Source organism: Camelus bactrianus, chromosome 19 (assembly GCF_048773025.1).
Source record: "Camelus bactrianus isolate YW-2024 breed Bactrian camel chromosome 19, ASM4877302v1, whole genome shotgun sequence".
NCBI classification, from domain to species: domain Eukaryota; kingdom Metazoa; phylum Chordata; class Mammalia; order Artiodactyla; family Camelidae; genus Camelus; species Camelus bactrianus.
Genome location: NC_133557.1, coordinates 9,997,202 through 10,132,396, shown reverse-complemented (window position 1 = coordinate 10,132,396; position 135,195 = coordinate 9,997,202). Strand labels below are relative to the sequence as shown.

Sequence of the window (135,195 nt, the reverse complement as noted above, 5' to 3'; positions counted from 1 at the left end):
TCAGCCACTCAAGCCGCGCCCCCGCCGGGCACAGCCCCCTTTCCCTACTCCTCTCCCGCCAGCGCAGGCTCCGGCCTTGCCCCGACTGTCACGCAGGCCCCGACCCCACCACGTGGTCAGTGAGCGTGCAGGCGGGAGCCCCCACGTTGCATGCTACCACTGAGGCAAAGGAGGCGAAGCCGCGCCCGGAGCAGGGCAGGACCGTGCAGCCCGCACGCTCTGAGAGCGGGAAAGGCACTGAGCGGCCGGACAGGTATCCAAGAGGGGGCGTGGGGATGGGTTTTGTCCGAGCTTGCTGTATTGGAATCCCCAGGCCTGGGGTCAGGGCCCTCACCACCCCAACCCCCGACCTGGGCAGATGTGTACAAATGACAGTCAAAGGACCCCCTGGTTAATATCAGAGGCGGTGAAGCTGAGCCTCTGGGAAGCCTGTATCTAGGATTCTAGTCCCAGGTCCATTCTCTGCTGGCTTCAGCCCCCTCTTTCCTAGCTTCCTTGATAGCCTTAGTTTCCGCTTTTCTATAATGCCAATCACACCCAAGCTCTGCTTGGGGGCCTTGAGAGTGAATGTGATGGTCTGAGCAGGGATTGTCTGACGGGCGCCCACAACATTGACATATCAGCCATGCTTTGGATGGAGCTATGGGCAGTGTGGTCATCGCCTTGAGGTCCAGCCCAGTGCTCTGCTCTAATCACCAGAGAACAGTCCAGTCTGGCAAAGGGCTGAGATGATGGGATCCTGGGGTTCAGGGGCTCAAATCACCTCTGTGGTAGGCATGGTTAAAGTGAAGCTGTGTAACTTCCAAAGCTATATCATAAAATACCATGGACTCTCTTGGGACAATCTCTTTTAGAACCCAGCCACCATGCTGTGAGGAAGCCAAATTAGCCCATGCGGAGAGAACGAAGGAGAGGTCTGTATGTGGTTTGGCTGCAGCCCAGCTGAGGTGCCAGTCTACAACCAGCCTCTAGCCAGCCTCAACTTCTGGACATGAGTACCTCCAGATGATCCCAGCCCCAGGCATCAAACCCCTCTTAGCCATCAAGTTTTCCCAGCTAAGGCCCCAGATGTCATGGAACATCTCTGTTGTGCCCTTCCGAATTCCTGACCCAGAGAATCCGTTAACATCAGACAGCTGGTTTATACACTGACTTTATCAGGGGATTTGTTATGCAGCGATAGTAACTGGAACAGTAACCAAATGTTATTTGGGTTCAGTATACCCGACTCCTCATTTGATTCAGTTGTTTCAGAACTTGGACAAGAAAGAGTCTTAGGTATTGACATTCAAAACCCCACCACTCAATTTCAGTTCAATATCATCTCCTTTGAGAGGCTTTCCCTGACCCCTGTGGAAAGTACCCTCTCTAATCAGTCCCAAATTACACACATAGAAACCCACAGGCTCGCTTGGCCTGCACGCTCTACACACCAAGCCTGTTCACTCAGGTCCCTGCATGTCCAGACTGGGATGAAGTGGGATCAGGCTGTGCGATGGATTAAATGTTTATGTCCCTCCTATATGTTAAACCTAATCCTTGGTATTTGGAGGTGGGGCCCCTGGGGTGTGATTAGGTCATGAGGGTACAGCCCTGATGAATTGGATTGGGAACCTTACAAAAGAGACCCCAGAGCGCTTTCTCGCCCCTTCTGCCATGTGAGGTTACAATGAGAAGACAGCTCTCTATGAACCAGAAGACAGCTTTCACCAGCTATGGAATCTGCCACCACCTTGCTCTTGGACTTCCAGCCTCCAGAATGGTGAGAAATAAATTTCCGTTGCTTATAAAATACTCAATGTATGATATGTTATTATAGCAGCCTGAACTGACTAAGGCTGCTGTTAGATTGACACTTCACTATATTTAATAAATATTTATTATTTAAGTATATTTTTACATTTATTATTTAAATATATATAAATATTTAATACTGATTTAAATGGTATTTTAAAATTTTTCAATTTCCAGTTGTCCATTACAGTTACATAGAAATGCAATTGATTTTTCTATATTGACCATATATCCTAGGACACTACTAAATTCTAGTGTTAGTTACATTAATTTGCCAGGGCTGTCATAACAAAGTACCACAGAGCGGGTGGCTTAAACAGCAGAAATGTATTGCTTCCTAGTTCTGAAAGCTAGAAGCCCAAAATCAAGATGTCTGCAGGGTTGGTTCCTTCTGTAGGTTGTGAGGGAAAATCTGTTTCTGTCTCTCTCCCTGGCTTACGGTTGGCTGTATTCTCCCTCTGTCTCTTACCACTGTCTTCCCTGTATGAGTGTCTGCATCCAAATTTCCCCATTTTATAAGGAGACAACTCATATTGCTCTTTTCAAAAACCAGCTTTTGGTTTCATAGTTTTTCTATGTCCAATGTCATAGATTTCTGCTCTTTATTCCTTCTTTCTACTTGATCTGGGCTTAATTTGCTTTTTCTTTTTCTAGTTTCTGAAGGTCGAAGCCTATATTATTGATTTGAGACCTTTCCTCTTTTCTCATATAAGCATTTAATGCTATGAAATTCACTCAGTTCTATTTTAGCTGCATCTCATAAATTTTGATATGTTGTGTTTTCATTTTAATTCAGTTCAAAATATTTTCTTATTTCTCTTGAGACTTCTCTGGGTTATTTAGAAGTGTGTTGTTTAGTTTCCAAATATTTGGGGGTTTTTCCAGTTATTTTTTAGTTCTTGATTTCAGTTTGATTCCACTATGAGCAAAGAACATACTTTGTATCATTTAAATTTTTAAACATTTGTTCAATGTAAAAGGCCCAGTATGATCTCTCTTGGTGAGTGTTCCATGTACACATGAAAATTAAGTGTGTTTTATGCTGTTAGCAAAGTCTCTATAAATGTCAGTGGGGGTGGAATAGCTCAGTGGCAAAGTGCATGCTTAGCATACACGAGGTCCTGGGTTCAATCTCCAGTATCTCCATTAGAAAAGAAAATTAAAATAAATAAATAAACCTAATTACCTCCCCTCCCCCAAAAAAGAAAAAAATAAGTAATTTTTTAAAATGTCAATTAGGTCAGTTTGGTTGATAATGTTTCATATCCTTGCTGAATTTCTGTTTTATCAATTACTGAAAGGAGAGTGTTGACATTGACAAGTATAATTGTGACTTGATTTATCCTTTCAGAGTTATCAGTTTTTGCTTTATATATTTAAGAACTTGGTTGATAAGCACATACACCCTTGGGATTGTCATGTCTTCTTGGGGAAATAGCCCTTTATTGTTATATAATGTCTCTCTTTATTCCTGGTGATTTTTCTTGTTCTGAAGTCTACTTTGTCCATTACTAATATAGCCACTCCAACTTTTTTTTTTGATTATGGGTTCCATGGTATGTCTTTTTCCATCCTTCTTTTAATCTACCTATATAATTATATTTAAAGTGGGCTTCATGTAGGCAGAATATAACTGGTTATTGAGGGCATTGATTTATTTATTTTTACTCCAACCCAACAACTGCTGTCTTTTAATTGGAACATTTATGTAATAAAGAGTCTGTTAATGTACTTATTGGTAAGAGCAGATTTAGGTCTACTTTTTATTATTATTATTATTATTATTATTATCTCCTCTTTCTCTTCCTCTGTTCCTCCTTTCCTGCCTTCCTTTAGATTATTTGATTATTCTTAGTATTCCATTTTAATTTACTTATTGGCTTTTTGGTTGTACATCTTTATATTAATTTTCTCTAAGGTCTGTAGTTTCCCTAGGGATTACAATATACATACTTAACTTTTGACAGTCTGTTTCATGTTCATAATTTACACCTCAAATAAAACATAGATGCATTAAAACCATAAAAGTTCATTTACCTTTTCCCCTTTATGTTATACGTACTATATTTATTAAATCTACATTCATTGAAATAACCCAGAAAATGTTATGGTTTTTACTTTCAAGTCATATTTTAAAGAACTTGACAGGAGAAATATAATCTATTATACTTATTCATATGTTTACCTCCTTTTTGTTTTCTCTCTTTATTTTTTTTTAATTAACCTTTTTTTGGGGGGAGATTAGTTTTATTCATCTGTTTATTTAATGGAGGTACTGGGGCTTGAACCCAGGACCTTGTGCATGCTAGGTATGCACCCCACCACTGAGCTATACCCTCCTTTATTCTTTCTTTATACCTAAATTTCCAAGTTTTTCTCTGGGGTCATATCCCTTCAGCCTGAAGAACTTCATTTAGCATTCTTTTAGCACAGGCCAACTGATAATAAATTCTCCTAGTTTCCTGCACTGAGAATTTATTTTGCTTTCATTCCTGATGTTTTTGCTAGGTGCAGAATCTGGGTTGACCATTCTTTTCTTGCAGCACTTTAAAGATGCTGTTTCACTATCTTCTGACCTCCATGGTTTCTGATGAGAAATCTGCAGTCATTCAAATGATTATTCCCCCTAAATATAAAGTTTTTGGTTTTGTTTTTTTCTGGCTGCTTTCAATATTTTCTTTCCCTGTTGGTGGTTTCTGGCAGTTTGATTATGAGATGTCTGGACATGGTTGTCTTTGAGTTTATTCTGCTTGGAGTTCACTGAGTTTCTTGAATCTGTAAACTTATGTTTTTCACCAAATTTGGGGAAATTTAAGTCATCATTAAAAAATTTTTTTCTGCACCTTTAAGAGATTCCAATGATATGCATATTAAATCTTTTGATATGTTTCCACTTGTCCCTAAGTCTCTGTTCAGTTTTTAAAATATATTTTCTCTCTTTTTTAAATTGGATCACTTCTATTGATCTAGCTTTAGGTTTATGGAGTCTTTCCTTTGTCACCTCCCCTTTTGCTATTGAGAACATCCTATGAATTTTTAAGATCTGGCATATTGTATTTCTTCAGTTCTAAAATTTTAATTTGGTCATTTGGGTTTTTTTTCTCTTAGCATAACTCAGTGACACTTAAAAAAATCATTTAATTAAAGTGCAATTGACATACAGCAAGCTACAGGTATTTAATGTATACAAGTTGATGCATTTGAAAATAAGTATGCACTCCTGAAACCTTCACTACAATCAAGGCCATAACTATATGGCATCTCCTCCTGCCGCCCAACCTTTTTAAAAATATTGATTTCCCTTTTGTGGTAAGAGCAGTTAACATGGGATCTACACTCCCAGCAAATTTTTAGGTGTACATACAATACAGTGTTAACTATAGGCCCTGGGTTGTACAGATCTCCAAACTTGTTTGTCCTGTATTACTGAAGCTTGTTACCTTTGGACTAACACCACCTGTTCTGGGGTTCTTTTTTATAGTTTCTACTTCTCTGCTGAGAATGGCTGTTTTTCCATTCATTCTAAAATGTTCGTCTTTCCCTCATGGAGTGTTGTTATAAGAGCTGCTTTGAAGTCTTTGCCTGACGAGTCTAACATCTGGGTCTTTTCATGGTTGGCGTCTATTGATTGTCTTTTGCTTTGAGAATTGGTCGGATGTTCCTTATTCAGTAACTTTGTATCGTATCCTGGACATTTTCAACATTATCTTGTGAGATTCTGGGTAATGGTAAACGCCTCTGGAGATTTTTTTTTTTTTTTTTTTTTTTAGTAGCAGGCAAACCTGGTCAGGTTCAGCCTGCATGTTCTATGTCAACTTATGTAGGTAGGGATTCTAATATCAGTTTTACTTTACAAGCTTTGCTGTGCTGTTTGGGTCTGCCTGGTGCAGGGCTTAGTCTGGGACTTGGGCAGTGGTTCACATGGTGGTCAGTACTCAAAGCCTTGCACAACCTTCTTGGGGCATCTCCCACACAGGCTCATCTTGGGGTTGAGCCCAGGACTTGTGTTGGTTTAGACACAGAACTAGAGGGTTTTCTTTATCCCTTCTCTCCTCTCCAGGATTTTATCTACATCCTCTGGCTCTGGTGGCCCCTTTTTCTGGTCTTCTAATCAGAAATACAAAGTCCTCTCCAAGTTCTACCTGCTTCACCATTGTACACTGAGCCTGCCCACCAGACAAATCAGCAAGAGAAAAGACAAAAATGAGGATCTGCCCTATACCATTTTTACCCAGGGGTCCCTCCGCCAAGTTCTTTTCTCCAGAAGGTGGTTTTCTCAGGGCTTTTTTCTCAACAGCACTGGTAACAGCAGAGCAGACTGGCGCTGTCCTGGGGCAGGGCTAGGTGAGAGCAAAGATTAAATGAAAATAATAGCAATCTCCTCCCACTCTCCAGCTCTGGCCAGGACACTGGGCTTCTCTATGGGAGTCTTTGCCGCCTGGGTCAGCTGTGCAGTTTCCTGACTCAGAGCTCCCAGGGTCCAAGCAAGAAGATACAAGAAAAAAATTTACCAAGAAACTCACCACTGCTGTGTGGGTGGTTCTTCTGATTGTGGCTTTTCATTCCAATCTGCTTTCTGTTATTTATTGACAGTGTTCTTTCTTAAGGAGCTGCTTTTTGTTTTTGTCTAGAGTTTTTAGTTGTAAACAGCAGTAGAGATGGGCTGTAGGAGGCTCGCCCCAGCTTAGCCTTCATTCTCTCTCTCTCTTTTTAATGTTTTTTTTTCCCCTTTTGAGATAATTTTAGACTTACAGAAGTTGCAAAAATAGTACAGAGTTCCTGTATGTCCTTCCCAGCTTTCCCTTTTGTCAACATCTTACATACCAGTAGAACCCTCATCAGAGCTAAGAAATTAACCTTGGTACATTACTACTAACTGAAGTTATTTTTTTTTGTTTGTTTTTGTTTTTTCTACATATATTTTATTTTACTTTTTGGCAAGGGGAGGTAGTTAGGTTTGTTTGTTTGTTTTAATGGAGGTCCAGGGGATTGAACCCAGGACCTCGTGCATGCTAGGCACGCACTCTACACTGAGCTATACACTCTCCCCACTAAAGTTATAATAACAGAAATTATTGGAGTTTCATCAGTTTGCCTGTTAAGGTCCTTTTCCTGTTCTGAGATCTAATCCAGGAAGGATCCCACATCACATTCAGTTGTCATGTCTCCTTGGTCCCCTCCAATCTGTGATAGTTCCTCGGCCTTTCCATCTTTTTCATGATTTTGACACATTTGAAGAGTATCAGCCAGCTCTTTTATCAAATGTCAGTTTGGGTTCATCTGAGGTTTTCTCATGATCAGATTGAGGATGTGCATTTTGGGGGAAAATATCACAGAAATGAGGTATGCCTTTCTCAGTGCACCCTCCCAGGACTATGTGAGGTTGATACGTGTAATTAGTGATTACTTGTCTAAGGTGGTATCTGCTGGATTTATGTTAAAATTACTATTTTGTTCTTTGTAATTATCAAGTACATTAAGGGAGATACTTTGAAACTGTGAAAACATCCTGTTTCCACTTAAAGTTTAACCCATTGAATTCAGCATTCTTTAGTGGATTGTTACCTTTACAGTCATTACTTGAGAAATTAGTTATGATGAAGACAATGATGAATTGAATCCCAGAAGAGCACTTGCCAGTCATGTACCTGGAACTGTTTTTCCTCTTGGAACCTCAGCTTTCTTATTTACAACGTGGGATAATTATGGATCTGAGCTCACTGGGTTGTGGAGGTATTGAAATGAGATACTGGCAGCAAAACATCCAGCAGAGGGCTGGACACATAGTAGATACCTTGGGGTGGGGCTGTCATTGTTAGAGGACTGAACTGTGGGAGAGAGGGCTGTGTGTGCAGGTTCAGAGGTAGGGGGCAGGGAGGTACTCTGCAGGCACTGGGTGGGAATGATCTTGGAGAAACCTCTGTAATTGTTGTGATCAAGAAGCAGTTGAGGAGGGAGGGTATAGCTCAGTGGCAGAATGCATGCTTAGCATGCACAAAGACCTGGGTTCAATCCCCAGTACCGCCAGTTAAAAAATCAGTCAACCTAATGACCTCCCGTTCAACACCCTCCCCCCACAAAAAAAAGTGAAAAAAAAATTTTGTTTTTAAAAAGAAGCAGTTGAGGAGACTTGTTTCTGGAGGTCAGGTAGAGACCCTAGAGGAGTTCCCAGACTGGACCAGCTTTCTGGAGGAGGTGGCTTCAGATAAAGGAGGCTTGGTAGACATCTTTGGAAGGAACTTACGCGAAGCCTGGAGGCTAGAACACAGAAAAGAGGTCATGGCGGGTGGGCACTTACTGGAGAGGCCCTGATGCCACAGTGGGCTTTGGTGACCGAAGCATCTCTCAATACCGCCTTCCAGGGCTAGGGACTGGGCTGCCAGAGGATGGCTGGAGCTTGGGTGCCCCTCTTCCCAAAACCCCACCCAGCAGGATAAATGCAGCTGGAGCCAAGAGTAGTGTGCATACATCTACTCACTCACTCTGTCATTCATTCACTCAACAAGTATTTATTGAGCACCAACTGTATGCCAGGCTCTGTGCTAGGCAGTGGTCATACAGCAGAGAACACAGCAGCCCAGGGAACACTGTTTCCAGAGAAAGGAGACACCATAAACAAACAATACACAAGATCATTTTGGTTGTATGTGGTTCTGTAACAACTACCCCAAAACTTTGTGTCTTAAAACAACAGCCATTTTATTATAGCTGGAAAATTCTACAGGTCAGGAATTCCAACAGAGCTTGGCTGGGAGATTCTTTGGCAACATGTGGCATCAACCGAGGTCACTCAGTGGTGACCGCTAGGTTAGTCTGGAGGACCCAAGATAGACCTGAATGACCGGAAGTGAGCTCAGCTGGAGGTGTCAGTGGGCGGGCCCGGCCTCCCCAGCATGACAGTCGCCCAGTCGCCCATCGGGCTTCGAGCACCCCAGGAAGAAAAGACTGAAGCTGAGTGGCCTTTCATGATCTAGCCCTGGAAGTCACGTAACATCACTTTCTGTCAAAGTGGTCACAGAAGCCAGTCCGGCTTCATGAGGAGGAGACATAGACCCACTTTTCAAAGGAAGGAATGACAAAGAATTTGCAGCCATTTAAAAAAACTGCCACGAGGCTATTAAGTTGTTCTAAGTGCAATAGGTCCAGCGAGGTTAAGCACCTTACCCCAAGGACAAGTACGGATGTGAATGAGGCTAGTAAGGAAACAGAAAACAGGGCAAGAGGCAGAGAATGGAAGGACATGGTGTGGTCAGGGAGGACCTCTCTGAGGTGACATTTGGGCTGAGGCCTGAATGACAAGATTTATTTGTGGGCATAGAATTTCAGGCAGCAAAGGCCTCCCAGTCAGGAAAGAGTAACAGAAAAAAGACCAAAGGGACAGGAGGGCTGTGAGGAGCAGGGGTGGGCAGGACAGTGGGAGGTCGGAGGCAGGTCTGACTGGGCCTTTGAGCTGTGGTGCACAATTAGGATTTTACTCTAAGACAACTGGATGGCACAGGAAACTTTTAAGCAGGCCAGTGATATGATCTGCCTACATTTTAGAAGAAGCCCGCTGGCTGTCTTGTGGAGAACGTAGGGGGAAAATTCTAGAAGCAGGAAAACCAATGAGGAGGCTATTGCAATGTTCTGGTGAGAGAAGATGGAACCTGGCGGATGGCTGTGGGGATGGGCAGAAATCTATGGATTTGGAATACATTTAGGGGTTAGAATTGGCAGGACTTGGAGATGGCATCAGAGAGTGTGTGTGTGTGCGCGCACGTGCACACGTGTGTGTCTGTGGGACGATTTTCAAGGAGCACCCTTGTTTCTACTTTGTCCGGAATTCTGAAACCAGCCCAGAAGACAATTTTAAAGGTAAAATAGTCTTGCTTATCCTCAAAATGGGAAGGAAGTATGTTCTCATCGCCCATGCCCAAAATTACTTCCGGGGCTCTGACCTTAGCCCTGGAGGCCAAGGCTGGGGAACTCTGGGCAAGTCACTTAACCTCCCTGGGTTTTCCTTTTCTTAGCTGTACAACCAGTGTGTTGGATTAAGTGGCATGTCAGGGCCGTCCCAGTTGTGGCTTTTCTGTTTAATCAAGAGACTCCAGCCCAACCTAGTAACGTTTCAAATGGGCATGCCCTGTGATGCACCACCTCACTCCTTCACACACGTCTCCTCCAGGAGAGGTGCACAAGGACACTCAGAGCAGCACTGCTGATAATAGCAAAAAGCATGAAACAACCCAGAGGTCCATCAACAAGAGACTGGGTAAATAAATCACATCCTAGAACAGTACACACAGTGAAAACCGAGTGCACGAAGGCTACACACATCAGCATGGCTGACTTTCATGCAATTCTAGTTCCATGAGAAAAGCAAGTGACAGAAAATTGCACACAGTATGATTCCATTTATTTACTTTTTAGTATGATTTTATTTATATAGAAGACAAAACCAGGTAAAATTTATCAATAGATTATTTAAGGATACATAATGGTATATATGTGGGGAAAAAAAAAGAACAAATGATTAAATAATGCAAAATTCTGAGTAATGGTTAATGCCTTATGCGGAGGGTGGGGGTTTTACCCAGAGGGGCACTGAAAGATTTAATATTCTATTTCTTTTTCTTTTTTTTAATTGAAGTATAGTCAGTTTGTAATGTTGCATTAATTTCTGGCATATAGCATAGTGATTCAATTATATATATGTATTCCTTTCCATGTTCATTACAGACTATTACAAGGTATTGAATATAGTTCCCTGTGCTATAAAGTAGGGCCTTGCTGTTTGTGTATTTTATATATAGTAATTAGTATCTGCAAATCCAGAATTCCCAATTTATCCCTCCCCACCCCCGAATATTCTATTTCTTAAGCAGAGTGGCTGGTACTCAAGTGTTTGTTTTATTGTCTTTAAACTGCATACACTCATCATATGTCCTCTTTTGTATGTATAGTACATTTCACAGTTTTTTAAAAATTTCAAGAATTTGCCTGAGTTCTCTTACAGATGAGATAATGAGGCCCAGAGGGGGCTGTCATCCAGTAAAAAAGAAGGAAAAAGATGAGAGAATGGGGAGGGTAGCTAAGGTCCTGATCAGAGCAGCGACTGACGGTGGAGATTTCTGGATTCGTCGCCTGCTGTGTACATGTACACACACACATTCACACACCAGACAGAAATACTCTTCCAAAACACTCACGGCTCGGGCTGCAGTTTCCAGACAGTCCGCTAGACGCCGCCACGGCACCAGCCTTGGCTACCCGCAGGAACCAGGCCTGGTTTCTCGCAGGCGCTGGCGCAGTTCTGAATATTCCCGGGAGGGGGCGCCCGCGGTCTGAGAAAGGCTGGAGCGGGCAGGTCGCTCACGTCTGCAGAGAGTTCATCTGTGTTGGAGCGCACTGATCCATCCAGCTCTTCACTGCCACTTGGAGATCCCGGCTCTCAAGCTGAAAAAACGAACAGCCCCGTAGACATGATTTTGCTCTGCCTCCAGCAGCCTTGCCTTCAAGCTTGGATCCTGCTTCTGTATATACAGAGTAGAATCCAAGTTTTGTGGGGCCTAGATTTTTGCAATCTAGACACAATATGTTGTAAATTTTACAAAAATACATCCATAGAAAAACATGAATGCATTGCTAGGTCTCTTTCAGATAAGAAGACTCGAAGTTTAAGCCTCAGGCATTTCAGGGGAAATCTACCTCTGATTACGCTTATGCATTTGTATTTACCGTCTGTCTTCTTCCACTAGAATGTAAGTTTCAAGAGGACAGGGATTTTTATCTAAATTCTCCGTTCCTGCAGCCCGCTCCTAGCCCAAGTGGAAGCTTTGTAACTACAGCTGACCCTTGAACAATGCGCGGGTTAGGGAAACGGATCCTCTGCAGTGAAAATCCACGTATAACTTGTAGTCGGGTCAACTATATTTGCTGAATGAACCAGTTGGGGCTGCTACAGTTACTTTGTCATCTCTTTCGAAGACTGGAACAGGGATGATAGCACTAAAACCTCAGAACAGTGACTGAACACCCACTTTATTTTATTTATTCATTTATTTTTAATGGAGGTATGGGGATTGAACCCAGGATTTCGTGTATGCTAAGCATCTGCTCTACCCACCCCTCTCCCCGGAACACCCTAATTTTAAAGCTGAGGATGCTGGGGGCCACGGAGGTGGCAAGTGCCAATCAGAAGTGGCCCTGGGCCTAGCACCTGAGTCTGCCGTTCCTTGTCCCCTCTCAGCCTGCAGCTGCAGCCCTCCCCACCGGGTAGCCCTTGCACAAGGCCCTGATGCAACCCTGTATGGGCCCGCCGCGCCCCTCTTGGGGGGCAGCTCTGGGAAAAGGATTTTGCAAGAGTTAGGGCAGGAAGCGCCAGCCGGGGCGGGTCCAGGAAGATAAGAACGCCCCGCTCCCTTGGGCGCCTCCAGGCCGTTTGATTTCCTCTCTTCTCTTCCCTTCCCTTCCCTTTCCCGGAAAGCAGCGCCCGGACCGTGGCCTGGCCGTGACTCACCTCCTTTCCCTCTGGCAGCCAGGCTGGGATCCCAGGCCGCTTGTCACTGGGAAGCCTTGCAGTGTGTGACCCTGGGTAGCCGGGAGCCCTCCCTGGCCGCAGTCCCGGGAATTCAGTAAGAGTAGCCGGTGTGAAAGAAAGGTTTTACTCCTGAGTCTTTGTCTCAGGAGGTAATGGGTGAGGGTGGGGGTATCCAGGGGCACTCTGAGGTCTGGGGTAACTCAGATTGGCAGGTGTACGGTTTCTGTTTTCCTGTGAAGCCCCCTTGATCCCTATGGAGCAAGAAGTGTGCACCCAGATGCCAGGGCCTCCAGGACCCAAGGAGACATTTGCCACGCAGGACCTGGTCACACGGGACCTGGCCCAGGACCTCTTAGAGGGTGAGAGAGCCTGATCCATTTCCATCTATCAAGGCTCTAGTTAGTTTTTTTTAAATTAAGACTTGCCTAAACGTGAGTTGCAAAAATTGTGCTATGTATTATGTCTTGCATTTTTCCTGATTATGTGTTTAAAAGAAAAATATATAATGACCCGGTGTGATTTCAGTTGGTAATAAGATGAAAAGGCTAAACTGGACGTCCTGTGGCAACGTGAAGCCCCTCATAAGCTTGATTTCCAAAAAGTTCAAAGTCAGAGTCCCCATGTGGCCTTGGGTGGTCATCTTACCCTTGCGATCTCTTTTCTCCTCTGAAAAGTAGCAACAGTGATGGGTTCACACACCCAACAGGGCTAATGAGCCAATCCCCTTAGTGAGGGTTCAAAACATTTTACACCAACATATATACCAAGAGTCTACGCTGAGCCAGGCAGGGTGCTAAGCTTTCCACATGTATCCCTTTAATTGATCCTTGAGGCTGAGGTTCTGGAGCCCGTTTCTCAGATGCAGACTCAGACGGTGAAGTGAGGCATGTCAAGGATAATTCAGAGGCTGTGTTCTACCAGCCTCCCTACTGAAATGTTAGCCTACTATTACTGCTGTTGCTGCTGTGGTTATTAAAATGCACATGGGATAGTACTGAGCCATACAGCAGTGAGGAGGGTTAACTGAATTAATTTTTTAAAGCGTTCAGTATAGTACCTACCTGGTGCATAATAAGCGCTCAATAAGTGTTTGTTAATGAAAAGAAAAAAATCCTTCAGGTCTGAGGAGCAAAGCCCTGGAGAGGCAGGGTCCAATGCCCAAGGAACTTTGTCCTGGTGTTTCTCTGCGGCACCCCTCCACCCCACTCCACCCCCGGCCCCCCGCTCCTGCCGCACCCTGTCCGGGAGGGTTAAGGAGTTAATGATTTCCCAAACGGCGCAGAAAGGAGCAGGGCTTTGTGTGCTATACACACACACACACACACACACACACACACACACACACACGCAGGGAGCAGGGTTTTGTGTGCTGCGACACAGCAGGGTTTTGCGCTCTGCACACACGCACACACACACGTGCGTGCACACTCTCGCTCTCACCCCCGGCGGCCCCTGTCCCCCCTCCCTCCCCGCACTCTCCCTCGGCGGGGCCCGAGCCTCTTATGCAAGCCGCCGGCGCCCGCCCGTTCCCAGGCCCGGCTGCAGCTGCGGGCGGAGGGGCAGGGCGGGGGCGGCGCGCTGTTTGTCTAGCGCGGCCGTGCCAAAGGCGGCGGGCCCCAGACAGCCAGGCGCCTCCGTACACCTGGGGATGCTCAGGTTAAATAGCTCCGCATTCCTCGGGCCCAGCTGATGGAAACGCTCCCAGGCCGCCGCCGAGCCGGCCTCCAGATGGGCTGGGCCCGGGCCAAAGGGGAAAAGAGGGAAACGTGGAAGCCAGAGTGTGCCTGCACGGCGCGGGAGGTGGCCCGCCCCGGCGTAGCCCCTTCCTCCCTGGAAAAGAGCCCTGCCGTGGGAGCGTCCGCGCGGGGACCCGCCCAAGGCCCTGTGGGTGGGCTGGCCGGCGGGGCCCCCACGCGGGAGGGAGTGGGTGCACACGTGTGCCTCGGAGGACACTCCAAGGACACACAGGCGACAATTAATAATGATAATTTATAGCTAACAAACACTACGTGTTAAGTGCTCAATTTCATTTATTCTCTACAGCAATTCCGTGAAGTCAATGCTGTAAAACAGCAGCCGGGCGGCGCGCTGAGTGGGGAGTAGCAAAGGACACGGTTTACCTCTAAACACTGGGCTCTTTTAAAGTCTATAATGTGCTCGGGGAGGGGGTGGTTTATGTGAGTGCTCGGTAGATGAGATACTTCATCCTTATTATCCAGAATCCTGACTTACAGTCAGGCTCGTGGTGCTCGATGCTATTTATCTTATTCTGTTTATTGACAAATTAACAGTCCTTACCCTCTCTGAGACAAGTTCTTTGCCCTTTCTGGGATTCAGTTTCTCCTTGTGTAATACATGGGAGCTACCCTGGTAGGAATAGAGGGTGGGTGTCCCCAAGGGCCTAACGATTGCCCAGAAAATTGGTACTTGAACTTTTGAGGAAGGGTTTGTCAGAATAAAGCCACCCTCACTCCCACCCCCAGAACAGCAGAGACCCAGGAATGCCAGCCGATCTACAGAACACACTTAGAAAGCCAGGGTGGTTCTGCAGCGCCCAAACACACAAACCCATCCATCAAGCCAGACCCACGCAGAGAGGTGCACAGTGCGTTTCAGCAGAACACACAAGCCCAAACAGCTGGAGGTTGCTCACTTATCTGAAGAACACATGTGCTCACATTTGCCCTTCTGCACACATCGCCATCCCCACACTGCTCCTCTTCCATACCCCCAGGCCTGCTCACCAACAGATGACCCAGCCCCACGGGGTAACTACCGGTTCACTCACGTCACACATGCAGGCCCAGACACTTACATGCACTCCTGTGAGTACAAACTCACATGTCCAGGCAGATAGGTCCTTGCCATTGACACTTTTTCCTGCTCAGGAGCTAGGGGCTGACTCGCCCACTGCTCCTCAGAACCCACACAGGAGCCCTGAGGGAGAGAGGAGGTCCAAGAGCTGCTGACAGAGCCGGACCAGGCTGAGGGGGCTGAGTCCAGACCCAGAGCAGGTGGCCCAGCAGCTGTGCCCAGGCAGGCCCTGCCAACCTGCTCACCCACTTGGACAATCCTAGAGCCTCAGGGCAGCCTGCTGGGATCCAGAGTTCAGCGGCCCATGGGGGAGGAACCTCCTACTGGGGAATGGGGCAAGATGGAAGTCCTGCCTCAGACAAGCTGAGGCTCTGGGCAAGTCCCTTTTCTCTGGGTCTCACTCACCTATCTCAGCAAAGATGCAGGTGGTCCAGTGACCTGGTTCTCCAACTTAACTGATTTGTTGGACACTTTTCAACCCAGGGGGAGCCTGGACAAGTTGATCTGCATTTTAACAACCTCCCCAGGTGACCCAGATGGCCCAATGACCACTTTGAGAAACCCTAGAGGTCTAGAGGATTTAATTTTATGACACCGGGGAGCAGGGAAATGGCCAGGGATAGGGAGAAAGAATAGACTTTAAAGACACCGGAAACTCATTTCAGGTCGGTAAAAGCGACAGTCCAGATGTGGCCTTCCAGTCCCTTCCCCCCAGCAGCAGCTGCAAAAAAAGGTCAGGAGTCACCCTCAGCGCAGGCCCCTCCCCTGGATCCAAGAAGTCATTGCAACTTTACCACCATCTAAAGTACTTGTTTAATAACAACAACAAAAAAGAAACACCCCACAGAACTATTGTAAAACAATATTCTCAGTCGGTGATCATTGTAATATACAATACAAAGCAATTAATTTCCTCAGAAATCTGAGAAGCACCAAACGTGACCATTTTTTAAAATGTCTGCTTTTCAAAAAATAGAAACACACAGGGGGACTCCCCCAAGTCTCTGGTGGCTGGTGGGCGAGAAGGGTCAGCCTGCCCTCCTCAGCTCCCCCACCCTTGGGCTGGATCCAGCAGGCGCCCAGTGGCCGCCAATCTGTCTTGTTCCTCCCCAGCTCTGGCGAGGCGCTTGGGAGGACCAGAGAGCACTTATTCCCCTCAACCGCTGGAGAACTGGGGTCCGCCGATCCCGGAAGGCAGCGCTTCAGCGACACAAGATGCGATCGTCCGCTGGAACACATGGCGCCTGTGAAACGGAGAGAGGAGAGTTGAGACGGCCGGGCTGGAGGTTACAGGCTACAAGTCCCGCTTCCCCCGCAGACACGAAGAGGCAAGACAGCGCTTTTTCCGATCTCCGTGGGCATCCTTGCACAGCCAGGTGCCCGAAAGGATGGGGCGGACATAGGGCCAAGACCCCCCTCCCTCTCTAAGCCTCAGTTTCCCCATCTGTAGAAGGAAAATGATCTCGAGCTCCAACTCGCACCTCACCTCTGCCGCCAGGGCGCTGATTTCGCCGTTTAGGGTGCTCAGCGGAGCCCGGGCGGGGAGCCCCCGGCTCCCGGGGGTCCCGCCGTGGGATTCTGAGTTCAGCTCCAATTCCAAGTCCCAGATGTAGTCGATGACGTGCTGGAGGATCTCCACTCTGCTCACCTTGCGGTTCTGGGGCAGGGTGGGCACCAGCTCCTTAAGGCGTGAATAGCAGCCGTTCATATCGTAGAGCAGCACGTTCACCTGCTGCTCGTCCAACAGGGAGGGCAGGCGCGCCCCGGCGCCGCCGGCACAGCGGGAGATGGCCACGCTCTGGTCAGACAGGCAGCGCACCACCTCTCCCGCGCCGCCCGCCGTCTTGCCGGCCTTCAGAGCGCAGCTGGGGCCCGCAGCGGCCGTGGCGCTGCCACTGGCGACCTTCATGATTTCTGGGGTCGGGGTGAGAGAAGAAGCGGACGGAAAAGGCGGCCGCCGGGCGTGTTGAACAAGCACAGCACCGTAAAAACACTGCTGTGGAAGCACGGTCCAAGCGCTACAGTCCGATTTTTATAAAGATGCCGGGCCCTCCCCTAGGGGAGGGCGCAGACGTTCAAAAACAGCCAATAGGAGGTCTGGAGGCGCGGCCTAAAGCTCTTCTGGGTCCCGCCTCCTGCTCTACTAGTGCACTCTCACCTGCATGAAAAGGGGGCCGAAGTCTCAGGAACAGAGAGAGTAGGAAGGCACCGGGCGGGGTGGCTAGTGGAGGCGAGGGCTGCCTTGGGCTCCTCGGGAAGGAGACGCGAAGACTAAATCGGAGTTACTGATAATGAAAAGACTACAGGAGTCAGTTTTCCCTAGTTCGTTTTCTCACCTCTCTAGCCCCATTTTACAGGTGAGGGAAACTGAGGTCCCGACTCAGAAGCGGCTCTCTCACAGAGAGTTCAATACTAGAGCCTGGGCTTCTGGACACTATTGGAAGATTACCTCTGGTATCCTGATCTCCCGAATATTTGAGCTAAAACTGAAAGCGGGCCCTCTACACTCTGCCTCCCTGGAGCTGTCTCCCTTTCCTCGTTCCCAGAGAATGTTGCTGTTTAATGTTCTTGGGACGGGGGGGGGGGCTTACCCAGGCCCTTCGGGATGGGAGCAATTAATTTGGGAAAGTTTTCCTCCAATATTGGGAACTGGACAAATGGGACTTGAGCTAGATAAAAAGTGCCTTGAGTGGACTGCTTTCCTAAATCTCCTGTGAATTTTCAGCCCCCTGCAAAAATTCCCCGAATCTACATCATTAAGCGGTTTAAACTTTTTTTCTCGCTTCTTAGTTTTTTTTCCCCTAAAGACCTCAGATCAGGGTCTCCCTCCCACCGCGCAGCAGCTGCGGCGCTGGAGTCTCCCCCCCGCCCCCACTACTCCCGGGGCTGGTCTGTGTCAGCGTCTGAACAAGCGGCTCAGACCGTTAGACGCCAGGCTCGTGACGTCACCCATTCATAAAACCGGGACGGGCTGTCAGGCTGGCGCCGCGCGGGCGGTCGTCATGGAGACGGCAAACGGGCCTCCAGTTCTCCGCAGCTACCCGCCCCCCAGCCCCGCCTGTCACCTGCGGACCTTGCGCGGGAGGCCTGGGAATGCGCTCCCCCGCGGGCGCGGTCGCTGGGCAAGGGTCACCTTACTTCCCTGCCCCACACCTGGGAATCTCCCCACCGGGCCCACAACTCGCGCCGCTGGGTAGGTTTCTTCACCGCCCCCTCCCCACCTCTAGCTCTCCGCTCCCTCCTGGAAAAAGAGTTCCGATTCCAACTCTGCTGCTGGGTGAATTTCGTGAGGTCTTGGGCCCTCTCTGAGCCCTAAAATCTGCCTGGTATTTCGATAATAATGACAAAGGTGACGATTTATTAACGTTCTGACTTTGCGCCAGGCGCTGTGTGAAGAGCTTGCTTTATCAATCTTCTGTAATCCTCGCCAAAACTCTATAAAGTGGGGAGCCGTTTGGTTTCTTTATACAGAGGAAACCTAAGCTCAAAAGCTTCCCAGGAGCCATAGCTGTTGTAATGGCTGCATTATTATAACAAGGGCACTTTATTGTAATGCAGTTCCTTCTGCCAGGGTAGGCAGTTGGCCTCCTGAGCCCTCGATAGGCCAGAGCTGGGGAAACTGAGCTTAGAATAGCCACCCAGGGTCACACAGTGTTCCCAGGGCTAAAATTCTGTGCTCACTTAGGAGAGGATGATACTGGGGCCCCTCCTCCCCCTGCAATTAATTTACTGGGTATCAACAGGTTTCCTTTTCCCACAGAAGTTTGGGGGAAGGGCTGATAAACCCCCTGCCTCCACATCTGGAATCCAGGAAACCTGATCAGTGAGACCAGCTTCAAAGAAGAGAGATCACTAATTAATTAACTGGACTTCTCATCCCCTTAACACATCCCACCCTTCCAGCTCTCCAAACTCCCTAGGCCTTGTTTAGCAATCCTCAAGTAATTGGAGAGAACGTTTTGCTGTGCAAAATAATTGCTAAAGAGCTGGAAGGACCAACCAGAGAAAATTAGAATGTTAATTCATTACCAGTTGGGGGAAGAGTATAGCTTGGTGGTAGAGTGAGTGCCTAGCATGCACGAGGTTCTCAGTTCAATCCCCAGTACCTACATTAAAAAAAAAAATTAGGTACCCAGTGCTTATTAACTGATCCAGGAATTTTTCTTGCTGGAATCAATTCCAGAGAACCCTACACACAGAGGCACAAAAGATGTAGCTCAACATGTTTTTCTGAGGGGCTACTTGCGAGGGGAGAAGTTGACATAACCCAAATGTCCATCAATGTGATGTAAACTATGAACAGAACATCAGTACTGTGGCCTGGCTGTGCAACAGGTGGGAAGCAAGGCTCTAAGAAATATCCACATTCTATTATTGGTGGAGGAAGCAAGTTTTAGACTGGGGATGGAGGTAGGACCTCTTACTGATCCCGAGTACATGTGTATCTGGAAATGAATTTAAAACAAGAGAGGAAAGTATGCTACAGAAAAAATTGTCAAACACCTCACTGTGTAATTTTTCTTATATTAAATTCTAGAACAGACACAACTAATCTAGGGGAAAAAAGTCAGAATGGTGGTTGTCTCTGGGAGCAGAGGGTGAGAGTTGCTGAGGAAGGGGTGTGGGGAACCTTTTTGGAGGGATGGAAATGTTCCACATCATGATGAGGTGCGGGTTACACAGTGTATGAATTAGTCAAAACATTTCCAATTATATACTTTTGTGCATTTCATTGTATTTGTTATTTATTTTTATTGAAGTATAGTCAGTTTACAATGCTTGTCAATTTCTGGTGTACAGCATGATAGTTCAGTCATACGTGTACACACATATTCGTTTTTCACTTCATTGTATTTAAATTCCGCCTCAATAAAAAATATTTAAAAGCAAAATACTGGGGATTGAATCTAGGACCTCCTGCATGCTAAGCATGCACTCTACCACTGAGACATACCCTCCCACCCTCCCCTGCATTTTCTAGAATTTGATATACTAGAATACAATATATACAGTATATCATGCATACAGTATATAGCCTTTTCAGCCTCCTTTCTTTAACTCAGATTTCTTATTTTGCGATGCATCCATATTTATTCCTTTTTATTGCTGCATAGTAGTCGGGTACGGATATGGCACAATTTGTTTATCCATTCACCTGTCAACAGGCATTTAGATTGATTATAGTTTTGGGTTAGTACAAACAAAGCTGCTGTGAACACTTATATACAAGTCTTTATATGAATTTATGCTTTCATTTCTCTTAGGCAAATACTTAATAGTGAAATGACTGGGTCACATAGTAGGTATTTATTTAACTTTGTAAGAAACTGCTAAACTGTCCCAAAGTGGGTGTACCATTTGACATTCCCATCAGCAGTGTCAAAGTTCCAGTTCCTCCACATCTTCTCTAACAGTTGGTGTGGTCTGTCTTTTTAAGCCGTTCCAATAGGTGTGTTGTATCTCACTGTGTTTTTTAACTTGTATTTTTCTAATGACTAAAGACATTGAGCATCTTTTCATGTGCTTATACACCATCTCTATATCTTCCTTGGTGAAGTATCATTCACTTCTTTTGCTCATTAAAAATTATTTTTAGATAATTGTAGATTCACGTGCAGTTGTAAAAAATAGTAGAGACCCCTTATATCCTTAACCCGGTTTCCCTAATGGTAGCATCATGTATAACTATGGTTCAGTATCACAACAAGATTTCACCTGATATCTGGTAAAATTCAGATTTCGCTGATTTACATGCACTCTGGTGTGTGTGTAGGTATTTAGTTCTACGCAGTTTAATCACACGTGTAGATTCATGTGATCACCGTCTTCACTCTTGAAGACACACAGCAATTCTATCACAAGGGTCCCGTGTGCCACCATTTAATCTTTTGTCTGCTTCTTTTAATTTGGTTGTTTGCTTTCTTATTTTTGAATTTTGAGAGTTCTTTATATGTTTTAAACATACATCATTTATCAGATATGAGTTATGAATATTTTCTCCAGTGTCTGTCTAGTCTTTTTATCCTCTCGAGTGCTTTTTGAAGAGCAGAAGCTTTAAATTTGATGAAGTCCCATTTATCAATTTTTAATTTTATGAATCATGCTTTTCTTGTCATATCTAGGAAATCTTTGCCTAATCCAAGATCACAAAGCTTTTCTTTTACATTTTCCAGAAGTTTTATAGTTTTAGGTCTTTGATCCATTACACACAGGCATTTCCTTTTTAGGGGAGGTAATTAGGTTTATTTATTTATTTTTTAATGAAAGTACTGGGGATTGAACCTAGGACCCTGGGCTATTCCCTCCCCACCCCAGTATTTATTTTTATTTTTTTCTAGTATTTCTTGAAAAAAAAATACATATATGTATTTAATTGAAGTATAGTTGATTTATAGTGTTGTGTTAGTTGCAGTTGTACAGCAAAGTGATTCACAGCTATACATATATATATTCTTTTTCAGATTCGTTTCCATTATAGTTTATTATAAGATTTTTGAATCTAGATACCTGTGCTATACAGTAGGGCGTTATTGTTTATCTATTTTATATTTGAATATATTTTTAAACAGAAGTGTATTCATGTACTACTTTGTGTAATAAAAAGTCAGCTCCAATAAGGAGGGTATAGCTCATAGCTCGGTGTGTGCTTAGCATGCATGAGGTCCTGGGTTCAATCACCAGTACCTCCATTAAAATAAATAAATAAACCTAATTGCTCCCCCACACCAAAACCAACCAAATAATTGAATAAGCATTAAAAGAAAGTCAACTCCAAGTGTTTAGTATATCCTCCTCTGGCCTGATTGCTGATTAGGATGAAGTCAAAGATACTTTGCAGACAAATAGGAGAGAGAAGGAAAGTCAAGGGACAATTAGGACCCCCAATAGTTAAGTGCATGTAGCATTTATGAGTCACTGCCTCCAGCCAGGTCCTGGGCTAGCCACATCAAGACTGTATTATGAAAATTGCCTACTGGGTGCCTTAGCCACACAAAGAAAAGATGAATTCTACTTTGGAGGAAATCAGGGAGGCTTCCTGGAGGAGGTGACTTATCCTCTGAGCATTTTATGTGGGAAAAGCACAAGGAGAAAAGGCCTGGATGAAGACATATGAGGGGCACGTGTCTGGACAAACGTAAAGCTTTGAGAATTTGAGGAGAAACAGTTGGCTGTGCAATAGTTGAAAGGGCTGAGGCTGTTGAAGGGTCCAACAGCTCAGGATTTAAATGCTTGTGATGCGGTGTGACCTGGAGAAAGACCTTTCACCTCTCTGAGCCTCTGTTTCTTCATTAGCAAGATAATAGCAGTTCCAGCCTCCTTAGATTACTTGGAGGAGTCACTGAGATTAGGCTTGCAAAGCTCCTGCTGTGGTCTTGGCACATAGTAGGTGCTCGCTAAACAGTAGACAGTAACAGCATCTGTTCAGTTCCAGGCCAGTTCCCTGGGGGCCCATTTGGTTGCAGTTTTGCTTCTAGGGTTTTTTGTGATCCCTGTGAGGAGGGCTTCCAGATCCCTGAAATGTTTACTCCACTGGGCTCCCCTCAAACTTCCCAATTAAAATAATGACATCCCCAGAGGGGAGGGTATAGCTCAGCGGTACAGCCCGTGCTTAGCATCAGTACTTCCATTAAAATAAATAAGTAAATAAATAAACCTAATCACCCTCCCAAAGCAAAACAAAAAACAAACAGAAAATAATGACACCCCCTCATATGCACACCCATCCTAAGCCTGTGAGGAAAAGCTGGCTTCATTTCGCTCCAAACATTTTTCAGTACTCTAGATACTGGTTTCTTTATCTCTTGCATTTTTAAGGCCTGACAGGGAGTTTAAATAAAGATCGCCTGTTTATATTTTTGCCAAATGGGCATTTTTCTGGCCCTCTCCTTGGTAGTGTGAGTCGAGAGAGCATTTGCCTCTCAGCCCTACTTAACAGGTCAGCTCAGGAAAACAGATCCCTCTCTTGATGGCCAGGAAGTTCGGAGGACTCATTAAATGAACCCCCAGGGTCCCACTCCAGGGTTCGGGGTTCAGGTCTCTCAGGAAGCCCTTTACACACCTGGCACCATCCGAGTTTCACAGCTGGTCCCTGGGGCTGGCAGCAGCTGTGTGATTATAATGTACCATTTCACAGATGGGGCTACTGGGGCCAAGGGAAGGGAAGGGAAGGGAAGGGACCAGCCCTTTACACCTTCAGATCCTGGCTCTTCCATTGACAAGCTGAGCCTCAGTTTCCTAATCCTCATTCCTCTTCAGAGAGTAGCATGAGAACGAAATCAACTACACCAAGAGGTGGCCGCAGCCCCGGGCGAGTGACGTGTGCAAAGTCCTTTTCATTATGGGTTCTCTGTCACCACATCTCCCTTTCTGCCTTTACCATTTCTTCTCTGGCTTCCAGTACTCAAGACAAATGGCTCCCATTTTCTAAGTGCTCACTCTGGGTCAGGCATGGTTCCAAGCCTTAACCTGAGATGGTGAGCTCAGGAGGGCAGGGACCAGTGCTGTCCTCTTCACTGCTCTAACTCAGGGCCTAGTGCACACAGGAGGCACTCAAGGAATATTTGTTGATGAGAGAAAAATAACTCATGACTAGGTGCTAACATGGAGTCCTCTTTACAGCTGAGGTCACTGAGGCTCAGGGAAGTTGAATGACTTGCTTCAAATCACACAGCTGGGATGTGGCACTGAACCCAGGCAGGTTGGCTCCCACAGCCACGGCTGTGAGGGGCCCCCAAGGGGCTGGTGTGCGTGTGTGTATACATGCGGGTGCATCCTTGTGGACAGGCGTTCATGTCCGGCATGTTCCCCGCGGCCCCTCCCAGGAGTCTTGGCCTTCTGGGCTCCAGGGCGGTCCTGCCTGTGCCACGTGACCCTCTCTGGCCCTGGCCCGGCAGCTGTTCCCCAGATGTGCCCACAGCGCAGTCTTCCAGCCGCCAGGCCGGCGCCTCTGGGCTGGGACTGCTGGAGCTGCGGGGGAGAGACCTTTGGCTCTGGCTGTCCCCGCCTCCCTGTAACAGGAGACTCCAAGTGCCCCCTCCACACTCTACCCCCAGAACTGTGTGCTCAGCCAATGCTGCCTCTCCGTCCATCACGCTAAGAAAAAAATCCAAACTCCTCCCCAGCCCACAGCCCCTGCCGGCACCACCAACCACATCTCCTGCCCATCCCACCAGCCACATGGCCTGAACTAGTGTGGTCCTGCCTCAGGGCCTTTGCCCTTGCTGTTCCCTCTGCCTAGAACACTTGTCCAGATCTTTACAAGACTTACTCTTCAAGTCTCAGGTCAAAGGCCCCCTCCTCAGAGGCCTTCTTAGAACCTTTCTTGGCTATTCACTCTCCTTCACAGTCCCCTGGTCTTAATTATTCATAGAATTTATTACCATCTGAAATGATCTTTGTTTTCTTGGGTATTGTCCACCTCTCCAGCCTGCCAGACCTTCCCCAGGCTGTGAGCTCTGGAAGAGCAGGAACCCAGGCTCCTTTGGTCACTGCTGTGTCCCTAGAGCTGAGCACAGGGCCTGACCCAGAGAGGGTAAGTTACTTACTCAAGGTCACACAGCATAGTACTTAGAAGAGTATTTATATTTAGAGTAATAGCTGTTGAATGAATGAATCGTTACCTTATGATCTTCAGTTACTGTGTGTGCAAAGTGGGGACAAAATTTGAACTTAACCCACAGGCTTATGACACATCAGTACTCAGCACACCCTAAGCTCTCAGAAATGGAAACCAGAACACAGTTTTGTGCCCTTCCAGGGGTCTCAATTTTGCATCCTCCAAAACTACTAGGAGACTGTGGATGGCACATGAGGGTGTGGAGGCTTCAAACCGTCTGTCCTTAATGGGTGTTAAACCTCTGCCAAGTCCTTTTCTCATTCTGGACCTCAGTTTCCCCATCTGTAAAACAAGGACTATCGCTTGCCTTCCATCCTAGGGGTTCTGTGCCAGACTTCTGGGTCACTTCGGGGAGTACAGAGGTCCAGGTTTGGGTCCACTTCTGCCTCCCATCCTGTTTTCCAAAGAGGCCCCAGAACAATGAACAGGGAGGCTGGAGCCTGCCAGTCTGGGCCCCTCCCTGGGTCCCCTGCAGATGGAGGGGGTGGGGCCTTCCTGTGGCCTGACAAAGGGCCACCACTGCCCTGGGGTCTCAGGGGCCAAAGGGAAGGGCAGAGTCAGGGCCCAGAACCTCCCATCTTAGGTCACTCAGCACAGGCCAAACTTGCAGGGCTGTGCAAACACACTGCTACACACACCCACTGAGTGACACAAATGCACACACCTACACAACCAACACAGTACATATGTGCATCTGGACACAACTAACACATTGACTGTCAGCAACACCATAATACACACAAAACCAACAGAGCAGCCTGCCAGACTCACAACACAGCAGTGCACCATACAGACCATCAACACACCAGCCTCCGAGCACACAACCAATCCCCAAATCTGCACAACCAACACATCCACAAAAATACAGATGCCAAGGAGGCAACCCATCAAAATACCTGACTATCACACCTTAACAGAACCACACTAAAGCAACACACCACCACAACATCCTCAACAAATACAACCCACAGACATACATGCTACTCAGCAACACACATTCAGCAAACACAACAGACACTTACACCCCATCAGTATTGCTCACATCAAGATGCTGACACACAATGCCTGCATCCTTAGATGCAAATCAACAAGCCAGCTTGCCCTGTGCACCTGCTCCCCATAAGGCACTTACCCAGCCAACACCCTTTGCCAGTTCACAGACCCCTTACTGCCTCCCACCACTCTCAAAGTCTTTTTAGATGTAGACACTTCCCCCAACACACACACACAAATTCAGAATCCTACATAAGCCACAAGGAAATACAGCCACTTAACCACACCCACCCAGACCCCAGGAACTCATGCCCAGGAATGCCAGCCTAGGCCCTGCCCAGGGCAGAAGCGTGGGAGCTAGTCTGACCTTGGCAGCCACAGAAACTGATACCACCATCCAGGCACACTCCAAGCAGGGTGCCCTCTGCAGAGCCAGGCAGAGCCTAAGCTCCTGCTGCAAGGACCATGCAGGGCCGCAGAGGGAGACTGGGCAAAGAGGCCTTGGTTGGGGGCTTCGGTGAGTTCCCCATATGTCCACTGGGGAGGAATAGGAGGCCTCCGAGGGCCCTCTCCCATAAGCAGCAGTCCCCTCCCCTGCCTGGTGTGCAGCCTGGCCCTCCCCTGACTCACCTGCCTTCTGTACACCTGGCTCCCCCTGCCCTGGGGCCCGGAACCCAGAACCAGCTGAGGGTGTGTCTCTCAGGGCCTGCCCTGGTCCCTACCCAACCGAAGAGCCTGGAGCAGTCCCACCCGTTCTGCTCACCCCAACCCTAAGTACCCTGTCACCAGGGGTGGCACCTCCAGCTGCACCCTTGCCCTGGGTCATGGGTGGGGCTGTATGCCTCAAATAGTGTGACTCAAGACAACCTCTCAAGTCTCTTCAAAGGTCTTAGGATTTTTTTCTGCTGCAAAAGCAGGACTGTTCTGGTTAAAAGGAAGCTGACATCTCAGAAACACTTAAGGAAGAAAGGGCCCCTTTTCCTAGAAGACAGGAGAGTGAGGTCTCTCCAGAGAAGAGGCCTGGGTTCACACCCCAGTCCACTGCTTAGGAGCTGGGGGACTGTAAGTCACTTCATTTCCTCCTGTCTCAGTTCCCCCAACAGTATGAGTTCCCATCTCTATGAGGATTAAATGAATTAAGTTACCTAAAGAGCCGAGCACAGTGCCTAGCGAAGTCAGCATTCAGTAGATGCTTTTCATTATTATTACTGTGACTACTCTGCCTCTCCCAGAGGAAAACCCTGGCGTATAGGCTTCCCTACTGAACTACAGAACTTTAGAATCATCAAATGCCAACCATTCATTCTGTATTTTTATTTATTTGGGGGGGGTGGGGTGGGTAATTAGGTTTGTTTGTTTATTTGAATGGAGGTACTGGGGATTGAACCCAGGACTTCTTGGAGGCTAAGCACTCTACCACTGAGCTATACCTTCTCCTCCGCCCATTCATTCATTCTGTAAAGGACTAGCACACACTGACTTTGTGCTCAGTGCTGGCACGCAGTGAAAGAAACAATAAGGTGAGGTTGGTGCTTTCAGGGAGCCATGTTCACTGGCCAAGTGGTTGGTTCCTGGCTGCTGTGTCCACAGGCTGGGGAACCAGATGCTGCTGACTCGTGGGCTGCTGTCATCCCAGGAGGGCGCTGTGTAGGAACTAGAAGGAGGAGCCCCTTACTTTGAGGAGATGAAGCCTCCTGGGAGCATCTCTGCAGCACGTTCAGGCTCCCCGCAGCCTGCAAACATGGTCCCTGCATAAGAGCTCACACTCTAGTGAGCAGGCAGTCACCTCCCAAGCTCCCAGTGCTCTGATGGGGAAACACAAAGGATGGGAGGCATAGCCTGCAAGAGACCCCAGTCAGCTAAGGGAGATCAGGGAGGCCTTCTTGTACGAAGAGGCAGTATCCCAGCTGAGGTGAAAAAAAGTGAAGAAGGGCAAGGCAGATGCTTCTGAGCCTGAGAATTTGCACATCTCTGGGATATACACAGGAGACAACTGTCACGTCAAACTGCCAAAACTTCAAAGTCTGATTATGTAAATTGGCGAGGCCGTGGGAAAACAAAAACTCTCATTCACTGCTGGCTGGTGAGTATGTAAACTGGTATGATCACCTGAGAGCTCACTTGGGCAATATCGAGTAAAAGTGAACATCAGAACACCTTATGACCCAGCAGTTCACTCCCACGGACATATCCTGAAAGTCCTGCGCTCAAGATGCTAAAGACACGTCCCACAGGAGCACAGCAGCTGTGGTGGCAGCAGAACAGATTGAAATCTATCTACCCACCTGTCCAACAGCAGGAGAACAGGGGAATGAAATGACAGTGGACATGGTGACAGCGGTTAGCGGGGATGAACTAGACTTGTATGTATTCTGCTGGATACATGCAAAAAATGTGATGTTGCTTAGGGAAAAATGTAGAATGATTTTTTTAAAGTGTAAATTAAAAAAAAAACTCCACAAACAAATTTCTGTGTAGTAAAAGTATAAGAAAACATGGCCTGGAAGAAACATGCCAAAGTCGTCATGTTAATTAGGAGGTGGAGGGGGTGGCAAGCAGTCTGGGAGAAGCGGACAGGGGGCGTTGGTTACCAGAGGGCTAGTCTAGTACTAGGTTATTCTCTAAAGAAGATGGGAGGGGAGCGAACACAGCACACTGCCCAGTTGTTAGCTCTGGGGCGTGGGAATAGGTACTGGAAACACGACTCGCTATATTTCTCCGTCATTTTTAACATCTTGTGAAATGAAACGCTGGGCAAGCAAGGAGGGAAAGGGGTATTTCCAGGCAGAAGGGCCAGCGCAGTTAAAGGTTGGGGGCGAGAGGTGGTAGGAGGCGCAGGGGGACCCGAGTATCCGGGGCTAGCGGACAGGTTAGCAAGGGGGCCCTTGGCGAAGAGGAGGGAGCGCGGGCGCCCGGGTCGCAGCAGCCCCGGGCCGTGACCGTGGGCGGAGCCGGCGGGGAGCGCTCCGCACCCCGGTCTTTGTTCGGGGCGCGCACCCGCCTGAAAGGCGGTCCTGAGCGCGGTGTGGTGTTCCGCCCCCTGGGGCTGCCCGGCGGCCGGACCCGCCGCGCCCGGCAGATGGGCCGCCAGGCTTCCCGCGGTCGCCCCGTGGGAACCGAGCCGGGCGGGCGGGGGCGGGACGCCGGGAGCCGCCCCGGGGGAGCGGCGCACAGATGGGCGCGGGCCGCGGGCTGCGGCAGATGGGTGCAAGGCCGGCCTGGGGCCCGGCGACAAAGGCTCAGGGCAGATGTTCGCGGCCAGATGTTCGCGGGAGGGGGGAGCCTGGGAAAAACCAGCTCGCTTTCCTGCCGCCCTCCCCCCGCGGCTGCTACGGGAGGGCGGCGAGCGAGGGGCAGCTGGGGTGGCCACCGCCAGGGGCAACTGGGAAGTGGGGAGCCGAGGACTGGGTCTAAGGGTTTCTCTGGTGCAAGCTTTTTATCTCCAGCTGCCCCCACCCCAACCGTCCCACCCTCTTGCTATAAGTACCAAAGAGACATCTGAGGAATCTGGTCTGAATGCCCCGCCCCCGTGTGACCTCCTCACCCACGCCTCCCGTATTAGTGGGGCATCTGAGTGTGGAGGTGTCAGCGCACACCGGTGTCTGCATCACCACCACCACCATCATCATAGCAGCAGCAATGCTGGCTCACATTTATGAAGCTCCTTCAATCATTATCTCCTTTAATTCTCATAGCCACCCTGAGCAAAAGATGCTCTGTCCATCGCCTATTAAGGGATAATGTACTTGGAGGTCCCGAATGATAAGTGACATGGTGAAGGTCACAGCAAGGATTAGGCAGGACTAGGGTTGGAGTTAAGGATTCTGAAGGCCTGTAGGTTCCTGTATATCATGCCTCCTTTAGCTTCCTGTGTGCTAAGTGCTTTACAAACCTAATTTCTTCAATCAACAAATGCTAAGGTCTCCAAGTACATTGTTAACTGGGAAAAAAACCAAAACAAGTTGCAGGGTAGTAGGCATAGACTACTACCACTTGTGTTTAAAAAGAAGGAAAAAAATGTACATATATATTTGTTTGTGTCTTACTAGGAAACTGATTGCCGTGGCTGCCTCTGGGGGGAGGAAGGAGGGAGGTGTTTGTACTTTAAAAATTTTGTACCATGATTATGTATTACCTATTCAAAAATGAAATGAAATGAAATATAAAGTAAAGCGGTCTGGACCCAGAAAAGATTAAGAAAAGATTAAAAGTTCTCTGTTTCTGGGGTTTCCCCCACTCTGAGACTGTGTGGCTTGGAGACAGCTGTGAACCAGTCTGAGAAACTCACCTGGACTCGTGACTGGGCCTGAGACTCCCTCACAGCCATAGCCACCTGGAAGTGGGACCCGGGGGCTTGGAGGTAGTAAACACCTTGTCAGTGGGCTGAGGGCTCTGAGACGGGACCATTTCTAGAATCTACTTTTTTTTCTCTCTCTTTAACAGCTTTATTGAGAAAAAATTCACATATCATACAATTCTCTCATTTGAAGCATACAACTCAATGGTTTTTAGTATGTCATCCTTTTAAAGTGCAAGCATCACCACAAATAATTTTAGAACATTTTCATTGTCCCCAAAAGAAATCCCATATCTATTAGCAGTCATTTACCACTTCCCCCTACCTCTCAGCTCCTGGCAGCCACTCATCTACTTTTTGTCTCTATAGGTTTCCCTCTCCTGGTTGTTTCTTATAAGTGGAATCATATACTGTGTGGTCTTTTGTGACTGGTCTCTTTCACATCGCATAACGTTTTCAGGGTTTCTCTAGAATATACTTTTTAAATGCCCAGAGCCTCTAGCAGGCTGAGTAGGGGTTGTCTCTGGGGTTGGGATGTGGGATCAAGTCGGGGACTTGGATTGAAGGTGGACTTTCCATTTGCAAATATTAACTATTATATCTAAAATAGATAAAAAAACAAAGCTCTTCTGTATAGCACAGAGAACTATATTCAGTATCTTGTAATAACCTATAATGAAAAGGCATATGAAAATGAATATATGAATGTATATGTATGATTGAAACATGCTATACACCAGAAACTGACATTGTAACTGACTATATTCAATAAAAAAAAGAAGGCAGACCTTCCCCTTTCTGTGGCCTCTACTTCTGCCTAATCTGCTTTTTCATAATAACGTATTCTATGCATTAAAGCTGATTCAAATGATAACACGTATTCATTATAGATCAGCTCTAAACAAAATTAAAATAATCTTTAATCCTATCCTTAAACCCATAAATGCATAAAGAAAACCTCTGAATATTTAAGGGGAGGTTGAATTTGAGCAAGGTGCAAGAGAGGCTGTTTCTGCACTGGGGAGCAGCAGTGGTGGCTGCGGGGGGGGGGGGGGCGGGGCGGGCGGGTGGGAGGTTGTGGTCCAGGGATTTCCAAGATTCCACTTAGAGACAGTGATTTTGATTTTCTGTTACTTGCTGTAATTGGTGATATCCCTCCTCCCAGAGGCTTGCTGTGAATGCCCTCCTGCCCTCAGTCTCTGTTACTTACACAAGGTGGAATTATGTATTTATTTGGGGAATCATTTATTCATGAGCATTTTGCAATAGATGCTCAATAGACTGTAAAAGACAAAGAAACAGACTCCATGACCCAGAGAATAAAGATGCGAATTTTATTTCCCAGTTATCTCACTCAGGCCATCCCCAGTTATTAATCACCTACTGTGTGCCAGGCTCTTGCCAAGTCCTGGGGAGACAGAGATGAGTAACATTTAAGTTTCCTGCTCTTCCTGGCTTCCGGAGGAACTTTCATGTGGCCTTTTCTAGGATCATTATCTAATTCAATAATTGCGCTGATCATGATGATGGTAATGACCTAAAGTAGTAGTTAGGATTTCAGGCTCTGGGGTGAGGCAAACTGGATTCGTGGCTCTGTGGCTTTGGGAACTATGGTGCGCCAGACACAAAGCCCACCTTCCCTGGGTCTCAGTTCCTCTTCTACAAATGGATCCTAGGTGTGCCAGCAGTGGGTTGTGGTGGACATACACTGTGACGATGATACAATGTGCTCCCTCTGGCCTGGTCCAGCATAAAGTGGTGGTGATCACTAAGAGCTTATGGTTGGCCCCACTCCCCACTTGTCTGCAGTCCATTTAGCAGTACTGCCAACGGTATACTTCCAGCCACGCTGGAAAGTGGTACCACCACCTCCATTTTGCAGATGAGGAAACTGAGGGTGCAGGCGGCTGGGGAGGGACTGAGGCTCTCTCACTATCTGACTCCCAGGTCCAGGGGGCCAAAGGGCTGGGGCTGGGGCTGGGGGCTGGGAGGAAGGGGCTCTTCTCCTCCACCCTCTCCCTCCCTTCCCTGGGAAAATCCAACAGGTGGTGGGGCCTCAGCGCTGGGGGCCATTGTGTGGGGGTCCTGAGAGGGTCGGAGGGCCCAGTGTGTGTCTGGGAGAAGATGGATGCCTTCATTACCATGTGAATCCTGGGAAGCCGCCTCCCAGGCTGGGTGGTGGGTGGGCGTGGGCCGTGGGCGGGGGGCTGGGTGTTCTCAGGCCTGGACCACACAGCGGCTGGGAAGAGGGTCCACGTGGGAATCCTGAGGGACCCATTAGAAAAACAGATAATGGGATTTTCCCTCTTGTTTAATTTCTTATTTTAGGACATTTCCATCCTGTGGGGCTTAAAAGAGACACAGATTGAAAACAAAAAGTTTTTTTAAAGGCGGGAAGAATCTTTTTCTTCCCCCTCTCAGTTGCAACTTTCCCACTGATTGTGCTGCACTCTTGGACCTGAACAGTTGGAGACGAGCCTCTCACAGCCTGCGCACGAGTCAGCATCTCTGTGGGGTCATTTCCCAGCGCTGTTCCCTGGATGGCTTTCATTCATGTGAAGTACGTCCTAGGTAAATCTAGGTCGATTAGCAAAATGCTGAACAAATTGGGAGAAGCAGATTTGGGGCTTAAAAAACAAGGTGACTTCAGTTTGACTGGAGTGGAAAAGACGGGCCAGCTTGGACAGGAGGCAGGTAGTTGAGAGAGTCAGATAGTCAGAATCACAACAGCAACCAGTGACTGGGTGTCCCCATTTTACACATGAGAAAGCTGAGGCTTTGCAGTGACCCAGGCACAGGGGAGCAAAGACTGTAGCACAAGACCTGGAACACACACCCACTCACACACGTGGGCAGAAAGAAGGTGGAACAGCACATTCACCAGCACATCCAAGCAGAGCCTTTCCAAGAACCCTTTCCCACGCACACGCACCCCCAGTCACACGTGATCCCCCTCTCTTGCATTCTTTCTCACACGCTCCCCAGCGCAGATGCTGCCTCATAAGTGTTCTCAAAAGCACACACTCTTAAACACACCAAGATAGATCCAGACGCGTAAGTACGAGTTCACAACCACCAGGTGGAAACACAGCTGCACAGTCCCAGCCATGGTTTCCACGCCCTCACTTACCCACGCCCTTGCACAAACCCCAGACTCACACAGCTTCTCACAAGAACACGCACACACATACAGTTGCACAGAGAACCTCTCAAGCAGAAAGGTGCCCCCTCCCCACAACTCCACACCTTGGCAGCTGGTTATCCAGCCTTGGCCCAGGGTGTCTCTGCTTCCCCCCACCATCTGTGACCTGAGTATCTCATGTGCCTTCACCTTTCCTCCCAACTCTGGGGCCCCATTTGGACCCTGGGGTAGCCTGAGAAGGGGGTGGGCACCCAGCTCTTGGCAGCAAGAGTAGGGGAGTGCCTGCCTGCAGGGGACAGGCACGTGGAGAGGCTCTGAATGCAGAGCCTTCTCTGGGTCCCCTCTGCACCCTGCCCCCTGGCTGGTCCCAGAAGGCCACTGGCTGGGCCCCTCCACCGCTTGGAGGAGGGCAGGGTGCAGAGGGGAGGAAGGGCCCATCACAGACCCCAGCAGGCCTCATCCGCCTTGCAGGGGTCTGCCTTCACATGCAGATGGCCTGTTTGTCTCACCTGGTCTGCTTTAAAATGACAAAGAGGTTGGATGCTGTCTGGGTATTAGATGAGAGGACACCTGACCCAGATGAGAAGGGGATAGATAGTTAACTGTGGAAACTACATATAGATGTCAAGAGTTTTCACCGTAGATGTGATTTGTGTTAAAAAAAAAAAAAGAAAGAAAGAAAGAAAAAAAATCTGAGCTCTATGTTAAGCTGTTAACAGCAGTAATCTCTGGGTGGCAGGAATATGTGGTTTTATGTTCCCATTTTTAAACACGTATTCTAATTTTCTACAAGGCATGGATGCAACTTCAGGATAATAAAAAGTTTTTATAAATGAATATTTAATAACATGAAAAAATGACAAGGGGGTGGTGGCCTCATGTGAGCTCAGGGGTGGGGAAGGCTGTTGATTGCCATGTGGGCTGGCCCCTTCTCTGAGCCTTCATTTCCTCATCTGTGTGATGGGGACTCACCACATGCAGAATGCAGGCACTTGGGATGGTGCCTGACACACACTAAATGCTCAGTAATGGTAGCTGCTGTTCCTCCGTGACGGTTTCTGTTCACATTGCCCAGGACATACTGGACACCTCCTGGTGCTGCAGGGATGGGGTGCACGAGTCCCCTGGGCTGGCGCACGTGCAGGTCACACGTGTCTGGGTCTGCCTGTGCACATACATGTGCCTTGAGCAAACATAAATTGTGTACATTGCACGAGGCGCACTGGGCTCCCATGGAGGCATCAGGCACACATACAACTGCCTGCAAACATGATCGCAGGCCCATCACTCAGAGAACACCACGCTGGGCTGGGGGAAGTGCTCTTTCAATCAGTGCTCTGCCCCACCAAGCTCCCCTGCTTCCCTTCAACTCAGAGCTGCTGGGAATTTAGGCTTTTTCCTAGCAATGTACTTGATACAGGGCGCCTTCAGGGATCTTAGGACATTCTTAAGGGTGGGGTTGAGTAACCTCTGAGGAAGAGGAAATTGGTAAATAGAGTTGGGACACCTGGGTTCATGGCCCTGCCAAGCTGCTGAGGGACATCTGGATGACCGTGACCGTGGGCCTCTTTGAGTTCTGTCTCTCTTGTTCATCCACCCCCATGGCCCTTGCTCTTTTATCTATCAGGACATTGCCATCTCTGGCCTAGAGCCCCATCCCTAGCTTCCTGGCCTTCCCTATTTCTAATGCTTAGAAAGGACTATGTCACCTCCTGCTCAGAATCCTTCCTTGGCTCCAGGATAAAACTAAGCTCCTTGTCCTGGCCTTGTGGGATCTGCTCACCTTTCCTTATTTCTCACTCTTTTTCACTCTGCTGACCTCTTCTCTCTATTCCGACTGGGATTCCCCTCCTGGAAATAGTATAGATGGCTAAATGAGTTTCCTTTCCTCATTCCTCTGTATTTAGTTTGGAGTCCAACAAATCTGTGTTCAAATCTCATCATTACCATTTCCTAGCTCTTTATGATCATGGGCACAGACTCTTTCTGAGTTTTAGATGTCTTCTTTGCCAGATGGAGATAGTAGTTAATGTTTCTTTCTGCTAGGGCTGGGTTTATTCTTATTTTCAATTATATATATATTTTTTAAAACTCAAAATTAAAAAAAATACAAAGTATACAAAAGATTACATGTACAGTAAAATTTTCCTAAGTCACCCAGGTCCTTTGTATCTTTCTTGCACTCAACTTTACCCAAATAGTATCTCTTTTTTACACATCTTGTAGACTCTTCCATAAATATCGTCTATTGAGGACCTGGTGTATGTGCTTTCTGTGAATTATTTCACTTAATCCTCAGGGACACCCATAAGATAGATGAGGAAACTGAGGCTCGAAGATGAGCAGCCGCTTGCCTGAAGCCACAAGGTTGGTAAGCAGTGGACCCAAGATAATGTGTGTCCATTTATGAAGTACTTACTGTGTGTTAGGTCCCTAGGATTGTCCCACACTTGGGACAGTCAACAGTCATTCACCAAATACGGAGTGTCACTCTTAGGTCCCTGGGCCAGGTGCTAGGTTTCAAAAGTGGGGAGGGAAACAAAAGCTCAGCTCTTCCTTCAGTTATATCTCAGTGGAGACGGCCCGTCCCTGTCGCCCAATTTTCCGGGTAAGAAAACCCAGGAACAGAAGGGAAAAAAACTGCCCCAAGGCCACACAGTGATAAGAGCTGGGATAAACAGCACCATTTCACTGGTGGGTAAACTGGGACACAGAGAAGGGAAGCGACATGCCCCAAAAAAAACCCCGCTAGTAGGTGGCAGAGCCCGGATTCCAAAGCTCTCACCATCTCGGCCTTCCCCGCGCCCGGCCCCTCCCCTAAGGGGGCGTGCCCATACAGCCCCGCCTTTCTGGCAGGCCCCGCGGCCGTTTCCTGCCTGCGTCGCTGGGCGGGCGGCCGGCCCATCTGGCGGCCCCCACGGGGCGGCGTGGGGAGGCGGCCCAGACTCGCTGGAGCCAGGCGCCGGCCCGGGCCCCCCTGCCCGCCTGGAGAGCCCAGGTGTGGCCACGGCGGGGGTGGGGGTGGTGCCTTCCTTCCCGCTCGGCCCTTCCTGACGCACCCGGGCAGGATGCTGCCTCCTCCCAGCCTCCGCCTCCCACTACCCGGCCTGGAACGTGGAGGGAGGGAATCCTAGCGGTGGGAGAGCTGGGTGAGCGGGGAGCAGCAGGCCCCGCCTCTGGTCTCCACACCTTGGGAGACCCCCTCCAAGTTTTGCCATTTTTTTGTCTGGGGGTTGGGGGGCTTGGTTTTCCCATTTGTGCAAGAACAGAACTCTGACCTGGATCTCACAGGCTCTGGCCTTGCCGCTCAGGGACCCCCCCAGACAAGATTGTGGGAGGCACCTCTCTTGCCTGAGAGCTTGACTTGGCATTATCCATTTATCATTCACTTGACATTATCCATTTATTTGGCGATTTCAAGTCTGTCTCCCTGATCACAATGTCAGCTGAGAACCAGCGGTTGACGTGTGTTCCCTGCTATGCCCCAGGGCTTGACTGGTCCCCAACTCATACCTGGTGCTGGAGCCTCGAAAGGGCATCTCAAGGCTTTACTCTGCAAAGCTGGAGCCAGCTGGGGCGAGGGAAGGTCTTTCCCATTTCACAGCTAAGGAAGCAGGACAGAACGGGTAGGCCTGCCCCAGTCACCTTTTGGCAGCCAGCACTGCTGTCAGACGCCGACCCTCCTCTCTGACACTGCCCCAAGACAGGGACACGGAATCCAGTATCCTGATTCATGTCAAACAGCACCTGTGGTGAACTTCATGGTTCTTGGATGCCAGGCACCATGGGTTCAAATCTCCCCAGGGCACTGTCTGTCTGCTTCAATTTCCTTTATCTGTAAAAATGATGGTACCTACCTCACAGGGTTGTTATGATTACACAAGTATTTCTAAAATACATAGCATAATGCTAGGCACATGTCAAATACAAATGAAAGCGTGTACTGGAGCTCTCAGCAGGGCTGGCCTTCCTCTTCCCCCTACAGTGGCTCCCTCTCACCTACTATAGTCAAGGGAGACTGGGGCCACAGGGAGGGACACCTAACAAATCAGGGGCAGAACTTGGGGTTTTGGAGCAGTTTCCCAAGAATCCACTCCCACCCTGGGGTGAGGCTGGCAATAGGCCCACCCAAGGCCCTGCCCAGCCACCCACCCCTGCCTCTCCGGCGTGCAGGCCCAATCCGTGCCCGGCCTGGTGCCATTTTTCCATGGGACTCTGGCTGTGGCGGTTCACATCTGGAGTCTAGACTCGGAGGCTCTGCGGGCCGGGCCTACCGCCCGGGCTGGGCCACCGCTGCCCGCTGTTTGCTCAGCTGAAGCTGGTTAATTGGAATTAGAGTGGCCTCTGCGGTGCCGGCTGGTCGGGCGGGCCCTGGACGGCCGCTGCCGAGGTCTGTGGAACATCTGGCCGGGCCAGGACGGTCATTAGGTGGCAGGCGCCCGGCGCCACTGCCACCTCAGCCTCCGCCGGGGGCTGGCGGTGACTCAATGAGGCCTTTGTGGGCTCTGGGCCGCAGAACCAACCGCGCTGTGTGCCTGGGCTGCCTGCCCCATCTGCCGCCCTCAGAGAGGCCTTGTTCCAGGACCACACGGTCTCCCCTCTGGAGGTGGCTAGAGTCAGCAGAGATCTGAGAAGCCCCTGAAAGGGACCCCCTTGGCTAGGAGAAGCTTTTGAGATTTCCAACCCTTCCTTCCATTTCCCTGAAATCCAAGGCCCAGAGAAGCTGGATAACTCGCTCAAAGCTGGATAACTCGCTCAAGCATACCAGGCAGTGACTCAGACCCAGGGCTCTGCAGAGGAGTAGCTGAGTCCTTAGGAACTCCGGATTCAATTCAGATTGCTCAATGTCAAATCCATGTCTACGCGCAGGCTGCCTCAATTCTCTCATTTGCACAAGGGAGCTAATATGAGCACCCGCACAGCCCAACAGCATGAGAATTGAATGAAATCCCATATTGAAGTGCTTGATACCTAGTGAGACTCTTACAGTGATACTTCCCATTCTCTGCTCCTACTTGTCCTTTAGCTGCCTCCATACTGTCTGAAGGCCACTGTCATTTTCAGCCTTTAAACCTGGAGCTTGTACAAGGGAGAGCTCTGGGCTGGGTGTTGAAGGCCTGAAGTCTCAGGCCAGAGGCCACCCACTCCCACCTCAGTTTCTCCACCCAGTGACTCCACATCAGGTAGGCAGATGAGGGATGTGCCCACGCCTCACCTGGTCCACTGGGGGTTCTCCTGCAGGCTAGGGCTGCTGTATTCAGCAAATCTTTGGAGAAACCTGGAGCTGGATCTCCAGCTCTTGGGCCTGGATGGCCTCTCAGAAGCACTGGGCCCAATCCCCCCTACCCCAGCCTTTCCAGGGACCCTGGGAGTAGCTCCTAGAATCAGGATCTTTCTGGCTCTGTGGTAGTCATTTTGGAAAAAACCCTGAGAATGGGCAGAATGGGAACAGTGGGGCCTCCATCTCCAGTCCAAGGGGTCTCCAGCTGAAGCCATATGGACATCAGGACCAGGGAAACTGGCTCCTGCCAGCGGGGGAATAAAATCCAAACTTCCCTAGGGCCCATGAGGCCCTGCCCCTTGCCCTGGCTTTACAGATACTGGTCCCCTTGCTGAATTGAGTCAGTCTTTTGGTACCATGGCCGCCCCCTACTCCTGACCTTTCCCCTAGTAAGTGAGGCATCCAGCACCTGTCTAACACCCTCACTGCCCCCAAGTATTGGGGGGGGAACATGGTGAGGGAAATTGGATGGCTGGGGAGAGGGCCATGGGCCCCCTCTGCTGGCCAGAGGGCATCCTTGGGGTGCTGAGCTGGCATACTGGCAAGGGACCGGGTGGACATCCGGGACAGAGGGGCCCACAGGTCAGGGTCTCAACTCGGGCTGTGACAGTCCCCAGTTCCCAGGGAAGGGCTTACAGGAAAGCCTTTAGGTGGGAGGGTGACAGCTAGTAAACCTACTGCAAGATACTGGGTGAGAAACTTCCAGAAGTGCAGCAGCCTGCCCAGGCAATGGGATGAGTTTTTAATGTGAGGCAAAGTCAGTCCACAATACAAAAGTCTAAAAATCAGACCCACTTTTCCCACTGGCACCTGGGTGGGTGGGGACAATGGGGGGCTTCCTTTGCTAGAAGGGATGGGGAGGAGCAGAGAGGCCAGAGTAAGGGGAGAGGGAACCAGGCCCCAGAGGCCCCCGCTGGGGGGGACCCTGCTGCCCCTGCCCCTCTCCTGGAGCTGCCAGCCTCCGTGGCAGGACCCTCTGCCTGCGGCCTGTGCTGGGCGCCCCCATCCCCGCCTGCGCGGTCCACCCTCAGAGGGTCAGGCAGCAGCCGTGTCATTTCTCCTTCTTCTCCAGCCCCTTTGATGCTGAGGCCTCTGTTCCCTCTTTGGATTCTGTCACTGCTGCTGGATCCTTAGGGTTTGACTCCTCATAACTGATCAGAAAACAAAACAAAACAACACAACCACACTTAGAGGAAGGAAGAGCAGAATCTTTGTGTCCCCCTCCCCACCATCACAGGAAAACCTCTGCGCACACACATCCTCAACCCAGCGCCTTCCAGCACTTGGGCCGGCCCCGTTGTGCACCCTCCTCAGACAAGCTGCTCCCTCTGCCCTCTCAGTGCCTGGTAGTGCCAAGGGGTGGCAAGGACAGTGGCAAATGGAGGAGAGATTGGGTTTGGGCGGACCAACTTTAAGCTTCTGGAACCTTCCCCTGGAGAGTGGGGGAAAAAGAGGCAGCCGGATGAGGCTATGGGAGATGGGCTGCCACCCAGGGCACAAGCCCTGGGGGGTGTTGCTCTAGTGGCAAGTGGCGAGGTGCCACTCTCAAAGGCAGACACTCTGACTTGGCTCTTACTATGGGCTTATTGAGCAAGTGAGTTCATGCTAAGGACAATACCCACATCTCCTCACCAGATCAACTCTGTGAGGCAGGTATGTGCCCACCTACAGATGAACAAAGAGAGGCTCCGAAAGACGACAGTGACTCGTCCAGGTGTACAGAGAGTGGGAACAGCACCTACCACCGCACGACCAGGGCTGCTGACGCCCACTCTCTCCTGTGAGCCCCTGAGGGCTGGTGAGGACACCGAGGTTCCGGAGCCCTGCGCCCCCACCCCACGGCTGGGGGCCTGCCTGGTGCTGGTGGAGGAGCGCCTCGTGCCGCCTGCCCCCGCAATGCTCCCTGCCCCGTACGCTGGAGCTGGGGTGTCTGCCCTACCTTGGGCCCCGGGGCAGTGGGGGAAGTGGGCAGGTGGGCACCCGCTGGGCATTACATGGCGCTGGGATTCTGCGGGCGCCGGCGGCGAGGGCCAGCTAGCTTCTGCTGCATGGAGTCCGCCAGGCTGGCTGGGGAGCCCGAGACTGTGGGGAAGTGGGTGAGCCTCGGGGTATGAGGCAGGATTTCCGCCGAGGACTCGTAGCTGTGTGAGAGACAGAGAGACAGAAAAGAGAGATGGAGAGGAAAAGACTAAGGGAGGACAGACTTGTCTTCCCAGGAGCAGGGAGCAGGACTGGGTCTTACTTTTATCTATTTCTGCACTTGCAAACTCTGTGGAAAGAAGTCAGTGTTACTTACAGAATAAAAAAGAAAAGATGCACCTAGCCTTGGGGGCGCTCTGCAGCTGCGCAGAGAAACAAGCCTACCCTTCGTGTGCACGTGCTGCTGTGGAGGCAGCTCTGAGATGCACCGTCATGTGAAAAATCAAGATGCAGAATGCTCCGAGAACGCCACCAACTGTGCAAGATGTGTGTACGCATGTGCTTTTAGGTGTAGAGATACCTCTTGAGTGTCGAGTGACAGAGACACTGTCCCTGGGTGGCTGGGGCATGAGGGGGTTGTCCCTGTGGAATTTTGAACCATGTGAATGTGTTACCTATTTTTAAAGAAGTAAATGATTAAAAAAAGGGGAGCGCCAATAAAGCCAAAAATAAAATCAAGAATAAGGTGGAGAATTAGGGAGAAAGAGGGACAGAAAGAGGTCAGAGCATTCACTTTTTTGCCTCAACCTAAGGACCTCCTGGTGGGTGGGGGGCAGAAAGGTGGGGCAGAGTGCCTGTGTGGGTGAACATTTAGAGAAACCAAGCACCAAACGGGTGAAGGAGGCACTCTTTGTCCTGGCTGGGGGCTGAGACTGGATGCGAGCAGAGGGGGAGGGTCGGTACTGAGCTCTGGGATCAGATTGGGTCCCACCCCTGCCCCCAAAGCTCTCCAAGATCTGCCCCCAAGTTCACCCCCAGCCTTGCCTCAGAGACCACAGGGCGCTGCCAGGCCAGGAGATATGGGCGGGCAAGCCGGGAGCCTGGGGCTTCTAGGCAGGGCAGGGAGGGCAGAGGCAGGTACGGGGGAGGGGTGAGTCACAGGTTCCCCTGAAGGCAGCCAGGTGCACAAAAGGCTCTGGCAGGAGCTCGAGGGACAACGTGGAGGCCAGGCAGGTGGAGCGGGCAGAAGGCCCCCAAGTGGGCAGCATCAGTTGCAGCTGGCAGCTATTTCTGGGTCCCTGGCAGGTGGGGCTGGTGCTGCCGGGGAGCAGACACCTGTCCGAATCATGCACGCCTTGGGGTCTGGGTGCGGCTGTGCACGGGTGTGGCAGGTGTGCACATGGCCATGGAGAAGGGTATGTGTGGGAATGACATGGAGAGAAACCAGCTTGCTGGGGGTTCCAGCCACAGAAGTGGTGGTACAGGGACTGACTCTTGACTTCTTATCTGGGGCATTTCCATCACACGAGGGTCCCCTCTATTACCCACGTGTGAACGCTGAGGCCAGGGGAGGGAAAGGACATGCCTGATATCCCATGGCAGCTGAGTCAGGATGGGAACCCAGGGCTCCTCACAGTGGGGCAGCTGAGGGGAGGGGGGATCTACACCAGCCAGTCCCGTCTCAAGACTCAGCTGGCATCTGGGTGTGACGGCTGCCTCAAGAGCCCCAAGGCCTTGTGCTGCCCTGGCTCCCAGCCCACAGAAAGGTTCTGCTGGTGCCGCAGGCCTGGCACCCACGTGCTGGTGGAAAGGGCGGGGGGCGGGGCTGGCGGTGGGAAGACATGTACAGGCAGCCCCGGCAGGCTCCACTCATTGTCGCAGGTGCACCTGTGCCGTGCAAAGGTCTGCCCCCGTCCCCTCTTACCTGAACATCTCCGTCACTTCTCCCTTGGCCAGTGCCACCAGGATAGGAAAGCCGATGCAGGCAGGAACCAAGTACAGGAGGGCAGGCTGTGAGAGGACAAGGCTGGTAAGGCAGTGCTGGGCAGGACACCCACTCAGGTCCCTGCCCACCACCCCACCCCGCTCCCAGGTGTGCCTGAGTTCAAGATGCAAGTCAGTGGCTGGGCCCAAACCCGGGGCTCCCGACTCCTAGACTAGGGCTGTTCCTCCCTGGGAGGGAATGCAAGAAACCCAAAGCGACTCAAGTGTGCAGGGCTTTAAGGGTGCTCCGGTGTCCGGCTGACAGCATCCTAATCGTCCCCAACATCAGATTTAAACATGCAGCCTCCTGGGTTGGTCCTATCCCCAGAGACCCTGCTCCCTAGGTCTGCGGCTGGAAGTTTGCATGTTTAACAAATGCTCCAGGAGACGCTGTTATAATGACGATGATTATGACAGCATAGCTTCTAGGTACAGGGCACTTGCTGTGGCCTGGACTGAGGTCACCCAGCTGGTCACTGGCTCCACCAGGATTCATGCCCAGCTGGTCTGGGCCCAGAGCCTATGAGGAGACTCCTGGTGAAGCTGGGTTTGGAGAACGGGACAACTACAGTAAGAGGCTCTGTTCATGTACTGTGTGCACTGAACTCAGGCCTCGGAGGCCTAGGTGGCAAACTGGGGACTGAACTTGGGCCTTCCAGACTCTACAGCCATCCTTTTTCTTGCAGCATCTGAAAGCTGGACGTCACTCTGCTGTTCAACCTTCTATGGCCCCCAATGCTCCTGGTATTGTGATCCCTGCTTCCTACGCCAACCTCACCTGCCCTGCCCTATTCTGGCCACACTGGTCCAATTTTGGTCTTGTCACCTCCAGCCACAGGACCTCTGCACATGCTGTTTTTGGGATGTTCCTCCTCCCTGTGCCTAGTTTCCTCCTCCTCCAGACCTCGGCTCTGCTGTTACTTCTGTGCGGACGCCTTCACTTGCATGGACCAGGCCCCCTGCTGCACGCTCTCGGGGCCCCCTGCAGTCCTTCCCAGCATTCTTCGGCAGTTTGGAAGGGAACATCTATGTGCCATTACAGCCTGGAGTTTCTCTTCTGCTAGGCTGTCAGCTCCGTGAGAGCAAGCTCCACAGCTGTCTGGTTCACTGCTGGATTCCCGGTGCTCAGAAGAGGGCCTGGTATTTACAGGCCTCCTCACAGGTGCTCACAAAATTAAGCCCTGTGCCAGAGAGGACTAGGGCGAGGGTGAGAGGCTCTCATTCCTAAGGCAAAGCCAGCACCTGGCTGAGAACAGGGCTCCCCAGTGCCCTGAGCCTGAGCCGAGCCATGGTGGGCTGTGAACCACACCACTTCATATATATTCTCCTTGTACCCAGTGACACGCTAAGCATTTGGATCTGAGTTTTACCAATGATGCTACTGAGACTCAGACAGGTGGAAATGACTTGCCTGAGGTCACACAGGGTGTGTAAGTGGCTGAGTTGGGTTTGAACCCGGGCAGCCAAGCTTCTCCTGCTGCATCAGTTCTTCACTATAAAATAGGCTTTGGGTCAAGAGCGACAGAAATCACAATGACAAAGGTCTATACAAGACTTGTGAGAGGCAGCCGAAGCAGCACTCAGAGGAAGATTTATAACTGAAGGTGCATTTATTAGAAAGACCTGAAACAAACAATATAAACTTTCAAATCAGGAAGCCAGAAAAAGAATAAACACCCCAAAAGTAGGTAAAAAAAACAATGCAGGCAAAAGCAAAAATTAATGAAGTAAAAATGAAGTAAACAAACTTATTAAAACTTCATTTCTGAAAAGTAGATCTCCTTATACCCATTTTTACAGAGGAAGAAACTGAGGATCAAAAAAGGAAAAAGGATCTGCCCTAAATCACACAGTGGGTCAGGATGTGGACCCAGGTTCCTCTGTCTCTAAGTCTAGTGTATTTTCTTCACCAAGACCAGACTGGCCAAAATAGAGGGCTTCCTGGGAGGAGGGTAGGCGGATGTTTGGCCCCACCAAGGGCTTAAATCCTCACTTAAGAGCTGGCACCAACTGAGGGGCTCCTCTGGGAAGTGAGTTTGCCAGTATCAGAGGGATACGAGCCTGTTCTCTGATTTCCTCTCAAGGCACCATGGATCTCTCCAAAGAAAGTGCTAAGGAGAGGCTGGGATGGACAGTTCGGGGCAGTGAGCTAGGGGTCAGGACTCCTGGCTCTCCATCCTGCCTTGGCTTTGCTGTGTGACCACAGATAAGCCACTTTCCTCTCTGGGCTTCCCACTCCTGCTGTACGATGAGGACACCTGATCACCATTAAGGGCCCTTCTAGGAGGCTGCTAGTTCCCTGGTTCGCAGTGGGTTTTTGATAGAGGCCAAATGGGTTGAAGACCACACAGGTAGACCTGACCCCTACCTAGGGAATTGCTGGTGCTGGAGCTGCCTATGTCTTGGAGAGGAAGAGCGACCTCAAAGAACAGGCTCCCCTGGTGTCCCAATTCCCTTCCCAAGAAAGATTTTCAGGGAGATGAGCATGTGGATGACTGGGGAGAACGGCTGGGCTGCTACTGGCGAGTAGCACAGGCCTGGGGCCGGAAGTCCAGGGCTCCAGCCAGGGCCCAACTTGACCTGCTGTGTAACCTGGGGAAGGCGCCTTTTCTCTCTGGGTTACAGCTTCCCCACAGAGAGGGCCACCTCTCCCACCTCTGCCCAGAGCCTGTGTGAAAGCTACCTTCTCTGAGTCTAGCTCAGGGAGAAGGCAAGCCTGCCACCTGGTGGCCACAAGGGGAACAGCTCTGGGCTTGGACCCGGATGGGGCTGACAGCTGGAGACCTCCAAGAGGCCCCCCAATCACTCTCTGTGCCCTCCTTGCCCAGTGCATGCCCCTCTCAGCTTGCACAGCTCCTGATGCCACTTAGAGCAGAGGTGAATGAGAGGTACTTCCCTACTGGTTCTTGGCTTCTCTAACTATGGGCCAGGGGACCCTGGACCTTCTATAAGATACTAGTATAAACTTCAAAGATACAGACTGTAGATGTGAAAATATCAAAGGACTAAATGTGTTAATGAGCAAAAGGGTTTAGCACAGTGTCTGGCACAGAGTAACTGGTCAACAGCTCTTATGATTAATTCAAAGGTGGCTCCTCTGTGGCCAGCGGTCTGGGGAGGGGGAAAGAGAAGGGGAGGAGGGGAGGGTGGAGAAGGATCAGCAGTGCTAACTGGGCCTGGCCTGGCTCAGAGCACTTTACTTGTATTAACTAATTTCATCCTCAGACAACTCCAGGGTGGCTACTATTATTTATGCTCATTCTCTGTTTTCAGGAATTGATAATGGAGTCTGGATTTACAGCAGGGCTCCCTGAGCCTCCACCCATACCGCCTTTTCGTGGCTGGGGGTTCAGAGCCTGGGCTTGGTCTCCACGTGGCACAGGCTTGAATCCTGGCTCCTCAGCATACTTGCCCTGTAGCCCCTGACCTCCAGCTCCCTCATCTGTTCACAGGACTCTCATGAAGTACCAAGCAGAGCCTGGCGCACGGGACATGCTCTTATTTCCAGCAGAGAGCAATCGTACCCACTCTCTCTCCCCTCCCTGGCTCACTCCGTGGCATCTCAGTTCCCATCTTGGCAGAAGGAGGCAGAGCCTGGCCCACCCAGGGAGGGAGTGAGGGGGTCCCCGACACCCCATCACTCATCTGGTGGCTGGACAACAGGCTGAGATATCCCCCACCCACCCCAATCCCGTTCTTCTGTCCACCCCCACCACCGAAGCGGAGAAGTCACAGACTCTTTCTAGCCACATCACAGCTGAGGCCACCCATGAGATGTGGGCAAGAATCTGCTGAGAGGATCCTGAGCAAGGGTCTGCCTTCCTGGTGAAGGCGGCAGGCATGGCTGGGATCCCTCTTCCTCCTTCTCGTCAGTAATGTGCACGTGCTGCCTGAGGCGGTGGCAGTCATCTCGCAACAACTGGGGGGAAAGGCCAAGAGCATCGCAGACCTGCCTGCTTTGCCACCACTCTATTGCTCATATGTGTGACAAGTCAGTCCCCGTCACCTGCAGTGCAAGCTTCCCGACATGCTGAGTACAGTCCTGCTCACCTGGGCGTGCTTGAAGATGTGCATGATAAAGATGGTCAGGCCCAGGCCGAAGATGTAGGCTGCAAAGCTGGTGTAGAAGTAGGTGTGGGTGTTCTTCTTCAAGCTTCAGGGACGGCGTTGGGGAGGAAGAGGAGGAGGGTTAGACAGAGGCACAGGTACGGCAAAATCCCTGCTGAGGAGAGGAGCCAGGGAAGCCCTGGGGGCTGTCCGGGGAGGCTGGGAGCTCTGGGCTGGAGGCTTGGAGGTGGGCGTGCACTCTGGTACTGCCCCAGCTAAGTGTGACTTGCCTTCTCCCAGCCTCTGTTTACTCAACTGCAAAATGGGAAAACCACGAGCCATCCCCCTGGTGGCTGAATATCAAATGCTATAACCTAGATCACTGGCTGTGAGGCTTAGGCCAGCATAAATATCACCTGGAAAGCATGCTAAAAAAAAATACAGAGTTCTAGGTCCAGTCCCCAGGGAGGCTGATGTAACAGGTCTGGGGATCTGCATTTTGAATCTGATATAGGTGGGTCATGCTTTGAGGATCACTGATATAGAAACTGTAAAGCTAAATTATTTCTTCTAAGTGCAGTAGATCTAAAAGTTCAGTAGCTCCCTGTAAATACTAAATGGATGCTGACCACGTGGATAAAATGCCAGTGGCTTTCTGGGCATGAAGATTCATCCAAGTTCAGCTTCAGAAGAGCTGACCCACAGGCAATCTGGCACTGCCATCACCTGACTTTGCTTTTCAACGCCAGCTCAGGACCTCTGCGTGTGCCCGCAACGTTTGTACTCCTGACCCCCTTCCCTCCTGGCTCTGGCTGCTTCTGAGCCTGGAGCTGCAACTACACTGACAGTTGTCCTGCTGGAGAGCTGGGAGAACAACAGACTCCCTTCGGGAATGGTGCACAGATTCTGGGACCAGCTCTGAAGGGCATGCTTATCCTGCGAGTCCAGGCCAGCAATGAGATTCTTCTTCTGAGGGTGCTGGCAGCTGAATCTATGTCTCCAGCAAACGGCCTGGACACTCTCGAGGGATTCACTCTGTGTCACCTCTGAACAGCCAAGAGCAGAGCAGCTGGCACAGATGTGCTTTTGCATACAAATAGGCCAAGTCCCTTCCGAAGGTTGTCAGTAAGCCCATGTGCTCACAAGGTCTGGAGGGCTGGTACCCTAATAACCCAGATCTATGTGAGTAGGGAAAAGTTTCACGTGCAAACTGGATTTCAGGCACCGAGTTTCTCACTACCACTGTCGACATCATTCCTGTTTTTGCAACTACTGGGCACAAGGAGATTATGAAATGTTCAGAAACCACCCTGAAATTAAGCACACAGAGCAAGCCCTCCACTGGGAGGCCTGGGCGCCACCTGCTGGCGGCAAGCCCAGTTGCTCAGCTCTGTTAACATGATACTACCTTTTCTGTTTTAAGTGGTGGCTCAAGTTGGCCCCCCTCCCTCTCCCTTGTGCTCACTTTCTACAATGAACTGAAAAAAGTCTGAGTAAGCAGAGGGTGGGGAACAGCTGGAGCAGCTGGGACATGGTGACCTGACCCAAGCTGATAAAAAACGATAATGATGACGCCTGCGCCTGCAGCTGGATTTCCCTGAGAGCTGCTGAGGTCAGCCTGTGCTCAGCACTCCCTCGGTCAGCCTGAGGTAGCAGCTTCTGTTTACCACTAACTCCAGGATGAGAAATCAAGCTCAGAAAGGTCACTTCACTTGCCAAGGTCACACAGTGAGAAAAAGCACCATGGTACCACCAGGACCTTCTGGGTTTAAATCTCTTGGCCTGTGACTCATATATAAATGTATGTATTTTTAAAGCCACAGGCTCTTTGAACACTTAGAACCTCAAAATGAAAAACACAAATAAAATCTGAACTGTCCTGGCCACTGTGGGGATGGAGGGTCTGGTCCCCCAGGTTACCTCCTTTGGGCTCCTGCAAACTCAAGAACCCCAGAGAACCTCCTTGCTCAGGGAAGGCCCCTTGCTCCTGGAAGCTGAGGGTTAGGGCTCCTACGTAGCTCACCTGATGTCAAAACGCAGCAGCAAGGCGATGAAGATTCCTGCGGGGAGAAAGCCAGGGTTAGACGGTGGTGGAAGTAGGGTCGTGAACCAACACGCAACTGCATCCCCAGCCTCAGTCCTGAGTCCCCAGTTCTCAGTCATGGAGCAATCATCGGGACCAAGGGTGTGGCTAATGATACCAACTGCCAGCAGAAATCCTGTTTCTCTACCATCAGGCCACCTGGAAAAATGAGAAGGTCCCTGGGACCACACTGACCTGGCACCTCCCAGCACCACAGCATGTCCCACTGGACCCATCCACTCAAACATTTATCGAGTGCCTAAGTACTAGGCACTCCAGGCAATACAGGGGGAAGCAAACCCACTGCTCTCAGAGCCCAGCCCCAGGGGTGAGGGGTAGGCATGCTGATCGAATATTAACAAAAATCAACATTAAGACTGTAACTGTGAAAGGGTACTTCCTGTGTCACGGGAAGGTCTATCAGGGGACGAGACTCAGGTTGGGGGGAGGTAGGGAGGAAGGAGGGCTTCTGTGACAAAGTGACACTTGCCAGGGATATGGAACAGCACGTGCAAAGGTCCTGAGGAAAGAGGGCTCAGGAGGTATGGCAGGGGTCAAGAAGCCAGTAGCTTGCAGCCCAGAGGAGGAGATGCTGGGAATGGACCAGTCATATAGGGCCCCATGGGTACGAGAGGAGTTGGGTCTTCATCCTGGGAGTAAAGGGACACACTGGAAGAGGTCTAAGTGGGTGAATAACCTAAACAGATTCTGAAAAAGACCCCCGTGGTGGCTGCTTGGTTGGAGGGAGAAAGAGGAGGGGCAAGCCCATCATTAGGAGGCCTTGTAGCAGCTCGGGAGGGGATGGTTAACTCTGTCCACCCGCTGTGCTCTTCTTTGCACTCTGAAACCCAGCCTGGACACCCTAGAAGCCTGAGTCCTCATGACATAGCCAGCCAGTCCAGCCTCTGTATGCTCCACAAACATCACATCCATCTGTGCGTCTGTCTCCCTGACTTTGGCTCAGAGCAAGGGCTGAATGTCGTTGAAAACAGGCTCCCAGGAACCAAAACATTCCGTGCCGATCAGAAGCACTGACTGGTAACATGATTAATTTCAATCACAAAAATGAGTTAGCCCTCACTGAAGACTGTGAGGGAGCTGGTGGGTGGAGAGCAGATGAAAGTGGCATTTCTGGAAACAGGGCTGGGAACTCAGTGCCCCCTGGTGACTGAATTCTACAACTGCTCCTCACCTAATTCAGGGTCAGAGCTCCCAAGAGCTTTCACTTGTCATAATCCACCTGGGCCTCAAAATGACACAACCCATTCTTCCTTGAGAGGGTGCAGTAACTCCCCGATTGTGACTGCCGAGAGACTCAGACACAGGCAGGAATGTGCACACATACAGGGACGTCCCGAGCAGGCCTCAAGCCCAGAACTACGGCCAACACTGGGGAGTCTGCGGGGACCTGTGACAGATCCCACCCCGCAGGGAGAGCCGAGTGCTTCTGGGACTCTGTTTCTTCAGTGTGATGGGGCTGCCTCCTGGGGAAGCAGGTCTCCCCGTGAACGGTGGGAACACTGGGGCTCCAGACCACACCCCCACGGCCCCAAGGCCTGAGGCAAGTCTCTTTGAACTTCAGTTTTCCCATCAGTAAAAAGGAAATGCCCTCTACCTCGGCAGCTGCCAGGAGGAGCAAAGACAATGTATAAAAAACACTGAGCACGGGGCAAACAACAGGTGCTTGAGAAATGAGAGCTCTGTGATGATCACGTTATTGTTACTATTGTCGCAGAGCAGTTCTGACAGTCTGAACTTTACTGCAGTCAGACAGACCTGGGCTGCGTCCTGGCCCTGGTGCTTCCTAGTGTGTGAATTCATGCGAGCCCCCTCACTTCTGAGCCCAGCTTCCTCACCAGTAAAGGAGAGAGGCTCTGCTTCTCCACCATCCTTTACACAAAAGGAGAGTACCACAACAGAAGTGCCTGTAGACCCCACGTTGCTAGAAGAACTGTTACTTCCTACACTGGAAAATAAGCTGGCTTTTAATTTGTAACCAACTTTCTTCCTTTAAGTAAGTACCAGGGTTGCCCGACTGTGAGCCTCTGCAGCCAGGGGAGTAAGTCATGCCCTTCGGATGTTCACTGCCCCTGTCACCAGGCCCAGATCTTGCGGACACAGCATTCAAGCCTGAGCCACTTCAGCCGCCCTGAGAGGAGGCTCAGCTTTGCTCATAGTCTCCTCACTGGTAGTTTGGGCTGCTGGTGCCCCGAAGGTGTGGCAAGGCCCCCATGGACATATGCCAATGCTCAGGACTGCACACAGGGGCACCTGTGCCCATATTCACGGGTACGCTATCACCCAAATGCAGATAATGGGCTCAAAGGCCAGCTCATGCAGACGAGTAGATGCATGCCACCTGTCCCTCTGCCAAGGCTGCAGACACAGCAGCCCACAGCCACAGCGCCCGTGTCCACAAACACAGCGCACGTTCTCCCTGGAGCCCTGCCGGCACTGGGGTGGGGAGGACCAAAGGGACTGTGGCAGTCCTAGCACATCTGTGTTCCCTGCAAACATGTGGAAGGGGTGTGTGCACGTGTAGGTGTGTGAGAGGGTCAGCTTCCTTCAAGACTGTCACGGAATGTGCTTTTTCGAGTGTATTTCAGTCTGTCATATACATTTACTTCTGCAGTCCGTGAATGACATCTGATCACCCAGCCAGAAGCTCCGTGAGGGCAGTCTTGCTCACCACCGTCCCTCCAGTGCCTGCTCAGGGTGGGGCACAGGGCTGGCACTCTACGATGTGTGCTGAGGTGGACCCCTTCACCAAACCCCAGGCTGACCAGGGGTGGGGGCTGGGACGCCCCCAGCCAAACCTTTTCTCTTTCCCTTTCCCGGCGGCAAGGCTGTGTTCCAGTCTTCTTCCAGGGACTCCCCTGCCACCCCTTGCACTGCGGCCCCCACTCTGGCCCCGTTACCTGGGATGACGATATCCCCGAGTCCCAGCATGGCGAAGTTGTCTGCTTCCAGGCCCTTCTCCAGCAGATCCTGGGGAAACACCACTGCAGGGGGAGGCAGGGATGCGAGCAGTTGGCGGGAGCCCAGGGCACTCTGACTCAGCCCTCCCCCTCTGTTGTACAGAACTTACACACTTTGCATTTCTGGGTGGGGGATGGGAAGGGGGAGGTGACAGGATGCTGATGGGCTGAAGGGTTACACCTCCATCTGGAATCACAGCTGGCTGGAGCAGGGAAGGACCTAGGATAGTTGAGGCCCAAGGTTTGATGCCTTTATTGAGCTGTAACTCACATACCATTCAATTTCAATGCCCTTTTAGAGCTACAGAGCCCTTTGGTTAAATGGGATTGACCCTGAAGCACAGTATATAAGAAATGAAAGAGCTGACATCTAGTAGGCTTTCTTTTTTTTTTCTTTTTAACATTTTTTATTGATTTATAATCATTTTACAATGTTGTATCAAATCTAGTAGGCTTTCCATCTCACTGCAGCAGGGGCATGGCCAGAAGGGCCCTTGTCCTGAGGCAGGGGGAGCTCGGGCTATTGGCTCTTTCTGCATCTGCTGAGGGAGAAAAGGCCACAGACCTACAAATTCCTTGTTTAAAGCCCCTTACTAAGAAATCCTGCTGCTGACCGGCTTGTCTGGATAAATACAGACTGAGAGACATGCCTCCCTCTGCGTCCAGTTAGGGCAAGAGGTGGCTGTAACCAGATTTCATCCACAGGGCCTTGGAGCCTGAGAGAAGTCATGTGGGGGCTTCAGGGTCAGATTTTGTGGGTCTGAATCCTGGCTATGCTGTGTGACCTTGCACAGGCTACTTAACTGCCCTGTGCCTTAGTTTTCTCACCTGTGAAACAGGTGTAACAACTGGGTATAACTGAACTGACCGCACAGGGTTGTGGTGAGGGCTGGGTGATCTGCACACATTGTTAACCACTGCTTTGTGCCTTCTTTACTAACCCAGTCCTGATTTTGTAAAGGGCAGCCTTCCCAGGTGCTGAATCAAGTGTGGCATAAGGCCAAGACAATCAGGACAACCTGGACCTGGTCGCTGAATTCCGGACTTCCCCTGCAGTGAGGGGTGGTCACGTGACCCTGCTCTGGCCCGTGGTATGAAAGCAGAGGAAGCTGGGTGTTCTGGGCAAGCTTGTGCTTCCCTAATAAACACAGAGGCTCTTCCCTAGCCACTTCTTCCTGCCTTGAATGCATCACAATGATTTATAGCTTTCCTCACTCATTCCCCGAATCCTCGTACCATTCAATTCTGAGTGGCAGATATGGAAACCAGGGCTCACAGGGATGAAGTCTCCTCCCTCAGGCCACACAACCAGCAAGTGTCAGATCTGGGACTTGAACCCAGGCCTCTTGACTTCAGCATATGTGCACTTAACACTCTGCTACTGCCTCTGAGCAGTACAGGGCAATAAGCTTTCTCCTCAAGCCAGAAAACCAAATTCCAAGCACCAGAAACCAAATATGACTGTCATTTCCCTGTTTAGAGCCTTCCAGTGGCTCACCACTGCCTACCAGGCAGTGTCTGGGCTTCTTGGCACGCCATCCTTGACTTCCCCAAACCTGGCCTCTTTGTTGCCACTCGCCTCAATTCAGCCACATCCCTTCCCCAACTCTCCATTCCCTCCACACGTTTCCCTGCTTGCAGCCCTTGGCTGAAGCTGTATTCTTCCAAATGCCCACACTGCCCTAGCCTGGTTGGTAAACATGTATTCATCTCCTGTGACCCAGGAAAGCTTTCCTGACACGTTGGCTGGGTTTATCCCGGACAGCACGTGGGACACAGCTGCTGTTCTGGCTCGCCCAGCATCTGTTCTCTTACACCCTCGGTTTTGGGGGGCTGCCACTTCACATACTCTGCCCCAGGCACTGGAGAGGGTGGTGACCCAGGCCTATGCACCATTCCCAGCGGGAGTGCCCAGCTCTTGGGTCAGGCCAGGCCCCAGGGGTGTATCCAAGTCAAAGCTGGGAGAAACTTGTTTTCCTCTGGGGTCACTGAGCTGGGGCTGTAGCATCTAGGAGCACTGAGTGGCCACAAGCCTCTTTTGGAGGAGAGCTGCGTGCAGGAGCAGGGAGGGAGACTGTGCGAGGACAGCTGACTCTTGACTCTCAGGCTGACTGACTTCACCCCGTCTGCCCACCTGCCGCCCTGAGCCCCCGCTCCTGGTGGGGCTCGCTCACCACAATGCCTTTCTCCTTCCGTCATGATTCTGATTCTGTTCTCCTCTTTGGGTCTCACGATCCCAGGAGGTGATTCTGGACTAGTCTAAGGCTTAAGCTACAAGTTCATCGTGCCCTCCCCATCCCATGCTGGGGAATGGGTCAGACTTGGGCCCGTGACCCAATTCTGGCCAGTGAAATGTGAGAGAGGCTGCCGGGAGGATCTGGGGAAAAACATCCTTCTCTGATGAAAGAGAGACATGAAGTTCCCTATTTCTGCCCCTGGACATGCTGAGAACGGTGGGGAGGAGGGCTGAGGGGACCTTGGCTCTTGGCGACTCCACTGAGGGTCATCAACCCAACTCCAGACGCTCTACAACTGGCCCTGCTGCAGTGTGAAATAACACTTCCGCATCATTTACAGATGCTTGTAGCTGGATTTTCTAATATATATAAACAACGGATACACTGAAGAACAAAAGCAGGGCAGTGTGAGCGGTGCGGGGCAGGCGGACAGCTAGCTCTGCACTACGGGGATCCAGAAAGGGGCTCCAGGTCTCGGTGTGGGGGTCTCCTGCTCTGTTAAGACATGCCTACCCCTCTGTGCTCACTCTCATTTCAGCTCGTCCCACGGCGCCTGCACTGTGACCAGGTGGCTGGAGGCCAGGACCTGGGCAGAGGGTGGCTGTGTGTCACAGCTGACTAATTGAACAGGAGAAGGAAAGCAGGCTGGAGACACAGGAGAGCTCAGAGGAGGAGGTGACATGTGGGGAAGAGCTAAGGGAGGGTATTGACCAAAGCAGGGACCACGACAGGGAGGGCCACGGGGGTGGGGGCAGACGGGCTCCCCATGGTGGGGAGGCCACTTACATTTTATTGGTGCCTCAAAGGACTTGGCCACTGTCACCATCACATTGGTGCCAAATACCTAGAAGGAGGAGAGAGGAGTCTAGAGGGAGGTGAGGACTGGGTGGGAAGGAATGGCTGTCCCTGGGCTTCTCACTGTGCCACTGCCAGAGATGGGGTGGGGGGCAGGGCCAGGAGCAGGAAGGGCTCCGGAGCAGAGGGGAAGCTGAGATCTGGTGACCACCGACACTGGACACCCATATGGACACTTCATGGGGTTCCTGGTTCTGGGCAGCAAAAGGGGCAATTCAATAGAGTTGGGAAAGGGTCTCTAATGGCTCCAGCCAGGCATCCTATGTTAGTTCAGGGCTCTGCCCTTCCCAAGAGATGAAGTCCTCCAGCACTGCCTGCTCAGGGGAGAAGAGGCTGCTGGAGGCCAGGGAAAGGGTGCCGGAGTCAGGCCGCCCTCAATCCCTCAGTGACGGCTCAGGGTGAGCACGCAGGTCCCGCAGCCCAGGGCTGGCGTGCGCTCCGTGGCAGCCTCTGTCCCCAGCACTGCGCCCACTGGGCCCACTCACCCAGAAGACATCGTAGATGAAGAGCCCGCCCAGCAGGATGCAGCCAGTGCTGACGTTGTTCAGATGCAGGAGCTCCACTCCGTTGAGGGAGAAGGCCAGGCCAAAGAGGTTGTTGGCAATCCAGTGCTGGGGAGAGGCGGGAGTGAGCCCCGCTCCTGCCCCCCAGCGCCTCCCCCACGCTGCCCCAGCCCCGGCTTCTTACCTTCCTCAGCAGGTACCAGACGCCAACGATGCTGCTCAGGCCCAGGCACACCAGGTCCTTGGTGTCAAACTCATAATTGATGATCTCTGGGCAGAGAGGCCGGGTAAGTCCACTCCCCGGGGCGGGGCTGCCCCTCCCACCTGTCAGCCCCTGGACGGAGGAGGGCATGGCTGTGGGCATCGTCAGAGGCCCACAGGCCGGGGGTGCTCACTGGAGCCACCCCCAGCCCCTCCAGTTTCCTAGTGGAGGGAATGGAGGCCCAGGGAGAATCCAGGCCTGGCGCAGGGTCAGTGGGAGGCAGTTCCCTCTCTGAGCTGCAGCTTCCTCATCTGTAAAAAGGCGATCACATCACCCCTGACAGGACTGCTGTGGTGAGCAGCTGAGATGCCCTGACAAAGTGCTCAGCATGGCGCCTGCACACACTGGGGGCTCTATCAATGCCAGCTGCACAGAGCCCAGGTCTTTAGCAAGGTCCCAGTTCATTCGGGAATCTTCCTACTCTGCCACCAAAGGAATCGAGAAGGTTGATGGCAGCGCTCTGTCACCAGGAGGAGGAGGAAGAAGGTAAGGAGGAGGCCTGGAGAAGCAGCAGGAGGGAGGAGGGAGGCTGCGCTGGCGGGGAGCCCTGCGGCAGACATCCTGCTGGTAGACCCCTTCTCCATAACCTCCAACTCTCCTAATGAGGAAGCCCAGAGAGGGGGTGGAGCCTGCCCAGGGCCACAGAGCACAGCCTCCTCTCTCAGATTCCTGAGTGTAGCAGACTGCTTGTTGGCCCCAATTTTTATCCTCTCCTCTGTGGTAAAAGCACTCTGATGATTTTTAACTGGACACAAGGCCAGTGAGCTCACGGTCACATTTTCTCGCTTCCCCTGCAGCTAAACGGGCCCAGGATACAGTTGCCTTTCCCTCTCTCAGGAGGGCCTGTGGAGCGGTGGTGTGCTAACCTGGACCCGAGTGCCCGAGTGCGCAGAGCACGAGACAGATGAAAAAACTCAACAATCACTGACTGGGCACAGATGCCTAGAGATGCACAAAGGACTCATACGAAATTGCTGCTCTCGAGGGACAAGGCAGACTGCTGGGTACGTTTACGAGTGTGACATTCACAGCTCAGACTTGTACACAGGAGAAGTACCTCCCACCTGGCCAAGCCACTGATAAAATGGTTACGGCATCTGAACCCACACCAGAACTCACCCCCATGGCCCAGGCTTTCCCCAATTCCTTGTGGTTTTCATTTTTTGAAAGCCACGGAACCCCTTTTCAAATCTTAGGTTGGGAAGTAGTCACACTAAAATTAGACAGGATAAAAATAGCTATGCCAGCCAACTGTTTCCTGAGCGTCCCTCCCGAGCCTGGTGGTATGCTGAACGCTCTCCCCTCACCACTTACTCACAGTCCTAACGACATGCCTATAAGGGAGATACTAGATTATAATGTTCATTTTACAGATTAAAAAAAAAAAAACCTAACACTCAGAGAGGTTAAGATATACCCCCAGGGGCAGAGCTGGGATGTGACCCAGAGCCCACCTTTCCCATCGCTCACTGTACCGGGGAGTCCCAGTGTTGGAGAGACAAAGGGGAGAGAGGTGAAGACACCCAAGGGACACCCAAGGCAGGGGAAAGCGGGCAGCACTGACCTTCCTTGTTCTCCCCAGAGCCCTGTGTGAAGAGCAGCTGGTACTGTCGATTTGGGAAGTTGGCTGGAAAAAACCTATTCATGAAAGGGCTGGAAGGACAGACAAAGCAGGATGGCAAACTGTTACCCGGGTGCAATCACAGACCCCTCCTCCCGCCCCCTGCATTGGTTTACAAGCTGTTATCTCCCAACACCCTCAAAGATGCCCCACAGGTAGGTGTTACTGTGCCCATTGTACAGACATGAAAACAGAGGCCCTCAGAGGGCAAAGTGCCTGCCCAGGGAGTCAGTATCTGAGCTGACACTCGAACCTAGTTAGACTCCTAGTACTTCCATACTGCCTCTTAGTTATCACCTAAGAAACACAAAGCAGAGGCAGACTTTCACATAAAACACAGGTGATAGGAGAGCAATGGATTCCACAGTCTGGTTTCTGCACCATTTGTATGAGAGTCAATAATGCATATTCGGGTTCGAGCCAGCACAGGGCAAGTCCTCACTCTTCAAGGAGATCCACTGTGTCCAGGGAGGCGGCAGAGCTGGAATGAGGTGCCAACCAGTATCCTGGGGTGAGCTCTGACTCCTCAGAGTGAGCACGATGGGGCCCCACACTGCTTAGAAGGCTGGAAGGCCAGCAGCCGGGGGGGGGGGGGGGCTCCTCAACCTCAGGTGGTCCTAGACAGACCACTTCCTCCTGGCTGGCTCCTCCCCAGCCAGTGGCAGCTGACTTGGTCTGGTCCAGAGTAGAGCAGGGGATGCACCAGCTGTGGCCAGGCCCACAAAGGGACATGAGATCCGCAGCCCTTTCTCCCGGGCTGGAGGTAGAGAGGTGAATGGGGGAGGAGGCATGAATTTTGCTTTGGACTCTCGGAACGAAAAGGTAAATCCCTTGTCCCAATTTCTCAGACGTCTCTATTCCAAACGCCATCCAGATGTGTGCAATGTGGCAAAATCAAAGCTGCAGCATTCTTCTGCATTTTGAGGCCATTAGAGATTTTCCATTAAAATGTCCATCCAATTGACCTTTTGCAGGTAGCCTGTTAAACCATCTTAATACATTTTGTAAACACCATACAAATCCAGCACACTCCTCTTTGTAGCAGTCAGCAGACCCAAAGCAAGCCTGAGCTGACTATAAAGTATATGGTATTCTGTTTGAAGGGATTTGTTTTAACCATTTCCTTTAATTATCAGTTTCCCAGAACACTTAGTTATGTTGACATGAGGCAATTCTTTCCAGGTGATTCTGTTTCCTTAAATATTATATAAACTGTGCCAACACAGACAAAGCATGAACAGTATAATCTGAACTACTGTTACCTTCACCTCTCATCTGAGTAATCAGCATGCTGTCAGCTTTATATGGCCAAATAAAAGGAATTAAACGTGAGAAAGAAAAGAATGCATGTTCCTGGACTCCCTTCCAGACCTATAAAGTCCAAGGACCTGATGATTGCCCCATTCCCTGACTTGTCAGGCCTGAGATTTTTACAAACTCGGCTGGACTTAATCAGCCAGAGGAATCATAGTCCCTAGGGTGGGAACAACCTCACATCCACTCCTTCCACGGGGCCTGTTTGCTGCTCAGGATTCTGGAAGCATCCCCTCTGATTCCTCAGCATGATCTACTTCCTGGCCAGACAGGAGCAGAGATGTTCTTTTCTGGATCACCTTCAGAGAAGGGACAGAAAACCAGGGGCTCTCGGCTCAGCCTGGTTCTCGGGGCGGCAGTATTGTGGAGTGACCATGAGCTTGGGAGACCCTGCCCTGAAGCCTGCTCTACCATGGGTGGCCCTGGGTGAGCCACTTCAGTGTATGTGGGGTAATACCACCTATCTCAAAGGGTGGCTGTGAAGATAGAAGAGAAGGCGGGGAGAAGCTCAGCCCAGCACCAGACCCTCAACAGGGGTCATAGGAAGTATGAGCTTCCATCTTCACTACACACTTTCACTTATTTCATTCGGCAACATTAGCTCAGACTGACAAAGACTAATGAGGTGGGCAAATCCAGAATGGTGCTCCCAACTGTAGGAAAATGGACATAGGCCAAGGGGTACCCAGGGCATAGCAGCAAAGGCAGGGGAAAGGGAGCTTATAAGACTCTGGGGCTTGGAGGAACAAAATGTGGATTCAGCAACCACCTCTGGGTCTCAGTTTCCCCACCTGTCAAACAGCCAATCCCTCCCAGTCTGCAGGCTGCGGCATGAATGTTGCAAGGGCTCTGGGAATACATATTGACATGGCAGGCACTAGGATGGAGTTGGGAAAGGGTCTCCACAGATGGGTCTGAGCAGATGGGAGGCAGCAGCTGGGATAGGTAGGCTGGAAGCTACTTTCAGCTCAGTCTGCTGAATCACTTTGAGGGAGTCTGAAGCTAGAGGGTGTGAGCAGAGGCAGAGAGAAGGCCTGAGGTGCTAAACCTTTCACTCCAGCCTGGCCTCTGCCTTAACAGCAGTGGTTAGCAGCATGGACACAAGCCAGGCTGCCTGGGTTCAAATCCTGGCCCTGCCACTGAGCTGTTTTGTGCAACTGTTTCCTCTTTTGGAACACTACAACAGTATCTTTCTCATAGGGTTATTAAGAGGATTAAACGAATGCTTGGCACCCTGTAAGCTTAACTGCAGCTTCAACTCCAAACAGGAAGTCTCTAAACCGATGTCTTTGTTATCCTAAGAGGGGCTGCTAGTAACCTGGGGCAAGAGTCAAGCAACCTGGCTGCTGTGAGCCTGCCTTGAGGGCAGGGGTCCTGTCTCCTCACCCTCACTTCACCTGTGCCAGACCTGGGCCCGGGAGACAGCTGGTAAGTCCTTGCTGAACACCCCTGCATGTGGGCTTTTTAGCAGGAAGAGCCTCCTTCTGGCCCTCGATGGCGCATGTCAAACCTAAAGGTCACTGTTTCCTGCTGGGAAACCACATCCTGGTGCTCTGCTCCTCTGGGGGTGGAAGGCAAGGGTCAGTGGAACTAGTGACGTGGACTTGCCCTCCCGGGGTGGCAGGTTTGGCTGTATAGGCCTTTCCCTCTAAAGGTCAGCTGGGTGGGATATGAGCTCACAGGTGATAAAAATAAGCTCAGGTTCCCTTGGCAGGAAGGAAACTGGCATGGGAGCCTTGGCAACTGTACAGGGTAAGGGCAGCCTGCGGGCCTTCACCTTCCTCCAACGCCCCAAGCTGTGGTTTCTTCCCAGGGAGGCTGGAGGCGGGCAGGGAAGGGAGGGAATCCCATGAGCACCTCTGCCTGGGGCTCGCTCGCACAGCCTCCCAGCAGGCCTCTCCTTCACTGATCCTCAGGAGACCACAGGCCGACTGGAGAGGGTGCCCAACCCCTCCTTAAGTTCTCTCTTCTCCATCACTTTCACCAAAACTGGTCTGGCTGTGGAGTTAGACAGACCAGGGCTCAAAACCTCACTCTGCTCCTACTAGCTGTGATTTCTGGTGGTCATTCAATCCCGCTGAGCCTCCATTTTCCTGTCTTAAACCTTTAGATCTAGTTGTTTGAATCCTGAGGAAGGTCTGACTCTAAGTTTGTGGATATAAACATCTCATCAAAATTCTTTCAGGAAATACTTAGGAAAACTCAATTTGATTGAAGAAAAGCAAATTTAATTCTTGGATCAACTATCTAAATGGCAGGATTAAATTATGCCTTCCCTCCTTTCTGCTAAAATTATTTTCATCCGATTCAGTTCTTTTCCATGTAAACTTTACAGTAATGATTTCTTCCATCAGTTTTTAGTCCTATCAAGTATTTTAGAGAACAGCTCAGACCCCGTATGGTGAGTACCCCTTATGCCCACAGCCATCCATTCTTTTTATAAGATCTAATTTTCCTGGGTCACATTGCTTACTCCATATTTTATTAAGAAAATGAGTCTTCTGCTAATTTTCAGTCACTAGCAAATTGTACCATATGCATTTTTAGTTGCTTTGGTTCTATTTTCTGTTGATAATTTCTATTGGTAAAAAATTATGAATTGGCTAAGATAGACAAATTGTTTCTTGGTTAATCCGTGAGAAATTTGGGACAATGTTCCTCAATCATTGTTCCAAAAGAAAAAAAAAAAACGTTTTTGGTGTCAAAATGATACCGGTTCAAAATAACCTGCTTGGGCCCGTGGATGGCTATCTCTCTAGTAGGATTGTTGAGGTAAAGTGAAATAGTGAGTCCTCAGCACATGGCCTGACAGAATCTATTGACTTCTCTCACACTGAGGTAGTAGCTGGGCTGTGGGGAGGACTCGGGGGAGGGGGCGGTGTCTCAAGGCTCTTGTGGATGGTGGGCGGTGGTGAGGGGCTAGAACTGGGGGAACCCTAACCAGCATGGGGAGTGACTACCCCGACTCCGGTCCACCAGGAAAAGAGAGGCCTATCCTCTGAGGAAGGGTGTCTGGGTTTGCCACTAACTTGCTGGGTCCAAGTCACTCGGCTTCTCTGGGCTTTCACATTTTAGGATTGAAGGGCTGGCCTAGAATCCTCCCAAGGTGACTAGAACAAGACCCTCTGGTTGAAGAGTAGGTGTAGTGGAAGACGACACTGAACTCAGTCAAAAGACCAGAGCTGAGTCCCAGCGTATGAACTTGGGCCGCTGCTCATCCTGGGCGTGCTTGGCACTGTGCTCTGGGCACTTTACGCTTGGTCCCTCCCACGCCCCACAAGGAGGGACGCACAGGGTCTCCATTTTACAGGAAAAGAAATTGATGCTCAGAGAGCCCGAGTAACTTACACAAGTTACTGAGCTGGCAGAGCCAGGCCTAGTGTTCCAGGGCCGACGGCCTCTCAGCCCACGCTCTTGACTCCCCAGCTCCTGCCTAGAGGAACGAGGCCAAACTCACCCTGACACCCGACGCCTTCCACGAGCAGATCCTGCTCTTTCTCCCTGACTGCTCTGGAAGGATCCTGACTGTGCCTTCCATGCGCACAGACCTCCCAGCTCCCTCCTTTGCCCTCTTCCAGGTTTCCCACCTTTCAAAGCTGAGTTCAAGCTGCATGCCTGCCTTCTGGGAACCTTTCCAGGTCAGCTGGCCACCTCACGGTCTATCCCTGGTTCTCAGCCTGAGGCTGTACCTCCTCAAAGTGCCAGATGGAAACAGGTTGGGACACTTCTGCTGTCACAGCTAGGGAATGGGCTGGGGGCACAACTCCCATTTGGTAAGCAGCCCCCCCGAGGATGACTGGCCTAGCCCTTTTGTCCCCTCTGAACTGCCACAAACTGGTGGCAATCTGAGCAGGGTGGCAGTGGACAGAGGATGGGCTCTGGGGCCACACAGACCAAGTTTGAATCGTGGCTCTGCTGCTTGTCAGCTGTGTGATCCTAGCAAATTTCTTAACCTCTCTGAGCTTCAGTTTCTGAACATAACACAGATTAAAAGCAAAAGCTAACTGTATAAGGTGATCACAGACGATAATAATAACCACAGCTAACAGTTACTGAACATACTGAGTGCCAGATACTGCCCTGAAAGCTTTCCACAAGACCCATAAGGAAGGTATGATCATTTTCCTCCACATTCAGGTGAGGAAATTGAGGCCAGAGAGATTAAGTAACTTGCCCAAAGTCACAGGGCTATTAAGTGGCAGAGTCTGGATTCCAAGTCAGATCGTCAAATTCTAGAGCCTGCACTCCTCACTTCTCACTGCCCTGCCTCCCTCTTATGAAATAAGATCGCATCTGAGAAGCCCAGCTCAGCGCCCAGTGCGGCAGCCACAACACCTGGCAGGTGGCACTGGCATTACTCACCTGAGTACTGTGACAACTGCCATGACACTACTGTTCACAAGTAACTTTCCCCACAACGCTGGTGGGAAACACCCACCGGACAGTCTCGTCATTCCTTGTAAAGAAACTGCGGCCCAGAGAGGTTAGGTTCTCATTCTAGGTCACCCATGGTCTGACACACGGGAAAGATGCCCTCGGGTTTTACAGCCAGGATTCAAACCTGGCTCTGAATGACGCCAAAGGTCATGTTCTCATCCGAGACCCTGCACTGGCTCCTGAGAAAGCTGCTTCAAATGTCGCGGAGATGCCTTCTGACCTGATGGTGTGGGACAGGGCCAGGATTCCCAGCACGAAGAAATACATGGACAGCAAGAGGTTGATGTACTCCTGGGAGAATATCTGAGGCAGAGATACAAAGAGAAACAGGATGTCAGGGTTGCCAGTGGCTACAAGGAAACCAGAATCCCCGCTTCCCTTCTGGAGACTGGTCTCACCCTTCTGGAGATGGGGAATGGTGTCAGGAGTCCCAGACACTATGGACTTCTAGTTTCTGTGGCAACAGGAAAAAGGGACAGAACCTCAAGCCCTCAGAGGCACCTCCCAAAGGAGTCTGCAGTTTTGCGCTCGGTGCTCGACTATTTGGAGACTCAGGCGACATTGTGTGTGTATCCAGGGTCCTGAGTGAATCATGGGGGAGGGGAGTCTGAACCTCAGAATGCTCTCTTCCAAGCTTCCTTCTCTCTGCTCAAAACTCTAGGGAGCCCCTACAGTGGCCACCACGGCCCTGAGCATGCCAGTCACAAGTCATCTGCGCCCTGCTCCATTCTCCGTGCTCTTTCGACGACCCCTCCCACAGGGACACTGGAAGTTCTGACAGCAAGGCCCAACAGCTACTCCTCTGTCCTGCTATTGTTAGGTGAACCTGAGAAATGCATGTTCTCTGTCACGGCACCCCCAAAGCCAGTGGTCACGTTAACTATGGACTTTGTGAAGGTGGCAGTGCTACATCGCTCCATGGTTGCCGCATAGTCTTCTAGTTTTTTACTGGGAGGGAACACATGTTGTGTGGGGCACAAGGACACTGGCCACTCTCAAGCAGGGCTGTTTCCGAATCTGCTCAAACACTTGTCTGCCCACCTCCTCCCCCAGCCTCTCACAGACTGTGACCACCACAGACTCCTCAGCCCATGCCAAGCCCCTCTTTGTCCTATGAGCTGCAGGCACACTGGCCTTTTCCCAGGGCCTCGTGGTGCCGCATTCCCACTGTGGGTGGCCCATGCACATGCCCTCTGCTGCCGGGGACCCTCTCCTCTCCTCCCCCAGGCTTCCCAGCAGCTTTTCTCGATATGGCCTCCAGCCACCTCACCCCGTTAGTTCAGCTCACGTTCACTGACAGTCTACTACGAGACCGTCATGCTCAGCCCTGGAACTGAGGGAAAGGCAGAAAAATCCCTGCTCTCATGGAGATCATGTGCCAGTGAGGGACAATCTCAAAAGAGACGACTGTGCAACACGTTGTCAGGTGGAGATGGGCGCTGAGAAGAAACGCAAAGGCAGGGAGCAGGGAGGGATTCTGTGTCAGACAGGTGGCCTGGAAGAGCCTCCTGATTTGGGGACACTCACTTTGTTTAGGAAAAGAGCCTTTAACGAAGTAAAAGAGCTGCTGTGAGGACATATAGGGGAAGAGCCTGTGAGGAAGAGGGAAGGGTGAGTGCAAAGGCCCTGAGGTGGGTATGTGCTTCTATGTGTGGGGAATAGTGAGGGCCAGTGGGACTGGAGCTGAGGGAGGAAGGAGTGTTAGGAGATGAGGCTGAGAAGGTAGGAGGGAGATGGACCTACAGTGCTGTGAAAAAGGCTTTAGATTTGTCTGGGAAAGAAAGGCCAGGATTTCAGGGCTGAGGGCAAGGCTGGGAACTAATCCAATGACCTGAGAGGACCCCTTTGCTGCTGTGTGGAAGGCAGACCCCACAGGCCAAAGTCAAAGCAGACAGCCCAGTGTGGAGGGCGCTGCAGCCAGGAGGCTGGTGCTTTGGGCTGGGGGTAGAGGGAAGTGATGAGAGGGGATCATGGTCCAGATCTGCCCTGGGACCAGAGGTGCAGGATGTGCCCAGGGCTGCTGGCCACGAGTGCTGAGGAGGGAAGACGGCCCCGGGTTTCTGGCTGAGCAGTGTGGACGAGGTGCTGCTGTCTGAGACGGGGGCTTGGGCAGAGCAGATTCCTCTGCACTCTCCTGGCGCTATGGGCCCCGCTTTCACAGCACTTCCTAGGACTGTAACTGCATCCTTGTATATGCGATCGCTTGATCGGGGGTCTGTCTCCACCACTTATGAAGCTCCGCGAGGGCCAGGGTGGGCCAGCTGTCTTTCTCACTGCGGTGTCCCCAGCACCCAGCACAGGACCTGGTGCACAACAGGCACTCAGGACACGTTTGTAGATTGACTGCGTGGATGAGCCAATCAGTGGCTCCAATGGGAATGCTCCCATCGACACAGGCGCGTGGACTCCGTTCTACTGTGAAAATGTGGTGTTCTCTCAGCGTTCTGTAAATGTGGGCCCCGGTGAACACTTTCTCTCTGCCCACGCCTTTGAGTGTCTGGTCAGCTTGACTGTGTGGACTACGACTTGTGCACCGAGTCTCATCTTCTTTGTGCTTTGGCTGCTGGAAAGTCAGAGCCACACCTGTGTCCAAGGCACTTCCGCCAAGAGTATGTCTTTAGAGCTGAGGGTATGGGGTCTGGGGATGGTCTTCACCCAAAGCGTCATTGTTTTTTCCTATTTTATTTTTTTCTTCTTGACCCCAGTTTCTTCCTTTATTTTTCTTATGCTGTTGGATTTCATTTTCATAAGCTGACTCAAAGAAACCAGGTTTAAATGAGGTGGGAAAAGGTAAATTTTATGGTTTTGAGCAATGTTACAAACTCTGGTGCCCCCACCAGCAGTGGAGGAAAGGGGCTGAGGGAGAGCCACTATTAGGCACACTGCCCCACCGGCCATCAGTTGGAAGGAATCTGCTGGCTGTGTTATCCAGGCAGCTGCCTTCCAGAAATCTCAACATGGGACACTCTAGTGACATGGGGCAGAGGTGTGCCATGTCCTCTGACACACAGTGGCCGGCTGGGGCTTACCTGCCTGGATAGGAGGACAGGCTGAGATCTGGGGCCTTAAATAAAAATGTTCACACCCCTCTGCTGCCAGAAATTCTTTTCTGGGGAATCTAGCCTAAGGAAAGAATCCTAAATACTAAAAATGTCAGAAGGGCCTGGGTGTGTATTCCGCACACTTAGCACAGCAGAGACTTCAGAAATAGTTGCATAAACCAAGTCGGAGGCAGTGGGCTAGATGTACACAGAGCCACAGAGAGATCGCAAAAGTACAGGGCAAGGAAAAGGAACACAGCTCCATTGATGGGAACTAGTCTTCCACTAAATACACACAGATACACTAACACCATGTATTTTATGAGGAGACACAAACATCCAAGGACACAAATCAAACGCATCAGGGTGGGTGCCTCTGGCAGAGAGAGAAATGAAGGTGGGAAATGGAGGCTGGCATCAAGGGTGAAGAAGGTGAAAAAAACAAGGTGGCGTGCTATGAACCAAAGCCTCTAATAAATTTAACTCTTCATCCGAGGTCCAGGAAAAAGAGAAAAAAAAAATCCAGTGAATACCAGACGCTATTTGATGCACTCTTACTTATTAGAGTAAAAATTAGGATGACGTTTCTGTTTACAGTGAGAGGGATGCTGTCAGCCAACTGTGGTCTATCTACTTGTGGGGACATTCTGAAAACATTAAGAACAGTTCTGATCCAATAATGAGGGAGTGATGCAACAGGAAAGAGGCGTTAAAATTATGTGTTTGACTCACTCACAGACTGGTAAATATAAAGAATTCTGATGTTACTCAGTGTGGGTGGGAGTAGAGGGGAGTCAGCCCACTGGTAACTGTCAGAGGGAGTGTAAACTGGCATAGTCTCTCTGGAGGAATTTGGCACTATTTGTTCTGATTACAAATGGAGATGCTATTTGATCTGGCAATCCTACTGCAGATATACTTGAAGAGACGTGATTATGCAAAGATAAGTACATGAAGATGTTCATGGCAGCAGTGCTGTGATATCCCAGCACTGAATGCCCCTCAGGGGCACATCCGTGAAACAGAACAAGCAGCTATGAAAATAAATGAAATGGGGGTGGGGGGTCTAGCTCAGTGGTAGAGCGTGTGCTTGGCGTGCACAGGGTCCTGGGTTCAATCTCCAGTGCCTCCATTAAGGGGGGAAGAAAAAAGAATGAGACAGATTTGAATGTGCTGATACAAAAATATCTCCCTGCTAAAAACCATATGTTTGAGATATACATATACATATATATACTGTTTTAAAATTTTTACATAAATGTAGATCTATGCATAGTGGAAAGACTCCAAGAAACTACACTGAGGAGAGGATTATGGCTCATTTGCACTTTCCCCTAGAGTGAAAAAAAAATTTTTTTTTTTTTACCATGTATGTTGTACTTTTAAAATATAAATGAAAAGTTATCCTTGAGGAATTTTCAATGACCAGGAAAAAAGTGCTTGTGATGTGATGTACTATTAAAAAAAATTAGTTAAAAAATGATTATAATTAGGTACAAAATCCACTTATGAAAAGTCTGAAAGGAGACAGGCCAAAATGTGAATGGTGATTACCTTGGTGAAGTCTTCTCTCTCAATATTTCTCCCTCCAAGTTTTCTGCATATAGTACGTTTATAATCAGAAAACAGTATGTGTTACATTAAAAAAAAAAGTCCGAGAGTCTGCAGTCACATGAGACGATGTTCATGATGTTATTAATGTGAAGTGGAAAAAGCAGCTACAGGACTTAAAGCAGCACGTGGTCACAGCTACGGAGGAACCATGCACGGGGGACGCAAGGGAAGGACACACCTCAAAAGGGACTCTGTGATTGTCTCTGGTAGTGGGGTTTTGGATGGCTGCTGTTTTTCCCTTTTTACTTTTCTGTGTTTTCCAGGTTTTCAACACTGAGCCTGTGTAACTTTTATTGGGAAAATAAACCTCGATAAATTAAAAAAAAAAAAAAAAGCAATTAGTATGGTAGAAGTACGTCCAAGACACAAGCTATACCCCATCCCGACATGAAGAGTACAAATCAAACCAAACTAGAATCACGAAAACAAAACAAAAAGCTCCATGGAGAAAAGAAATAAAGATGGGTGAGGAGAGTCCCCAACACCATGGCGGGGGGCTCCGGGCAGTGGGTCTAGGGGAGAATTAATGTCTTTTTCCTGCTCTTTATTTTCTATAAATGAGCATGCATGTCTCCTGCAATGGGAAAAATAAAACAAAATAAAATAAAGTTATTTAAACCAAACGACACCACAGTGACAAAGGACTTACTTTGAAAAAGAGGTAGAGCCCCAAGAGTGTGCAGCTGGCGATGATGGGAAAGCGGGCGGCGTCCCGGCTGGTGATGGTCTCAGGCATGTCCGAGGCATTCTAGGCGAGAGAAAACAGGTGCCTGCTAAGTGGCGGGGGGTGGTTCTGGCCTTTGAGGGGTGGATGCTGGTGGGAACTTCGTGCCCCAGCAGCTGGTTCATCTCCTTCCCTGTCTGCCAGGTTCATGGAGGTGCCTCAGGGGTTCCCATGGTTTCCTGACTCAAGGCTTTGTTAGTGCTGTTCCTTCTGCCAGGGCTGCTGCCCACCTGGCCTGGCACTGTTTTGCTGTTGAGATCTGGACAGGGACAGCCCAGGGGGGACCCAGTGTACGTGCAGCACATGCAGGGAGAAGGGCTATGGCAGAGGCAGTGGGTACGTAATAACTGAAAAAAAAAAAAAAAAACAAAAAACCCTGGAAACCAGTGACGGTACAGTAGTCCTAGGTCTAATGAGGACTATTTCCAGTTTTCTTATGGATTACTAAGAGGTAAGCATGGTCAATTTTTTATCCAGTGGATAGTGAATATCATGAGTAAAAATAAACCAGTGACAACAAAAAACTAACAACGGCTGAAACTGCACAGAGGACGACAGCGTTGCCAGAAGCAAAACTTGATAAAACTCAAAACTCAAGAAACCTGACTGGGAAAACTGTATGTGGTCAGAGTAAAAGCCACAATTACATTTACAATGGCAGATGCTATAGCTGGCAAGAATGTGGTCTGGGTAAAGAGCTGACAGAGGATAAATATTTCTATGAAAAAAAATTGAATGCAATCAAAATCATTTCAGTGTTATCAAAATGGAAAAAAATTGGAAATGGAGTAACAGTGCAGCACAGGAAATTAAATCAGCTCCACGGAATTCATGCCAAATGACTTTCAAATGAAAATCCATCAACAGTAGTATAATTTTGGTTTAAATTTTATTAAAAAACACCAAGTCAAAAGCTTTCGGGACCAGGATGCTCTCCACAACCTCTCTGCACTAGGCAAACTCCTCACAGTATGCCAGGACCCGGCAAGTCTCACTGCGTAAAGATGCCTCTAAAGCACATCCCTGGGACTCCCTGCTCTGTTAATGGCTATCACGTTGACTGAGGCAAATCATTTGCTCTCTGAGCCTCAGTTTACTCATCTGTCAATCAGGATGACAATCTCTAGCTTTATCTATCTCTCAAAGGTCCAAGAGGCTTAAACCAAATGAGGTATGGGATGTCAAAGAGCCTGGCAAACTGTAAAGTACTGTGGACAGCTGAGAAGTGGTGATTATCAGGGGGAGGTGACTGGGGAGGCTCTTAACTGAACCCAATCATGTGTGGCTGAGTGGCCTGGGCCCAGGGCGGGAAGGTAGACCCTGCCCTCTGGAGGGACCAGGCAGCTGTGAGTCACTCTCTGGCAGCTTTGCAGGCAGCGGGGTGGGGTTGGGGGTGGAGGGGGTGAGCAATACTGACACGGAGAGGCAGGGTCATCCTCCTCCCCGCTTCTCTCCCCAGTCTTTGGTTTCTGCTTTTGGCAGCATTGTGCTGTTCGGCCTTGGCAAACTCCTTGCCCCCGCTGTGCACCTCCACAAACTCAACCTATTTCCTGTGTAGCAGCAGGGTGGGCACAAAAATAAATTAGCTCTCGACTTTGAGGAGTTCACAGGCAGGTACGCCAAGAGCTTGATATGTAAACAGACTATCACAACAGTGTGACACATGACAGATCAAGGACGCGCAGATCTCCGTGATACATGGCACGAGTGCCCAGTGGTAGGCGGCAGGTTCTGAGGTCAGCAGGCCCAGATGCCCTCCCCATCCTGTCTGGGATCTTGGGGAAGTTATTTTCTCTCCCAAGCCTCAATTTCCTCAACTGTAAAATGGGTTGTCAGGATTCGAAGATTTTGGCATTGGAAATGCTTACTGCTGTGCCTTGAGCTTCACTCAAGCGGTACAAACTAACTGTATTATCATTAAGTACAAGGGAACTGTGAGAGAGCAGACAGGAAGTGTCCTTCTGTAGGGAAGTTGGGGAGTTATCAGGGGTGGTTAGAGCAGAGGCCGCTTACTGAAGGCCCTGAAGGCCAAGCACAGGGTCTGGTACATAGGAGGAGCCATATGGATGCTGACTGAGCCAAGGAGTTCGCTTTGTGAATGAGGAAGGGAAGAGCTTACCAGGCAGAGGGGCCTACAGATGCAGAGCACACAGTGTGAAGGCATTCAAGGACTCTGGCTTCACCTCTAAACCAGTGTTACAGCTCGTTTCCACACATTCCCTTCAATTCAACCCAGGATCCTGGGCGGGAAGAGGCCTGGATGGCAAACCAAGGCTGGACAGATGCTCCATCAGGCAGAGGAATCTGGTCTCCTCTGTGGTGACTGTTATAAGTATCCCATTGTGCCATGCTCAGTCAGAACGGGGGACTTGAAATCTGACCGACAGTGACAGTAACAAGGATAACGTTCACTGACAGCTTTCTGGGTGCCAAGCACTGTTCCAGACAGTTTACATGAGTTCATCCTCACACAAGCCCAGGAAGCAGGTACTTTTAATAACTCCATTTTATAGATGAGGAAACTGAGGCTCAGAGAGGTGATATAACTTGCTTTAAGGTCATACAGCTTGCGAGTGGCAGAGCCAGGATTCACACTGGTTCCAAGCCCAAACTCTTGGTTATTACCCCTAGATGTTCTCTACCTTTCCTATCTGGAAATTTCTGCTGGAAAGTTGTGACAAGATGCTCAGGGGGCCTGTGACCTCTCTGAGGAATGGAAACCTGAAGGCAACAGAATCTTTGTATTTACAAAAATACTAAACGTTGTCAGGATTCTCCAGTGATTCAGTTTGGATTTTTAAACTAGATGCTCTGATGCAAATACAATGGCTCCTGAAACACAAAACGTAATGGGGTGAGGGCAGCGGGGAGGGAGGGGGAGGGTGGGAGCTGACACAAAGAGCAGCAGTAAATTTAGCTTCCAGTGACATTCTGATGCTGTTATCAGGGCGGAAGCGAACGCAGCAAGGGAAGACGGATGCTGGCTTCAAGTCATTGGCTCAGTTGGCACTCTGGGAGTTCTGCTTCCAGGCCATGTCCTAGAAAGGATGTGGAATTCGTGGGCCATTCCATCACAGTTGCTCCAGTGGAGACCCCAGCGTCTTCTCTCACCACCACGTGCACTCACTCACCTATGCATTTCCTGAACAAGGTCCCCACACCAGTCCTCCGCCTCCATTGCAGTCTTCACTGCTACCACCTTACTGGCTTCCTTCCTGCCTGCCACCTCCTCTGCCAGGAGCTCCTTCTGAAGCCCAGACCTGATCGTATCACACACCAGCTCAGAAGCCTCTGGAGGATGGACTACCAGGCAGTCATTAAACAAGAATTGAGGTCACTGCTGCTGGGAATAGAAACTGGTACAACGTCTATGGTGGATAATTTGGTAAAACCCATGTAAATCAAACATGCACGGAGCCTTTGACCCAGCAAATCGATTTCAAGGAATTAATCCTACATATACAGAAAAGCGTTTAGTAACAAGTTTATAAGGAGATTAACTTCAGCATGGTTTGTGACAACAGAAGACTGACACAACCTGACTGACCAGCGGAGGACTCTAAATCAGGGGCCTCTGCACGTGAGCGCAAGTCAGCATCGCCAGAAGGGCTTGTGAACAGACTGCTCAGCCCACCTTGAACTTCAGATTCAGACTTTGCCTTTCCAACAAGTCCCCCGGTGCTGCGGGTGCTGCCGGTCCAGGGATTACATTCTGAGCATCAGGGCTGTGGGGCCCAGGTGGCCACCACACAGCTGTGAAAGCAGAGCACGACCGCTCTCCAGGCACTGAGACGTTACATCTCCGACATACACGTGGGGAAAAAAACTAGGTGCAGAAAAGAGTGTATATATAACAAAAGAGCTGTACAGCAAAAATGAGGGGAAAGCATATGCTTATTTCTTTGAAAGGTCTGGAAGGTTACACACCAATCAGCTAACTGGGTTACTTCCAAGGAAGTGGCACTGGGGCGCTTTTCCTTTACACTTCTGCTTTGCTTGAATTTTCACCAGTGCAAATGGGTTGTAACTATGAAAATTAACTGCTGTGTTGCCTTCAGGATTCTGTCTGTACCTCAGAAGGGCTGCAGTCTCCCAGAACATCTTTGTGTTACCGCACCTGAGCCCCTGTCATGGGGACCCTCCTGAGGTCCCACTCCTCCCTCTCTCCGTGTTCTGCCTGCTGACCTCTCACCCACCCCGGCAAAGGTCACTGCAGCCTCCTCTAGCAGGTACATCAGAATGTGGTTCAGTCAGCTGGTTGCACAGCTGTTTCTCCCTGGTGACTGAGCTCTGTGAGGGGAGAGCTTGGCCTTCTTTGTCCCAGCAGCCCTGTTGCCCAGCCCAGGGGCCGGCACAGAGCAGGAGCCCAGTCCAGCTGGCTGGGGGGCTCCTCTGAGTTACAGGCCAAGGGCCTGTGAAGCAATCTAATGTAGCTGTTGCTGGGATTTGCTCCCTTATGGGACCACAGATCTCTGACAGGGATGGGCCCGGCTCTCAGATGGCTCCTCCCACGGCTACTTCTTCCCAACACACTCCTGGATGCCCCACCTTCTCCTCCCACGATTTCACAACTCGCCCTGCCTGTCATGGACAGCTGGGCCCCAGGGAGAACTGTGTCTTTCTGTGCCCCCTCTCAGCTAGCTGTGGGGTCGAACACTAGGGAGAATTCAAAACTCCTGGGTCCCCAAGCTAACTTTTCTCTCTCCTTGCCAAATGATCAGGGAAACATGACTCAGGGTAGAAAAAGGGAGTCATCTAGCTGTCCTCTCCCTAGGTCAAAATGCTACTTGTATGGGTCTTCAGAGGCACCTGCATCAAGGAGAGAGCCGGACCAGGACTAGGGACCCCTGGTTCTGCCCCTAATTGGCAGAGAAGTCATTTCTTTGACTCATTTTCTTTCTCTGTGCAGTGGGGATAATAAAACTGGCTGTCTGCCTCACTCAGTTGCTGGGAGAATCAGAGGGTGAAGGCTTTGTAAACTTTAGAGTACCTTGGTTACTGGTGGTGGGAGGCTACCAGGGGTCAGGCTGTCTGCAATTCCATGCACAGTCTTCCAACCCTCCTGTCCTGCAGGAGGTGCTGGGGAGAGGTATTCAGATGCTACAGTGGATCTAAAGCGCTCTTCATCCTTGCCCTCTGCCCCAGCCACTCCAGACCTTCCACTCTCTCCTGAATCGCCTCATACTGCTGCTTCCCTGGTTTACTCTGCCTGAAACGTCTTCTGGCTGAAATCCCACCTCTGTCTTAGGGCTCAAGCCCCCTCCAGCACAAAGTCACCCTCCCCTGCCCCAAGTGTGCTCAGTCTTTCTCCCTAACCCCTGCAGCACTGCTTGTACTACAAGCACAGCTCCAATGATTCCTCTCTCATCCAGACACCTAAATTCCTTGGTGACAGGGCTCTGACACACTCATCTTTGCAGCACCCCTCCACTCTGGACAACAGTGGGGGTTCAGGAAATTCTGTTGTCTAGAGATGTTTTCTGAAGAGATTAGTGATCCACACACAGGTGGTGCCAAGGAGAATTACTCACAGCCTGGGGAGGCACTCACAACAAGCACCCAGCTCACGCCATGCTGCCCTTCACAACCTCTGTCCTGGTCTGTTTCAGAATCTACCCCTGCACCGAGCATCTCCCTGAGAGGCATGGCAGGGAGGCTGAAAGCCACCTGAACTCTGCTTAGAAGAGGCAGAACAGTTAGGCAAGCGGGGCCACCTAAGTCCTGCCTGACCACTCCCCTCTGCATCTGACCATAGAAGGAACCAGCAGCAAGTTCTCTGATCCTGGGAAAAGAAGGTGGCTGGCCTCCGCCACTGCTCAAGTTGGGTAATGTTTCGAGAACGTGGGCTTGAGCAGTTTCAAAAGCAGCAGATGCTTTGTGGGTACTCTTTGGGGAAGACAGCTTCCGCTAAGGTTCAACTTCAGGTTTGGGTGGGGGAAGAGCAGCAGGGAACTGCAGATAGGGAGGTGGTGGAGGACGATGGGAGAGGCTGTCAGGAAGTGAGAAGCCACTGGTGCAATGGGCTAGAGAGGGCTTAATATATGGAAGAAGGGTGGGAGAGAGGAAGTCAGGAAGTGGAAGGCCTGGGGTTCTCTTAGGTATTCAGTGGGACAGATGTTGGAGGCCAGGGATGGGGTCTCACCCAGTCTCACAAGAGAGGCCAACAGCAGCTTAGCTACTCAGCAGGTAAGCTTCATTTGGTGGAGAGACTGTGTGAAGGGGCACAGGGAGAAGAGATACTTTGGGAAAGACTCAGGGTCTGGGGTGGGGACAGGGATAGGGATTCAGAATTAAGATCTGGGCTCAGGTTAGGACAGGTCTGAGGCTGGGTGGTGGTCAGAGAGAGGAAACCAGCAAACTAAGAGGTCTATGCCTGGGTAAAAAGAAAGGAACCAAGGTGCCAGGTTCTGAGGGGCTGGCTGACTAGAAATTATCCCAGAAAGTGATGCAAAAAACTGGGGCCTGAGCTGGGGGCTATATTCTTGTATTAGTTTTTTTGAGGTGGGGCAAGGGGCTGATCTGGGGGTTCAAGGACAGCACACTATGGGTCACAGATTCCAGCTGGACTGGTGTCAGAATCTAGGGATGCGCCTGGATGTGAGAATTTGCCCTGGGATAGGGTGAGGAATGACAGGAGACTGTACCATCTGTACCATTCAGGAGGTGTCAGGCCCAGTGCCCCATCAGGTACAGATGGGGGCTGACCCAAAGCCAGATGGAGTGACTGTTTCAGATGGGATGAGCAGCCAGGGCAGAGGATGCGGCTGGTCTGGCTGGGTCCAGCGGGCTCAGAACAGTGTCAGAATCACAGTGTGAGGGTCGGCCGACAGTGCTTCCAGTGCGGTGCACAAAGGGAAGGATGTGTCAAGGTCCCAATGCAGGGTATAAACCACTGTTTGAGGAAGGTGTCAGTACTTGGTTCGCGAATCGCTGCCCAGACCCTGAGCACCTAAGGCCAGCTCCGGGATGGGGGCCCGGGGTGGGGAAGCGGTGATAAGCAATACTGGGAAAGGGCAGTATCCGGGGAGAGGAGGTGTCTGTCCTGTCTAGGGCGGGTGGGGGGAGGGTCCGTGTCAGCCATGTCCCGGGTGGGAGGTGGACAGCGCCGGGTTTTGCCGCTGACCCTACCTTGCCGCGGGCGCAGCGCACCGAGCGCAGGGCGCCAAAGAAGATGGGCAGCAGCGCCATGAGCAGGAGGCTGCCGTAGGCCAGCGCAATGCCCTCGGGCGTGGAAGGCGGCCGCGTCGTGCCGTTGGTTGGGCCGGCTCCCTCGGCGCTGCCATTATGCGGGTCAGTGAGGGCCGAGTCCATGGCGAGGCCGCGCTCGGGGTCCGACTCCTGTTCCGGCCGCTGCAGCAGAGACGCAGAAGAGAAGACAGGCGCTGTGGGGAAAGCCACGTTCCCCTAAAGAAACAGGAAGTGACGTGCTTTCCTCGCCGGCCCGCCGCGCACGCGTGCGCGTTCACGTCTCCCCGCCCGCGCGCCCTCTAGTGATGGCAGAGGGCAGGACGGCCGGTTGCTAAGCAACTTGTTAGAGAAAGAAACGCTGGACCACGGCAGTGGACATCCATCCTGAGGATCCCATTCCCCAGTCTCAGTCAACCCCCTTAATCCCAGGCTCCCTCACCCCCACAGATCCTAAGAATTTGTTTACTCATGCATACATTCACCAAATATTTAACCGTTCCCGTACTCCTTAAATATTTGAGTAGCCCATTATATGCCAGGCACTGTCCTAGGCTCTAGGAACGCAGAAGGGAACAATATAGTTAAAAGTTCATCCCTATCCTCATTAAATTTGCGTTTTTTAGTGTGATTGGGGAGGTGTTAAGAGGGCAATAAATAAAATGAATAAAATAAATAAGAGTTTATAGGATGTTAATGTGTGGTTATATATGCATAGCATGTTAATAGAGATAAAAAACTTAGAGAGACCTCCCTCTCTAGGAACCCAGTGCACTTCTGTATATGGCTCAGTCCAGGGTGGTTGCAGCCAGTTCCAGAGGACAAAGATTAGGTGGCTGGCTCTGTAGATGGCCAGCTCTGTGGTGCTCCATGTGTAAGTGTGTCCAGGAGTGAGGTGAGGGTGTGGGTAGGAGTGATTTGGACTTGGGTGCAGGCCTGAGTTGTCTGGGGCTCCTGGCTATGCTACTAATGCCCTAGATAAGAGCTGGAGAAAGTATGTGACAGACAAACTGGAGAAAGCTGCACTCTGCCGGCACCTAGCACTGGAGAAACTTGGGGCCAAGCAGTGGGAAAAAAACATGCTCTCCAGGAACCCAGGAAGTGAGCCAACCTGGAACCAAGAAGGGAAGATCCATTCTCCTCCAGTGTCCCTCCAGTGCTCTCTACTGAAAAGGCTTAACATATACCAGCTGTCAAAGGAGAAATATTTACAAAGTCCAGCTCCATTATCACAGAGCTGGCAAAAATGATGGATTTAGAACAGAGAGGCAATAAGTTGATAAGTGACACAAATAATATAAAACCACATAGCCTGGTCCAAGCTGGACAGGTGGTGAGGTGGGGTTGGAGTATAAAATTCACTGTGAGAAAAGACAAAGGTGAGGAGTCAGACTATAAAAGCTTGGTTAGTAAACTTGTTTGCCTAGTTCATGCCGGGCACTGCTAATAACTTTATGGGTGTTTTCTTTGATCTCAATAACTCTGGTAAGATTAGTCCCATTTTGCAGATGAGGAAACTGAGCCTCACAGTGGTAAACTACCCAGCTAGGTCACACAGTCAGCAGAGGAAGAGGAGAGACTTGAATTCAGGGCTGTAGGACTCCAAAGTCTCTGCCCTTTCTAATATTCCAGCTATACAGAAGGCTAAGGAGTTTGGACCAGAGTAATGTAGTTCTGGGCAGATGGTGTACAGTTTAAGGCTCTGTTTTTCAGCAAGCTGGACATGACCTGAGTGGATGGGTGAAGGCAGTGTGCCTGATGAATTCATCCATCAATAATTCAGGCTACAGGATTTGCCCAGCAGCTGGGCCTCATGGCTCTGAGCCTCCTCATCTGAGAGCATACAATTGGAAATCAGAGACACTTCTGCTTCGTGCTAGGCTGAGCACTTGATTTAGTTTGGCCCTGGGGCAGATCTGGCTATCTCCCTTTACACTCATGGGAGACTGAATATGACCCAGGGAACTGAGGGGTCGACTCAAGTTCAGAAAGCTCCTGTCAAGGCTTCTGGAGGATTGGATTTCTGGCTTGGAGCCAACCTGTCTTGATATTCTCCGGAGACAGGGATAAGATAGTCTGGGGGGGGGGTGCCCCAAGGCTTTATCTGCTGAATCCTCCTGTATGGTGTTACTTTCTCATAGGAGATCTGAGCTGAGGTCAAGAATGGAGCCTGTTTAGACCCTGGGGTAGTTGAATTACCAAATACTTGTTCTAAAGAAAAATGCAGCCCTACCCCCCATTCCTTTTCATCTATTCAGTCACTGTGAATGAATTTCAGATTTTCCATTTTTTTCTCATATATTTGCATACATTTACACACACTTGCATACACTATTACATGCTTAAATAATTCCAAAAATAATAAAGCGAGGCTCATCAGTGGATGCTAAAACTACGTATGGGGAAAAAGGATTTTGAGGAACAGGATATTCACACAATTTGCCCCACAGATTACTTGTTAATTGTAAAAGGAAAAACTTCCCTTTATAATGGAGTGATCTGGTGGACACTCCCTGAACCAAGCCACCAAACTTAGCATCACCAAATGGGATGGGACAAAATGACTAGATGTGATGTAAGAAGAGGGGCACATTATCCGTGTAGCTTTCTTGCCAAACATGTTTAACTTGCATCTACTCATGAGGAAACATCAGCAGAATTCAGACTGTGGCGTATTCTACAGGACAACTAGCCTGAACTCTTCAAAAGTGTCGATGCCATGAAAGAGAAAAGAAAAATCTATGCTGTAGATGAAAGGAGAATGAAGAGAAAAGCAATGTAATGTATCATCCTTGATTGGTTCCTGAATCACACCATTTGACAAAAGGCTACAAAGAAAATTTTCAGATGAGCAGAGGAAATGTAAATATGGATCGTTGGGGTGTGATAATGGAATTGTGGTTCTGCAGGACCTTGCTGACCAACGTGTGATTCCCCAGACTAGCAGGATCAGCTGGGAGCCTGTAAGAAATGCAAAATCTCAGGCTCCACCCAGACCCAGTGGATCGCCAGGTGATCCACATGCACCTTTAGCCTGAGAAATGCTGGTGTAGGAGACCCTCCTTCTTTGCAGGAGGTATAGTCCCCCCATCAGAAGCCCAGGAGACCTGGTGTTCTTGATCGTTGTGAGAGATGCACAGGAAAGCAGGAAAACTCTGGGTAAATATTCACTGTACTAGCTGCTGAGACTGTTGGGCCTTTAAGTACTCACACTCAATAAATATTTGTATAGGAATGAATGAATATATTGTTCCTTCCATCTAACCTTCTTTATCTTACTCCACAACCTTGGTTAACCCCTACTCGTCCCTCAAAGCTCAAGTCAAGTGTTATGTCCTCTGGGAACCTCAGGGCACTCCTAGTGTTTCTAGTAGCCAGCAGTCAATGCCACAAGGTTTCACTAAGATAAAAGAAACAAGGAGGAACATTCTCTGCTTCTATCCCTCCTTACATTCAGGCCAGAATCCTCACTCAGGAAGATCTTCTTGGAGGCCACAACGGCTCACGTGGCTTGTGTTTTCAGTTCTACAGTCAGAGAGGAATGCCCACATAAGCCTACTGGGGAATATGTCCAAAGATTTTCCTCAATACCTTTTTTTTTTCCCTGGCCATAGCAGGAAGTGTGTGTCCCTGGGGAACAAATGGACAAAACGTGCTGGGTGTGTACCAGAGGATAGCAGGCAGCTACAAGAAGCAGCGAGCCGAGTGCCTCCTTCGCTAGTGCACATCCTGGTTTGGGCAGGACAGTCATGGTTTCTGCCCTTTGCCCCAGCCTGATTATTAATAGAACCCCGTACTGTCTCAAGACTGTACCAGTTTGCGATAAATGCTGGAGAGGATGTGGAGAAAAGGGAACCCTCCTACACTGTTGGTGTGGTTGTAGTTTGGTGCAGCTGTTATGGAAAACAGTCTGGAGATACCTTAAAAAACTAAAAATAGACTTACCTTATGATCCAGCAATCCTACGTGTAGGCATAGATCCGGAGGAAGCTCTAATTCAAAAAGATACATGCACCCCAATGTTCATACCAGCGCTATTTACCAGCCAACATATGGGAGCAATCTAAATGTACGTCAACAGATGACTGGATAAAGAAGTTATACAGTGGAATACTACTCAGCCATAAGAAAGAATGAAATAATGCCATTTGCAGCAACATGGATGGACCTAGAGATGATCATATTAGGTGAAGTAAGCCAGAAAGAGAAAGAAAAATACCACATAATATTGCTCATGTGTGGAATCTAAAAAAAAACTGACACAAATAAACTTACTTACAAATCAGAAACAGACACATAGACATAGAAAACAAACTTACGGTTACCAGGCAGGGAAGGTGGGGTGGAGGGAAAAATTGGGAGATCGTGATTTGCAGATACTCTAACTAGGATATATAAAATAGATAAACAGCAGGGTCCTACTGGATAGCACAGGGAACTATATTCAATACCTTGTAATAATCTATAATGAAAAATAGTATTTAAAGGAATATATAACTGAATCACCATGCTGCACACCAGAAATTAACACAACATTGTACACGGACTATAATTCAATTATAAAAATAGTGGACCAGTTTGGAAGATATTGTGTGGTCACTATCATAGGTCAGGTTCTAGCAGAGCCTGAGATAAGTATTCTTATTTGGTGGGAAGTGTCCTTAGGAAGAAGAGATAGAGGGAAGGCAGGAGATAGAAGGCCAGTGAGGATGGGGTCTCAGCCAGAGACTCGCTCCAGCACAACCCCAAGGGGACCTCTGGGGCACAGACTGAGACTTGTGGCCTCTTGTGCCCCTGTATCTGTCAGTCACTGGCCACAGTCTAGGGGTCAGGCTAGTTGGCTTCTGTTTGACCAGGAGCAATTCTCCAGAGAAGGTGGCAGCTGTGAGCATTTTTTAGCCAATACTCACAACAGCTGGGGGTCTGGCCACTATGTCTGGTAAAGGGGATCTGGGTGGGATCCCAAGTGCATCCCTTATCATCCCCCTACCCTCATCAACACCTATAGATCTTTAAAATGTTGAACTGAGCATTAATAACACACATGATATGATTTATAGAAAATGAAAGTACCTATCACGTAACAACACTGCAAATATAACAGAGATGTTTACATATGAAAGGATACAAATGGAGTCCATTAGAATGGTTGCCTATAGGAGGGTTGGAATGAGAGTGGGAACTGGTAATTAAAACAAACAAAAAAATATGTACATAAGTAAAGCAAGACAGGGGTGATGTTAGTCTACCATGAAGGAACAAGTGTGATGAACTCATTCCTCTGCTCCTGACATTCAAAAAGGAAATACAAGATCTTCGAAGACTTTAAGAAAAAGCTGTCATTTAAAGTTCCCTTTCTTCTTTGTTGGGTTGGGGACGAAGCCTGGGTTTGCCAAGGGAAAGGCAAATGCTGCTCTGACGGTCAGTGCTGTGGTTTGCGAGGGCTAGAAGCCCAGCTGGACAACTTTAGGCAAAGGTGGAAATGTTCAGGCTCTTGAACTACAGGGAAGAGGTTAATAACCAACTCCTAGACAGCAGAGGCAGGGACAGAGCTGGGCATCAGTTACCCTGCAAAACCAGGGTGTCTCCACCGTCAGGATCTTTCTCTGCTTTTCTCTGGCGTGTCTTTATTCTCTTTCACAGTCAGACTGAGGGCTACAACAGCAGCACCATGAGCTGAGTTAACACTCTATGATTGGCCTCAGGGACCCAGAGGCCCCCAGGTTCATGTGCCTCCTTGGCTCTGCGTGGTCAGGGTGTCCAGCTCTACTGTTACAAGTCATCTGGGGGCAGGGAGTGAGGCTTCCATCCCATGGTCTGAGTCTAGGGTCAGGGAGGATTCCTGTAATCTTGGGCCAGGCCATAGGATGTTTGAATGATGGAATCTTAGTTCCAGAATGTGAGCACTGCAAGGTACTCAGGTGAAAATCTTACTGCCTCGGCAATGGTATTTTTGCGGGGATGGGAACTGCACATCGGTATAGTATGGGAAGACAACCTTGACAATCTGCTTAAGGGGAATGTGACATCCTAAGAGCCCGGGCTGGCAGGTGCCCAAAAGCAGAGATGGCAAATTTCCTTGGCATTAGAATTAATGGGGAATTTGTGGGAGGGGGAGAATGAGACAGAAATGAAGGGGAGGATGGAGGAAGCAGAGGAGCCAGGGAGATGGTGAAGCTGGGACACTATGTGGAGAGAGGGGAAGATTCCCACCGGTGGGCGGGCAAGTGCGTTTATGCGGCTCTGGCGTGAGCATCTCTGTTCTCCCGAATCTTCATATAGTTTTCCACACCCACAGAGTGCCCTGGCGGGGCGAGGCTGTGTGCATATCAGGGATTTCCCTATTTGGTTCGACTCTGAGTGGTACGAGGAGCTCTCCACTGGGGAGAAAGGATTTGGGAGACAGAGTATACCACGAGCACTCTTCCTGCTGGGTAAACAGACCACAGAGGAGATGGTGGTGGCTTTGGCTAGGCTGTGGCTGGTGGAGATGGAGAGAAGTGGACGTGATTAGATACAGTTAGAGAATTTCTGATTTAGGATTTTATTTAGAAAATAGAATCAGCAGGACTCCCTGATGGGGTGTGAGGGAAGAGGAGGAACCGAGTCCTGGGTTTCTGAATTGAGCTACGGGATGATGGAGATTCTATTAACAGAGATGGGGAAGATTTCTGGGGGCGAGTTATTCTCTCTTGTTAATTGAGAATTGTGTTTCTTTGGGAGACAGCGGCTCCCCTTGCCCTAGTGCCCTCGTCTGCCAGCAGAGGGCAGTCTAGGCCAGTTATCAGACTCAGCCCAGGTGAAATGGGGAACCCAAGACCTGTCTGGTGGGCTGGGCACTGGCTCTGGGAAGGCCACTGCCTGGCTGATGTAAAAAGAGCAAGCCTACTCTGAAGCTTAAACTCAGCCTTTGAGGTTGATCCAGACACAGAAATCTGAGGCTGTCCATGTCCGAGGCTTTTGGCCAATCCAGGCCACATCATGTCTCCCAGACTATTTCAACAGCTTCTTAATTCATCTCCTGAAGATACCTCAGCATCTTATCTCTTTGTTTGAAACCCTTCAATGGGTCCCCACTGCCCTCAAGATAGTCTTATATTCCTCACCATGGCCAGTTCTTTAAACCACACCATCCCATGTCTGGTAATACTAAAACTCCAGATTGCATCCGGTCCCCAGCAGCCTTCTGAAGGGTGAAGGAAGCAATTATAGAACAGTAAGCACATCCCCATCTCTTTGGTGGGGACCCCGAGTCCCAGAGAAGAGAAGGGATTTGATAAAAGCAAAACAGGGGATGAGACTCAGAGCAGGGCTAGAAACCCAGGCCGCTGGCCTCCCATCCCAGAGCTCTTTCCACAATGAGGCAGCTCTGTTTGGCATCACACGGGGCCTGTCTGCCCCCAAAGAACTCCTCAGTTCTAAACTAATAGTGCCTGAAATTCCACCATTAGAGATCATTTCCTTTGATGGGGGCATATGGTGTTAAAGGCTCTTCAGTCTTCAGGGAGCCCCAGCTAATGATGAAAACCTCTGTGATGAGTCCTACACTAAGCTTATGTCAGCCTGTTCCCAGGAGGATGAGTTGGCTGACAGGCAGCCAAGGGTGAGATGCCGTGGGAAGGAGAGCCTGACTGACGGTGAGAGGAATGTAGGAAGCACCGAGTGAGGCAGGCAGAAAAACGGGGGCAGGGGTGGGAGTGTTAGCCATGGAAAACGCGGGGCCTCGGGGAACTTGGTTTCATCACCAACTTGCCGTGTGATGTTGAGCAAGTCTCTTTCCTACTCAGAGCTCTGATCTGGGTCAGTGCTATGGAACAAACTTGCTTCTGGGTTTATCTGAATTCTCTTGGTGTCAGGAAGTTGGGGCCCCGGATGGTGGTTGCCATAGCAACTATCTCAGTGGTGATAGTGACCAAGGAGACTGTTGCCAAGATGATAATTACCAGGTACAAGAGCCACATGATTGCCTCTCAGTTCTGCCTTGAGCCAGGTTCTTCCCTGTCCACCCCTTTACATCACCTGCTAACGTTCAGGTTCAGCATCCTTGGGTGGCAACCGGACAAGTTGCCACCCAAGGATGCTGTCAGGAGTCAGGGACCGGTGTTCTAGGGCTCTTGCTTATGCTAACAGGCCGTGTGATCTTGCGCAAGTCTCTGCTTCTCTCTGGGCCTTAACTTCCTCATCTGGAAAAAGAAGAGTTTGCCCAAGTCGCTTTTACCTCTAAATTTCTATCAATTCACCTTAAACAAGAGACAAAGCTGTAAGCCAAAGGTCGTTTCCAAGGATGATATGAAAAGTGTTAACTTTTATGGCTGTCACTCACTAACGTGTCCACGTGGGGGACGGCTCTGCTACAGCAGGTATTACCCCTTCAGTGGATGTAAATGGGGAGGTCTGTGTGGTCCCAGGGGACGGTCTGGACTGGCGTTACTTGGAGGGTAACAGCATTCGGGACAGGGGTTCTTAATAACTAGGAGGAATGTATCTAAATATTTTGACAACTGGTAAGGCTCTACTTTGCCCCCTGGCTGAATACCAGACTTGGGCGTCTCTATAATGGTGGGATCACACACTTCATGAGAAGCAAAGAGAGATTTTCCAGGCAGAGGGGCCGCACTAACATCACAGAGATCAGACCACTGATGAAGCCAATGGCTTTCAAGCTCAGCCTGGTCAAGATCTCCGAGAGTCAGATCAATCCCTCTTCCTGGCCACCGCGCCTCCCTGAATCAGCTGTGCACAGTCCCCAGAGAGCTGGATTTGCCAGTGCCTCGATTCCAGGATGGCGGATGCCCAGACAAGCCGGCCGGGCACAGCAGGAGCTGGCAGGGTTGGGGAGCCTAAGGAGGAGGCAAGGAGCTCGGGGGACGCCCGCTCCGCCTCTCCCAGGAGACCAAGTTCTGGGCAGATGCCAGACCCTTGGCCTCCCGGATCTGCTCCCCCTCCTTGCCTCTCCCGGCAGGACTTTGCAAACAGCCTCTCCGGATGAGGATGGACACGGCTGCCGCCTCCTCCCTGCACACTTTCCATTCCCAGCCCTGAGCCTCAGCCAGGGTTCCTCGGGAAAATTGGCTGAAAGAGACATTTTCCATGCTCTTGACTCCTCTGCTGGGTGGCTGTCCCTGCCTGTACTCTCTTGTCTCTTCTGCAGCTGGTCACCCAGACCCAGAAGGAGGGGAAGTATTTGGTCAACTGGTTGCTGCTCATTCACCACTTAATTGTATATGCCATTTTATCTGCCTGGGCCTCAGTTTCCTAACGTGTGAGATGAATGAGCTACCCTGGGAAGCAGACTTGTGAGTTAGACATTCCTGATTTAATCCTTAGCTCTGCAGGTTACTAACTGTGTGACTTGGACAAGATAATTTGCCTCTTGGAGCCTCAGTTTTCCTCGTCTGTGAGATGGTGTCTCTCACTGTTGTGAAGATTAATGAAATAGCCCTGGTAACTGGAAAGAAAAGTACCTCTCAGCTCCAGAGTGGAGTAGCCTAGGCTAAGAACCGAATCCAGCCCTTGGAAGCTGTAGTTTCAAAGGTTTCACCAGGGTTTTGGGCAGTGACTGGCATAGTCATTGAGAGGAATATTGCTCAACTTTGGTATAATCAGAGAAATAAACCATGTAAACAGTAAACCATGAGACACCTTTTTCCCTCATCCTGTCCCTGAGAGAATAGTTAATGAGAAAAGACTGGTCTTTTGGGTTCCTAGACCCAAAATTTCACTGTGTGTGTGTGTGTGTGTGTGTGTGAGTGTGTGTGTGTGTAGAGGCCTCCCCACACCAGCAAGCAATTCTCGGCCACCCTGCTATCTACCTTGAGATAGCATCAGATTCCACAGATAAAGCGCTCAGTCCCACAGGACGGCCCTCGACTTCTGGGTCGTTACCTGTACTTCTGGCTGGCTGACAATACATCAGAGGTTCCCACGACCCCCTCCTTGGGTTTGATTAATTTGGAAGAATGGCCCACAGAACTCAGGAAATTCTTTCACTCACTAAATTACCAAATTATTACCAGGGATATGAAAAGCATACAAATCAACAGCCAGATGAAGAGATGCATATGGTGAAGTCCTGAACAAAGGACCCTCTGTCCTGGTGGAGCTTGGAGCTCAGCACCAGGACACGTGGAGGCAGTCTGTTTCCCCAGCCTGGAAGCTCTCTGAACACCCTTGTTGTGGGTTTTTAGCTAGGCATGACCTATTGACTCATTGGCCATTGGTGATTGATTCAACCTCCATACCTCTCACCTCCTGGGAAATCAGAGGGTGGGACTGAAAGTTCCACTCCTCTTTTCAGGGTTGGTCCCCTTGGCAACCAGCCCCCATCCTTAAGTACTTTCCAAAAGTCACCTTCATTAACATAAACCCAGATGTGGTGGAAAGTGGCTTGTTACGAATAACAAGACATCTATTCCACCTTCATGGCTCTGCAGCTAGTTTTCAGGAAATGAGGACAAGAGAGCAAATATTATAACAAAAGATACTCCCATTATCTCTTATCACTCAGGGTATACCAAGGGTTTTGGGAGCTGTGAGGCAGGACCTGTGGACACACAAAATATATGTGAGGAATACACCCTGATTGTCTGAACGACAAAATATATACTTCTTATAAATGACATTGCAACTGGTACCATCTAATGTGGGTCATGATGTGGGGAATTGGGCACTGTTGATATGAATATAAACAAAAAGAGCCCTTTTAGAGGCAAGTTGACAGTTTGTCAAATGTAAAATGTACATGCCCTTTGACCTAGTAAATGTGAATTTGGTAATCTCTCTTCCATGTGCAAGGATATTCACTGCCATACTGTAAGGGCAAAACAGTTACAATGACCTAAATTCACTCACTTTCAGTGGTGAAATATGTACATCCATACTGTGGAATATTTTGCAGCAATAAAAAAGAACAGGTTAAAGGAAAAATGGACAGATCGAAAGGAGAAATGGACATGTCACAATTATGATTGGAGATTTCAACACTCCCTTCTCACAAATTGATAAAACAAGTAGGCATAATATCACTAAGTATATGGAAGAACTGAACAGCATTTTCAATCAACTTGACCTAATTGACATTTTCAGAAGAGTACACTCAACAACGGCAGAACTTAGATTATTTTCAAGAGCACGTGGAACATGGATCATGATAGACCCTATGTTGAACCATATAACAAATCTTTGCAATTGAATTAACTTAGAAATCAACAATGAAAAGACATGTAGAAACCCCTCAAATATTTGGAAATTAGACAATATATTTCTGAATAACCTATGGGAAGAAAAGAGTCAAGGGACATTGGAAACTATTTTAAACTGAATGATAATAAAAATATAACATACCAAAATTTGTGGAATGCAGCTAGAGCAGTGCTTAGAAGAAAATTTATAGTTTTATATAAATGACATAGCTTTTTTTCTAATGTAGATTTACATGCTTACCTTATAAAAGAAGAAAGATCTCAAATAAATAATCTAAGTTTCTATATTAAGAAGCTAGAAAAAGAAGAACAAAATAAATCTTAAAATAACAAGATAAATTTATATTTACTGGCATGGATAGGAAGCCAGGAGAAATTAAGTGAAAAGTGCAAATTATACCTAATACGTACAGTATCATGGCAGTGATTGCTTGCTGTCCCTTACTGCCCCTTCTACCTTTCCTTAAAACATAGAATCCCTGATTTGGAGTTGGCACATGGCTATTCAGAATAAAATATTCTGGAATCCTTTGCAATGAAGTGTGGTGATGTGACTAAGTTCCAGTCAATGAGATGTAAACAGAGGTGATAAATGCATCTTCTGAGAGGCTGTGATTTTTTGGAGGGCCCTACACTTCCTGCTGGCTGAAATGTGACTGTGACCACTGCAGCTTGAGCAGCATAATGGATTAAAGATGGTGGAACCAGAAGATAGAAGGAGCCAGGTCCCTGCACTGCGGGATGCCATGCCAGCCTTGGACTGCCTGCTTCTGGGCTTCTTTTACATGAGGGGGACAAATACCTCTCTCTTGTTTCCATCATTGCTATATGGGACTTCATCCCTTGCAACTTTTCAGTCCCTTGTAACTTTCATTCCCATGCAATGGAACACAAATAACTATGACCCCATTTATGTGGAAGAAGGCAAGCAAATCTTGTGTGTACACCAGATGGGTGATTTTGACTTTGGTACATAAATCCCCAAGATAATTTGCTTCAACATTGAAGACATTCTGTCTTACATAACAGTCATTCTGGAGGTTGGGCACCTTCTGGGTTGGCATGACTTCATCATCCAGGACCCAGGGACTCCCCATTTTTGGCTTTGCCACCTCCTGACTAGATCCTGTCATCATTGCAAGATGGTGGCTATAATTCCAGGTGACACATCCATACACTTCAATGATCAGGAAAAAGGGACTGTCCCTTTCTGCTACAGCTCTTTTATTTTTATTTTTTGGCTTGTTTGCTTGTTTTTCAGCTCTTTTTTAAAAGCGAAGAAACTTTTTCTAGAACCAGCCAGCAAGCCAACCTTCCTTCATAGCTCATTGGTTACAGCTGTGTTGTAGGTCCATCTTTAAACTAAACTTTTGCTTAAAGCAATCAGGGTTTATTCTTGATCCCATGAAAAAGAGCAAAATTGTGGCTGTGACAGTGTGGAAGAAAAGAAAGATAGCCAAATGTCTGCTACAGTGTGTATGTAAATAGGCTGAAAAATCAGGAGGAGTACACCCCAAACTGCTAATGGTGGGCACCCCTGGGGAGAGGATGAAAGGAGTTCTGTGGCAAATACTAAAACTGCTATCCAACAACACTTACTCATCTCTCCTGCTCACAAAAGGGCAGCAAAGGGATGAATTTTTATAACCGAGCCAGGTGTGGCGATCTCATTCCTCTTTGACAGATAGTTGCCTTCTCAGCCTCCCCTGCAGCTAGAAGGGGGTCATAAGACTCAGTCTGGCCAATGAGATATGAAAGGAAACTGCTAGGAATCTAATTTACTCCTTGATAAGAAGAAAATCTCTTTCTAACCATTCCTCTTCCATTCTTGCTTGGGATACTGGTGTGGGGATACGATGCTTGGAGCTGTTGCAAACATGTTGCAACCGGAAAGGAAATGCCTAGAGAATTATGGAGATGCAGACACAGGGCCCTGATCTTTTAAGGCTGATGAATCAACCTTAGAATTGCCTACTTTGGGACATCTAGCTAGAAAATATCCTTATAAGGATTTCTATCATGAGTAGCTAAAGGCAGCTTACCACATAAATAAATTTTTGCTTTTACTGTATATTTTCTCTTCTGATTTATTCTTGCAATTAAAATGTATTCTTTCTGTAATTCAAAGTTCAGTTTTAAAAATGTGCCACTTGGCATCGGGTACGTTGGGTATCTCAATAGGCCTGAGGAGGCACTTTTGGAAAGGGGTTAGGGAGGAGCTGAACAAAGGGAACAAGCCGTTCTTCGTAATTAAGTATTAACTTCATGGTATGAGGGATGACCTTGTAGACGGGGGATGGCTGAGAATACATTTCTCTATCACTATTTGGGTTTAGATCAGAGGTTACAGACCGTCGGCCTCTGGTCAGAATTTGGCTGGGGTCATGTTTTGATTCTCCCATCCAGGGGTTAAAAAAATTGGGGTTAGCAATAATTATTGAAGAATTGGGATACTTCACATAAATATCTGGCTTGCTGGTTTCCTTAGAAAAGTGGAAATATCTAGCAGCACTGGGTTCGTATCCTAACGGGAGTAACAGGAAGCCTAGTTCTGTCATCCCTTTAGGCAGGGCAGGACTTCCGGTTTGCCACAGACCTTGACGCTCCCTAATGTCCATCGCCCTGGCTACTTCACTGACTTATGTCACCTGTCTGATTCTGTGAGCATTTGAGTTAGTGGTCCCCAGTTTAGGTTTTAGAATTAATGTGTGCATGTGTGTGTGTGTGTCTGTAAGCTTCAACAATGGTTTCCTAGACAACTCGCCCTGTGAAAAACCATTGAGACTCATTCACATGGGTGGGCAGACCTTAAAAGAGGACTGAGTTTGGAGTGGTCACACTTACTCTGGACCATTCTGTAAGACTAGAAGAGCTAAGAACACCCTTGCCTGGAGTCTTCATCCAGCCCCAGTAACTCAGGTTTCTGAAGATTACTGTTGGGGGTGAGGGATAATTCTGAGGCAAGACCTACCTCTGTCAGTAAGGAGTAGGGTTTTCTGAAAGGGGGGTGGAGATTTGCCCAGTGTTAGGTTTGAAGAAGTGCTCCAGCATGGGCTAGAGGGAGACAGGAAAGGTCACACTCTGGGGACAGTGTTCCAGTGCCCCCAGCATCCCACTGGGAAGGAACTCTTTTGACTTTAGGGTCTTCTCTATATATTCATTACAATAAGACTGAGTTTGTGTGTTGGAGGAGAGTGGAGACCCAGCCACGGCCTTCCTACAGCCTCTACTTTATCCTGCGATGGTAGGCAGACTAATAGCCCCCCAAAATGTCCATGTCCTAGTCTCTGGAACCTGTGAATATGTTATGTTATGTGGCAAAGGGGAATTCAGGTTGCAGATGGAATTTAAGGTTGCTAACCTGCTGACTTTAAAACAGGAAGGGTATTCTGGATTGTCTGGGTGGGCTCAATGTAATCACAAAGGTGGAAGAGGGAGGCAGAAGAGAGAGAATCAAAGAGATGAAAGCGTGAGCTGGACTTGGCCCGATGTTGTTGGCTTTGAAGATGGAAGAAGGGGTTGCGAGCCAAGAAGAGTGATTGGCCTCTAGCAGCTGAGAAAGGCAAGGAACTGATCTTCTCTAGATCCTCCAGAAAGGAATGCAGCCCTGCTGACACCTTGGTTTTAGTCCAGTGAGATGCAAGTTGGACTTCTATTCAGCAGAACTGTAAGCTAAGACATTTGCGCTGTTTTAAGCCATTAAAGTTTGTGGTAATTTGTTACAGCAACAAAAGGAAACAGAAGCAACAGGCCACCTGGAGAAGTAGCTGAGACTCCACTTTACTGCCAGTATCCACCTCCAGACCTGTGAATGATTCCAACTCCAGCCATGTGAGGTGATTCCAGTCACTCCAGTCTTTGTGCGTTTCCAAGCTGAGGTCCCAGAGAAGAGCTGTGCCCACTTTGCCCAGCCCAAGTTCCTGACTCACAAAATCTCTGAGTATAATAAAATGATTGTTTTTATGCCACTAAGCTTTGGGGTGTTTTGCGATGCAGCATAGTAACTGGAATAGTGATCTATCTTAGCCTTGAACTTGAACCAGATGGAACTGGGGAAAATGGCACACCCTGCTGAACTCAGAGCTCCTATCCCACCATTAGTATTATTTTTAACTAAGCCCTGAACTGAACAGAAGAAAACACTTCTGAAATTGAAACTGAACTTGCAGATTTCTTCAAGCTGTTGAATGAGAATATTCAAATATTCTTGAGACAGTCGCATAAAGAATTCCACATTAACCCCTTCACTCTGTATATTTTGATTTGCCTAAGTTCACTCCGTCATGGCAGAGCTAAGAGATTCTTAATCCTTTTTTTTTTTTTTTAAATAAAGCAGCCAGCTGTGACCCTCTCTACCCTCCTTACCTTCCTTCAGAGCACACACCCTTGTCAAAGTTTGCTGAATGGTTGAACTGTGCCTGTGAGATGTCAATTTCCCACCATCCAAGGACAAGGGACTTCTAGCCTGAACCTGATTCCTTGAGGGTCCCGGAGTGGAAGCTTCATGCCCCTGGCTGAGAAACTGGAACTTTCCATCAAGGCCAGTGATCCTCAGTATTTGAGCAACCAGGCTGGGGTGTATTGGGAGCCAGGTGGCCTTCATCTCATCCGGATTAGGCCGGCACAGTTTGTGGCTCTCCCCCATAGTGAAAGGGCAGGGGCGGGGACTCCAAGGAGACTTGAGGCCCTTGGGGAGACATTCATCTTTCCAGAGCTTTATCACTTTTTCCATAACAGTTTCCCTTCAAGGTGGAAAGACCCATCTGGCGGCTGAGGATACTCTCAATGTGCTTTTGTTCTCTGCCCTGTCCCCAGCCCAGGCAGTAGGGGACTGGGCCGACACCACCCTGTGCTGGACTTGCTGAACCGGTGGACAGTGTGATATAGATGAGCCCTTCACACCATGGGCCTAGATTACCTTGGTTTAAATCTTGGTGCTGCTACTTGCTATCTGTGCAAACTTGGCAGGGTATTGAACCTCTCTGTGCTATAGTTTCTCCATCTGAAAACTGGCATAGTGATAATATGACCGGTGACCGGTTTTGAGGATTTAAGATATGAAAAGCACTTAGCACAGCACCTGATACATGGTAAGAGTGATGGAACTGCTTGCTGTTATGATTACATAACCTTGGCTGATTCATCTCTTTTTTCTGGGCCTCAGTTTCCCCAACTGTGAGATGAAGATGACAGTTCCTACCTGCCTCTTGACAGCTGATCTGAGTGTGACTACTGACTCCCCTTTCTTGCTGTGTGGCCTTGGACAAATTTCTGGGGTTCTCTTAGCCTCAATGTGCTCATCTGTTATCTGCTAAATGGTACCTATTAAGCAGATGGTTGTGGTGATGATGAAGTGAGAAAACACGTACCAAGCATGGAGCATAGCGCCTACCACACAGAAAGAGCTAAAACAGAGTTAGCTTTTTTTTTTTTTTTTTTTTTTTCGGTTTGTTTTTGTGGATGAGAAAGAACTTTCTAAACTATAATAGGCCACGTCCCTGGGAGGAGTATTGTGGTTTTCTCACATGCTTTCCCAGCCATGCCTTGTTCGCAGACGCCTAGAATCAGAGAGGTCAGGATTAGGAAAGGCCATTTTACATATCCGTTAATTAAGCCATTCCACAAATATTTACTGATCACCTAATGTGAGCCAGGTCGTGATGCAGGTGTTAAGGAAAGAGTCCAGCATCGAGGGTCCTGCCCTTGTGGGCCTCTCATTTCTGTGGGGGAGGCAGACAGCAGATGTGGGAGTACATGAATATATGCTACAAGTTCAGATTCAATCCCTTTATTTTACAGATGAGGAAAGTGAGGCCTGAGAAGGGAAGAGATTTTTTCCCGAAGTCCTCCAGTGTCAGAGCAGGGCAAAAACTCCCGAGCAAGTTTTCAGTCTCAAAATAAACCCTGGTTTCCCTAAGGTCGGAAGATATGACAGCAGGAACCGTTTACTGAATCTTCCCCGACACAGGAACTGTTAGAAGTACTTTACACAGCTTAAGTCATTTAATCCTCACATCAATCCTGAGGGAGGGAATGGTCATGAATCTCATTTTATAGATGCGGAAACTAAGGCGCATAGAGGCGGGGAGCAGGGGTTGAACACGGACCCCTTGGTTTAGGGCCACCACCGTGCTCTCTTGCTCTGTTGGCTGCATGCTTATCCCCCCACCCCCAACCAGTCTGTACTATTTCTTTCTTTCTTCCCTCCCCTTGTACCCCAAAAATTCTGGTCTCAACAATTTCTTCCATGCTCTGAGTAGCCTCAGGTAAGCCCTCTCCCCTTCCTGCCCTCAGTTTCCCCATCTGTGAACTAAGAGGATTGGATTACTGTCTGGGCTTTCCTTGATGCCCTGATTAGCTCCTTATCAGTTTGCAACGATTTTATTCATGTTCTTGTTTTCTAGCCTGTCTTTCCTACTAAACTGTGAGCTCCAGGGAGCAAAACCCTACTTATGTCCACCACTACCTCCCGGGAACCTGGCACTGTGACCTGCACTTAGTAGGCCCTCAATAAATATCTGTGGATGAAGAAAGGAAGGAATCATGGTGATTGTCCTCAGGCTTTTCCAAACCAGTGCCTGCGCTCTCTCCCTGGCCCCTCTTCTCTTTTCAGCCAGTGGGGCCTCCTCCTCCCTCCCCTGCTCCCTCTCACCTCCCAGGGCCGGCTCAGGCCCTCCATCCGGTCTGCATTTTTCCGGGTTTGATATCATTTTTTCCACTCTCCCGGCTGCTGCTGGCTGCCTCTGCCAACTTTCCACAACTGTAGCCCCTCCCCGCGACTGCAAACTGGAGACAGCTTGGGGTGGGGGAAGACCTTCCTCCTTTTCCCTCCCCCCAGGCTGGAGTTAGGATGGGAAAATAAGTGCCATCAGTGCCCCGCTGGCAAGACTAGGGGGTCACAGCTGGAGGACACGGTGGCTCCCCTGCCTGCACTTTGGTGTTTCTCGGCAGCTGGGTCATGGCCCACGTCGGGGGCTGAGGCAACTGGGCTGGCAGCTGGTTGGGGGCAGGGGTGTCAGGCATCAGGGACATAATGGTCCAAAACGTTTGCATCTTGTTCTCCTCTCAGAGGAGTGACACCATTTCCCCTTAGGCTGGAAACTCCTGACCTGACCCCCAAGGCCCATCCCCAGCCAGGCGGGATGTCTCACTACCTCCTACTTCCCACACAGACAGCGGAGGAGGAGGCTGAGCCCTGAGGTCCAGTCCTTACCCTCACTAGCTGGATGACTCTGGGGCACTCACTTCCCCTCTCTGGGCTTCAGTTTCCACAGCTGGAAAAATGAATGAATGGAGTTAAATTTGGGGTCCATCCTGGGGATTAATGGGTTGAGTTTCATGGAGTCCAACCCCCATCCCTTTTAAACTGTACACAGAATTGTGTTTGAAAGCCCTTTTCCTTGGGAGTCTATAGTTTTTCATCACGTTCTCCAAGCGAACTCTGGATAAGTTGGGCACAGACTCTAGTCTCACAAGCCTGGGTTGGGATCCTGGCAACTTCACTTACAGTACCTGTATGATCTGGAGCATAAGCCTCACTGTTCAGTTTTCTAGTTAGTAAAACATGGTTGTGAAGATTAATTAATAGTTGTGACAGTTTAGCACCCTGTCAGCTCCCAGCAAACACCAGCTATTATGTTGCCAGAATGAGTGCTGAGATTCCTTTCAGAGAAGTTTTGATGAATCTACAATCTAAAAAATGGATTGAGAAAATGGGAGATCAACACACTGACTGTTATTGTGCTTACTGGGTCTCCCCTAAAGATGCAGAAGCAGGAGCTGTGCCCAGTAGTTGGGAAAAGGGCCTCAACACAATTGGCCCAGTGATTTTATTTATTTGACCCTGACACCCAGGTCAGCGTGTTAACCCATTCTGCAGCCCGTGTAGATGGGAGAGCGTAAGGTGTAATCGCCTGGAAGAGCCCAAAAGAAGGGGTCCGGCACTCAGACAGGATATCCTTCTGGTCTGGTTTATTGGGGGGTTGGTTCTGAGGGTTGGCCAGAGCTCAAGGACAAGAAAGATTTTTTTTTTTTTTTTACAAAAAGACACGCACCGCATAAAAAACTATTCTGTGCCCAATTTGGGCTTCGGTCCCACAGTCTGTCCATTGTTTCCCGAGGGCAGAGGGGTCCCTGAAGCTGAGGCTCGCGGAGATTCTCCATCCGTTGGGGCAGCGAGCCGGCAAGGCCCACAATGCGGACTCCGAGCCACTGCGACGCTGCCCCTCGGTGGCGTTGGTACAGCCCCGAATGCATCCCAGTGTCCCATCACCCTTGGGAGGGCTGGCGGCTTCAGAGGACGGCTAGGTTGTGGCAGGACTTGGAGCGGGCCTTGAGCGCCCGGCGGCGGGCGCTGCGCGCCGTCAGGCGTGCCAGGAAGCGCCGAGCGCGCTGACCGAGGCTCGCCCGCCGTCGCGGCGCGGGCGGCTCCCGGGCTGCGCAGTCCCGGCGGCGCAAGCGCAGCTGGCGCACCACGCCTTCGAAGAGCTCCGCCACGTTGTGCTGCAGGGTGGCGGACGTCTCGATGAACTTGCAGTCGAATACCACAGCGCAGGCGCGGCCCTCTGAGGGGGCGGGGTCAGCCAAGCGGGGCGGAGCCACAACCGGAAGAAAGGACATAAAGGTAGCAAGAGGTGTATTCAATCTCAACCAGAAGTACAATTTTTCTTTCCCTATACCTTGTGCTGCGTGCCAGGGGACTCAGAGATAAATCAGACCTGGCTTTGAGGAGTTAGTTCACAAGCTAGTGACTGATACTGGTAGCAGAATGAGGTTGGGAAGTCAGGGAGGCTGAGATCAGCTAGGGGAGGGTCTTGAATGCCAGTTAAGGGGTCTACTCTGTGTATCAGAATTATCTGGGGGAACTTGTTAAAATGAAGATTCTTGAGCTCACCCACGGAGATTCTGATTTGGTAGGCTTGGGGTGAGGCCCAGGAACTTACAATTTAACAAAATCTCCTGGGGATCATGTTGTGGATTTTTGGGATGTCTGCTAATAAATCGTATGGTTTTTCATCTCCAGGATGCCACTGAACTGGAGGCAAGGGCCTGGGTTCTAGTCCTCGGTGGCTGGTGACCCTTTGGAGCTGGCTTCTCTGCTTTGGGTCTCAGTTTCCATATTTTTTAGATTTTGCCCTGTGAGTAGGGCCATTTTGAAATCTTTATGGGTCCCACCTGATACATCAAACATATGAAAATATTCCCATCCCACTTTAAATACAGTTTATATATATATAACTTAAAACATTTTGGTTTTCAGTTGCTGACTGTCACATTATTATGTTTTGTAGACCATTAAAGCTCTGTGAAATTTGAATTTATAATTTCCTCACTGTATTTGGGAGCCAATAATTGTCTTTTTCCAGTCTCAGATGTAAGCCCTTGAAAAGCTGGTAGGCACTGGGCCTATCATGGCTGGTGTCTCTGACTAAGGGCATTGGGGAGCCATAGGGACATTTTTAAGCAAAGAAGTGACAAGGTCAGCTCTGGTTCTGGAAACTCTGGCAGCTGGTGAGGAGAACTGGTTGAGTCGGGGTAGAGAAGTATGGTGGCTGGCCAAGGCTAAAATGGAGGTGCCAGGATGGGGCAGAGACTGTGGGCATGGGCAGGAGGGAGGAGGGAATGTGAGGTTAAGGGAGGTGAATCTGATAGGATTTGGGGACGGTTTGGGAGTGAGAGAGGAGGCAAGCATGGTTTCTAGCTTACAGGCTTAGGCACATAGGTGCAGGATGGAGACAGCCAGGGTGGTGGTGGGGCACGACAGTCCCTGAGATGAAGAGAAGCAGTGACAGTGGGGCTCGGGGAATGACGGAGGATGAGGGCTCACCTTCCACGGAGACTTCCCGGCAGCGGGCCAGGTCTGCCTTATTGCCCACCAGGATGATGGGCACGTGGTCTGCCTGATGTGTGCGCCGCAGCTGAATGCGGAGCTCAGAGGCACTCTCGAAGCTGCCCCTGTCTGCGATGGAGTACACGATGACGTAGGCGCTGCCCACCTGCAGGCACGACTCCTGGCTCCAGCTTTCATCCTGGAGGGGAGAGAGCCCAGGTCCATCCTGAGAGGGTACCTAGGGCCTGGCTGAGCAAGGTGGGGCTGCGATGGTCTAACGGGCAGGATGGGGCTGAGGTTTATACTTAAGACAGGTTTGGGGGGCAAATTCTGCCGTAATTCTCTGAGTCACCTTGGGAAAGCACCAATCCTTTCTGAGCCTTAATTTCTCTGCTTGAAGAATTGGGCTAGTGGCACTACCTCAGTCCATTCTCTCACTCAGGCCAGATGGACACTGGGGACAAAAAATTCATTTGGTTCCTGGTCCTGCTAAGGAGGGTTCTGGCTTTGCTGGTTGAGCTCTTTGTCTGGTTTAAGGAGGGTTTGGAGTTGATAGACAGTTCTTTTGGCCTTTTGCAGTCCAGAATTCAGGGAAAAAAGGAAGGGAGAGAAGTGGGGAGAGGAGGCAGACTTCCAGGGGGGCATTTTTCTGGATAGTCTTGAAGACAGAGTTGAAGGAGCAACTGTGGGGTGTAAGGGAAGGGGATGGGAGAGGCAAGAAGCATTTTAAGAAGTGGAGTCCTTTCAAGATGTTTGACAAGGAAAGGAAAGAACTGGAGTAATTTTGATATTGTTTTGGATGATGGTCTTTTGTCCCGGGCAGCAGTCTGAGACTGAACCATCTGGGTAACAACTTTCTAAGGGCTTAATGAGACAGTTTCTGCCCTCCAAAAACTCATAGTTGAGAAGAGATGCTATAAAAATGGAGAGTTATAATGCAGTGTGATAATACCATTAAGAGGGGCATATGCATGTATGTATACGCAGGACTGGGACATTGTGCCGTACACCAGAAATTGACACATTGTAATTGACTGTACTTCAATTAAAATAAAAAAGAGCCAACAGATTTAGTGTCTCAGGACGTTAAGCATTCTCCAAAAGAGTAAAACGTTTCTTAATTGCAAAAAAAAAAGGGGGGGGGCATATGCAGGTGCCTGGAGGAGCCATGGGGGTTGGGGTGGGGGCAGGCCAGAAGAACTCAACTAGCCAGAGTGTGGGAGTGCTTCACAGTGGACTGGTGAATGGAGTCGATAGGATGAGTAGGCTGAGCAGGAGGGAAGAGAGTGGGCCAGGAGTGGGAAATGCCAAGTGTGGTGGAAGCATTGTTTGTGCGGGGAAAAGAAGCCCAGAAAGTTTTCGGATGGCCAAATAAGAAAGATAAGTAGGGAAGCATCAGATCCATGGTCATCACTGTCAAAGGGAGTTAGTTCTCAACAGCCATACTGCTCCTTCCCCAGCCCACATAATCCTGAACTGAGTCAGACAGATGAGGGTTCTCATTCTGGGTTCTCAGCCTTGACTATGGACAGGTTCCTTCCTCCCTCTGAGTCTCAGTTTTCTCACCTGCGGGATGAGAGGGTGGGTCTTGACCATTCCTTCATTCATTGCACAGATATTTATGGAGGATTTGCTATGTGTTAGGATCACAAAAGCCGGTTGGTACATAGATTGGTGGGTAAGAACCCCTTGGGAGTGATTAAAAAATGGGTTCCAGAACCCCACTTTCATAGGTTCTAGTTCATTAGGCCTGGGCTGAGGCCTGAGAATTTGATTTTTAATCCTCTCCAGGTGACCTTGATGGTCAGTCATGCTAGGGTACTCCTGGATGCACCAACGGTCCTCCCAGTTCTGTCAGATTTTGCCTCTCTGACGTCAAAAAATACCATCCAGCCCAAGGATGGAAAGAATGGATGCTTATTCCAGTAAGGCTGCTACTGTGTGGACCCTCTTTGGGAACTGCCTTCACAGACACAGGCCAGGGAAACTGTAGGGAAACCAAGGGCCAGAGAAGAGAAAACTTTCTCAAGGCCACACAGCAGCTGGGCACAGAGTTCCAATTCCTGCTTTCATGTTCCATCTTCTTCCTCCCCATCCCCTAAATGGGACTCCCAGTCAGATCACTCTTCTTAATTCACTGGACTCTGCCCCCTAGGATTCTCAACTACATCCAAAAAGCAGACCCTCCCTCACCAGTCTGTGAGCTCCATGAGGCCAGAGGGCATGACTGCCTATTCACTGCTGGGTCCCCAGTGTCCTGATCCATGATATATTTCTTAAAAAACAAATGAGTAAAGGAGTTGGAACCTCAGCTGGAGGTTCAGAAGGTGATGCTCCCAGTGTGGGTGGAGGGGGCAGTCCTTGTGCATAAGAGTACAAGCTTTGCGGTCTTAGAGATCTGGGGTTGAATCCCACTTGCTAGCTGAGAAGTTTGGACACATTACTTAACCTCGAGCTTTGATTTCCTCAGTAGAATGAGAATCAGAAGTACGTTCGCTGTATAGTTTTTGCCTTGACTGCATGTCATATGTCTAGTGCTTAGCACAGGGGCTGACACTTAGGAAGAAGGTGCTCCATATATGTCAGCTGCTTTTAGAAGAATCATCATCATTATTATGATGCTCCTTTGGACCTGAGTTTCCTGTTATGCTGATTCAAAGGAATTGGTCCCATAGCTCCTTCCTCCCTAGGCTTTGGTCCTATCACTGGAGCTGTCAGCCATTCTTGTCAATCACCCAACACTGCCCTCCTAAGCTCCATGCTGTGGGCAGGGCCTCCCTGAATGTTAGGGGAAGGGCCTACCCCTTAGGGAGATGAGGTCCCAGGCGATTTTTAGATCTTTCTCTTTTCTTAGTTGTATGTCTTCAAAGTTCTATAATGATCATATATTACCTGCATAGCAAGAAAAAAGACAACTCCAACAAGATAAGATAACCATAATGGGGACATGTCCCTGCCCGTAGCTCTCTTCCTGCTTTGGAGTGGACTAGGGAAGGACATCCTTTGATTTCCTTTTTATTTTTTTAACTAGCTACCAAGTTATGATTCAAAAGAGTTATCATTATTTACAATTCTTCACTCATGGTCAGCATTTTTTTCATGCTCTAGGCTGCATTTACCTCTGTGAAATTGTGTAAGAACTTGAAAAAACCAGCTGGTAAGGAAGGCAGGAATGATTGACCCATTAATCAGGTGAGAAAACTGAAGCTCAGAGTGGGAAGTCAACTACACAAAGCCAGTTGGTAAGACAAAGAAGGGGGCTGGGGGTTCAACCTCAGGCTAAACCCAGTGTTCCTTCCTCTGCACAATGTGGGTGGGGGAGTGGACTGACGATGCTTATAAGAGAGGGAGGTTTGCAGGGGGAGAAGCGCATCCTGGGATGGCTGTAAGGAGCGGATGGAGCGGGTGGGTTTTCAGGGGTGCTAAGGATGGGCCCTGCCCTGTCCCTGCTCTGTTATGTTCTAGGAGGGAACAGGAATCTGGTACTAGATTCAGCACCCCTCCCCCCAGATCCTGCTTGCTGGGCCATACCAGTTTCTCAGCCTCCCAAGTGTCCATGACCAGCAGCGTGGTGTCTTCTCCATCCACCGTGAGGGTCCTCTCGTACACATCTTCTGCAACAGAGGAAAAAGCCAGGAGATGCAGGCTGGGGGAGGGTAGAGGTCTCCCTAGCTCCCCTTTCCAGTCATATCGCCCCCTCCACTTCTCCTTCAAGTGCTCACCACACTTATTTGATGTCTGTCTCTCCTGGTAGGTCAAGAAACGTCATGAGGAGCCCCTGTCTCCCCAGCTGCCATCACAGTATTGGGCGCACATGGTAGGTACTGAGAAAGCTTTTGTTGGTTTGGCTGATTGAATGAGGGTGGAGTGGTGTGGTGGAAGTTGGGCTGGGGATTCTTCCAGTGCTGGTCTGTCCCTGGTGCATGCTTCAGGAAGGTCATGTTACCCTCTGGACTGCAATCTCCCCCTCTGTCATACACACAGGTGTACATGTGTTCATATGGCCTCTCACTCTTAGGTCAAGGCTGGAGAAGGGGCCTGGTCAGAGTGTCCCCACCTTCCCTCTGCCTTTAACCACCCCTCCCCCCACCACTCCCCCTTGGTCCTCTCAGCCAATGCTGCAGGGACCCACTTCATTTCCTCTGTCCTGTCTGTCCCTGTTCCCCATCATTCTGGAGCCCCCGACCCTCTCAGCTCGCTGCATCTCTTGGTAATAAGGAACCCAGAGCCCAGAACTTAGAGTCTGGAAGTCTCCATTTTGGTTAGGATCTTAGTTTGGCTGCAGGTCGTGGTGGGCATGGATGGATGTCCGTGGGGCTGGGAGGGTCTGATAGCTGGGTAGAAGCCCACCGTTTCTTTACACCTGAGACTCATGGCACCCAGAACTGCTTCCCTTATAACATGGAAATGAATCACACACTTCTCCTCCATGAGAAATTGGCCCAATTCTCACTTACTCAAGGAATTTCCCTCCTGTAGATCCTTTGGCAGGCTGTGCCCTGCACAACTCTAGGGGGCACCATTCACTTCATCATCTACCTGAATGATATCCCTTAGAGTTGAGCAGTGCAAGAGTTTTACAACTGTTCTTGGCAGTCTTGTGCCCCAGATGATAGGGATTCCATTCCTTTGACCACATCCCAGCCCAGCCCACAGGGTCCCTACCTCCCAGCTGTTCATGGAGGTCCCGCTCTTGCTTTCCTGCAAAGAGGTTGGCCAGGCTGGTCTTCCCTACGCCAGGATCTCCAAGCAGTACCACGCGGTAGAGGGCTTCCCAGGAACCTTCAGAGTCGCTGGATTCAGAGGACCAACCATTGGGGGCAGGTGAAGGTTGCCGGGTGGGAGGGTTGAGGGAGGCTGACTGGCCCAGTCGGGGATGCTGGGATTGTGAAGAAGGTGCTGTGCCCAGGAGGCCAGGCTGGTGGCCCCAGGGGGACAGGGGCAGTGGAGTGCTGGCTCGCCGACATAGGGGGGTCTTTGCTTGCTGCTGAGTGTTTAGTGTCATCCTTGGGAAGGGGAGCTTCCTTCCTTCCTTTGTTCCTTGGGCAAGAAGGGGGAGTGGGTGGTAAGCCAGATGCTTTGAACCTCTTCTGTAGGGTCCTGATTAACTGTTGAGACGGCTTCCTCCCAACCCCCCTTTTGTTCAAATGGGAGGAGGAGGCGCCTCAGATCCATTGGTTGGGGGCTTTCTGGCGTCCGGCCCAGAGTAAACGTGGGTCAGGCTGGGAGGGATGTGTGCTCATGAGCGCACATATACATGCACACCCAGAGCCCATTTTCTATGCGTTGAGGATGACCCATGACACACAGCCGGGCAGAGGGGCGGCAGCGAGGTGGGACTGTCCACACAGGCGTGCACACAGAGCTGCTCCTCCCGTTCAGAACATGAGACCCACGTTCGTGAAAGACACGTGAATTGCCCCGTCCTCCTCTACCCCACAGTTCTCTTCCCCACAGTTCGGTTCGAGGTTGAGGGGTACAGAGGAGAGTTGAGGGCCCCTGGGGGGATTCATTTCCGCTGCCCGATCCCAAGAGGTCCAAGGAAGAGGCAGGAAGGGCAGCTTGCTACTCAGAAAGGCGAGGGGGTCTGGGGGTTCCCTTCGACTGAAACCCGAGCACCCTGCTGCCATGGTAACGGCGTGTCCGGCCCGCCCCCTCCGTGAAAAATTCAGGAGCGGCTGGCGCAACAGCCTCCAGCTGCTCTTTGCGGGCAGGGGCTTCGAGGCTGCCGGTCCCCAGGTTTGGTGACAGGAAGGGGGCCTGATGGAGCTGGGTGGGTGGAGACGGGACCTACAGGGCCCAGGAGGGCATGCCATCCCTGGAGTGAGTCCGAGCTTCCCCAGCCCGTGGTCCTCGGTGTGAGTCCCCGGATCCCGGGAGGGTTCCTTGTCCGAGGCTACCCAACCCTCCTCCCGGCCCCAGGTCGGGGGGCCCTCACCTCGGGATGCGGGTTCCTCCTTGCCCCTGCCTGCGCCGCAGAATCCCCCTATAGGCTCCTGACGAACTCCGCTCCAACTTGACTAAGTTGGTGGCGGGCTGCGCAGGCCTTTACCTCGGCGTGGGGAGGGGTCCAGGGTCCGGCCGCCGCAGCTGCCGGGAGCTCCAGTCGGTACCACCGTCTCGGCGAGCAGCCCCTCAGGCTGGTCCCGCCCCCGCCGGCCCGGCCGGGGGAGGAGCCGCGACCCCGCCCCGTCCAGCCCCGCCCCATTAGGGCAGCCCCGGGGTCTCGGCCTCACCGCCTTGGCCGCTGAAAAGACTTTTCATAGAGCTCAGCTGACCTGCCACTTCAAGTCCTTCGTAGGGCGTGGGGGTCGGGGTGGAGGCGAGAGAGGGGAGGGATGGGGATTCTGAATTCCTGGGTCTGCATCCCCTCAGCATCCGCAACCATCCACCCCAGCAATGAGACGCACCAACTTTAGCCCTCATAAAAACCGTTTGGGGAACTTGTTAAACGGTCAGATCCCAGGCCCCACCCTGCAAGAGAGGCAGATTCAGCAGTCCCGGCAGAGGGATCTGGGAATCCGCGTTTCAAACAAGTGTCCAAGTGATCCTGATGCAGGGTTCATAGACCGCACTTTGAGAAACTCTGCTTGGGTGGAGAATTAATTTGGGGAGGTGGCTTCAGGGGAGAAGGGAGCTCAGGGAGCCTGCACTAAAGAGTTCTGAATGCTTGTTTTGGCAGCAGTCATTTCATTCGTTCACCAAATTCTAGGGTGAGCGCCCCTTATGCAGCTAGGGCTGTCCTGTGCCTAGGAGAATGGCTGTCTCCTCCTTGATGAATATTTACTGAACTCTTGTGCTGTGCCTGATATGGTTTGAGCACTTTGCCTGGGTTTCTGGCTCATTTGATTCTGATACCACGCTAAGAGGATGAGCAAACCGTGGCCTCCCCGGGCCTGGGACTCAGGTCTCTGCCTTCTGCTCCTTTCTATTATAAACTGTGCTTTTTTTGTTTTTTGTTTTGTTTTTTCCTTTTCCCCTTATCTTCCCAGGCCTGTAGGAGGAGGAAAGAGACACTGTGAACTTGGTATAGGAGAGAAGTGGCTGTAGGGGACTCCGCGGCTGTCAAAAATCCACCACAGGCGGGGAGGATATAGCTCAGCGGTAGACTGCATGCTTAGCGTGCACAAGGTCCTGGGTTTAAGGTCCTGATTTTGGCCATCTATGGGTCTTTGATCAAGGGTGCTTCCTTTTAGGTGGTGAAGGACTGGGGCAGGTATGTATGTGGGCCCCTGGGGGAGCAGGCTGTATCTGTGGGTGGGGCTCATAGTCATGGCTGAGGGGTCCAGGTGTCCAGCTCGGACCAACTCCCCCAGCAAAATGGTAGACTCGCTGAACTCCTGCAGGGCTTTGGGCAGACGCTGAACCCCCTTACACCTGGCTTCCTTCTGTGGCTTGGCCCTCTAAGCTTCCCTTTGCTGCCTACAAGATGGGCTGTGAGTGGTGTAGCATTGCCTAGAAGTGAGACAACTTTGTGGGTTTTTTTTAAAATTGAAGTATAATTGATTTATAATGTGTCAGTTTCTGGTGTACAGCATAGTGATTCAGTTATACATACATATTCTTTTTCATATTCTTTATCATTAAGGTTATTACAAGATATTGAATATAGTTCCCTGTGCTAAACAGTTGGACCTTGTTGTTTATCTATTTTATATATGGTAGTTTTTATCTGCAAATCCAAAACTCCTAGTTTATCCCTCTTCCCCTTTCCCCCCTGGTAACCATATGTTTGTTTCCTATGTCTGTGAGTCTGTTTCTGTTTTGTAAATAAGTTCATTTGTCTCATTCTTTCAGATTATACGTATAAGTGATATCACATGATATTTGTCTTTCTCTATCTGATGTGTTTCACTCAGTATGATCATTTCTAGGTCCATCCATGTTGCTGCAAAAGGCATTATTTCACTCCTCTTTTATGTCTGAGTAGTATTCCATTATATATATGTATATATATATGTATGTTAATGAACATTTAGGTTGTTTCCATGTCTTGGCTATTGTAAACAGTGCTGCTATGAACATTGGGGTGCATGTATCTTTTTGAATTAGAGTTTCCTCAAGATATATGCCAGGAGTGGGATTTCTGGATCGTGTAATCAGTCTATTCTTAATTTTTTAGGGAATCACCATATCTCCATGCTGTTTTCCATAGTGGGAATTGCATTCCCACCAAGGAGGGTTTCCTTTTCTCCACAACCTCTCCAGCATTTATTGTTTGTGGACTTTTTAATGAAGATTAAACCCAGGACCTTGTGCACGCTAAGCATGCAATCTACCGCTGAGCTATACCCTGTATAGCCCTCATAAAAACCGTTTGGGGAACTTGTTAAACGGTCAGATTTTTTACTGCTGTAGTGGATTTTTTACTGCTGCAGAGGGTAGGCACCCATAACCCCTGCATTGTTCAGGGGTTACCTGTACATGCTTGTTTGAATGCATCAGTGGGTTCTGGTCTGATGTCCTTGGCATTGGAAGGGACCCTCCATGTATTCTAGTCTTGCAAGGAGGGCTTGTCATCATTTCCTAGATGACAGCTTGGGACTCAGAGAGGCTAAGTGACTTGTCCAAGGTATCACAGAGATTAGAGGGAGATGCTGGTCATTGAACCAGGTCTCTCTGAAGCCAAGTCTTTCTTCACTCTCTCAGGTGGGGCAGATGTCCAGTTTCTGACCCCAGGCATTGCTTCACAAAATTCTGTCCCCAGCTTCAGAGCTCAGCATCCTCCGGATATGATAGTGCGGTTGATCAGTTTCCCACACAGCTGGCTAGATTCCAGCTACGCCCTTGGGACCACAGAGCCTCGGACTCCCACTTAGGTCTCCTGCTGCCCACGCTCCTGCCTTGATCTGCAGCCCAATAAAGGCTGGGCCCCCGGCAGCAGGGCTCAGCATGCTTGGTTCCTCTCCTCTTGTGTTCTCCTCGGTGTCCCCCCAGAGCCCTGTGGCCATGACACAGCTGCTCCTGCTTATTGTGGCTCTCCTGGTCCTGGGTCATGTGCCGCCAGGTAACATCACCTGTGTGTGTGTGTGTGTGTGTGTGTGTGTAAATGAGGGGTAGGTTCTGAGCTTCTGGGGGACAGAGGAGGCCTAGACCAGCGTTCTGGCCTCACTACTGGCTTGCTGGGCAGCCTAGAGCAAGTTGCTAAATCAGCCAGCACCTCAGTTTCCTCATCTTTAAAATGAGACTCACTCAACAAATATTCATTAGAAAAATATCTACTGTGTGCCAGGCACTATTACAATTTCTGGGGATCAAACTGTGAAAGCACACAAGGTTCTTGCTTTCATGGAGCTGATATTTCAGTCAGGAGAGACAGAAAATAACCAGATAATCATATGTGGAGAGAAGTGTTAGGAAGAATAAAAGCAAGACAAGGGGTTAGTGTGTCAAGGGCACGTGGCAGGTGATGGGAGAACTGATGGGGGGATGGTCAAGAAAGACCTCTGATCCTTTTTTAAAAAAATGTTTTTATTTTGGAACATTTCAAATGTACAAGAAAGTAGAGAGAATAATATAAGGAACAAGGCAAGTTAAAATGAACTTTTTGTTAGGGAAAAATTTAGACTTATGCAAACAGAGAGAGCAATGTAATGATGTCAGCTTTTAAAAGACCCCTTTTCATTTCAGAAAGGCTCAAACATAAATCAAAAATAGTATTAAAAAAACCCATGGTGTTCATTACTCAGCTTCAACAGTGACAACTTGAACCAACTCTGTTTTGTTACTCACCTGCCCCTCCTCCTCCCCAGTGAACTATTTTGAAGTAAATCTCAAACATCTCATTTACGTGAGGTGAGTTTGAGCAGCGATGTGCGTTTGAGCAGCGATGTGAATACAGTGAGAATACAGAGGGGCTCATTGCAGGCAGAGGAAGCAGCAAGGGCCAGGGAGGCAGGAGGGTGACAGGTGTGTCTGGGAACAGGGAGGAGGCCAGGGAGGCTGGAGAGGGAGCCCAAGCGCAGTGCCTGATGCGTAGTAATAATAAATGGGAGGCGAGGTTATCAGAAAGAGTGACAGCTTAGAGAGTTGGAGCAATGAGGGCTTCCTTGAAGCCAGCCCTCTCATTTTCCAGATAAAGAAGGGAAGGAACTTGACCAATTTCTCCTAACCAGTAAGTAGTGGTTCATGAAAACCAGAACCCAAGACCTTGACTCCCAAGTGATGGCAGTTCCTATAACAATGATTCTTAACACATCATCAGAGCTCACCCTTCTAACAACCCTGAGATGCAGAAGTTGTAATTTTCTTCTACATGATCTGCTGTCACCTCCTCAGATCTTTGACTTCACCTCCCTCCCTTAGTGGCTGTGTGATCTTGGGCAAAGTTGTTAACTTTTCTGTGCCTTGGTTTCTTTGCCCATATACTGGGGTTATAAGCCCAATTAAAATTGTATACTGTTGTTATGAAAAGCGCTTAGAGTGAATCTAGGGTATGGGTTGGTTCACTTGGACAAGGAATTAGTCTCTGACTTGTAACCAGTGGTCTAGCTTGTGATGTGTGGGCTAAACTGGACTGAGATCTGTGGTCTACATTGTAACTGGTTGTCTTATTTATGACTAGTGGTCTAGCCTGTTACCTCTAGTCTAACCCTTGACCTGTGGTCAGAACTCTTGTTCTGTGGCTGAACTTATGACATGAGGACTGCTCTCTGACTAGAGTTTACTGAACAGATGACTAGAGAGCTAGGTGGTGACTTGTGATCTAACCTGGGCCCTGTGACAACTTGTGGTCTGTGGCCTAACCCTTGATCTGTGGTGAAATCTGTGACCAGTAATCTAACCTGCAACCCCTGGGTGACTCTATGACCCGGGGTCCTCCCCTGTATAGGGAGAAGTGAATTCAAAAGATGCTGGATGGGCCAAGGGGCCTGCCGGCCTTACTGCACGAAGTACGAAACCTACATGCACCTGTGCCCGGATGCCTCCCTCTGCTGTCTCGCCTATGGAATCAAGCCTGTGGCGGCCTCCAAGACTTAAAATGTTTAACTGGTTCTGGGGCTGGCACCCTTGCTCTACAATAAAACACAAGCTGTCAGCTGTCTCCTCTTGTCACTGCTTCACCACCCCCGGGGGTGGGGTGAGGGGTTGGGGAGGGACTGAGTGCGAGAGGGACGGAGGGATGGTTGGTGGAGGGAAGTGAGGTGCCTGAGGAGAGTGGGCATTAATGACCATTGTTAATGGTTCCGGTCCAGCCTGTATCATTTTGATTCTGTCCAACTCTGGAAAAATTACTCAACTTTCGTAAGCCTTTCCAGTCTGCTCATCCATAAAATGGGGATAATTATAATATCAGGAGATTAGGAGTTTATAGGAATGCCAAAAAAAAAAAAAAAACAAAACCCAAAAACAAAACAAAGAGTTAATGGTAAGAGTCAATAGTAATGATAATGAGAGAAAAATAATGAATTAATTATAGTAATAACTAGTAATGATTGAGTTTATAATAAGCTTCTGGCATTCAGAATGAGATGGTGCAGGGTGGGGTAATAGCTCATTGGTAGAGAACATGCTTATCATGCACGAGGTCCTGGGTTCTATCCCCAGTACCCCCATTAAAAATAAAATTAAAAAAATATAGTTGCGTTAACTAAAAAAAAAATAACAGCATGAGATGGTGCATTTAGCTTGAAAGACAGGGCCTGGTGAGAGTAAAAGGAACTTTTGCTGTTCCTTTATCTTCTATTTTAGTATTTCAAGAGGCTGTCCAGGTGGAAAGGACCAGGAGGACTTTATGAAAGCAAAATTTTCACATAAGCAGGGAGCGGGGATAGAGGAAAAGTTTGCTTCTCTTTGGAGCAGGAAACTGTGGGGACAGCAAGGCAGGGAGAAAATGTGAGCAGAGTCCGGGGAGACAGACAGACAGACGTGTTCTAATTACCCTGTATCAGGACTGTGTTTGGCTGTAAAAATAGGAATGTCAACTTTTAGGGGCTTATTTTTCTCACATATAAAGAAATCTAGGAGTAGGCAGCAACCACAACAGGGCAAGCAGCTTCTGGGATCCTCTTGGGTCACAGATGACTTCCCGAACACCCAAGGCACAATGTCATTGTTAAAAGCAGAAAGCAGAGGAGGCTTGTTGTGGGCTGGTCTCTCACTAGTACCAGGAAAGCAAAAACTTTCCCTGGAACCCACCTGAGCAGACTTCTGCTGACTTCTCAGGGGCCAGAGCTGTGTCACATGGCCACTCTAGATATAAGGGAGGCTGGGAAGAAAGTGTGTAGCTGTCGTAGCCTCTATGGTTGAACTTGGCAGAAGACCCTCAGTGTCTGCTGGAAAACAAGCCACTGGACAACAAGCAGCTAGAAAACAAGCCACACCTAGATTTCCATAAGCTTAAAATATTATATTCAGACTTACTTGCTTAAAATGTGCTTAAAATGCACATGCTTGCTTTGTTTTAATGTTCTACACAGCAGATGACCTATAACACGTATCATGCTAAAGACAATTTGTAAGGAGAAATCCTGAGATTGACCATAATGGCACGAAGGAGGGCAGATATTTCCTTAGTGTAAAACGATAGACGGTCCTGGAAAGCCAGATCATCCATTAACAGAACTTTGTTCTGGCATGAAAGCATGTGGTTTACCCAGGGGAAATATTTGCTATCTCGAGATGTCCCTGAGGCAATAACAGGATAGACTCAGAAATTTTGCATACTCCCAGGAGGGTGATTGTTCCTGGAAGGGATAGGCCTGAAATTAATCAGTTAACCAGCAAGCAGAACTTAGTGCTTATCTCATGAAATATCTAAAGCCCCACCTCTCTGATCACATTTTTTTCTGAGCTGTATACTCCTAATAAATATGATGTCAACCCGGTTTTCGGCGCTCTCTATCCACGAGATCTTGAGTCCCCTGGTCCCATCTTTGCTCTTCACTTTATCTCTTTGTTTCTTAAATCTTGTGTTGCCCGTCCTCAGACACAGTCCCGAGCTGTGCTGGAAGCAGCAAGTGTTGGTCCACCTTCTCCCTGGGATTGAGCCCAGAAAAGGGCAGGCCTGTTGGATAAATTGAAGGCAAGGCCAAAGGCAGCAGGGCTCTTGCCTACTGTCCTCTGAGTTTTTGGAGAAGGTCAGTGTAGCCTTGGAATAAGAGAATGGACCTTGCGTGGACCGGCTAAGAAAGGAGCGGTGAAGGTCAAAATGCTTACCCTCTGAAGGGAGGCTGAGCCTGGGCTGGAGTGTGGTCTTGGAAGCGACCTGCTGTGCCAAGCATTAAACCTTTAGTTCCTGGCACGAGAGGGATCTGGGGATAGGCCTGCCCAAGGCGGCTGGGCGGGCGAGGAGGAGGAGAGCCCAGGGGCTGGGGTAGCAGCTTTTACCAACCAGGAAGGAAGCATTGTATTATTTAATAACAAAGCATACCACAGGAGAATCAGTCCTGCCTGAGTTTCTGTGGTCTAGATGTTGAACTGATTGCCAGTGGGCCTGTTTTAGGACCCAAAGTGGTGGGGCTGATGTGGGCTTGGTGTCTGGAGCCTAGAAAGAGGACAAGAATCCCAGACACGGCCATAGAACCACGGAGAGCCGACAGGAAGTGACGTGGCAGCCCTGTATCCCACGAGGCCTCAGTGTGTCTGAGGGAGGCCGGACCAGTTCACCAGCAGCTTGGCCTTAGCTGGAAGCAGTGGTTGTTCTCAAGGACAGTCCCAAGCTACCCAGACCCCAGCAGATGCCAGCCAGCCCCAGGCCACTGAACCGCCTCGCTCTTCCCCCAGCGGCCGCCATATCTGGGAGGAGCAGGGAGAGGAGTAATGATGCCAAAGAGACCAAGTCCCTCAGAATTCGAGAAACCTCAAGAGACTCTTTAAATTGTTGAATTAAACTGGATTGAACTAAATTTAGTTCTGTGCTCAGACCCCTCCCCCCCTCAGCTGTTTCACAAAGAATGAAGAAAGTGTGCTTTCTTTGCACGCTCTCAGACCTAGTTCAGGGGAATTCGTTATCTTTTAGCCGAGAAGATGGGGATGATTTCCGGAACTGAGGAGTCAGACAGACGCAAGTTCACACTCTGCCGCGTACAGGCCACAGGCCGGGTGACCGGGGCAAGTCACTTCCCCTGTCTGTCGTCGTCTGCAAAATGGGCATAGTGACAGCTCTTTAGCTCTTTACGGGGTGGCTGTGGGCTCAGATGGGAACATCTGGCCCTTTATCAGGGCTCAGTAAATGAAAGCGACTGCAAACGCTAGCACTTCTGCTGAGACTTCTCCATGGAGTTTCAGACCTTCTGAAAATCTACAAGAATAGTACAAAGAATTCCCAGAGATCTTTCACCCAGTTTTCCCAAATATTAACATTTTACCACTTTAACCTTATCATTTCCTCTCTCTCTCTACACACACACACACATATAATTATATATAAATGTAGATATATGTGTATATATATAGCAGATATGATAGTTTTTTATACCTAAGTATTTTACTGGAGCAGGGGAGGGTATAGCTCAGTGGTAGAGTGCGTATTTAGTACGCATGAGGTCCTGGGTTCAACCTCTACTACCTCCTTTAAAAAAACAAACAAAATTGGGGGGAGGGTATAGCTCAGTGGTAGAGTGCCTGCTTAGCATGCTCGAGGTCCTGGGTTCAATCCCCAATACTTCCACTAAGAAATGATAAAATAATAAACCTAGTTACCTCCCCCTCACAAAAAATAATAAAAAATAAAAAATTAAACAAACAAACAAAATAAACCTAACACCTACCTCCCTCCAAAAAACCCCAAACAAACAAAAATTTCACTGGATTTTCCCAAAAAACCAAAGGCATTTTCTGAGGTAACTATAGTACATTTATAAAAATCAAGACATTACTTTGACAAAATTCTATTGTCTAATCTTCAGATTAGCTAAAGGAAATCCCTGAATCACACAATCCATTCAGTTGTCATGTTTCTTTGATTTCCTTTCACCTGGAGCAGTTCTTTCCATCTTCCATGGCATTGACGGTTTTTAGGCGACCAGGCCGGTTGCCCTGTGGACTCTCAGTTTGTCTGGCATTTCTTCATGATTGGCTCCAGTTTTTGGTCGGAATTCTACAGAAGTGATGCCATGTTTCTCTCAGCGCATCATGTCAGAGGCAGCCGTTGTCCTTCTGAGGGCGGAAACAAGACAAAACAGATGAGGTGGTTTTCTGAATCTTAAACCTCACGTGTGCAGGGTTGTTTCCCACCCAGTGTCCTAACGACCCTCAGCTAAGCGTACATGCAACCTCTTAAATCCTGAAGATGCACCTAACAAACCAAGGAGACAAGATAATTCTAGGATAGAAGATTCCCCAAGATACTTTACAGATGGGGCTTCTAAGCCCAGAGAGGGAAAGTGACTTGTCCAAGGCCACACAGCTCCCACAGCACAGAGCCAGGACTTAGTCTTAAATCTTTAGCTCTCAAGTCAAGGCTATTTCCAAAGTAGAGGAAGAGCCACATGTTGGTAGGACAGGTCAGTTTGAAGGGGAAGCTTTGGGAGGAAGGGAGCTCCCCAGCCCTGGAGGAAGGCAGGGCCAGTCATGGGGGCGAGGGATGCTAGAGAAGGAATTTTTGCTCTGCATAGGTGCTGGGAAGTACTACTCAGAACACGGGCATTTCCCCAGAGAGTCACCGAATGGCTGAGCTGATGATGATAATCATATCAGCCTTTAGTAAGTGCCAAATGCTTTCCATAGGTCATCTCACTTCATTCTGTCAGTCATATGGTATTATTATCCTCCCTTTTTCTAGAAGGCAACTGAAGGTCTTCGTTAAGCTGCTTGCCCAGGCCGTACACCCAGTAAGTGGTGGAGCCAGGACTCCACCTCATCCTCTGGCACTTGATTTTGTCTTCCACACTCATCCCTCTTATACTTTTAAAATAACACTTTTTTTCCCCTAATTATAAAAGTAATACATGCTTGGAGAAAACTTGGAAAACAGAGCAGCACAAACAAGAAAGAAAGCAGAAGTCCATCATTTTCACTGTACGTGAATACCCACAAATTAAAAAAAATGTGTAAAATGTGACTTACAAATAAAATGGAATCAAACTATACATATTCTTGTGTATGTCCTGGTTTTTTTTTTTTTTAACATGTCAGTGTATCATGAACATTTCCATATGTGCTTAGTCTTCCAAAACAACATTTTTAGCACTGGGATGCCTCCTGAAATTTCTTTAAAAATTTCTCATTTTTATAACTTGAGTAGTATACTTAGAACGCATTGTGGGAAAATAAAAATAGATGAGCTTCAAAACATTCACCACGCTTTCATAATCCCTGCTAGCTTTTGTTACATATTTTGTCAAAATGGATATATACATTTTTAAATAACTTTAAAGAGTTATACATGTATTTTATAAAGTTACAAACCAGTGTGTGTATATATATGTATAGTACTCATATATAAAATATACGTACACCAGAAATTGACACAACATTGCAAACTGACTATACTTCAATAAAAAATAAAAAATATATAATATTCATATATACAATGTATTTTTACATGCATCAAGTTTCTTTAAATAGAATGGAGGTTAGAGGAGTTTCTCATACTGCTGATCAGGTGGATCCTTTGGGTTTAAAAGAAAGGAAAAGAATAACCATACAATGATGGGTACTGTAGGGGGTTCAGGGTAGGATGTGGAGATTCCCCACCCCATCTCCCACCTGGGTTTTTGAGGGCAGAGTGTTGAGTGGAACTGTTTATTGTGCCAAGGCTACATTTAAGTCTGAGAGCCAGGCAACAGTCAAATGGCCCAATTATGAAAACAGCTCAGGAAGGTGTCGTTCTGGGGACTTACAGACATAGCAAGCCTTTCCTCTGTTGATGGAGCACATCGTGTTTCTCTGGTGATGCACCAAAGGAAGTGATTGTTTATACTGAGGGGCCATTTTTATGAAAAATAAACAATGCAGAGTGATGTCCTCATTGCCAGGTACTTCCCGCACATGGGGAGCGAGACAATTCCCTTCTTCTACTCATGCAGCCACTGGCTCAACAGAGGGATTCTCCTGGCTTACTTGGACTGCTATTGCTCATGTTTGCAAAACATATCTGACAAAGTACTCATTTCCAGAATATATAAATGATGCCTATAGATCAATAAGAAAAAGACAATCTAATAATAGAGTAGGCAAATATTTAAACAGACATTTTATAAAAGAAGATACACAAGTGGCCCATAAGCCCATGAAAAGATGCTCAAAGTCATTAAGCATCAGAGCAATGCAAATTAAATTGACAATGGGATACCACTGTGCACCACCAGAATGATTAACATGAAAAAGACAGACCGTAGTAGTGAGTGTTGGTGAGGCTATAGAGCAACTGGAATGCTAATATATTGCTGGTGGGAAAGTAACATGGACAACCACTTTGGAAAAACAGTTGCAGAGTTACTTATATAAATAGAAATATGTATATTCAAAGACTTCCCTAATGTTTGTAGCAGTTTTATTTATAATATCTCATAAATGGAAACAACCCAAGTGTCCAGCAAGTGAATGGATAAATTGAGTTACTTTCATATAGTACAATAATATTCAATAAAAAACAGTAACAATATACTGATTCAGAGAACATGAATTAATCTCAAAAACATTATGTTAAGCAAAAGAAGCCAGATACAAATGTGTATGTCCTAAGCAATTCCATTTTTGTGAATTTTCAAAAAGGCAAAAACCCCCAAATGCCCATCAATAAATAATCGGATTAGGAAGATGTGATATATATAATGGAATATTACTCAACCATGAAAAAGAATAAAATACTACCATTCCTAGACCTAGAGAATATTATGCTTAGTGAAATAAGTCAGACAGAGAAAAACAAATACTATATGATATTACTTATATGTGGAATCTAAAAATTAATACAAATGAATATATATACAAAACAAAAGTAGACTCACAGACATAGAAAACAAATTTGTAGTTACCAAAGGGAAGGGGAAGGGGGAAAGAACAAATTAGAGGTATAGCATTGACAGATATGAACTACTTTATATAAAATAGATAAGCAACACAGATTTACTGTAAAACAGAGGGAATTATACCCATTATCTTGTAATACCTATAATGGAATATAATCTGCAGAAATACTGAATCACTATGTTGTACACCTGAAACCAACACAATATTTTAAATCAATTATACTTCAAAAAAATCCAGTTTGAATAGTCAGATAGACAAAGAAAAAAAAAAAAGGCAAAACTGAATTGATTTAAGAAGTAAGAAAGTAAGTTAAATAAAAAACAAAAAAACCCTTATTTCTCTCTCTCTCTTTGAGCACGTGTAGTTGAATTTGGGTAAGTTATCTTGCTTATGATCCAAATCCATTTGTCTTATAAAGAAAAACAAACACTGTGCTGTTCTCTAGTGATACAACAGTAAATAGAACAAACAGAGGTTTTGCCATCATGGAGTCTACAACCTGTGGAAGAAAAAGATGTTAAACAAGAAATAAATTGAAATTACCCATGGTGGCAAAGGCCATGAAGAGAACAGTGACTGAGAATAAGGGAGGGATGTCTGGAGGGAGGTGGACCTCATGAGCTATCAGAGTAACCTCTCTGGGATTACCTGGGTACCTGAGTAACCTGGGATCTGTAGGATGAGAAATCGTGCTTGCAAATAATTGGGAGGGGGTTTGCAGATGAGTATTTCAGATAGAGCAGCATGTGTGTAGGACGTTGAGGGGAAGGGTGGCTTGTTCCTGAAACTGGGAGAATGGTTTTGTGGCTAACGGTACGCAAGGGGAGAGGGATACAAGATGAGGTTTGAGAGGACTGTTAATAGCTAGATCAGATTCTCAAAGGAGAGATACTGCCATCTAGAGGTTACTTGGGGAATTTACTAGGGGCATTTTTTTACTCTTCAAAATTAATGGTACCCTTCCTGGAATTTGTAGATAGGGGACCTGGGAAGCTAGATGGCATGCAACATGTGTGACTGTTCTGGAAAATGAAGTATTGGCCCATTTTGCAAACAAAATTAAAATGTCCTGCTAGAACACATCATGGAAAAACCCCTTACTGAGTTGCCTCAATAGAGAATCATGGCTTCTCATTTAAATTCACAGACCAAGAGGCCCTTGACTGACTTAGAGGCCGGTCCCTTAGAGGGAGGGAGGACTCTATAACAATGTTGCAAGTATATACTGAAAATTTTCCTTCAGGCTAAGGCGACTGTGGCCATTTACCAGGGTGATTATACACTTGGGAAAGGCAATGCTATTTCTGAGTTGACACTAGTAACAAGGGACCCAAAATGCCATGTTTAAATATTGATGGTGAGGATCCTGAGTGGTGGGCAGTGGGAGGGAAGGACTGGATGAAACTTCCAGGATATCAGTAGTGATTCCAGGAGTCTTCCAGTTAGATGGCGCCCAGTAACCAAATGGGAAAGGAAATTAGAGGGAAAGATTGATTGAAAGGATAATCTAAACTCACACACAGAAAAACAGTGTATCGGTTTTCTATCACTGCATTACAAACCACTCTAAAACCTAGTGGATTAAAATAACAACTATTCACTATTTCTCAGAATTCCCATTTTCTTAACATATTTATAATACTTATTTTAAAGTTGTCTATTGCTTCTACAACTAAAGATACAAAGAAGGAACCACAACGAGATGGGCAGGAGGGGTGGCGTCATGGTATAGTCAAGACCCGCATCCCCACAAAAGGGAGAGCAATTGCAGTTGAGGGTCTCCCTGAGGAGCAAGGGGTCTGAGTCTCGCATCGGGCTGCCAGCCTAGGGGTCCTGCACCAGGAAGATGGACCTCCCGAATGTTTGGCTTTGAAGGCCAGCGGGGCTTACTTTCAGGACAGCCAGAGGGCTGTGGGAAAGACTCCACTCTTAAAAGGCGCACACCAAATCTCACATACTCCGGGACCCAGGGCAGAAGCCGTCATTTGAAAAGAGCCTGGGTCAGAGATACTTGCTAATCTTGGAGAGCCTCTTGGAGAGGCAGGAGGCAACTGGAGCTCACCTCGGGGACACAGACCCTGGTGGCAGCCGTTTTGGGGAGTTTATCCTGCCATGTGGACACTGATGCTGGCGAGTGCCATTTTGGAATCCTCCCTCTAGCTTATTAGTTCTGGGGCAACTGATTCCACCCACTAACCTTTTGGCACTAGTACTGGGACACCCCAGGCCAAGCAACAAGCTGGGCAGGGACACAAGCCCCACTACCGGCAGGCCTACTGCCCTAAGACCCCCTGGAGCCCACAGCTGCCCTTGTCCTGGCTCTGCCACTAGAGGGCCCAGGACCCAGCCCTGCACACCAGCACACTAGCACTAGCCCTGGACCCCAAGGACCCTGCAGTCAGAGACCCTAGGACCCTGGTCTACCTGGTGAGTGGGCACTAGCCCCAGGACCCCCTTGGCCCCAGCTCCACGCACCAGTCTGCCAACACCAACCCCAGGACCCTTGGGTCCTACAGCCAGAGACCCTAGGTCCCACAACAGGCCTTTATCCACCAATGGGTGAGCACCAGCCTTGGGATCCCCTGAGTCCTATCCCCACCCACCAGAAGGTGGTTAACAGCCCCACGAACACTGCAACCCTGCAGCCTCTCATTCCAAGACCCTGTTCACCCATCAGCAGGCCAATACTAGATCTGGACCCCTGGCCCCACAACCTCTCACTCCAGGACCTGGCTCTGCCCACCAGTGGGCCAGCACTAGTCCCAGGACCAACTCTACAGCCAGCAGCCTCATTACCCAGCCCTGCCAACCAGTGGCTGGCAGCCTCAACATGAGTCAGGGCCTGGCAACCAACTGGACTGGGGGCCAGCTATGCTTACTAGACCCCCCACAGTCGTCAGCCTGCAACAACAGGAGGACTCACGCAGCCCACATAGAGGGCACCCCTCGAGCATAGAGCTCTGGTGACTGGAGGTGGGTGCACTACTGGGATACATAGGATGTCTCCTACAAAAGGCCACCTCTCCGAGGCTGGGAAATAGAACCAAACTACCAGATACATAGAAAAAAACCCCAACAAATTAGGCAAAATGAGGCAACAGAGGAATATGTTTCAAATGAAGGAACAAGATAAAACCCCAGAAGAACTCAGTAAAGGGGAGGTAGGCAATCTACCCTACAGAGAGTTCAAGGTAATTATCCTGAAGATGTTCAAAGAACTTGGGAGAAGATTGAATGAACAGAGAGAGAAGTCAGAAGTTTTTAACAAAGAGTTAGAAAATATAAAGAAGAACCCAACAGAGACAAATAATACAGTAACTGACATGACAAATATACTAGAGGAAATCAATAGTAGATTAAAGATACAGAGGAACGAACCAATGAGCTGCAAGACAGAGAAGTGGAAATCACTGAAGCTGAACAGAAAAAATAAAGAAGAAAAAAAAAATGAGGACAGTTTGAGAGACCTCTGGGACGACATCAAGTGTACTAATATTCACATTATAGGGGTCCCAGGATGAGAAGAGAGAGAGAAAGGGGCAGAGAATATACTTGAAGACATAAAGCTGAAAATGTCCCTAACCTGGGAAAGGAAACAGACATTCGGGTCAGGGAAGCACAGACTCCCAAAGAGGATCACACCACCAGACATTGTAATAAAAATGGCAAAAATTAAAGAAAGAATATTAAAAGCAGCCAGGGATAAGCAACAAGTTATGTACAAAGGAACTCCCATAAGGCTATCAGCTGACTTTCAGCAGAAACTCTGCGGGCCAGAAGGGAATAGCATGATATGTTGAAAGCGATGAAAGGGAAAAACCTACAATCAGGAATACTCTACCTGGCAAGGCCTTCATTCAGATTTGATGGAGAGATTGAAAGCTTTACAGACGAAAGCTAAAAGAGTTCAGCTTCACCAAACCAGCTTTACAATAAATATTAAAGGAAATTCTCTAAGAATAGAAAGAGAGATCAAATTTGTGATTCCTAGAGGTAAGGTAGAGGGAGAGAAGTTGGATGAAAGCTGTCAAAAGGCACAAACTGCCAGTTATAAGATACATAAGTACTAGGGATGTGATGTACAACATGATAAGTATAATTAACACTGCTGTATATTATATATGAAAGTTGTTAAGAGAGTAAATCCTGAGAGTTCTCATCATAAGACAAATTTTTTTTCTAGTGCTTTAACTTTGTATCTATGTGAGATGAGGGAAGTTCACTAAACTTATCGTGATAATCACTTCATGATGTATGTAAGTCAAATCATTATGCTGTGCACCTTAAATGTATATAGTGTATAAGTTAAACATATATCAGGTGACATATAGTGCTATATGCCAATTATATCTTAATCAAACCAGAAGAAAGTTGTCTGTTAATTCCAACAACTGCGCCATCTTTGGGTCTGCTTCTATTGATTACTTTGATTCTTGATTGTGTCATATTTTCCTTCTTCTGAACATGTCTTTTAACTTTGAAATATTCTGTGCCAGAAATTGTATTCAAAAGAACTATAGAGACTAGAATAAGTTTTTTTTTTTTTTTAACTCAAGGAGAGCATATCCTTTCTTCTGTTAGCTAATCGGTTCTGGTTGTTAACACACCTCTGCAAACCAAGACAACAAAATGTTTTTAGTTCTTGTTGCGTTACCACGTAGGTAAAAAGAAAAGTTTGGAATTTCAGAGTAATGATTTATGAGATGATAATGAGGTCACAGAGATGAATATTATAGCTAAAGACAGCCGGTAAGAGCACCATGGAATTACTGAGAACAACCTGAGTTAATCTCTGAAAATGAACACATTTATACCTAAAGCCTTTACCTTAAAAATTCTAGAAACATAAGGATACATAAGCACACTTTTCATTAGCTGCCAGAATGATATTATCACATGTTGCATAGATTCCAGAAAATTCCACTGCACACTTGTGAGAGTGAGATTGAAAAAGGCAAAGAATGATTATTATGATGAGAATAGTTTTGACTTAATGGACCACCTGAAAGAGGACCTCCTGAGAACAGCTGTGTAGACTAACAGGCAAACACAAAGGTCAGCCAGAGATGTTTATTGACAGAGCTCGGGCATCCATCGGGGTCAGACTCAGGGTAGCTTCATCTGCATTTTGATGGCTTTAGGCTTCAAAGAACTTAAAATCTCCTTAACGTTTCTCTTGGCTGGTACTTGGGCTTCACACAGCACATTTTATTATTTGTGCAGTAAACATAGACGCTTTCCTTCTTGAAGCATCTCTGACGGCATCTGCCACGAAGATTCCAGCATTTTTGGGTGCCACCTGACACACAAAAAAGAAAGAAGAATGGAGATGGTGTCAGTTCTAAGAAGAGGTAGGTTCTGGGTTTGGAAGATCTTAAAAGGGTTAAAACAGATGTGATAGAGGGTGCTCAGTTTCCTCTGGCTTCCATCTGTATCTCTTGCTTCCCCTTTATTAGGTCTCTTGTGATTACACTGAGTGCACCCAGAAATGCCAAGATAATCTCCCCATCTCAAGATCCTTAACTTAATCACACCTGCAAAATCTCCTTTACCATGTAAGGTAATATATTCATAGGTTCTGGGGATTAGGGCTTGGAAAGCTTTGGGGAGTCATTATTTAGCCCACTACATTACGCAAAAGATAAAAACCATAACACATTTCAGAGAAAGAAAGGAAGACATAAAGAAATGAAGAGAGCCACCATGTTCATGGATTCAAAGACTTAATTTTGATAAGATCTCAATTCTCCTTAAATTAATCAACACAGTCCCAAGAAAAATTCCAGCAGGCTATTTTGTAGAATTGAAAAGCTGAGTCTAAAATTTATGTGAAAATGCAAAGGACCTGAAACAGCTAAAACGATTTTTAAAACAACAAAGTTTGAGGACTTACACTACCTGATTTCAAGCTTTACTACAAAGCCGGAGTAACCAAGACAACATGGTATTGGCATAAGGACAGACATATAGATCAGTGGAATGGCAGAGAGAGTCCATAAGTTGATCCCAACCTATATGGTCAATTGATTTTCAACAAAGATGTCAAGGTAATTCAAAGAGGGAAACAGAAATCCTTTTCATTAAACGATGTTAGCATATCCATGTGCAAATAAGTGAACCTCAACCTTTATCTCACACTATACACAAAAATTACCTTGAAATGAATTATGGACCTAAATGTAAGAGCTAAAACAATACAGCATCTGGAAGAAACCATAGGAGAAAATGCTCGAATACTTTGGACTTCTTCAAAACTAAAAGTTCTTGCCTTTCAAAAGACACTTGTTAAGTAAATCAAAAGGCAATTTATAGTCTAGAAGAAAGTATTTACAAAGGGTATATCTTACAAAGAAAGTTTACCTAGAATACATACAACACACAAAAAACCTGATTAAAAGTGGGCATTACACCAAAGAAGACATAAATGGCAAATAAACACAACAAAATGTTTCATATGATTAGTCATTAAGTGTTTTAGCTATCAGTAAAACAATGAAAACTACATGCCCACTAGAATGGTTAAAATGGAAAGACAGACAATCCATGTGTTGACAAAGATGCGGAGCAACTGTAAATCTCGTATCGTTAGTAGGAATGCAAAATGGTACAGCCACTTTGGAAAACGGTTTGCAGTTTTTTATAAAGTTTATCATAACCTTAATCATACAACCCAGCAACTCCACCCTTAGGTATTTAGAGAAATGAAGACTTGCATTGACCCTTTCAGAATAGCTCTATTTACAACAGCGAAAAACTGGAAACTGCCCAAACATCTAACAATTAGTTAATTGATAAACAAATTGTAGTTTATGTTCATACAATGGACTACTACTCACCAACACAAAGAAACAAGCTACTGACACACGAACATGGTTGAATCACAAAAGCATTATGCTAAGTTAAAGAAGCCGGGCACAAAAGTCTTCATGTTGTATAATTTCAAAAGGCCAAACTAAAGTGACAGAATATAGATTAGTCATAGCTGGTGGCTGAGGGACCCAAGAGGTGACTGATAGCAAAGGGGAATGAGAGCTTTTTTCAGGGTAATGGAAATGTATTAAACCACAATTGCAGTGGTGGTTATGTGAGTGTATAAATTTGTTGAAACTCGTGTTGTATACTTAAAATGTGGACATTTAATCTTACACAAATGATAATTTAATAAAACTGATAAAAACGATAAGAAAAAAGTTCAATAGAAAGCAACAAATATTAAAGATAGGCAGAGGAGATTCAATACAGAGACAAGATGAGACCTTGAGAAATAAAATCAGAGCAAGAAGTCAGAAGAAATACTACAAACTATAATTCAAGAGAACGTTCTTTAAACAAAAGGTGACTTGAAAATGCTGAAGGAGTACACAGCTTATCTGAGAATATTGGTGTGGAAGAAAGAACATACTGAAGTAATACGGAATAGTCTGAGTACAAAACCTGTAGTCCTCACTTTGAATAGGAATTATCAATATGAATTCATGAGGTATTTCATGTGTATTCAATGTGTTGATTTTGCCACCTGTTCTATCTACTGTAAAGATGTAGAGAGAAGAACCAGTTTAGTAGCGTTGAATATTGCTGGCATCTAGATCACAGTTCTGAAATGCCATTTTCTTACTAAAAAAAATTAGGGCTTCTTGAAGAAATGGCTAGTTCAAGGTCTGGCGCAGGAATTGTTCACGATGAGCCCAGTATATCTTGTCACACCAGATAACTAGTTGTGAACCAGTGAAACTTCTTTTGTTAATGAACAAAAGGACAAAGTGCTGAGAAACCCTGTTTTCTCAAATCAATCCTGTCAGAAGCTTTGTATTTGAAATACCTTCCCCACAAATCCACATGACCCACCCCTTATCCTCCCTCAGGTCACAGTGAGCCATTCCACGAATACTCCTTTCAAATGGCAAATCCATATTCTGCTGGTAATCTTTGTCCCCTTTCCTGCCTGTTTTGTTCTTTATACTCACAATCTGACATTCTGTATGTTTCACTTTCTTAAAAATTTTTTTCTGCCTCCCTCAATAGAATGTAAGCTCCAAGAGCCTGAAGTATTCTTGCTTTTCTTTTTTTGGGGGGGGGGGTGGAGGGAGGGAGATAATTAGGTTTTATTTTTATTTATTTACTAATATTTTTATGGAGGTACTGGGGATTGAACCCAGAACCCTGTGCATCCTAAGTACACACTCTACCACTGAGCTATACCCTCCCCCTTGAAGGCTTTTCTTACCTTGTTTTGTTCTGTTTTGTTCACTGCTCTACCTCCTGTACCTACCACAGTGCCTGGAACATGAAATCCATTCAATCACGTTTATTGAATGAACTGATTGACTAAATCATGACATATCAAGTTACTTTCTCCTAAATCCAGGTGTAATCTTGGAGAAGGAGAAATGCTCAAAGATGGAGTATTTATTCCAAAGAGACGGAATTAACTCGAAACTGTTTTAAGTCAGAACAGATGAACATTTAATTGCTAAGTGCCCTCCACCACTGTCCTGGCAGCAGGATGGAAGTTCCTGGGAAAATCTAGGTGAGTTATAGAAAATGAAGAGGCTACATTTTTTTTTTTTTGCACACCAAAGTTTCAGTGTGTTCAATGTTGTTCCCTCAACCCTAGATGGCTATATGCATGGCTCTGTTATAGCAGTTTGAGAAATGAGGAAATTGAAATTCTGGGCTGACCATGGGCACCCCAGGACCCTGGATCCCCTCTGGCACTCTGGGTTGAAATGCTATTTCACGTCTCTCGCAGTGAGTTCCTCCCAGGCCATGTCACTGATCTCTGTGGTCCTAGCTCCCAACACCAGAGCTAGGCACAGAGACAGCAACAAATAAATACGAGCTCTCCTCTCTCCTTAAGGTGGCTGCAGTCTTTACGAAGCCTAGATCATTCTGGGGACAATTTTGTGAAAGGGCCACTACTATCCCATCCTCTCCCTGCTCCTCCCGCCCACCTCTTCCGTTCTTCCTCACACGTGGGGCCACCCGGGCATGCTCCCTGGGAGAGTGGGTTGGGGTGGCTGAGCCAGAAGCTCTAGGTGTAGTTGATGCCTAAGATCTGGCGCCTGCCGCCGGTGCGGGCTCCTCCTCCATGTGACTCCGTGAGGTGACCTACAGAGGCCGGGCATCCCATCCTCCCCATCCGTGGGATTCTGTGACCAGGTCTCACTCTCCACACCCTGCCCCTTCCCTGAAGAGGTCCAGGTTACCTGGAGTGAGCTGGGACAAGAGCAGCAGTGCAGCCAGAGTCAGCAAAAGGAGCTTCATGGCTGGAAGTGGCCAAGTGAAGCTGCAAGTCCGATGTGCTGGCAAAGCTAATTGGGGGAGAGCTCTGGCCTCTCTGGCTTCCCCTCCCTTGGTCCAACCGGAACAGATGTCACCCGCACGTGCCCTCAGCTGACCACGGGCACGGCCCCCTCGCCCCGTGAGCCCGCAGTGTGCAGCCACACGCCCTGAGCTGGCACGCTTCCTTCGTCATTTAGGTCAAGCAACAAGGTCCCACATCCAAGACCTCGTACGCATCCTTCCACCCGGCTCTAAACCGCCGGCACCAACGGACCACAAGGGGGCGCCACGCACAAGGACTCCAGAAGGTCGAGGCCGACTTCGCAGGGAAGATGGCAATGAACGGTGTTTGGAGGCATAAATACCAAAGCGCCAGGCGATGAGCTGAAATGAGGTTCTAGGCGAAGGGAAGTCTGTACCAAGGTTTCTGTTGGTGTGGAATATGAGAAATAGGAGGTAACTGGGGCAGAAACTGGCAGGAGAATGGTAGTAAGAGATGAAGCTCCCGCACCAGCCTGGCTGTGCCGTCTCAGTACCAGTAGCCGCAGCGCCCAGCCACCCGAGGGCTGACCAGGCAGTGGACCTTACCCACAGAGCCAGACCTTCTGGGCGCCAGGCTGTGCCCCTTCCTCAGAGATCCAAGAACCAGTTATTGGGTCCCTCTGAACACTCAAGTTTTGAAAATCCGTCCTCTTCCCTCAGTTCCCACAGCCCGGGGCGGGGGGGCGGGGGTGGTTACTGTTTCCGCAGGGTCTTCGGTTTGCTCATTTTCAGCCTTCCAACAACCGTGCAGCCAATTCCTTGTATGAAATACCCTATGTGGCTTCCGTTTCCCAGCTGAACCCTACTTGATACAGCAGTCAAGGGTGGAAAAGCTTATGTAGGATTTACAAGACAAAATAACACTGAAAAACCATTTCCATAGGGGCAGAAAACATATCAAGGATGATGAAGAATGAAAGGTAAGTGAAAGAGTGAGGTCAGTAGGTGTAAACAACTCCTAAAATCTTTACCGGGGGCGGGGAATAGCTCCAGCGGTAGAGTGCATCCTTAGCACAAAGTCCTGGGTTCAAACCTCAGTACCTCCATTAAAATAAACAAATAAATTAAAAAAAACCAAAAAACAAAAAACCCTAACCAGTCCCCTTAACATTAAATTAAAACCTTTACAAGAGGAGACAGAAGCTAGGAAGGGACTCAGTGCCCAATGACTAGAAATCCACCGTTGTCTGTGTTCATTTCTAAGGAGGTTCATTTTTCAAATATGTATTAGTTAAGGCTCATTCAGGGAAGCAGCAGAATGCCATCAGCATTCGGTAATAAGGATTTTATTATAACGATGAGACACTATTCAATTGTGGGAGAAGCTGGGAAGAAAGATCTGTGCTGGGGGTAGTGGGATCACTAAGGGAGCTGGCGTAGAAGTCTGTGAAAGGTCATTTGTTCTTCAAAGCTACTGCCTGTTTGAGTTCATAGAGGCGTGTTGAGCGGTGGGCCTGGGCCCAGGGTCACTTTGGTCAGCAGGGCTGGCAGTTGGGAAGGAGAGCTGACGTGTAGCAGGGAACAGCGAGGACAGACTGAAACCTACAAACCTCTGTGATTCTGTCCCTCACCAGCTCTGACCAATGACAACCTTCAGAGCACAGTGATGCTGCTTCATCCCCATCTCCCAGATCTCATGAAAAAGCAAGCAAGCAAGCAAGCAAGCAAGCAAGCAAGCAAGTTTGTGGCAAATCCTAACTCGATTCCACACAGGGAAAGGAATTGCAAAATGTAATTTCATCCTTGCTTGGGCTGTCTGAGTACCTGCCAGGCTAGCTACAAAAACATCATCAAATACATAAGTTCAAACTCATAGAATTGTATGCGTTAAGTATATACAGTTTTTTTGTATACCGATCATACTTCAACAAAGCTGTAAAGAAATTGCAAAATGTGATTTTCCATTCTAGTGGCTAGAGAATATGGCAGAAATGTAACTGTTGGATTCATTCCTCCCTTAGAGAAGAGACCCTACTGTTTAAAATGCCGGGATATACAGAGGATTTGGGTATTGAGGGTGGGAGAGGCAGAGCTGAACATATCTTGTCCTGACTCTGCGACTAACATTCTGTGTGATTTTGGGAGAATCGCTTTTTCCCCTGGGCCTCCATCTCTTCAATCAAGTATTTGGGGCAGACGGGCAGTAGGGAATGTATCATATATAGTTCTCTAGGTGCTGAAATGACATAAAAAGTGAAAGAATGAAGCAGTTTATGTTTTAAACATCGAAACAGGGCAAGGTAATTGGATTTGCACCTGAGGGTTGTCTGGGTTGACTTCTTCTGTCACCAAGTCTTTGAAACAGTTAGGTCGGAGGTCCTATCCCTTGACCCCAATTCCCGAATACACTGTGTGGCTCTTGCAAAATCACAGTCTGTCTCTGGGCCAGCTCCTTGCATAATCAGTGTACTAATTTTGCTTTTAAGCCACCAACTTTGTGGTAATTTTTTTTACTCTTATTTTTTTATTGAAGTGTAGTTGATTGATGATGTTAGTTTCAGGTGTGCTTTGCTCTGGTTTTAAAGCCTTTGTTATCCTCCTGAAGACCCCAGAATAGGTGTAACCACATAAGCTGTCTTAGTTACAGGGGACAGGGGAGCTGGGGAAGATTCTGGAACGTGTGCACCTCTGAGCACACCTCAGACATCATAGCCTGTCCGTGGTGAGTCAGGAGGGCCAACTTCCCAATTGAACCAGGAATCCAAAAAAAAAAAAGAATTCAAATGACAGTGAGGTATCATTTCTCCAAATTGGCAAGAATACTGTTCCATTAATAATTCCAGAATTTGTAGGATATAGGGAAAGAGTAAGGTCTTGATCATGGAAATGCAAGCTGGTGCAACCTCTTTTGGAGTGTGTTTGCCAATACCCAAAGTCTTTAAACTGTGCATGTCCTGCTATCCAGCAACTTCAATTCCAGGACTTGGTAGAAGGGCATTATACAATGATAAAGGCATCAATACAAGAAGAGGATATAACATTTATTAAAATATATGCACCTAATATAGGAGCACCTGAATATATAAAGCAAATATTAGCAGACACAAAGGGAGAGCTTGAAAATAATACAATAACAGTAAGAGAGTTTAGTGCCCCACTTACATCAATGGACAGGTCATCCAGATAGACAATCAACAGGAAACAGTAGTTTTAAATGACATATTAGACCTGTTGGACTTAATAGATATCTATAGAACATTCAATTCCAAAATAGCAGAATACACATTCTTCTCAAGTGCCCATGGACTGTTCTCCAGGATAGATCACACGCTGACTAACTTACTTCACTTAGTATGATCATCTCTAGATGTTCTCTAACATCTCCCAGTGTTGTAGAGAACAGAACGGGGAATCCAGTGAGATCAAAGCGGATCACAACATTAGAGAAGGTAGAGGTGCTCAGAGAGAGCCCTCCAGACACCTGCAAAGGATCCTCAAGCCTTCAGCTCAATAATTACCATGGTATGTATTAGAAAACCACCCAATCCCGGGCCATTTAAAAGGGAAAAATCCTTGGTATTTACATAGGGCTACAAATCACTCTGGTTTCATACAGCAAGAATAAAAACTTTTGGGCTTTCTATATATAGTATCATGTCATCTGCAAATAGTAACAATTTTACTTCTTCCCTTCCAATCTGGATGCTTTTTATCTCTTCTTCTTGTCTGAGTGCTGTGGCTGGGACTTCCAGCACTATAATAAATAGACGTGGTGAGAGTGGGCTTTCTTGTCTTGTTTCTGATTTTAGAGAAAAAGCTTTTCACCATTAAGTATGATGTTAGCTGTGGGTTTGTCATAAATGGCCTTAATTATGTTGAGATATGTTCCCTCTATACCAACTTTGATGAGAATTTTTCTCATGAACTGATGTTAAACTTTTTCAGATACTCTTTCTGCATTTATTGAGATTATCATGTGACTTTTATACTTCCTTTTGCAAGTGTGGAATATCATATTAATTGATTTGTGAATATTGAACCATTCTTGCATCCCTGGAATTAGCCCCCCTTGATCATGTGTATGATCCTTTTTACGTATTGTTGAACTCATTTTGCTAATATTTGTTGAGAATTTTTGCATCTATAGTGATCAAAGATATTGACCTGTAATTTTCTTCTTTTGTTGTGTCTTTGTTTATTTTTGGTATCAGGGTAATGGTGACCTCATGGAATGAATTTGGGAGTGCTCCCTTCTCTTCGATTTTTTTGGGAATAGTTTGAGAAGGATAGATATTAGCTCTTTTTCTTTTATTGAAGCACAGGTGACCAACAAAGTGTTAGTTTCTGGTGTACAGCATAGTGTATAAGTTATACACATATATATATATATATTTCATTATAGAATATTATATAGAACATTATACAAGATATTGAATGTAGTAACCTTGTTGCTTATCTGTTTTATATATAGTAGTTTGTATCTGCTAATCCCAGACCTCTAATTTATCCTTCCTCCCTCCTTTTCCCCTTTGGTAACTGTAAGTTTGTTTTCTACGTCTGTGAGTCTGTTTCTGTTTTGCAAATAAGTTCATTTGTATCATTTTTTAAGATTTCACATATAAGTGCTACCATATAATACTTGTCTTTCTCTGTCTGACCTAACTTCACTTAATATGGTCATCTCTAGTCCTTCCATGTTGTTGCAAATGGCATTATTTCATTATTTTTTATGGCCGAGTAGTATTCCATTGTATATATGTATATATACCACAACTTCTTTATTCAATCATCTGTGGATGGACATTTAGGTTGCTTCCATGTCTTCACTATTGTAAATAGCGTTGCTATGACATTAGGGTGCATGTATCTTTTTGAATTAGAGTTTTCTTTAGATATATGCCCAGGAGTGGGATGGCTGGACCATATGGTAAATCTGTCTTTAGTTCTTTAAGGAATTTCCATGATGTTTTCCATAGTGGCTGCACCAAACTACATTCCCTTCAACAATGTAGGGGGATTCCCTTTTCTTCACCCCTCTCCAGCATTTATTATTTGTGGACTTCTTAATGATGGTCATTTTGACTGGTGTGAGGTGATACCTCATTGTAGTTCTCATTTGCATTAGCTCTTCCTTATATGTTTGGTAGAATTTCCTTGTGAAGCTGTCAAGTCCTGGACTTCTGTTTGCTAAGAGTATTTTTATCATGAATTCAAATTCATTACTAGTCATCAGTCTGTTCAAATTATCTATTCTTGACTCAGTCTTGGTAAGTTTTCTCTTTCTGCAAATTTGTCCATTTCTTCTAGGCTGTCCAGTTTGTTACCATATAACTGTTTGTAGTGTTTTCTTATGATTTTTGTATCTCTGTGATATTGGTTGTTATTTCCCCTCTTTCATTTCTTATTTTGTTTATTTGGGTCCTCTCTTTTCTTTTCTTTTCTTTTTTTCCTTAATGAGCCTAGCTAATGCTTACCAATTTTGCTTCTTGCTTAAAAAAAAAACAAACCTCTTGATTTCATTGATCTTGTCTATCATTTTTTGTCTCTGTTTATATCTCTGATCTATATTATTTCTTTATGTCTGCTGATTTGGGCTTTGTTCTTCTTTTCCTACTTCCTTTAGATTGTAGGTTAGGTTTTTTATTTGTTATTTTTCTTATTTCTTGAGGTAGGTTAGTATCAATACAAATAAACTTCCCTCTTAGAAGTGCTTTTGCTGCTTCCCAGAGATTTTGGAAAGTTGTGTTTTTGTTTTCATTTGTCTCAAAGTAATAATAATAATTAGACAGGCTCTTTCCAAGGTCTGAATGAATATTTTCCCTTCTCTACTCCTCCACTTCCAGATTGGAAAATTACATTTGAAGAAAGGAGTTTGCTCAACTTACATTAAAACCACGGTAAGAGTGAATCTCTAGAACAGATGATGTAGGGCTTTATAGGACATAGTAAAGGCCATATGGTTTTTTTAGTGTGGAATGTGGAGTCTTGGAGGGTTTTAGATTGAGTTATGACAAGATCATCTATTTAAAAAAAAATCCCTCTAGCTTGTATGATTTCTCTCCACTGTTTCCTAAAAGGTGGAGGGAGCTGAAGGGAGGCTTATCGGTTCAGGGATGCATGATCCAACTGTGGATGTGGGGACATCGGGATAGTAACTGAGAAGGCTGAGGGAGGCAGGCTGTTCCAGGGCCCACTGTACCCGTGGGCAGCTGAGAGCACATCTAAGTGACATGTGTCCCAGTTGATAAGAGGGAGCAGAGAGTCCAGAGCTCTTCTTCATTTGCTTATCACCTCGCTAGAGCTGAGAGTCCTTGGGCTACCTGAAGTCATGAAGCCATTCTTGCTAACTTTGGCTGCGCTGGTGCTCTTGTCCCAGGTCATTCCAGGTAACCTAGACCTTTTCAGGGGAGCGTTGGAGGGATGGAGAGTAGATCTTGGTTGGGGGCTCTCCAGGGATTGGGAGGATAGTCTGGCAGGCGGCAATGTGCAACACTATGTGAGCAAGAAATATAAGCCCCCAAATCCTGGGCTAGACCCTGTCCCACCATTTACTAGCTCTGTAGCCTTCCTAGCAAACTACTTGGCTCCTCTGAATTTCAGCTGATTGATTTATCAATTTTAAATAATAAATCAAGTTGAGAGATCAACATTAAACACACTGAAATTTTGGTGTGCAGCAAATGTAGCCTTGTTGTCTTTTAAACCCCCATAAAAGGGGAACTGCCAAACATTCATCTTCGCCAATAGCAGGTGCCAGATCTTAGGCAGCAGGTGTAACCTCCAGACTTTCCCCTCAGTGCCCCCAGACTTCGTTTCTTTTGTCAGCTGTAGGGGTCAAGGGTAGGAGGTCTGGTGTGTGAGGAGGAGTATGGGGAGGGATGGGAAGCAGGAAAGAAGGGAGGCAATAGTGAGCTTTTCTCACAATGTCCCTGAAATCACTTGGATTTTGCACTATTCACACCTGTCTTAAGTGAGACAGAATCTCAGAATGAGTGCTGCCGATCTCTGTCAACCCCTATGCCGGAGCCATAGAAATTTTTAAGGAGAGAAGGGCCTTCATCAAATTTGCCCAGCTCAAGGTGCTAGCACCATCCTCCTTCTCATCTGACAGAAGCTTCCACCCCCTCCACCCTCTAGACATCTCTCTAACCTTTCCATGGGGTCGGGACGTGGGGGTGGGGATTGAGAATACTCTGGACTCATACCTTGTGTCAGCTCATGGTAGACACATGCATGAAACAACATTCAGCTGGGGAGGAGGGAAGAACCTCTCAATCCTGGGTGAGAACCTACTCCATCACATAATAGCTCTGTGAACCCCAGCAAGCCGCTTGGCTGCTCTTGAGTTCCAATTTACTCACTTTTCATTTTGAAATAATATCTTAGGTTGAGGGGTCAACATTGACTACACTGAAATGTTAGTGTGCAACAAATGTAGCTTCTCTGCTTTTTGTAACTCATTGGAGCTTTCCCAGGGACTTTCATCCTGCTGGTAAGAAAGTCAGAGGCTGGAAGGGGCAGAGGGACTGTACATTAACTCAGGAAATAATTGTATCCACCTTTTCTGGTTTAAAATAGATTGATTCATTCTGCCTTGAGCAATTGTTTAGTCTTTCAGTGTTTCTCCTTTCATCCTCTCCCCTTCTTCTTCCCATGATGGCAGCTGGATTTAGGGGCTTGTGGATATGTCATTACTTAGTTAAATAATTCATTTATTCAATAAATGTTGTTGAGTGTATTCCATGTGTCAGGCCTTGCGATAGGTGCTGGAGATAGAGGGCTGTCCAACCAACCAATCAACCAAACAACCAACCAAGACCTCTGTCCTCTTGGAACTTACACTCTCTGGGAGGAGGCAATGAGTAGAGTAAGCAGGGAAGGGGCTAACAAGCATTAGGGGGATGTGGATGTGCAATTTGATAAAAGATGTAAGGGAATGATCACTGAAAAGCTGACACTTGAACAAAGGCTGGAAAAAAGTGAAGGGGTAGCTGTGCAGGTATGTTGGGAAGAACATTCATTTATTGGCTGAACTACTTATAAAAGAGATGCTTCTCTTCATCTACTATTTGGTTATTACCTTGGGGTTTAGAGGGTTCAGAGAGGAGGGGCAGGGCAAATGCTGGACTCTATCTTTGCTCATCAGTTTGCGAGACAATGAATTCATTTTCCGGCAGCCTCTGAGGCTGGGCAATTAGCTTTTCTCAAGTATTATCTTGAACTCATGATTCTAAGCCACAAGTCCAATCTATTGAAATATCCCCACTGAAGCACAAATTTTCCTATTCTTGACCAATGGGAATCTCTTCAGTTTAGCTCCTATTATGACAGAATGTTTTTAGGTTCATCAGATGATAGAATTAGAATATCCCACAATTACTCATTTGATTTCTCCCTCATCACATACACAATAGCTTTAGTAAAATAATACCAATACCACCAAAATAACATGATTACTCAAACTAGTTAAAATTTCCGCATATGCTTTAAACATTCTCCCATTTTTCATTGTACTGTATGTCTATTTCAGAAAATATAGCCATTACATTCTCTGCTCCCTCCTTTTAAACCTGATTTAATTATAATTCTGTAAGTAATGATCATTATTAGTCCTGTGTCAATGCCCCTCTAATTTTGTTGTCTAAAGCTCTTTTCCTATTAGATTCTTAAGGAGGCTCATGGGAACAATATTTCTTACGTTTCAGTATGTGGATACCAGTTTGGTTTTGTCCTTTTTGGGGGGGGGAGTCAGTTTTGCTGGATGTAACATTGTTTGCTTATTTTTTCTTTCCTTGAGTATCTTAAATATGTGACACCATTTTTTTCCTGACATAAAGCAATGCTATCAAAAAGTCTAAGTATAATAAACAAGGACCTACCTACTGTACAGCACAGGGAACTATATTCAATATCTTGTAATAACTTATAATGGAAAAGAATCTAAAAAAGAATATCTGTGTCTGTCTATCTATCTATCTGTCTGTCTGTCTGTCTATCTATCTATCTATCTATCTATCTATCTATCTATCTATCTATCTATCTATCTATCTATCTATCTATCTATCATCTACCTATCTACCTGAATCACTTTGCTGTACATGTGAAACATTGTAAATCAACAATACTTCAAAAAAATCTGAGTATGGTTTAATTTTCTTTCCTTTATATCACCTTGTATTTTTTGGACCTAAATGCCCAAAGCATTTTTTCTCTTTGATGTTCAATAATTTTACTAGAATATGTCTTGTCTTGGATGAATATTTTCAGGTATGTTGTATACTCTTGCCATACATGTTTCAAATCTTTTTCTATTTTAGGAAAATTTATTGGACATACTTTGTAGTATTTGTTCTGTTCCCTTGCTTTTGTTTTCATCTTTCGTAGTTCCTATTATTTGTGTGTTGGATTTCTTTTACCTGTCATGAATATTTGTAACTTTCTATTGATTCCTTTTTCTCTCTTTCCTTTTGATTGAAACATTCTCTTTACCACTCTGTATATTTCTTTTAAGCCATTATCTGTTGCATTTATTTGATCATGTCTTCCTTCTAGTTTAATCTTTACTTATGAAATGATTTTTTAAAATTTATAATTCTGAGGACCTGTCATGTCATATCTGAATTTATTTAATGCTTGTGGTTTTTAAACACTATTTCATTTAATCCTGACAAGAAGTCTCTGAAGCAAGTGCTGTATCTTCTTTTTAGGAAAGAGAAAATTGATGATCTGAGAAGGGAAGTAATCTGCTAGAGGTCTTCCATTTGGCTTGTGGTGTAGACAGATTTCAAATCCAGCTTTATGAGTTCCAACAGTCCATGTTCCTAACCATCATAACCCACTGAACTTGTGAGAAAGAACATTCTAGAAGGGCTGGGATTAGGATGAGGTGTCCAGAAATGATATGAGACTGTATCATATCACTGTTCTATAAATCTAGAGATGACTCTCCCAGTTTCAACAGTTTTTTATTTTTTTTTGGTTGGCTATTGGTCCTCTCAAGCCAGGAATTATTTCCCCATAGAACTGATGCTGACTCCCTTCTTCTTCTTCTTCTTTTTTTTTTCCTCTTTGTATTAGGCAGCACTGAAAAATGCTGGAATCTTCATGGCTCCTGTCGTGAGAAATGTTCCAAGAATGAAAAAGTCTATGTTTTCTGCATGAGTGGTAAACTGTGCTGTGTGAAGCCCAAGTTCCTGCCAAATGTATCACCAAAGCCAATTCATACTTGAAGCCCGAGGACACAAAAATGAAGATAACCCTGCCCTGAGCTTGACCTCAGCAGATTCCTCAGTTTTATTAAAACACCTTTGGCTGACTTCTGTGTTTGTCTCTTAGTATACCCAATCAAACTCCAGTGAAAGGCGTGGGCAAGGAAGAATATATTGGAGAGGAAACTGGACCTACTATGTGCTAGGTAACATTTTAACAATATTATTTCTTCCAATCCATGAACACAGGATAGCTTTTGATTTCTTTGTCTCACCTTCAATATCCTTCATTAATGTTTTATAGTTTTCAGGCATTGGCCTTTCAGCTCCTTGGTTAAGTTTATTCCTAGATATTTTGTTCTTTTGATGTGATTTTAAGTAGGATTGTTTTCTTGCTTTTTCTTTCTGATAATTCATTATTAGTGTATAGAAAAGTAACAGATATTATTCTGTATATTAATCTTATATCCTGCAACTTTGTCTAATTCATTATTAGTTCTAATAGTTTTTTGGTGGAGACTTTAGGGTTTTCTATATATAATATCATGTCATCTGCAAGTAGTGACAATTTTACTTCTTCCCCTCCAATTTGGATGCCTTTTATCTTTCTTGTCTGGGTGCTGTGGCTAGGGCTTCCAACATTATAATAAATAGAAGTGGTGAGAGTGGACCTCCTTGTCTTGTTTCTGATTTTAGAGGAAAATCTTTCAGCTTTTCACCATTGAGTATGATGTTAGCTGTGGGTTTGTCATAAATGGGCTGTATTATGTTGAGATATGGTCCCTCTATATAAACTTTGGTGAGAATTTTTATCGTGAATGGATGTTGAATTTTGTCAAATAGTTTTTCTGCATCTATTGAGATGATCATGTGATTTTTTTCTTTGTTTTGTTAATGTAGTGTTATCACACTGATTGATATGGAGATATTGAATCATCCTTGCAACCCCACTTTATCATATATACTTTTTATATATACTGTTGAATGCAGTTTGCTAATATTTTGTTGAGGATTTTTGCATCTATATCCATCAAAGATGTTGGCCTGTAATTTTTGAAGAGAACTTTTAAGATTTACTGTCCTAACAACTTGTAGAAAGATTTTAAAAACAAAAACCTAGATGGAACTCAATATATCAAACAGATCAAAATGAAGCTGCTCAGCTTAAAGTGGGAACTGAGAAGGAAGAGACCAGATCCCTACCTTCTTAGCCTCTCAGTTCTCTGATTTTGACTTGAAAACCCAGTCTAAGTATTTTAGATTTGCACTCAAGGACTTTAAAAATCTTATCACTATGCAATTCTCCAACATTACATGGTGCATGAACTCCTGGCCGTAGCTGTAATCATGCAGTATTTTCATTGTCTCCAAATGGCTCACAAGCATTCCTGCCACCATTCCTCTGTTCGCACGGCTCCCCTACCTGGAATACTGTCTCATGCCCTCCTCTTCTTCACCGTTCCCGTGAAATCTATCTTCCTTCACGACTTGGAGAAAGAGCTTCATGAAGACTTCCC

At 47.9% G+C, this 135,195-nt stretch overlaps 5 protein-coding genes and 1 non-coding gene across 12 annotated transcripts; 1 reads left to right on the top strand and 5 right to left on the bottom strand.

Moving 5' to 3' along the window:
- Positions 1-15,916: 15,916 nt before the first annotated feature.
- ID1 (inhibitor of DNA binding 1) lies at positions 15,917-17,151 on the bottom strand. 2 transcript variants are annotated; one of them, XM_010960900.3, is made up of 2 exons: positions 16,609-17,151; positions 15,917-16,371 (listed from the first exon to the last, which is right to left on the bottom strand). In XM_010960900.3, exons 1-2 carry the CDS (start codon positions 17,034-17,036, stop codon positions 16,284-16,286), a joined length of 516 nt encoding a protein of 171 aa, XP_010959202.2. In that variant the 5' UTR covers positions 17,037-17,151; the 3' UTR covers positions 15,917-16,283. The 2 variants fall into 2 exon arrangements, with proteins under 2 accessions (XP_010959202.2, XP_010959203.2); XM_010960901.3 differs by having other exon boundaries at positions 16,614-17,150.
- Positions 17,152-39,165: 22,014 nt separating this feature from the next.
- HM13 (histocompatibility minor 13) lies at positions 39,166-75,509 on the bottom strand. 4 transcript variants are annotated; one of them, XR_835709.3, is made up of 13 exons: positions 75,204-75,508; positions 68,001-68,099; positions 62,917-62,999; positions 56,889-56,977; positions 55,247-55,332; positions 55,045-55,170; positions 54,491-54,548; positions 51,408-51,491; positions 48,430-48,466; positions 46,410-46,512; positions 42,301-42,386; positions 40,396-40,597; positions 39,166-39,607 (listed from the first exon to the last, which is right to left on the bottom strand). XR_835709.3 is itself a non-coding variant. In XM_010960904.3 (13 exons), exons 1-13 carry the CDS (start codon positions 75,384-75,386, stop codon positions 39,508-39,510), a joined length of 1,281 nt encoding a protein of 426 aa, XP_010959206.1. In that variant the 5' UTR covers positions 75,387-75,509; the 3' UTR covers positions 39,166-39,507. The 4 variants fall into 4 exon arrangements, 3 of the variants coding, with proteins under 3 accessions (XP_010959206.1, XP_010959205.1, XP_045377028.2); XM_010960904.3 differs by having other exon boundaries at positions 40,451-40,597; positions 75,204-75,509; XM_010960903.3 differs by lacking the exon at positions 40,396-40,597.
- An 18,906-nt stretch (positions 75,510-94,415) lies between these two features.
- On the bottom strand, positions 94,416-102,531 carry REM1 (RRAD and GEM like GTPase 1). 3 transcript variants are annotated; one of them, XM_074347089.1, is made up of 5 exons: positions 102,229-102,531; positions 100,956-101,330; positions 99,822-99,901; positions 96,288-96,489; positions 94,416-95,025 (listed from the first exon to the last, which is right to left on the bottom strand). In XM_074347089.1, exons 2-5 carry the CDS (start codon positions 101,293-101,295, stop codon positions 94,754-94,756), a joined length of 894 nt encoding a protein of 297 aa, XP_074203190.1. In that variant the 5' UTR covers positions 101,296-101,330; positions 102,229-102,531; the 3' UTR covers positions 94,416-94,753. The 3 variants fall into 3 exon arrangements, with proteins under 3 accessions (XP_074203190.1, XP_010959207.3, XP_074203191.1); XM_010960905.3 differs by having other exon boundaries at positions 99,822-99,904; positions 102,229-102,526; XM_074347090.1 differs by having other exon boundaries at positions 99,822-99,904; positions 102,343-102,516.
- A 2,079-nt stretch (positions 102,532-104,610) lies between these two features.
- Positions 104,611-107,474, top strand: DEFB124 (defensin beta 124). The gene is made up of 2 exons (XM_045521099.2): positions 104,611-105,297; positions 107,122-107,474. Exons 1-2 carry the CDS (start codon positions 105,183-105,185, stop codon positions 107,268-107,270), a joined length of 264 nt encoding a protein of 87 aa, XP_045377055.1. The 5' UTR covers positions 104,611-105,182; the 3' UTR covers positions 107,271-107,474.
- An 11,848-nt stretch (positions 107,475-119,322) lies between these two features.
- Positions 119,323-123,470, bottom strand: DEFB123 (defensin beta 123). The gene is made up of 2 exons (XM_045521103.2): positions 123,413-123,470; positions 119,323-119,505 (listed from the first exon to the last, which is right to left on the bottom strand). Exons 1-2 carry the CDS (start codon positions 123,468-123,470, stop codon positions 119,360-119,362), a joined length of 204 nt encoding a protein of 67 aa, XP_045377059.1. The 3' UTR covers positions 119,323-119,359.
- On the bottom strand, positions 122,338-122,410 carry TRNAP-AGG (transfer RNA proline (anticodon AGG)). Its single transcript has one exon. It is a non-coding gene; the product is annotated as a tRNA-Pro (tRNA).
- Positions 123,471-135,195: the final 11,725 nt, after the last annotated feature.

Bases quoted from the DNA above. Each gene is read 5' to 3' on its own strand.
- REM1 (XM_010960905.3), bottom strand. From the start codon at position 101,295: ATGACACTAAACACTCAGCAGCAAGCAAAGACCCCCCTATGTCGGCGA. The intron at 96,490-99,821 runs GTATGGCCCAGC...TCTCCCCTCCAG, and splicing joins CTTGGGAGGCTGAGAAACTG to GATGAAAGCTGGAGCCAGGA. The intron at 95,026-96,287 runs GTGAGCCCTCAT...CCGCCCCCTCAG, and splicing joins CCGGGAAGTCTCCGTGGAAG to AGGGCCGCGCCTGCGCTGTG.
- HM13 (XM_010960904.3), bottom strand. From the start codon at position 75,386: ATGGACTCGGCCCTCACTGACCCGCATAATGGCAGCGCCGAGGGAGCC. The intron at 55,333-56,888 runs GTCAGTGCTGCC...CTCTCTGCCCAG, and splicing joins CTCTGGGGAGAACAAGGAAG to AGATCATCAATTATGAGTTT. The intron at 46,513-48,429 runs GTGAGCTACGTA...CCGTCCCTGAAG, and splicing joins CTGCTGCGTTTTGACATCAG to CTTGAAGAAGAACACCCACA.
- DEFB124 (XM_045521099.2), top strand. From the start codon at position 105,183: ATGCTTGGTTCCTCTCCTCTTGTGTTCTCCTCGGTGTCCCCCCAGAGC. The intron at 105,298-107,121 runs GTAACATCACCT...TCCCCTGTATAG, and splicing joins CCTGGGTCATGTGCCGCCAG to GGAGAAGTGAATTCAAAAGA.
- DEFB123 (XM_045521103.2), bottom strand. From the start codon at position 123,470: ATGAAGCTCCTTTTGCTGACTCTGGCTGCACTGCTGCTCTTGTCCCAG. The intron at 119,506-123,412 runs GTAACCTGGACC...TTTGTGTGTCAG, and splicing joins CTTGTCCCAGCTCACTCCAG to GTGGCACCCAAAAATGCTGG.
- ID1 (XM_010960900.3), bottom strand. From the start codon at position 17,036: ATGAAGGTCGCCAGTGGCAGCGCCACGGCCGCTGCGGGCCCCAGCTGC. The intron at 16,372-16,608 runs GTGCGAGTTGGA...TCCGTTTCACAG, and splicing joins GCCCTGGCGGCAGAGGTGAG to GCGCCATGTGTTCCAGCGGA.